Genomic DNA, 144,179 nt, shown 5'->3' with positions numbered 1-144,179 from the left:
GTATATTCTGTAGCACAGCATCACACAATATTACCATGTAACAAACCTGCACGTATACCCCTATATCTAAAATAAAAGTTGATAATCTTTTTTAAAAAGAAATATATTGCTCACAGTTCTGGAGGCCAGGTAGTCCAAGATCAAGATGTCAGCAGATTCCGTGTCTGGTGAGGTCCCCTTCCTCATAGATGGTGCCTTCTTGCTGCATCCTCACATGGTAGAAGGGGATAACAAGCTTCCCTGGATCCTTTTATAAGGGCACTAATTCCATTCATGAGGACAAAGTTCTCACGACCAAACAAACTCCCCACCTCTTAATATTATCTCACTGGGGATTAGATTTCAATATATGAATTTTGAGGGGACACAAGCATTCGGACCATGGCACTGACTAAAGTAGACAATATGGGGTGGGGAGTTTGTTCAATATATTAAAGGCCTAAGTAGAATAAAAAGCTGAGTAAGAAAGAACTCTTTTGCTCTGGATGGCTGTCTTTGGACTGGAATATTGACCTTCGCCTGCCTTGAGACTCAGAATTAGACTGGAACTTACATCATTGGCCCTACTGGTTCTTAGATTCAGACGCACACTCACACATACATCATTGGCTTTCCTACTGCTCAGAATTTGTGGTGAAACTGTACCACCATCTCTCCTGGATCTGGACTTCTCGGCCTTGATAATCCTGTGAGTCAATTCCTTATTAAAAAAATCCTCCCCACCCATAGATACACGCACACACACACACACACAAACACACACACACACATCCTATTGGCTCTGGTCCTCTGGAGAACTCTGAATGATATACCTTCCCATTGTACTTGAAATACTAAGTCTAAATTCCTTATTAAAGCCTGCAAGTCCTGCATAATGTGTCCCCATTCACCCCAGTCCCCAGCGACTTCTCCAATCCAGTTTCCTGCCACTCCCCCTTCCTCATGCACACCAACCACACTGGCCTTCTTTCAGTTCTTCAGCATGTAAGACTCACCCCACAGCCTCTGAGCTTACTGTTTGATCAATCTGGAGAAAAGATTGCTCTTCCCAGCTTTTTACATGATGGGTCTCTTCCCATTGCTTGCATCTCAGTTTAAATGTCTCTTCACAGAGAAACCTTCTCTGACCAGCCCTGCCATATCTAAAATGTGATCCCTCATTATTCTGTATAGCTGTGCCCTATTTATTAGCTTTGTACTGCCAACAAAACCTCAAGCAGCACAAGAACAGAGACCTTGTCTGTTTTACTCAGCAATACATCCCAAGCACTGTATCCAGCTTATGGTGAATGCTCAAGTATTGTATAAGTGAATATATTAATGAGCAGGTAAGTGCACAGCCAAGTAAACAACCATACCCAAAGACTTTACTAAAGCTTATGTTTTTGTTTAATAATGATTCAACATATGTAAAGATTTTTTTCAGGAAGGAGTGATATGGAATAAAACATTTCATCTTCCTAGTACACTTTCAGGAAGCACTAAGGGGCAGCAGCTCATGAGATAGCCCTGAAATCTTGGCATAGAAAGTAGCCTTTTACTTCTCTCAAGACCTATCCTATGAGCATTATTTAATTTGAATTTTCTGTCTTCCTTTCTCCTCACTGCAAAATGTTCAGCCAGATTCACAAACAGTGTTAACTAAATTGGCCACCAGTGAAATATTTTGAAGCAAATTAAATAACCATGGAGTAGGATGACAGTTAATGCAACCAATATTTAATGATTTGTGGAATCCGTGTAAGCAGTGCTGGGAGTGGGTGAGGCCGATGTCGGTAACTCGGCTGAATAAAACCCCACATATGCCAGGGATCCATTTACCTCGTCTCTAGGTTACTCCTCCCAACAAAAGCTACACAAGGGTTGCTGGCCAGAAGCCAGAGGGGCCGATGGGACTTCCACACCCACTCACTCCTTCCCAAGCCCAGGTCTCTGGCCAAGGTGCTAATGAGCAGTAAAAAGGCCAGAAGGTGAAAAGAAGGAGGGGAAAAGAGGGCTTGGATTATCCACGACCTGTGTAATCAGTCCCTGAAGATTTGGTTTAACTAGATTTGCAGAATCCCCTTTCTGCCCAAGAGTGTGTGAGAAACTCAGAAGAGATGCTGAAGTACCAGGAATTGAGACATGGCCTTGTTAAGGGTGTGCAAATATTGACGCAATTTCCATAAAAAGTGCTTTGTGGGGGAATGAGGATGGGTATTGAGTGCCGGTCAATAAGAGCTCTCTGGCTGAGGAAGTTTTTATAGCTCATTCAGCCACAAAAACTAGTATGACATATTTGGGCAAAGGTTTCTGGAAACCATTTCCTTTCACCACTCCCATAGGTTTACTCTGTGTCCTTTCTCTTCAGAGAAGTACTTTGGCAAAGGAGAACACGCAAAGTAGTAAAAGCAGGTCTCCGAAGGTTACAAAAAGCTCTGACTTATACAATCTTCAGATTTCCATGGTCTAAATACAGGATGACCATTGCGACGTCAGGGAAGGCAGAGTTGCAAAGAGATGTGCAGAATCATGGTGGTGACCTGGTATAGCTGGCTCCAGCATCCCGCAGATGAGCGCATGGATCCTGGGAGTCAAACATATTCATCTCCAATCTGGTCCTACCTCTTAGTAGCTATGTGACCTTGGACAAGTTACTTAACCTCTCTGAGCATTATATTTCACATCTTTTAAATAGGGATCGTACAGAATAAACACCTATTAGTTAAAAACGTAGGTTTAAAGAAAACAGTGCCCAGCACATGGTAGGTGCTCATCAAATTGTAGAAGATGGCGATTACTAATGATGATTAACTTCAGCTACACTATCCATAATTATTGTAGGGAATTGATGAGCGTCTGAGAATTCCTGTGTCAGGAAGACTCATGGAAACTCCAGCAAACTTAACTATTTAGGCACAAGGGCCACAATTCTGTGCATCCTTCTTGAGAAGAAATTAGAGAAAGAAAAAAACTATAACTTCTTTCTAGAAATATACTTCAGATTTTTATAAAAAAATTTATTTATGTTTTAAATGTGTGATAATTTTTAGTTTTTAAGAAAAGCTATGGAGAGAAAATCCAGAAGCAATGCTTTCAGAGTAGTAGAAATAAGCATTGAGCTTTAAAATTAGCCAAAAATTGAAAATTATTTAAAACTCTTGCTATGACACTCTAATATAAACCCAGATAAAACTCATGGGAAAATCTTATTGGAAACAGTGAGATAAAGCAAAGAGGTAGATTCAGAGGATTCCTAAAGTTAATTTTTACAAATGAATTGAGGATATGCACTTTAATGGAAATTGTAAAAAATAATAAGAATAAAAGCAAAAATAAAAGAGTAATTAATACAAAACAAATTAAAACAAAATTTAGCTTGAAAATTACTCATGGTAGAAAAAGCATCAAGATAGTGCTGAGTGAAATACAATAACCTTCCTACTTGTTGACAAGTATCAGGTTTATATAACAATAACTCATGAAGTTTAGAAAATTGTTGTAGTGTTTGTATAGTGTTGCGTAATGAAGGAATCAAGAAAGTGGGTTATGATGGGTGACTGAGCAATGTAACTAAAACCACTTACATTTCACAATTTCATTGGCCCCAGAATCTATGAACAGACATTTCCCAGTGGGGAAGTCAGATCATCCTTACTTGCATGTGAACCTCTAAAGGTTGGCGGAGACCACATCCATGCCGTGTGTGATGTGGTACTGTGTAAAATCTCTGGAGTGTCCTGAGACTGGATGAGCCTGAGTGCCATCATCATCTAGCTCCTCCACCAATTCCTGAGTTACGGCAGCTCCTTTTGGATCAAGACTGGAGACACCACCACTACTAAGTGTTTGGACACTTTTTGGCTCACCTGCATCTGAGAACAGTGACATCATTGACCAAGCCTCAGGTGTCTGTGCACCTCCCAAGACCCTGATCAGAAACCTGGGCAGGAGGCCATAGCAGAAACTCTTTGGACCAGGCTCAGTAAATTACTTCAAAGCAGAAGTTTAAAGACAAAGGAGCCTACAAGGAACAATAAAAACCAACACTCAGCCTGATCTGGGGTGCTGAACTGCGTCTACACGTGTATGCTGGTGGGGCCACTTTTTTTGTAGACTACTGTGTTAGTCCATTTTCATGCTGCTGATAAAGATATGTCTGAGACTGGGCAATTTGCAAAAGAAAAAGATTTAATGGACTTACAGTTCCACACGGCTGGGGAGGTCTCACAATCATGGCAGAAATGCAAGGAGGAGCAAGTCACGTCTTACATGGATGGCAGCAGGCAAAGAGAGAGCTGTGCAGGGAAACTCCCTTTTTAAAAGCATCAGCTCTCATGAGACTTATTCACTATCACTAGAAAAGCACAGGAAAAACTGGGTGCGGTGGCTCATGCCTGTAATCCCAGCACTTTGGGAGGCTGAGGCCAGTGGATCACCTGAGATTGGGAGTTCAAGACCAGCCTGATCAACATGGAGAAACCCCGTCTCTACTAAAAATACAAAAAATTAGCTGGGCATGGTGGTGCATGCCTATAATCCCAGCTACTTGGGAGGTTGAGGCAGGAGAATCACTTGAACCTGGGAGGCAGAGGTTGCAGTGAGCAGAGATCATGCCATCACACTCCAGTCTGGGCAACAAGAGTGAAACTCCATCTCAAAAAGAAAAGAAAAGAAAAGAAAAGAAAAGCACGGTAAAGGCCTGGCTTTACTCCCTCCCACCAGGTCCCTCCCACAACATGTGGTAATTCATGATGATATTTGGATGGGGACATAGCCGAACCATATCAGCTACTTTTTCCCTAGCTTCATTGAGGTATACTTGACAAATAATAGTTATATGTATTTATATACAACAGGTACAATACAATGTTTTAATATACATACACATTGTGAAATGATTATCACAATCAAGCTAATTAATGTATCTATCACCTCAAATAGTTACCCTTTTTGGTATGGTAAGAACATTTAAGACAAACTCTTTTAGCAAATTTCAAGTATACAATACAATGTTAGTAACTATAGTCATCGTGTTGTACATAAGGTTTCCAGAACTTATTTACCCTCCATAACAGAAACTTTATACCTTTTAACCACCATCTCTCCATTTTCCCCAACTCCCACAGTCCCTGGGAACCAACCATCTACTTTCTGCTTTCATGAATTTAACTTTCTTAGGTTTCATATATGAGTGAGATCATGCGGTATTTGTCTTTCTGTGCCTGGCTTATTTAACTTAGCATAATACTGGTGGGGCCACTTTTTAGGAAAAGCCAAGATATGGCAACCTAAATTGATTTAAAAGATAAACCAGGATCCAATTATTCTCATCACAAGCGGGATCTTTCTTCATAAAACTATTCAGAGTAAGGTTATTTTATGTATTCCATTCTCTGCTACTGTTAAAATATGCTTGGTTCTCAAAACTAGGTTCATTCACCTTTCATTGAACATACTATTTGCATAAAATACAGTGTAGCTCTATTTAAATGAATTTAGTTTAAATAATTAAATAATTCTATTTAAATGAATTTAAATGTAGGAAATAGGAGTTTGGTTAATGGTCTGTTTGGATAATATTTTAATCCAGGAGCTCATTAGTTTTTTTTTAAATGTGGAAGTCAGTTTAGTTCAAACTGATTCATACGAGTATTTTCATTTCTCTGGTGCACATGTGTGTTTGGGGTTTTTATTATCATTATTATTGTAGGAGAGGTTTCAATTAAAGGTTCAGAAAAATATTCATAAGTGGTTTCTGTTTGAGTTCAGCAGATCATCTAGGGACTCCTGATTTAGTTCAGTTCAATCTCCATGTATTTGTGTCTGTTGCATACATGAACGTGTCTGTACCAAGTATGGGTGTAGGCAGAGATATCCATCTTGAGTTTTGTCCAAGCTCACCTCACCCTTTGTCTAAGCACTCAGCTCCTGATTGTAGAAAGAGACCTCTGGGTGCACAGGAAAGTCTAAACTCCATAGAGAGAGAAGCAGCTTCCCAAGGCTGAGTGGGAAGGCCCCCAGGAACAGCCTCCTGGGATGAAAAGCCTCCCAGATAGCCAACTATCTCCTGGGCCAGCACTTTCCCACATAGTGCTCAGGCAGTTTGTGACTAGCTGCTGCTAATCCCACCACCACACCTCTTCCTGGGTTATTTCAACAGAAATCTGAGTACCTATTATGAACCAGGCTCTATTCTATGAGCCAAGAGTCAACACTGAACAAGAGATACACATTTCCTGCTCCAGCCACACATCACAGTGTTCTTCCCCGAGATACCCACCTCTTGAGTTATCATAATTTTCAAGGATGGAACAGGATACATCATAGATATTTATCTAAATTTTTGAATGATAAAGCTTGCCACCTTACCTGATATTCATTATTAAATAAGATGATTCCAAGGAAGAAAGACCCTGAAATGCAGCACCTAAATTGCAGGTGATCATTGGGAGGTGTTTGGTCTATACCATGTTTATATCAAGTATAAGATTTACATTTACCTGCAAGAATTATGGCATGTTAAAAGAGCCTGTGTGAATAAATACATAGCAGATTTGGAGAAAAAGTGAGTTCTGCTTTATTATAAATCTATTCTTCTTCATTCCATTATTCAAAAAATATTTGTTAAACCATTACTCTGAGCCAGGCACTTGTTCAGATAAATAGGTAAGTATTGGATGTCTCGGGCTTTAATACAAATGTTTTCATATTCATTACGTGAAATGGTCCACAGAATTATCCTGTGCTGAAGACAAGGCAAAGCTATTATTATTATTATTCCAATCATGGTCCTGAGTACCCAGAGTCAAGGGTCCAAAATGCCCTTCTCAAAATTGCATAGCTGATGAGCAGTGTTGTTACTAGGCAGAGATTAAGAGCACTGAGACTGGAGTTCTACTACTTGGGATCAAGTCCATCCTCTGCTCTATGACTTTAGGCAAGTGATAACATCTCTGTGCCTTAGTTTCCTCATTAGTAAACAGAAAGAATAATAGTTCCTACCTCATTGAGTTGTTATTGTTATGAGAATTAAATAAAATAATGCCAATTAGACACTTAGAACAGTGTCTGGCAGCTGGTGAGTGCTTAATAAGCCTTCACCATTATCGTCAAACTCAGTCTTCTGGTGACAAAACCTCTATCTGCTGCCTGTGTCCATAACTCCTGCCTGATTCCACTTTGCTCAGGGTTTTTCCTCCCTCAGATCAGAGGCATTAATATTTCTTTTTTTTTTGGATTCTGTCCTTTAATAACTTTCAGAGGCTTCTAGTTCAGTAAAGACATTGATCAAAGCTTGGTAAAAATGGGCTCGTTTGCAGACTTTCAGTGATGTTCTTCAATCAATTTAACAAGCCAAACGAGTGCTGGTCACTGACAGCTCTCATCACTCACTGGTTCTGGGCCAGTTTTCCATAGCCGCCTCTTCCAGCGTCATAGTCCTGCCGATACTCATCCCGAACCTGGCCCCCAGATCGCCCACGGCCGTACTGCCTGCCCTCCTTAAAGCCTGAGTCCCAGTCTGTGCGAATGATCCGGTCATCCAGACGTGTTCCATTTATGTACCGCATGGCATTTTCGGCATAGCTTTTCTTCAGTAATTTTTCTTGTTCTTCATTGTCACCCCGGAAGTGCTGGTCCCGGTACTGGCTCAGCTCCACGTAGGAGTCGCTGCGCAGCTCCTTCAGGAGGCCACCCGACATAGCGCAGAGAAGCGGACGAAGATGGCATTAATATTTCAAACTCTCAAATTCCACTGGAAATTCTGACTACGCTCATCAAAACTATTATGACAAAAGACTTAAGACTGGTGGCCATGAACCAATACAGTCACTAGTTTTTCACTTTCCATATGAAAAACAGTTATATTTTCCAAGTCAAGCCAGTCTCCCTCATGGAAATTAAACCACTTTGGATTCTGGTAAGCTTGACATTCTTTTTATTAAAGCACTAAATTTGTCTTTATACAGTAGAGGGAAAACTTGTCTCCAAGAACTAATACATGTTTTAATATCTATACTGCTAATAGTTCCTTAAGAATATTTTTAAATTTAGTTTAGTTTGGTTGAGGAGAACTTCTGTGGTTTTTGTTTTCACACACTGACCCCTTAGACAGTAGACAATCAACACACATTTCCTGTGCATTTATCTTATGCTGAACCCTGAAATAAATACTGCAGATTCAAAGGTAAGTAAAAAGTGGTTCCTGACATCACGGGCCAGGGGAACTTGGAAAGGCAGCTGCCCTCTAAATGAGTATCCACGTGTTCTTATGAGTTACCTTGTTTGAAGAAATCTTATTTGGAAATGAACATTTTGAAAATTGCATGCTGAGCTCACCTACTTCCATACTTTATGAAAGCTGAAGGTACCAAGAAGCTGATCAATCTCATAATCTCATAGATGCTATGAGGATGGAGAAAATTGAGTCTGTTCTATCAATAAACTGGGGGAAGCTCCGCAGCCTCCAATTCAGAATGGGGAGACACTTTGGCCAGGTTGGAAGCCCATGAGATTGGCAGAATGTCCAGTAGTAGAGTCCTCAGGCCCAAGATTCATGTTCTTTTGGCAAAATAGCAACTTCCTACTTCAGAGTAAACAGGCTTAAAAGCCTTATGGAAATGGTTCTGAGAGATGGTTCACTATCCAAAAGCTCTTACAAAGGTTTCAATAAGTTAAGTGTGAAAGAATCAGAAACAGATGGATTAAGTTTCTCACAGAATACCCAGGGCTTAACAATTAACAACAACAAAAACAAGTTTTAAAAAGGGAAACCATGTATGGCCATTGTCCAAGTTTGAGCCCTTGAATGAGGGTTTGGAATGTTCTTCTGGACACCCAACTCTATGGGGTCCTTTATTATCTACCATACCAAAACTATGAGCTTTAAATGAAGTTAGGTTTGTATACTGCTGCAGCCTTCTCTAGAATATGAACCATTGGAAATGCAGCCAGACACCACTCAGTTATGCAGATCTGTTTCCCAGCATATGCTCCACAGATCATTTGTTCTATGATGTGTAAGCACCCATACCATTGTTCAGGCCATCTCTCTGCCAAGGAGAATCTCTGCTGAATTAACCCCTCACGTCCCTCAAGGCTTACCTCCAATGCCAACTTCTTGGAGACATTTTCTTTGTCCCTCTCTCAGCCAGGTCCTCCACACAACCTGACAACTGCCCTTCCTATTGGGTGACTCCAGACAGCTGGACCAAAGCAAAGCCCTAGTTGTCCACAACCCAAAGAATGAGCAAAAGCCAGTTAGCACCTTTGAGAACTAAGTCTGCACTCCAATACCACACCACTGCACAACTCCAGGGGACATTGTTAATTTTGTATTCAATGAGAATATCATCCTCCCTAGCAAAAAACAATGTGTATAATAATGACTTCTGGGGATGGGAAAAAAGGCAGCCCTGCTGCATTCATCTGTGGCCCTGCCTCCCCACACTTAACAATGTGTGCTAATGGCCATGCTACCCAGGACACTGCAAAGGCAGACACATACACTATAGTTTGAAGTGAAGAGAAAAGTAGAACCCTGTGGTTTTTATGGGAGAGACCAAAACATACAATGATCTATATGGTCCCGATTTAATGTTTCCCAAAGTGTATTCGGTGTATTGTTTGAGGTGTTGGACAAAAATAAGATTATCTGGTCAAATTAATATGGAATTTCTTCTGAATGTCTTAAAAGCCTGCAATATGTTGCTTTGTATCATTAACTTCCAAAGCAGAAGTGAAGAGAAAGTAACTGGTTCAGTGGTTCCCAAACTCATTTGACCAAAGAACCTATCTTCATAAAGCAGCATTGTGGCGTTCTGAGAAACACATAAAGCGAGAAAAAGATACAGTTTTCTGTCTCTTGTTAAACAAACGGCATAGTGTCCCACCTCAATCTTATGGCCTCACTTGGAGCCCATAATAGTTTTCTTGCACCAATTGTCCTTAATGTGAGAGGTCCATGGATGAGTCCCAGAAGGCTTGTGAATGCCCTGAAATTGCATGCAAAGTTATATTCCCGTATGTATTCTTGGGAGATAGGCCTTCAGATATGGGGAGGAATTCAAGACTCCAAACTAAGGCAAATTCTCTACCAAATCCTTCTTCATTACTGTGGAACAATGTAGGGGAAGGAGAAAGGGAATTATTTTCATGCCCAGGTAAATGGGGGCACATAAACAAACTCAAGAACACAAATGTTTATCTAATAAACATTTATTAATTAAACATCCCTGGATCAGTAACGATGTGAGTGATGTTCCGAATTTGGTCCAGAGTCTTTCTCTGGGAAGACTGTGAAATTTTCACTTTGTAAGGACTGGCTTGGCATCTAGTATTGCGATGAGAATTCTAGTTTCCAAGGTTCTCACCCTCCATCATTCCTACATCATTCCAGCTGGCTGGCAAGGGCATAGATGGCAAATCCATTGCAGGGGCTCCAGATGCCTCCAGGCATCACAGAAGTGGGTCTCATTGTACAGAAAAAGGATCCAAGATAAAACGAGCAAGTTCAAAAGATCAAGATGCATTTTCATTGATCTTGGACTTGTAAGAGCTGTGCCATCAATCACAGTCTTTTAAAAATTCCTATTAATGGCCCAGAGTGCTGGGGTTCCCATATGGTTTGTCTTTATAACATTTGGTCTTGGGCATCTCTTTAGAATCGGCATGAGAATCTGTCAGTGTCAGATTCAGACCTTCACCTGCTTCCTCACCCCTGGCAATAGTGTAAGGGAGGAAAGGAAGAAAATGTGCTTAAATATGTGCTTTGGGACAATGGAGATTTGGGGTTCAGCTATGGAGCCAGAGGACTGACAATACTTGCCCCCAGGAGAAAGCAGAGGGCTAAAACAAGATTGACCCAAGTCAATGAGAAGGTCCTAGGACAGGTCCTGGAAACATATTGAGGAAGCAGCAAGTCTGGAAAGAAATTCTGCCCCAGCTCCTCCTTGCAAGATATTCTGGTGGCACCAGGGGCAGGGCTGACCCTGATGTCCCCCAGTGGAGAGGCAGTGGGTATCTAAGGGACTGTGTATGTAGAACAAATCAATAGGAACTGAGAGAGCACCAGGAGGCAGGATTGTAAGGGAAAAGGCCTTCCCTCTTGTTCCCTCTCCTGCCTTCAGTGAAGCAATGCAATGCACACTAGCAAGGCAAGGAGAAGAAAATCCAGCCTTGGCTGGGCGCAGTGGCTCTTGCCTGTAATCCCAGCACTTTGGGAGGCCGAGGCGGGTGGATCACTAGGTTAGGAGTTCCAGACCAGCCTGATCAACATGGTGAAACTCTGTCTCTACTAAAAATATAAAAATTAGCCAGGTGGCCGGGCACAGTGGCTCACACCTGTAATCCCAGCACTTTGGGAGGCCGAGATGGCTGGATCATGAGGTCAGGAGATTGAGACCATCCTGGCTAACACGGTGAAACCCCGTCTCTACTAAAAATACAAAAAATTAGCTGGGCTCAGTGGCAGGCACCTGTAGTCCCAGCTACTTGGGAGGCTGAGGCAGGAGAAGGGCGTGAACCTGGGAGGCGGAGCTTGCAATGAGCTGAGATCGTGCCACTGCACTGCAGGCTGGGTTACAGAGCAAGACTCTGTTTCAAAAAAAAAAAAATAGCCAGGCACAGTGGCACGCGCCTGTAATCCCAGCTACTCAGGAGACTGAGGCAGGAGAATCACTTGAACCCAGGAGGCTGAGGTTGCGGTGAGCCAAGATCATGCCATTTCCCTCCAGCCTGGGCAACAGAGGAAGACTACGTCTGAAAAAGGAGAAGAAGAGGAAGAGGAAGAGGAAGAAGAAGAAGAAGAAGAAGAAGAAGAAGAAGAAGAAGAAGAAGAAGAAGAGGGGGAAGGGGAGGAGGAGGAGGAGAGGAGGAGGAGAGGAGGAGGAGAGGAGGAGGAGGAGGAGGAGGAGAAGAAGAAGGAGAAGAAGAAGGAGAAGAAGAAGGAGGAGGAGGAAGAGGAGGAGGAGGAGAGGAGAGGAGGAGGAAGGAGGAAGGAAGGAAGGAGGAAGGAAGGAAGGAGGAAGGAAGGAAGGAAGAAGGAAGGAAGAAGAAGAAGAAGAAGAAGAAGAGGGGGAAGGGGAGGAGGAGGAGGAGGAAGAGGAAAGAAGAGGAAGAAGAAGAAGAGGAAGAAGAAGAAGAAGAAGAAGGAGGAGGAGGAGGAGAAAGAAAGAAAGAAAGAAAGAGAGAGAGAGAAGGAAATAAGGAAAGAAAGAAAGAAGAAAGAAGAAAAGAAAGAAAGAAAGAAAGAAAGAAAGAAAGAAAAAAGAAAGAAAGAAAGAAAAAGAAAGGAAGGAAGGAAGAAAGGAAGAAAGGAAGAAAGGAAGGAAGGAAGGAAGGAAGGAAGGAAGGAAGGAAGGAAAGAAGGAAGAAAGAAAATCCAACCTTGCATTATCCAATATGAAAGCCACTAGTGACATGTGACTGTTGAGGACATGAAATATTATGAATTTGAAATGTGCTATATGTGTGAAATACACATCAGATTCAAAGGATTGGTGTGAAAAAAAAATGTAAAATATACCATTAATAATTTTATATGGATTACATGTTAAAATAATTTTTTAATTTTTAGTTGACAAATAATAATTGTATATATTTGTGAGGTAGAATGCAATGTTATGATACATGTATACAATGTGGAATGATTACATTAGGCTAATTAACATAACCTTCACCTCACATACTTATCATTACGTTGTAACGTATTTTCATATCTGGTAAAATTAAATGTATTAATAATTGATTTGCTCCTTTTTTACTTTTTTAATGCAGCTATTAAAATATTCAATATCACATATGTGAGTCACAGTATATTTCTATTGTACAGCCCTATTCCAAAGCATGGCTATGTTACTTTCCTAGGGCTACCCTGACAAAGTACCATAAGCTAGATGCCCTAAAACAACAGAAATGTATTCTCTCACAGTTCTGGAGGCCACAGGTCTGAAATAAAGATGTCAACAAGGTGGTCCCTCTGAAGAGCTCTGAAGAAAAATCTGCTTCAGGCCTCTCTCCTAGCTTTTGGTGGTTGTTGGCAATCCTTGGAGTTTTTTATTTGTGAATGCGTCAATCCAGTCCCTGCCTCCATCGTTAAATGGTATTCTTCCCAGTGTGTCTCTGTTTCTGTCTCTTCTCTTTGTTTAAGGGCACCAGTCACGTCAGATTTAAGACCCATCCGTCTCCAATATAATTTCATCTTAACTAATTACATCTGCAAAGACCCTATTTTCAATCAAGGTCACATTTTAAGGTTCTAGGAAAGATATAAATTTATACAACAGTATTCAAGCCAGTACAATGGCTAAACCTGTCCTTTTCAGGAAACAGGAGTCCAAGCCTCGCCTCCATGGAGAAGACACATTTTCTCAGCCTTGAGTGTTGAGATATGCCCGCCGTGTCCCCTCACACACTGCACCACAGATGCTCTGAACTCCAAAAGAACTGCTGTCTAGTGAGGAGTTTGCTAAGGTAAAACACATTCAGGACTGGAATTAGGAGATGGGTTCTAGTCCTGGCTCTCTCATTAACCACCACAGTGGCCTTCAGCAGAAATACTAAACCACTCTGAACCTCAGAGTTCCCTGTCTCAGCAATGGAAATACAAACCCCTGCACTTCCAAATTCACAAAATAGCTGTGAGGATTACATGGGATCATTGTAAACGTCTACTAATAATCTATATACAATATAAGTCTTTGTTACAGTCTGCTGCCAACTCCTATCCTTTTGCTACACAAGACAAACAGGAGAATCACTTTGAAGCCTGGAGGATCTGAGATCTCTCAGCTTCTAGCACAGATGGAGCTGGACTCCTACAAAATCCTCCCTGTGGAACTACCTGCTCCCAAATTTGTCCCTTTCAATCCAGTCTTCTCACTGTGGCCGGGGGATTATTTCCAAATTTTTGAAATCTAATCTTGCCGTTTACTTTCTGCTTAAAAATACTTATCAAAAATATGTATTGAAATAATAAATGATGCAGACCTTGCTTCTTCTGATCCGGGGACAGAAGAATGTTGGGGTGATCTTCCAGTAGTCTTCCTCCGGTTGAGGCCCCAGGATTAGGAGTCAGGCAAAAGAAAAAGATCTTAGTTGATGGAAGATTTGTGAAATTGTATGATGTACAGAGCAGGAATTGGACACCATGCTATGTGGAATACATGCAGCCATTCAGAGGAAGCCCAGGACATCTAAGCCAACTGTGAGGCAGGTTATCAGCTGGGCAAATAACAGCAACTTTGGCAAGACCGTGTTCCAATGACCCATCAAGGGACGAGGCTCAGAGGAAGTCTGAATTAGAAACATTTGCCATTTCTCATTAGGCCCAAGAAAGTTATTTATTTTGTTTTTTCTAGACTGTTTTATTTGGCACATCTTGAGTGAAATGGCATTCTCTTTTCCCAAGGTGCTTGAAACTGCTTGTTTGTTTTTGCAATTGGCCATTTTACAAGTAGGGGTCATGAGCACTCACACTGAGACCTGATGCCACCTGTGAGCACGTTATTCTGCTAAAATACAGGACTTGGGTAAGGTCAGCTGCATGGCAGATAGGCTCTGCTTGAGCATGGCAATGCATTTCCCACCTCTATTACTGACGGCTACTGTTTGTAGCTCTGCCAAGGAGTCTTCCAACGTCCTCCTCCTTTGCGGTGCACAAGGATCCCTAAGTCAACTGTGAATTTGTTATTGATGCCTCCTGCATTCCCAACAACAGTCTCTATCAATGCCACCTTCTCCTTAAAAATTCCAGTGCTCCAAGTCTCCCATCCAGTTAGTTCTGAAAGAAGCTAAGCCTATGTCTTCTAAGTAAGGTGATCAGATGTCTTCAGTTTCTCTTGCACAAGCCTAGCTTCACTTGTACTGACACTAACAGTGCCCCTTTTTCTCTCAAAATTGTCCTGGCTTAGATGATAAACTATAAAGATACCCTATTTTCAAACTATATTTTCTAAAGAGAGTTCTTTTTGAATGATACCATTAGAAGATGTCAGAGCAATATGTTTTCTTAGGCAATAAGTTTGGAAAACATCTCTCATTTTGTCTTAGAGAATCACAACTTATATTAGCAAATTAAGAACTCTGAGAAGTCCCTGCATAAATATGTCTGCTTAACTTTGTTAAACCCAATGTTCCCAATATTTATTAAACCACAGCCCTTGATTTATGATAAACACATATCAATCGTTCCTTGGAAAACAGTTTGGAAAACACTTCCCTGAAGTGTAAGAGACTCAATGTGCTTCTCCTCTCAGAATTTCAAAGAAATCCTTCTGAGAGAAGCATATAATCATCTGAAGGGTGGATGATACCCTCTGCAAACTATCCACATTGGTCATAACCATAGTTTTTGAATTAAAAATCAGACAACATGATCTGACCCATTGATCTGACATGGTCTAAAAATGAGACAAGATCTTTGAAATCAGGACAGACCTAAACAAATCTGAGACATCTATATGTGGTCCTGCCTACATTCCTTTCATGGCCGACCTCAGGACAGATTTTTTCAACCCCTCAGAGGGAGCTCTTACCACTAATATGTCCAGGCTTATCTCTGAAATCCTCCTGGGGCAGTAACGTGGTACTGTTACTCCACCAGTCTTGCCTGTTCTACCATGCAGCAGTCAGTCACTAAAAGGCTGAGTGCTCAGGCACAAAGGCAGGCCACCTTCCATGTGGTCATCGGGTAAAGACCACCTTCCATGGGGTCATGGCAACCTCCTCTCTGGTTCATGGGGTAAAGATATGACTGACTGGATCTCACCCACCCATCCTCTAATCTTTGCCGTGAAAACCAACCACAGTTTGTGTGTACTTCTGACAAATCTGAATTTCTAACAGTTAAAGCCTTATCCCATTGAATTAAAGCCTTATCCTGTCGTGCAGTATCCAGCACATAGGAGGCATCTGCAAACATCACAGGCTGAAAACTCTTACAGCCTACAGAAATGGACATCTGTGTTTTCTTTACCATAAACCTAGGATTTTTTCTGTTATATCTTTTATTTCTCCACTCAAAAGATCTATGCTAACAAAGTGTTTTTGGTTTTGAAAAATGTTTCCAATTTGTTACAGGCTTGGTCGTGGTCTTACAAATCATCTTTAATGTTTCTCCAAAATCTGAAATGATACTTAGTTAATGTGCCAGTATCTTCCTCTTATAAAATAACTGTCCCATGACTCTTAGCAGAAAAGGTGAAATAGAATTGATTCTAAACACTTCCAAGTATAAACAGTGGATGATATAAATACTATAATCCAGGAGTGAGCCTCTGACAATCCTTAAACTATTCCAATCTGTGGATTATTTGATGATGTGTTGATTTACCTCATCCTTAGTTCCAAGACATGGGTCCCCTTTGATCTTTGGGGAAAATTTTTCTTCTCTCCCAAACTGGAGACTCAATCAACCACCACCCAGGAGTAACTTTATTAGAGCTGGACAGTCCATTAAGCCATGCTGACTGTATCCTGGCCTTCTGAATATTATCAAAGAATAAACTGGTAGAATAAACCCCTTATTGCTATGACTCATTCCTATAGAAATTTCTGGAAAGAGCATTGAATGTAGCTGAAAGTTTACAAAAAAAAAATTAAAAAAAAAAGAATTCCCCAGCTGGGTGTGGTGGCTCAAATCGGTAATCCCAGCACTTTGGGAGACTAAGGTGGGCAGATCACCTGAGGTCAGGTGACCAGCCTGACCAACATGGAGATACCCGGTCTCTACTAAAAAATATAAAAATTAGCTGGGCATGGTGATGCATGCCTGTAATCCCAGCTACTCAGGAGGCTGAGGCAGGAGAATTGTTTGAACCCAGGCGGTGGAGGTTGTGGTCAGCCAAGATTGTGCCACTGCACTCCAGCCTGGGCAACAAGAGTGAAACTCCATGTCAAAAAAAAAAAAAACAAAAACAAAACAAAACAAAATTGACTGTATAACTTTATGAAAGAAGAAAGTATTGTTTCTCTGTGAAAGGTGAAGACTGAGTATGGTCCACAGTTTGTTGTATAAAGACAAAGTTTACATTTCCACTGAGGCCAGACTAAGAGAATGTGGACTAGGAAACTATCTGGTTCTGTAGAAAGACCCTGGGAGAGATATTCTGGATATGGGATGACTCGTTCATTCACTTCTGTTCACCAATCATTAACGAAAATCTACTATGGTTTACATACCACAGTACCCAGCCTTATGGAGACAAGCAAGGACAATTCCAGGCCTTTAAGCTCACAACAGCTAATAGGAAAGACAACATACAGTATATCATGACTATGTGTCAGTTAATACTGAGAGAGAGGAATGAGGCCCTGAGCAAGCTATTGACATTTCTCAGCAGCAGTTTTAAAAAGTAAGAGTTTCCCACATGAACAAAATAGACAGGTGTTAGAAATAGATAATCTGTGCCATGAAGAAATGTCAGCACGCAGACAAAAGATCTCTGTCTCAGCAAGGCAATCTTTACTTTCTGCAGAAAGGGTGTTCAGTTGCAGATGGAACAATGGTGAGAGCACACTTGAACAAAGGAAAAGAAGACATATTTATCCCTTACACATTTGGGTTATCCTTACTACTGTGTCCTGCATCCATTGGCTGGGGCTGGACCTCACAATCTTAAACTAATACCCGATTTGCTAATAACCTAAAACTTTCCTAAATAGGTAAGTGCAAGGAAGAACAAAGAAGGAGAGGAAGTTGCTTATGAAAGGTTTAAGGAAGCAATAACATTTCCAAATAAGGAAGGGGCATTGGCTGTGAGCTGGAGCATGTCTGTGAGCATGTCCAACAGTTACATAGGATAGGGCTTAACAAAGAGTTATTAGCACAAAGCAAGGAGGCTCGAAGTAAGTTAGTCTTTAAAAGAAACTATTATTTCGAACACTTATGATTTATTCTTTAACAAGAAGGGAAACTTTGAAGAGGAAACTTTTTACTTTCTACACAGGGTATTCCAGGCCAGTTAAAGGACTCTGCAAAAGTGAATATGTATAAGACAGTATGGCATTAGTTAGCACAAAGAACAAATGAGGAAGTGGTAAGAGATGAGGCTGGTGCTAGATTGCCCAAAGACATAAGGGTGGACAACTGAGGTCCCTATCACTCAATAACGCTAAGATTCATGATCGTTTTCCTCCAGGCTGTCACCAGCTTATGTGCCATGAAATGATAGAGTAGCTCTTATTAACCATGTCAAAAGCTCAAAGTGGAAGGTCAAATCCAAGCAGGAATGAGGACAATGCTGATGGATTTCCCTGCCTAGTTTAAAAGGATCCGTATGCTCACTGGAAACTAGCTGCACCAAGGACCAGGATAATGTGCATGTATGCCTCACACTGCTTACAAAAAGAGGCTCATCTGGGTTTCTGCAGACAAATAGATATTTGACCTGACACAAGATGTCCCCAGCCACAGGAGGAATCATACTGGTTTTTTGCGTAGCACCCTTAATGAGGCAATTTGGATCTGAAGCCTCCACAGGACCACGCTGCCACTCATCTGGTTAAGTGAAGTGAGTATGGGTTTCTGGTGGCCCATGATGAACGTTTGCCCCATACTTGAAGACAGCAGCACTGCCCTCAAGAGAGCAGGCTGCCCCAAAAACTGAGCCCAGAACTGATTTAGTAAGCATGGCTTTATACAGCTGGACAGAAAAGGCAGCAGGGCCTGTGCTTTTCCATGAGGTAAAGTTTGGAGTCATTAAACCCCTTAATGTCTTTAGATGAAGCCTAGGCATCCAGCACCAGAAACACAGGACCTGGGAGGGAACTGCTACAGGCACATCCTGCCCTTTGCCCCTTGCTTTCCCATAAACATTATTGGATCTCTTGGGCCCAGAAGTCTCTGTTTTTGTTTAATATACATGGTGACTTCTAAAGATAGCCAGAGGTCATTTCTACTGCATTGAGAGCCTCTGAAAGCTAGGGCTTTCTTTTCTACATTATCTCTCTGAACTATCAAGTTTTAGAATTTATTCTTCTAGAAAATGTCCCACAAGCTCAATTTGATTGCCCCATATTGACAATTCTGTTACCAGGGCTAGATTCATGAGTTTCACACTCAGGAAGTCCCATCGTTTCATGCTCTGCCATTGCCATCTTGAAATGCTTAATAAATTTGAACAAGGAGACCCACATTTTCACTTTGCACTATCCTGCATAAGATGTAGTGATCCTGACTGCAACCAGTAAAAATATACTGGCTTTGGAGCAACACTTTTTCTTTTTTACGTTTTCAAAGGGCATTCACACTTGTTATCTCATTTGATCCTCGCAATAAAGCATCCAGAAAAGGACAGCAAGTGGAAGAAAAGACAAAACCATGAAGGTAGAAGAAACCTGGGTTCCAATCCAAGCTCTGCAATTATTAGTTATGTGAACTTGAGCTAGTTATTTAACTTCTCTGAACATGGGCTTCCTCTTCTGTAAGACAGCACAACTACCTAGCACATTTAAATTGGTGAAATAATTATGTGAAATCGTGTATGTCTCCTTCTGTCATGGACATGTAAGTGAATAAACCTCGGTTCCCCTTTGCTCTTCTAGCTTCTCTTTCTGTCCCCCATTTCTCCCAATTTGCAAGACATAAAAGGTGAAGCTGAGCGATTTAGACGATCTGCCAATTGTGTTATTCTGGAACCTATAAAAAGCAGAAGTCAAGTTGGGATTAAATGTACAAAGATTTTATTAGAGGAAACGGATGTGTGAGAGAAAAGGGAGAAAGATGGGAGACTCAGACCAGGACGCAAGTCTGACCAGGAGTGAAGAAGAGAATGAGAGACGGTTGGGTGGAAGAGCCCTAGACCGCTGTGCCATCTAAGAAAAAGATTCGAGGAGGCCGTTGGGGCTTCTTTGGGACAGCCAGAGTCAGCTCCCAGCCCCTACATCTCCCAGAAATGGTCTTGCCTCAGAATCCCAGCTGCGCTCACTCTGGCTGCAGCACTCATGGGAGGCGTGGCCTCCGCGTGAAGGAGGCAGTGGATTTCAGGAGCAGCATCTAGGCCCTTGGTCTATCATTTTCCCGTATTCGCAAGTCCTTAGGGTGCATTTTCATGGCCACCACATCGAACTTCACACTGAGTTAATGACAAAACCAGATCCACCCTTGACTCTTACCCTCGAGGAATTCAATTATCCCAGCCTCTTCCTGTGTGAGGGAAGTTGTTCTTCAGCCATTGTTTCCCCCAAAAGCAGAACAATGTTCTCTGCTGAAGATGCCTCTGTCCTGTCTCTCTGAGGAAGTAAAGCGTTTGCCCCAGAATGCTTCTTTTCACGGCACAAATTTGCTCTACTAGGTTTTTGGAGCCCCGGAGAAGAAACTCATTCAATCAGCCCTTTCCACAACCCCATCCTGTAAAACGTTAAGGGTGATTCTGAGAAAATTGCCCAAAAGTTAGGTATCTTTTGGTTGTTGTGATCCATGAAGTAATTTTTAAGTTAAAAAAAAAAAAAAAAGAAAAAGAGAGGTGGAAGTGAGGGAAAAAGAAAGCACTTTCACATCCATTGCAATATTGACACATTACTCTGAAAAGTGGATGAAGATAGGGCGGGTCATCTTATTATTCTCATGTTTTAAATGTGGAAACAGAGGTTTGGAAGATTCAAACCACTCGCCTAAGGTTCCATAGTTCATGGAAGGGAGAGCTGGAACTCCTGCCCACGCCTTCCGCCCTCCTCCGGTACGACTGAGTCTACACAACACCAGTAAAGTACTTCATTTGAATCATAGAAAATGTTAGTCAGTTCAGCAAATTGTTATTCTAGCAGCTCCATGCCCCGCCCCTCCTCCCAGCTCCATCCACTTCCTCTCAAGATCTCTTAGGGCTCTAGAGTCCAAGACACCTAACGACTGCCAACATTTGTGGGTGAGAGCTTCTTTTAAAACATCACACAAACTTAATCAAGAATGAAGAAAAACAACAAACTTAATCAAGTACAAAAAAAACACAAACTTAAGAGTAAGCAGATGGTGGGCAGAGAAAAAGGGGAAGGAAGAAGGGAATAAGAACTCCAGCTTAATAAAAATTTATCTAAATAAAGGAATGTTTTAAAACTAAATTAAATTTTACTATGGTGTTTTCACGTAGGTGAGGTATTAGTAGAAACTCCTCAAAGATTTGCCTTAAGGAGCAAAATGATTTATAATATATGTTTCTCGTTCATTCAAATGTCCCTAATGTAGTTTTTAATCCTTAGAACAGGGTCTGAAATTTAGTTTGCATTTGTAATACAATATTAAGAAAAATCGACTAAACCAATTAGTGGGGGGAGATAAGAATATATGGAAATTTACTTTTAATCTTCTTAAATGAAAAATGACAACATTTTACCCCATTTGAAAGCACTGACTTATTTTCCAGAAAAGCACATACACAATGTCAGAATTAGTCACTAAAAAGAGATCCAAAAAGGAGGTGATAGTAATCTAGTTGAAAATAATAGAATAAAACTAAATTTATTTTTAATAGTATTTTATTCATTCGTCATACCTAATTCAGACCAGTTTGTTTATACCCTACTTCCTCTTTACCACCACTCCCACAACTTCACACTTACACACCCTGCCCAGTTCATCTAAATTAAAGAAATTTTACTGTGTTCATGTGGTAAATTTGTAGAAGACTGTTTCCAGCCATAATGCCAAGTAAGAAAGAAGAGCCCCATGGCAAAAGTTTAAAGTACAGATAGCGTCTTTTTTATTCCACAAAATCATAGAACAGATGCTTCTACCCAATTTGGGAGTTCCTTCAACAATACCCATAAGAGGTACTCCTTTTGCCTGCATAGGAACATTTTTTCTTTCCATTTTTTATTTAACATCAAGGGGTTTATATGCATGTTTGTTACATGGGGGTTTGGTGTACAGATAATTTTGTCACCCAGGGAATCAGCATAATACCCAATAGGTAGTTTTTCAATTCTCTTGCTCCCCTAACCCTACACTCTCAAATATGTCCCAGTGTCCATGTGTACTCAATGTTTTGTCCCCACTTATAAGTGAGAATATACCGTATTTGGTTTTCTGTTCCTGCATTAATTCACATAGGATAATGGCCTCCAGTTCCATCCACATTGCTTCAAAGGACATGATCTCATTTTTTATAGTCGCATAGTATTCCATAGTGTGTATGTACCACATTTCTGGATTTTATTCAGTCCACTATTGATGGGCATCTAGGTTGATTCAAAGAGTTCTTACCAATGCCAGGAATCATGACTGTAAATAGAATGCCTCTAGTTTCTAGAAAATAATTTCAAGTCAAGTTGAAATCAACTCATCAACCATTTGAAAGATAGTTATCATAGCATCCATGTCATCTTATCCTTTCCAGGTTATATAGAAACAGTTCTGTCAAACTTTTACTATGAAGATCCTATTTCATGTATAGAGATCCCATGGAATAACTATAAATATCCCATTGCAAAAAAAAATAAAAACATCCCATTGCTTTGAAACATGTTTCTTTAAGTATAATACACAGCTCTGGACTGTGCCACCGTTGAATCTGTTTATTTCCTTCTTCAAAATGGGGTTGGTAGTATTTTCTGCCTCATAGATGTATGTTGAACATTAAAAGAAATCGTACCTACAGTTTGTTTTTATCAGCATCTGTGCTCTGCTTATCCTCTTCGGCACACTGGAGTCCATGTTCCAGCCTCCCTTGTAGTTAGGAGAGACCATACGAGTGACTTCTAGAAACGGAAGGTGGGCCTAAGGATATATACCACTTTCAGACTAAGCCTGACATTGTGTGTGTGCTTTTCTGGCAAATAAATCAGTGCTTTTAAATGGAGTAAATGGTTGTTTTTCATTCAAGAAGGTTAAAAGCAAATTTCCACATATTCTTATTTTCCCCCACTAATTGGTTTAGTCCATCTTTTTTGTGTGTGATCCTCCCTCTCTTTCTCCATCTGCCTACTGAATGGAAACAGCTCCAAGAACCTACAGGAGGGTGGAGCTACAAAATTAAGAAAACCTGAGTCTCTGCATGACTGCATTTCTTCACCCACATCTCTCCCTTGACCTATAGTATGCAACAGAGGCAAGAATAAAATTTTACTATATTAAGTCACTGAGATTTTAAAGTTCTTTCAGCCTTTAGTCTAATGCTGCTATGTATATTAAGCTATTACTTCCATGGAAAAACCGTGTAAGGTAGAGAAATGCTCAATAAATATTAGCTGCCATTACCACTAACAGCACCTCTATCACCACTGCTACTATTGCCACTACTATACATATAGTCTGATGGGAGTCCAGTGCATTCTCTTACTTAATCTAGTCACTTCAGCTTAGAATTGAACCTGCTATTTTAAGAATCACAACATACTTTGACTTGTATTGAAATTCTAGTCAACAACTCTACAAAAAGAAAAACAGATTTATTTTCACATATGATTTTCAACATAGTTCTCCCCTTTTTCTGTACATTCTAAACATTTTGGAATTTAAAAGTAAGGATAAATATACACCTCTGTTAAGTTCGCTAATTTTAATTACTGACCCATTTTGAAGACCATTAATATATTTTTTAATCTTAATTCCCTTGTTCAGTGTCTTATTTTCTTCTCTCGGTGATAATATGTTACAAATTTTTCTGATATACAATTTATTTTCTTCTAAATTGCTAACAAAGGTTTTGGTGAAGATAAGGCTAAGTACAAAACCCACTGTAGTGTAGCTCTGGGGGCTCCCTCAAGAATTTAGAGTGGTCAACTCATTAACAGTATTTCAGTTCTACAAACTTGGGCTGTATTGTCATTCAATCCATGACTCACCATTTTGTCCCCAAAATATCTTAAAATCTTCATCAAATGTCCCATTTATTGTGTGATTTGCTATGTGATAGCATTCTCCTAACCAATTAGCTCAGTAATTCTGACATAAAGATAAAATGGTATTTGCTTGAAATAATTGTTTCTTAATAATCTTGAGCTGACTCCTTGACATCACTGCTCTTTTCCAAGTACTCTCAAGTCATCTGCTTACTAGTACATTTCAGAATATTTCCTGGGTTTCACCTCAAGTCTATAGCATTTAAAATTTCTTCCTCCCAACTTCTCTTTCAAAATAATGATGTTTGCCCTTCTCCAATTTTTCCAGGACCTCTCTCAATATCCATGTTCTTAATAATTACTAACCATTTCCTCATCTCATCTATATATTTCTCTAGTGCCCACATATTTAGATTCATCTGGGCTGAAGAATTGAGCTTAAGAAAATCTGGAGCCCCACTCCCTGAGGCACAGAAAGCACTTGCAGCTACCAAATACTGTAACCATGACTGCAAATCATCCCAGCAACAGGTCGGGAAACTTTATCTCCTTTATGGAGCATCTCCAATCTGGAAAACCTGCATGTCCACCCAGCTTTGTGCTGAGGGTCTGCTACGTGCCAGGCATTTAATATACATAGCACATTTAATCCTAACCGCAATCCTGGGAAAACTGAGGTTCACAGAAGAAAAGTTGACCAAGGTTTTACAGCTAGAGTCAGGCTGAGTCTGGAGTCAACCAGGTCTTTCTAAATCCCAAATGCAGATTGCCTCCACTGAGTCACACCTCCCTTTTTTCTAGGGCTCTTATACTCTCTTCTCACCTATTAGGGGTTTCAATTCCTGTTGGTTTAGGCCTGTTCTACACTTGCCAGTATTTAGACACTTCTTGGTGAAGGAAACAGGGATTTATCAGAAATTGAGGCTACTTTGCTTCTCCCCTCTCCTGTCTGTCATACGTTGTAGGCACTCCCTTAAGTGACTGAGCATATTCTAGCAAAAGGAGCTGATTTTTAACTAGAAGATTCTTCTCAGTGCCCTGTCCACCCTCCGTCAGGGCATACCCTAGCATACCTGTAAGCTGAAGACATAGCTGTCAACTAACTATCCTTTGGTCTCAGCTGACGAACACTCCAAGTTCCCCTCTACCTGGAGGCATTTGTCATCTTTGGAAGGGACTGAAGAAATGAGATCCATTGATTCCCAGTACAATTTCTGAACAGACACTGTCTGGTACTGACTCTACCTCTTACACCTCGGTGAACTTGGGCAATGTACTTAACCTCTCTGTGCCTCAGTTTATTTATCTGTAGCATGGGGATAACAATTCTGCTAGGACAGATGTCGGCTATTACTGATTGTCAAATCAATTTTAATGTTGGCATTTTTATCTTCTGGTAAATAAAAGAAGAAATAATTGAGGATTGAGAACACTGAAGTTTGCCATTAAATTTACATCATGTGAGTGATTACCTCTTCTGCTTAGCAATAAGCAGCAACATATTTTCTGAGTTGTAAATATCATTACATCCAAGCCAAAAGTTGCAAACTCAAATGCCAGTGGAGCAGGTTACATGAAGACTGTTGAATTGGATAATTGACGACACTTTCAAGAGGGCAGCCCTACTTGGCACCCACATAAAACTGTGACCTCAAAATTACCAAAACTTCCTTTGCATTTGCCCCAAGAGATACCGGAAATCCAGACTTCTAGGCAAAATTTCTCAATTTTTGAATTTCAGCAAGTTATTTTTTCAATATCTAGCGCTTACATGCTTACTAACAACATACCACCTGTTGGCAACCTCTGGCTTGCAGCCTGAAGTCTGAAGCCCCACTCCCCTAGTCACAGAACAGACTTGTAGCTACCACATGCTGTTACCATGACTACAAATAATCCCAGAGATAGGTCAGGAAACTTTATCTTATTTATGGAGCACCTCCAGGCTGGGAAACCTGCGTGTCCACTCAGCTATGTGCTAGAGTCACCCTTTTTTTTTTTGCCACAGATATTAGTTTACCACAAGACTACTCTTGTCAGATCCCCCAGAACCTCCAGGTCAAATTCTCAGCCCATCCCAAGATTCCAGCCACTCACCGGTGATATTATTTATGGTATCAATTACTAATGCTCCTGAGATTAAGAACCCGGTAAAACAGATGCCAGAGAAGCTGTTGCTAAAATTGTCTATGTATGGTTAGGGGCAAGGAGAACCCCGCCCCTGCCCTGGACATTTGTGGAAAAGAGGGGGAGGTTATTGGGGCCAGCATCCAACGTGTTTGCACTCAAGTCTGCTGAAGCCCACAAGATGATCCATTTGGGGAAACCAGGGCTGGTAGCAGCTGTTGAGTAAGCCTTGCTCATTTTAGGATTATGAGAGAGCTGAGGAAGCCTTGATAAGCCGCTAAGAGCAAAGTCTATCTTTGGAATCCTGCATAATTTTCCTGCAGACTTGATCCATAGGGAGCTAGAGCTAGGGTTAGTTAAAATTTAATGCCTATAGGTAGTCAAAATATATTTTAAAATTTTATTTCATCATTTTTTGGCTTTTTTTTTCTTTTTATGGAGAACAAGCCGTCGCTATGTTGCCCAGGCAGGTCTCAAACTCCTGGGCTTAAGCTATCCTCTCCCCTCTACCTCCCTAAGTGCTGGGATTACAGGCATGAGCCACCACCAGGGCCTATTTCATGATTATTTATACTGGAAATAAGTTAAAGAAAGAGTTAAAGAAAGAAAGAAAGAAAGAAATAAGAGCAACCTAAATATCTGCAGTGAACTGCATAAAAATTATGGCACATAGTCCAGGCACGGTGGCTCACGCCTGTAATCCCAGCACTTTGGGAGGCCGAGGCGGGTGGATCACGAGGTCAGGAGACTGAGACCATCCTGGCTAACACGGTGAAACCCCGTCTCTACTAAAAGTACAAAAAATTAGCCAGGCAGGGTGGCAGGCACCTGCAGTTCCAGCTACTCGGGAGGCTGAGACAGTAGAATGTTGTGAACCTGGGAGGCAGAACTTGCAGTGACCTGAGATCGCACCACTGCACTCCAGCCTAGGCAACAGAGAGAGACTCTGTCTTAAAAAGAAAAAGAAAAGAAAAAAAATGGCACATCAATACTATGGAATAGTATGCAACCAACAGCTATGGGATACTTGAGTTTTTCAAAGGCTATGTATAGAATAATATGTATGGTATTGTTCCTTTTTTGGTTAAAGCAAATAAAGAAAAGAAGGAAGAAAATAAAAACTTATGTCAGAGTAAACACATGTGTGAGTATGTAGGTCGAATAGGTTTAGAGAAAAAAATCTGGAAAGCTACATACCAAACCATTAACAATAGTATATCTGGGGACAGTTTTTATTTTTGTTGAATATGCTTTAGCATTTCATTTTGTTACAACAAGCAAGAAGTCATTTTGTAAATTTTAAAAGTGAATATATGAAGAAAATATTCAGTCCTTATCAGATCAACTCATTAATTCATTAACTCATTAACTTAGCACCTACTGTGACTCCACAACTGTGCCGTACGCCATCAAAAATATCAAAGAAAAAACTTCTGTCTTAAGCATCATAATCCAGTAGAGGAGCCTATATATATGGATAGTTTACAAATATTTTTCAAATTCAAGTAGTCAAGTCCTTTCTTTTTCATAAGTCAAAAAGAACTGTCATTATTCTTATTTTATAGATGAAGGAAGGTGACGTGCAGAGAAAGTGATGTTAGCAAGTAAGAGAACTGGATTGCGATTCCAAATCCAGGAGTTTCTCTACCAAATGCTAATGGGTAAGTGTCTTCTTTCAGGTTTTCTGTTTCTCAGAGTGCTATTGTTATGAAAAGAAAATATATTTCAATAATAACTAACTATTAAGAAGCACTTACAAGTGCCTGGGCAGAGATGACATACCGAAGTTTTCTAGTGTAATTTTCAAATGAGATTTGTCAGCTTATTATTACTCATCTTTCTTCTTATTTATTTCTTTAAACAGAATGTACTCCAAAGATTGACCAAAAATCATGGACAAGACCCAGCTATCTTTCATGGAACATTAGAGATGGCAAAGACCTTAGAAATCACCTTGTTTGACACCTCTATTTTAAAGACAGGAAACCGAAGCCCAGAAAAGCCTGAAGGCTGTCATAACCGGTGATTAGTGGCAGAGCTGGGACGTGAATCTACTACTCTTTCAGCCCATCCATGCCATGCTTATCGTTATGAATGACCCAGTGAAACACCCAGCTAGCATTCCTAGGTGCCCCAGTTTACTAGGAAGGTGCTCTCATCAATTGCAATCTGACCTAAGTAAAATTCTCACTGGTTTAATGGTTCTGCAGATTGGCATTAATGGAATAGGCAATCTTGCTAATCTAATCATGTCTTTCTTTACATAGCTTGGGCAGACATGTTGTTTTCTGTCCAGAAGATAGATGGGCAAACACCAGCACAACTAGCATTTATCAAGTATCTAGTATACAGCCCTCAATGAGATTAGCATTTTTGGTTGCATTATTTTAACATTATCTTTAATAGTCTAAGAGGCATTGATGTCTATCTTATAGCTAATAAATAATGCAACCAAGGCTAAAACCTAGGCCTTTAAAAACAACAACAACAACAACTAGGTCTAGAGCTCTTTCTATGTGTTTTGCCTTCCAGAGTATAGCAGAAAAACCACTGAATTTATCCCAAGGATTGTAGCTTCTTTAGAAGCAAAACATGCCAATAAAATCTCGGTTTCCAGGGGGGAGTCAAAGGAAATCAAATAAGAATGTATTTCATTCTGTCATCTCCTGACCTATAAAACAGAGTTAGAAGACCAGACTGCTGGAGAGTTGCTGCCATTAGGTCTTACAGGAGTCTGTGCTCACTTCTCATTGTTCCAGATTTTTTAATCTTGTCTTCAGGCCAGTTTCTTTATCTCCTCTCATCACAGCAACACTCCATCCTGTCCAAGCATAGGAAATCTGTGCTGTATTGGATAGATGACAGAACTTGGACTTTAAGCCACTGAGTTTTTGTAGTGGGCAATTAGGAATGCTAAAGCCAAAAATGGATGCTCATTTAATTCTAAGGGTTACTCTCCCATCCTCCCACCTCCATCTTAATGTCACCTAGTTCTAATCAGGGTCTACTGCTTAATGCAGTAGGAGAAAAATGAAGTTTTGTTTACAATAGGAGGTCCCATTGTGACTGTGTTCTTGTAGTGCAACTCTTTTCAAAGCAACATATAGTGAGCTGAAATAAATATATATCCCCTACTGCTGATTCTTCTTTTAATTTTTTCTCTAAACAGAAAGGACTGTGTCATTGAAAGCATAAAATGCACCTAAAAAAATATTCTTCAGTGAAGCCCAATAGAATCAAGGTGTGACATCCCCAAGAACAGCCAAGTCACAAAAGAGCTAGTCATGCTGAAGGCCAAGTTAAATAACTCATAATTTTGGATCTCTCGGTCCCGCTAGCACCCTTGAGTGTGGGCTTATAAAATTCCTGACCAGGCAAGACGGCCCCTGTTGAATCTTGCTTGACTTGGCCCCTTCATGGGTAACTCTTCTGTGATTTGGCTTTCCCAACACATCTCACACCTTCCCACAAGTGACCTTTTTACTCTGTACTTGGCTTTTCTGTGGTGGGTTAAGTGCCTGCACACATTCACGTCATCATGTTCCTGGTGTGAAGATGACGTGGTCATACGTGCTATTGATCTCCAAATACGCAAAGGACGTTGAAGCTCTGCTCAGGCTCCTGCAATCTTTTCTGGGATAAGTATGGAGATAAGGATACGGCAAGATGATGAATGCCCTACGTATAACTATTGTTCTGATTTGTGTAGCCCCTTGTGCTGCACAGCTCTTTTCATGAAAGTGAGCTTCCACATACCTAATGGTGCTTAGTCCCTTAGACTCTAAATCTTAGACCATGTGTTGTTATTTCATACCACCCCAGAGCTATTTCCTCTTATATAAAATTTCCAGAAATCCATAGGCATACTGCATCATGTGGCAGTGGGCTTCTGCATTTCCTTGGAGCCTTACGACAGGCCACCCTAATTATAATCACTGGTTCTCAGCTTACTGTCAGCCTGTGTTAAGCAGTCTCACTTTCAACTACTCATCGTCATCTCCAGAAAGCCTCCCCTGAACTTTGGACTGACCCAACTGCTCCCATAGTATCCATGTTTACTTCTGTCATAGCATTTCCTCACTACAGTAATTGTTTCTATTTTTGGTCTGTCACAACACTGGACACATTAGAGCTCCTAAGTTGTATGGACTAGCTGTCACTTATCTGCATATTATCAATGCTTAGTACTATGTCCTGCACAAAATACACATTCAGTACATACTGATGAGTCATTGTTGAAGGTTTAGTTGAATGGGTTAAGGTAAAAATTATTTCCAGGTCTGTGAATTAATTCTATTCCAGTGACTCTTTCTGTTGCCGATATTACTGTCATGAAATATTAAGTATGACTTGTTTTGACACTCAGACAGAAGGACATACAGCCCACTAGAGTTATCACTGCAAAAAGGCTAATTAGTTTAACTCTCAAAGAGTAACTTTATTTACCATGCCTTTGTTGAAGGGAAGGTGTTGAAAGGATGACTGACTTCCCCATGATTTCACCTTGTAGGAGACAAGGAATTTAGCAGCCACCTGGATTAGCCTTCAGTTTTGTCTATATCTCAGTATCCTTCAGTGTTATCTTCCTTAAATCTTCCCAAAAGTCTGTGTAAGGTTTCATGGACATCACCAAACTAAACTGCCTGATAAGACATATGGACCCCTCAACCTCTGTTTCAACTTTTTATCTATGGTCTTCCCACCCTCCACTGACACACAAGCATGCTTTTGTCTCAGATATAGACTGGGAGCCCCAGAGATAATCTTTACCAACCTCAACATCTCCAGTTTTCTCTGTTCAGCAACATGATAAAGACGTCCCTGAGGGGGATTTTCTATCCCAGAGGTTTGACCAGAAAACGGAGATTTTTCCAACTCTGGATCCTTTGGCTTTGGCCTTGATTATTTTACTAGAGCCTTAATCTTCTCTAATTCTTAACAGTTTAAAAAAAGTATTTCCCTTGCCATGGTTGAGAAGCATGAGCCCTTGTTAGGATGAGATTTGGAGAGCTTTAATGAGAAGATGTACGTAAGCACATGTTGCAAAGAGACAAAACCAGAATATAGAAACAAGGCTCTGTTGATGAAGCAAAAACCCTCCTGAGACCAGCAGGCTCTGGTAATGGAAAATGGGACCAGTGGCATTTTGCTTATTTGTTCTGGGCATCATTCTGGATGAAGGGATAGCTAATTTTTCTCTGTAAAGATTAATCAGTGACGGGACCCAAGGTAGTTGTTGTTGTAGAGGGTGCCTCACCCTGTGAGCTTCCTTTCTAAGGAACACTACCAGCAATATCCTTAGGTCAAAGGCCTGAGCATTGACACAGGGTTAGACAAAGCCTAATTCCAGAAACTTAGTATAGAAGCTATGTATGAATATAGTTTCCAAACAAACTGAATCTTTGGGGACTGCAAATAACATCACATCATCGGGCCTTCCACACTCCTGCCTTGAGGTAGGAAGTGTTAGGCAAAGACCTGCAAAAACTACAGGCTGAGCGGAGTGTGATCCTAACACTCTAGAGATGACTTCCATATGCAAGTCATACTTGAGCTCTTTCTGAATGAAACCAAACAAGAGGTGATTCCTATTATACTGTAAGCTTATTTAAGCCAGGGAACATGGCTTGTGTAGCATTCTCAGAATTTTGCCCAAGAAAAGAAATATTTTCCAAAAGTCTGCCTTATCAAGTATTAATGGTGCTAACGTCAGATTGCCTGAGTATGACCTTTGGCAAGATTCTTGGTCTTTCTGCATTTTTCTCTCACCTATAATGTGGGTATAATAATAATACTATCAGCTTCATAAAGTTGTTGGGAATTAAATAAGACACTGTACTATCTAAGGCACTTAAGCTGGCATGAATAAGCACTTGATAAATGTTTCTTGTTTTATACTTATCACTTGAGAAAAGCTCACTCTGCATTTTATAAATCCTCGAGATGTTTTAGGAGAATGGGAAGGAATCCTACTAAAAGATATATCTCACAGATGAACTGAACCCCAGTGGGGCAAAGTTAACTGTTCCAGATTGCTTTGCAAAGCATCTGAGAAGCTGGGACTAGAAATTAGCCTTATCTTTGCCTGCTGGGTTTATATAAAGGAAAAGCAGATTGAGATTGGCTCAGTCTAGGTTGGCTCAGGGGCTGGCAGAAACTCCTGATGCCTAACAAATCTGTTTCCTCTTCTTCCTATGCATTCAGCTAGACTCTATTGCCCAGTTTCCCTTGCAGTTAGGTGTGGTCATTGGAGTTCTAACCGTTAGAATAGAGAGGAAGTCATGCACTAACACTAGACTGGGCTTATGAGTATCTCCCATGTACAAGTTTTATTTTTTCTCCTCATCTGCTAGCTGAATGGAGAGGTACTGAGCTAAGGGCTGAAGATATTGAAGCCATTAAATGGAAGATGATTGTTTTCCTAAATCATTGCTCGGAGAAGAGCTGCTCAATGAGAAACTCCATATTGGGTTGTTGGATGAGTGAGAAATGAACATTATTATGTTAAGATTTGGAAGTTTATCTGTTATCTCATCTAGAGACAGCCTAAGAGGGGCTCTACCTGCCCACGTGTAGAAGGATGCATGGTGTGGGCAAGATAAAGAGAACTCCAAGAATCTTCTTTATGGAGTTCAAAAGCTTCCCTGAGAATAAGAGCTGCCAGAGGTTGACTTGGCAATCCTTTGGCAGCCCCCTTTGTCCACTTTGGCTTCACTAGGTGAAAATACTAAAAATGACTCAAAACCCCTTTGGTCTTCTGTGCCTCTGCAGGGCCTGCAGTAAAGTGTAATAAAAGCAGAAACTGTTAGTAGGAAGCATCTGAAGTGGGAAATGCCGTTAGGCTGGCCCATAAAAGATGAGTGCTATGAGCAGTAAAATGAGCTAAGAAGGAAAACATGATGAATGTTTTCTCGGCTTTAAGCAGCAAGATCCCATTTCACCATCCCACGTGGCACTGTGTGCCTGACTGGAAAAAGCAAGGGCCTCTGTGCAGAGCCTGACTCAGGGAGTGTGGCAGCTGAGCCTATCCCTGGGGCCCTAGCTGGGGGAGTGGAGTGGGGTGGAGGTGTTGGGGGATCTGGGGGGATGCAGCTTGATTTCTTCATCACCTCCCAGGCCCTACTGATGCTTTCCAGGTTGAAGGTTCCCACTGAGACACTGGAGGAAATCCTGAATTGCCCAAGTTCCAGAGCAAGGACACCTCACACAGGTAAAGGGAACCCAGAGGTCATGGTGCCAGGAACAGCAGGGAGAACTTCATGAGATTTGACTTAAGAAAATGAATATCCAGGCCGGGCGCGGTGGCTCAAGCCTGTAATCCCAGCACTTTGGGAGGCCGAGACGGGCGGATCACGAGGTCAGGAGATCGAAACCATCCTGGCTAACACGGTGAAACCCCGTCTCTACTAAAAATACAAAAACTAGCCGGGCGAGGTGGCGGGCGCCTGTAGTCCCGGCTACTGGGGAGGCTGAGGCAGGAGAATGGCGTGAACCCGGGAGGCGGAGCTTGCAGTGAGCTGAGATCCGGCCACTGCACTCCAGCCCGGGGGACAGAGCAAGACTCCGCCTCAAAAAAAAAAAAGAAAATGAATATCCTCTGTTTCAATCCCACTACCATAGCTCATTATACCACACAGAGAACATGCGTCTTTACTGTGCTGGCCCCACCCTCGCACCAGGACATCATCCTCCTCCTCAGTTTAGGCAGTTTCCATGAATTCTTCGAAGTACGATTCGAGTTCAACTTTCTCCATGAGCCCACCACTTTTTATTATAGTCCCTATAAATCTCATTTTTGGAAAAACATAGTAGTGGAAAGGTCTGGGTTGGAGCCCTGCCTTTGTTACTTGCAAGCTATATGATTTTGTGCACATTGCTAACCTCTGTAAGTTTCGGTTTCCCTATCTATAAAATAGGGAACGAAATATAAATCCTATAGGGTGGCTGCAAGGATTACAGGATATTACCTTGCATAATGTGTAAGACGTAATAAACACGCAATAAAAAATTAGTTTTCTTCTGAAATTTTGCAGCATATATGGTCTTTACCACCAATTTAATACTTTTATTGTTTCATATGCATGTAGCTTGACTCCTCAACCAGGGTAAAATCTCCTTCTAGAACAGAATGTCTCAGATCATTATAGACTACCAAGTCATATTTAATATTTTTGCTTATTAATTACTGTTCATGATTAATCTGATTGATATCAATTGGTTGGTTGATCATCAGTTTTAACCTTTCACAAAGTTAGATAGAAAGATGTCTCTCATCCTCTAAGAACGTCATGAAAATATGATTTTACTCGGGCTGTGTAGAAGACAGATTCACATTTTGAAGAGTCTCTAAACTACTCCAGTCCCAAGAAGACTTCAAAAAATGAGTATCAATACTACAAAGCTATTGTAAAGACAAAAATGCCTGGCCTCCGCTGATACAAGACCAGCTGAGCACATCTTCCAGTGAGGCATGGCTGCCCTCAGCACAAGTTACAGTAAGCCAATTCTAAGAAAATGGCTATATTTCTACTAGCTCAAACATCACCCTCTGAGAGCAGCCCTCTTAGAAAATCCTATCTAAATAAGCCTTCATTCTCATTGTCTAGCCATTCTCCATCATTCTATTATTTTTAATTTCCTCAAAGTCATCATTGCAATCTGAAATTATTCATTTACTTGCTAGTGTATTCAACATCAGTCTCCCACCAGACCATGAGTTCCTTAAAGGCAAGAACGTATGTGGTTGTTCATTGCTACATTCTCAGTGCCTAGAGCAGCGCTTAACAAAGAGCATTATATAATATTTATTGAACTGAACCTGATGAACCTTGACATAGTTGTGGGGAACAAATCTCCCGTTGATGATCATAAGCAAAAAAGCTTTTGTGAAATGCATCTTTGCAGCTGGGTTTCCTTGGGAAGACAACTCTCCTTTAGCTTACTGAATGCAAATTGGTACAACAGAGCTTCTCTGAAATCCTCAAAGTACTAAGCAATGAATTAAACACTTGGCATCAACCAAACAGCTCTGCTCTTGGATCTCAGCTCTCAAAACTCCCACTAATGACAAAATATTCCATAGAAAAAGATACTAATCTACTGGCTGTAAGAAAGTTCTGAATATCTCTATCTTTATTACATTGCTCCTTGAATTGAAATGCTATTATTTTTCCTCCAATGTTTATTCATTGTACTATCTTTTAAAATCTTATTTTGTTCTCAACCCACCATTTCTTATTTCTATAAAAATTCTGAGCATCCTTAAAAGTTCAATAGAAGTTCTGCCTCACCAATAAAAACCATTAACCTCTCCTTCTTACCCTAAACGTTGTCTTTGAATTTCCAGAGCCTTTTATTTCACCTCATTGTGAATGGCTGCCTAAAAAAGCGAGCCCTTTCAAGAAAGAAACCATGGTGTGTTTTTTACTCTTCATTCTCTTCATTCTGTATAATGGATGCTTGCTAGCTACTATTTAAATTTACACTAATCTACCACAGAATACTATATGAAAAACAATAAACCTTTGTTAACTTAGGTAGCTTTAACTTGGAGTAAATAATATTTAGCCATGCAACCATTTTTTACCATCCTTTAAAAAAAGGCTTTGGTCAACATATTAAACAATAAGTATGTATTGAGATTCTATAATAGATCAGGAACTGTCCTAGCTATTGAGGATGCAAAGATGAACAAGATAGCCTTTCCCCTAGAAAAATGAGTAACTGTAGAGCACCTTAGACTATAGAAGAATAATCCTTCTAGTAAACACCCCTTTGTGTAATCACTATGCCAATTCCAATAAATGCTCACTATTTCATGAAAGAGAATTGCATACAGCATATTCTTCACAATTCTTTATCCAGTTTGTTTTTTAAAAAACATTTTTATTACTTCTTCAGGTACACATAGAAACATATGCCATAATTCAATGGAACTAACTTGGATTATTCTAATTAACCCAAATTACAAAAATGTTCTGTACTTAATATTCTAAATGATTACTGAAATTATGATTCTTACTATTGGATGAAAATATGGAGATTTCTATGTCAAGTTTTCTGATTGGCATACTATGATTACCTACCACCCCAAACCTCAAAGGGTGTTAGATCAGTGAACAATGTTTGGTATGCTGCTAAATTAAAAAATAATAATAATAACCATAAGCTTCACATGTAATTGTTTTTGTTATACCATTATGAAACCAAGGGGTGATGCAAGGTTTCCAAATAGGAGTGGTTTTCTAAGTTTTGAGGCATGTCATGCCCAGAGAGCCTACAATCCGTAGAGGTACTCAGTCAGTCATTGTCCAGCTATTTTGGCAATGATCTGATGGCTAACGGAATTAACTAGCATGCCACCCTCTGCAGTTGTTTATAAAACCAGAGCAATGAATAAGGTTTTTGCTCTCCCAAACCAATCTCCATTTCCAGTGAATGGCTGCGGTGGTTGGCAACCTGAGCCCACCAAATCAAACCCTAGTGAAATGGGTCAGTGAGCAACCAGTGTAACAGTCGACCAGGAAACAGTCTGGAGTAGGGGCAAGAGCCGGAGGTTTCAAGTCCTGGCTCTGCTGCTTCTCAGCCACTTAAGAATGGGCAGGTCACAAAGCTTATCTTTTACTTCTCCATTTGCAAAACAATACTTCCTGGCCTGTCTACCTTTCATGGTTATTGTGAGACTCCAATGAGATAATATACCAAAGTTCTTGTAAATGGCATAGTCCTAGCCTCTTTATTAGTCTAACTTGTCAGTTGGTGCATGACAACTCAAAACCACTCTCTCTATGCTGCAGTGATGCATTCAAGGAGGATAGTGTATACTTATTGTTCAATACACCAAACAAAATCCAGCCTCAGAGGCACTCTCACCTCAGTGCCTTAAGATATGTCTTATTTCCTGACTGTCCAAGTGCCTCGTGGTACTGCTGAATGACAGTGCTAATTAACCTTAGGGTCAGATTGCCAGCTCCACCACTTGGTCAAATATTTAACATTCTATAAGCTCATTTCTGGATCTATAAAATGATGATTCAAATATTACCTATCTCACAGAATTGTGGGAGGATAAGATAATCATGTAAAATACATGGTATAGTATCAGGTGGCACACAGAAATGATGACAATTACTATTAGCCTCACACAGGTTTCTGCAGCTAACACGAAGGCAAAAATCCCATTAGAGTCAAAAGATCTGGTTTCATCTCCTCGTTCCCTCTGTGACAGGCTGGATAATGCTGCCAAATTCATTCAATCTCTCTGGAATGCAGTTACTACATATAAAAGGATGCTAATATTCACGTCATGGGGTCTATATAAAGATCACATAGAGTAATATATATAAAACTTCTATACTCACTGTAATGCACGATGAAGATGCACAAGGCTGTTGTTTGATTTTTCTGTATGAACAAACATGCAGAAAACAATTGCAAAGATTTTATTTAGCGGCTTTCTGTGCTTGGCACTTAGAAACAGAGTTCCGTGCATAAGGGCAAATTTTTATACACCTTTTCTTCATACATATTTTACATACCCTTTTATTGCCCCCTTTTTCATATTCATAATATTGGATTCCCCACTAGGCACATAAATACATTTATCTACAACACCTCAAAACCAGAAATCTTAATAATATCTGTATTATTTTACTTGGTATTATTTGCATTTCCACACCATTTAAAAATTTTAGCTTGCACCAAGCTTCACTTGCTTTCTTACTATTAAAAGATTTGAAGGGAAAGGGAAAGATGAAGGAAAAAACCCAAAACTTCAAAATGCAATGAACTATTTGATAAAAATGGAGATCTAAGGGCAGGTAGAAGGTACAGAAGACCCATCTGCGATTGCCTGAGACATGAGGGGATTTTTCCTGCCACAGGGGTAGCGGGCAGGCATTCTAGGTTAGGCGTCTGGATCCGGCACTTGGAGGTCAGGCCTCTATTTGTTGCCTCTGCTCTTGGTATCATCTTCCAAGATTGTAAAACTATTCCTTCTTCACTCCCTTCTATTTCCCTTCCCCTACCAGGCTGCATGCTGTGGAATCAGCACTTCCCACGTAGTGCACCTCTCTTTTGGATCACAGTGGTCAGAGCTGTGGGCTCAGGATGTATTCCTTGCTCCGTCCCTCTGACCAACGCCCTGACCATGCTCAATGTGCCAGAGACATTTACTCCTCAGTAATGCCATGATTCTTTCTATAGCCTGTAGTGGGGCAGGCAGCATTTGGGGGGACAAACCAAAAACACATCTCCTTGGTGAATTAAAACTCTCATCATTGCTCACACTTTCTTTGTCACTCTTGCTCTCCACCTCTCTCCTGTTCTCTGTTCTTCCTGTTTGTCTTTCTCCTGTTCAGCTGTTCTTTCTCCCTCTTTCCACGGGCACCACTGGGAATATCAATGATAGCATACAAGTGAAGAGAGCCAAAGTTCAAAAGCAATCTTTTTCTGGAAGCCAAGTCCAGTTGTACTGATGTCTTTCCACTCTCATCCATGGGGAGGGTCTCCAGGATACTTGGTTCATTCCAGAAGCAGAGGAAGCTGCAGGGGAGAAAGACTGGCAGCTACTGCTGGCCCACTCCATCTAAAGTTGTACATAGACAAATTCTTGGTGAAAGCACCCATTCTGGGCCTCCCTCCACAGAGTTCACCCAGTTCAGAGTCAGTGTGCATGTATGATTGCATGTGTATGAACTGTGTATGAATATATATGTGTGTGTGCATGTATGTATTGGTAGGTCTGTCTGTATGTGGGTGTGTATGTGTAACTTTTCATGGCTGCCACACACTAGCATCTCCCTTAACATTATGACGAAGTGATTATTCAGTCTCTTCAAAGGCCACTCTGGAACAGACAATGCTTTATAAAACTAAGGTCTGGGAAGGCAGGAGAATGGCCACTGAGTTGTGGATGATTCTACCGCAAGTATCCCTCACTGGCTTAAAGGTGTCTCTAGTTCTTGGGGATATGTTTTCCTCCAGGAAAAAAAACAACAACAACAACAACACAGTTCCTGTTTTCTGAAGGCACTGGACTCTCAAAGAAGAGGATCTGACCACGAAGACTCTGGGGCCTTGATTGCCAAATGCTCCGTGGTGTTTGGACTGGCCTTTAAACCATGTGCACGGACATCTGGGAGGAGGAGCCTGGAACTGCCCCATATTGCCGGCCATCACAAGTGTTGGTTGCCTGTTGGTTATTGGGTGAAGGGCTAATCATGTGCATGCTGTGCTCCATCCCTGATGGCAGGTACTGCCTCTCTCCAAAGGCCCCATTGGAAGGAGAAGAACAGAGTAAAGTGCTTTGAGAGGCGCTCAGTTTTTCTGGGCTTGCAGCTAGTCTAGGGGAAGTGGGGAAATTGTATCCATACAGGTTGTAAGGGTTGTGAAGGGAGAAGGCATTGTAGGAGCTCTGCTGCATGTGGCTGCCCCCGAACATGTGTGGTGATGAGGAGCTGGAGGCAGCATTGCCTGCCTGCATGACATACTGAAACTGGGAAGTGGGGAAGGACCCCAGCTGGCCACCATAGGCTTCCATCTTGCTGTTGCCAGGCAACGAGGGAGGAGTTGGTATTCCGGATATCAGGGATGGAGTCCTCTGAGGCATGAAGGTTTCAGAGGGCTGAGTGGCTGAAGTGGTGCCACTCTGAAGCCTGTTGTAGCCACTGTCACTCAGCCCTGGGTAGCTCTGCAAGGCAGCCATGTTGCTTCGGGCACATGGTGGATAATCAGAGAGGTTTAGATTACACAGCTGGCTCTCTCGGCAGCCCACATTGAAAGTGTTGGGGGCCAGATGAAAAGTTGGAGGAGAACAGGATGGAGATAAAAGATGAGAAGAAGCCGAAGGGGATGGTGTCCCAGTGCTGGAGGTGGTTGGGGAAGTGCCTGTGCTGCCTCCTGAAAAATAAAATGTGAATACTATTGAGACAGAGTCTTTTAAGATAAGTCTGCCTAAGTCATATGCAAGCCATACTGGAGGTGCCTTGAAATGTCCAAGATAAGGCTGATTTTTACAGAACCATTTTTCCTCTTAACTCAGCAGACCTATGCTAAGTGATTCCACCTGTGAGCACATACACAGTCATACAGTCATACACACACACACTTACACACACACACACACATTCCAGAAGACTGTGATCAAAAACAACACTAAATTCTTTTGTTTGTTTCTCTCTGTAAGAGCCTTAGTAAGTCCTTTGTATAAAAATAACAATAAACCTCCCAAGACTCACGTTGCCATTTCTCACTATCAAATTCACTTTCTAAGACGACCTCTGATGTCAGCATTAAAATCCACTAGCTCAGCTCTTCCCATTCTTAATGGAAATGCATTAAATGCGCATTTTATTCAAGAGCTGTTGCCTGCTTTGCCATTTTTATTCTTCCAGCCAAACATGCAGGACACCAAAGCAGGACCCTAATCTCAGAGGAAATGGGGTAATGGAAGAGAGTGCCAAGTCAAAATTGAGGCCTGGGGGTGCAAGCAGTGGAGCCTGGGGTATGAGATTGAAGTTGCATCACATGAAAGACATTAGGAACACAATTATAAGGGCTAGATTAGAATAAAGCAAGGCTAACCCAAAACAAAATCATTATGAACCAGAGACTCTGCTGATCTCCTTTTATAAGATCATGCCCATTCTCAGAGACTGGAATAAAGACTGTAAATGGAGTCTTTGGAGTTTCGGTATTTATGAGAACAAGAAGCTAAACAGGCCTTAAACTGACCTGAAAGTCAGGAGATCTGGGTCTGCTCACAACTCTGCCACACTAACTGCCCAGGTAACCCTGGGCACATCATTTACCCTCTGCAGGTTACAGTTTCTTTTTTTTTTTTTTTTTTTTTTTTTTTTTTTTTTTTTTTTTTTTTTTGAGGCGGAGTCTCGCTCTGTCACCCGGACTGGAGTGCAGTGGCCAGATCTCAGCTCACTGCAAGCTCCGCCTCCCGGGTTTCCGCCATTCTCCTGCCTCAGCCTCCCGAGTAGCTGGGACTACAGGTGCCCGCCACCTCGCCCGGCTAGTTTTTGTATTTTTAGTAGAGACGGGGTTTCACCGTATTAGCCAGGATGGTCTCGATAGGTTACAGTTTCTTCATCTAGAGATGAGGAATTAACTTAGATCAGTGGTTCTCGGCCATAGAGGACCTGGCAGCTTTTATTTTTTTTTATTTTTTTATTTATTTATTTTTTTTTTGAGACGGAGTCTTGCTCTGCCACCCAGGCTGGAGTGCAGTGGCCGGATCTCAGCTCACTGCAAGCTCCGCCTCCCGGGTTTACGCCATTCTCCTGCCTCAGCCTCCCGAGTCGCTGGGACTACAGGCGCCCGCCACCTCGCCCGGCTAGTTTTTTGTATTTTTAAGTAGAGACAGGGTTTCACCGTATTAGCCAGGATGGTCTCGATCTCCTGACCTCGTGATCCGCCCGTCTCGGCCTCCCAAAGTGCTGGGATTACAGGCTTGAGCCAACGCGCCCGGCCGACCTGGCAGCTTTTAAAAATGCTGGTGTTCCAGGATCCTACCTCGGATGAACTAAAGCAGAGTTTCTGGGCATGGGACCTCCACAGCAGTATTGTTTTAAAAGCTCCCCCAGATGTGTAGTGTGGTTTAAGAACCAATCATACAACCCGAATTCCTCATTTCTAAGTACTCAGAATAGTCCTTCCTAAACTTGAGTGTGTATGAGAATCAGCTAGATGGCTTGTTAAAGCACAGGTTGCTGACTCCATCCCTAGAGTCTCTGATTCTGTTGGTCTGGGGTGGGGCCTACGAATCTGCATTTCCAACAAGTTTTCAGGTGATGGTCCAGAGACCACACTTTGGGTTAGAGGAACTCCAGATTCCTTTCATTTCCAAAAGTTCCTGAATCTGTGTTTGAACGAGTTGATCTTACGACGTGTGAATGTTAGAGCTAGACAGGTGGATGACACACCAACAGACTGAGGACTAGTTCAATCCAACCTACTTCAGTGTGTTCTCAGATAGTTTAAGAAGGCCAAAAATGACCTTTACGAGCCTCCTCTTTCCCAAAGTCAGGAAGGAGCAGTGTAGCATCCGCCTCCTGTCTCATCCAATGGAAGTTAAAGACATGGGTGAGTGCTAGGGCTGCAGGGCCCTTTATTTGAATTCTGGAAAGAGCAGTTGCTTTGTCTTCCATAGAGAAACTTCCATGATGTAACTTCCTCCTTCACAGCAAGGTTAGGAGTTTCCCAGCATTGTCAAGAGCTGTGATTCCCCCAAGGAATGTAATATCCTTTAGATCCCCTACGCACTCATGTCGGGACTCTTAGAAGATGAGCATTATAAAAGGGTAAGGGTTGCCTGTTCACTCTGATGGTAGTTTCAATGAGATCACTTGGACTCGGGAAGGGGAACATCACACACTGGGGCCTATCATGGGGAGGGGGGAGGAGGGAGGGATTGCATTGGGGAGTTATACATGATATAAACGTCATGCACATGTACCCTAGAACTTAAAGTATAATAAAAAAAAAAAAAAGAAAAAAAAAAAAGAATGCAAGTTGCAGGATAATAGTTGTAATATCATTTACATATGTTTATATAAAACTTTAAAATAAGCAAAAAAATAAATAAATAAAAATAAAAGGGTAAGGGGCATTTTAGGTAGAAAAGAGCAGGAATAAGGTTTTTCTCAGTGAAGAAAATGCTATAAAAACTAGCAGGGGCTCGGTGCGCTGGCTCATGCCTGTAATCCTAGCACTTTGGGAGGCCGAGGCAGGTGGATCACTTGAGGTCAGGAGTTCAAAACCAGCCTGGCCAACATGGTGAAACCCTATCTCTACTAAAAATACAAAAATTAGCTAGGTGTGCTGGTGGGCGCATGTAATACCAGCTACTTGGGAGGTTGAGGCAGGAGACTCTCTTGAGCCCAGGAGGCAGATGTTGCAGTAAGCCAAGATAGCACCATTGCACTCTGGCCTGGGCAGCAAGAGCAAAACTCTGTCGCAAAAAAAAAAAACCCGGCAGGATTCCAGAGACACTGGAATACAAAGAAACCATCCCCAGTGTGCTAAGGACTCAGGGGTCCCAGATGTGTCAATTAAGAGACAGATGCCCTCAAAGAGGAAACCAAGGTTAATTTTTAGCAGGGAAAAAAAAAGCATTCAGCTTACAGCCATGGTCATAAGTAGTAGTGCTGGCTACAGAAGTACAAATTTGGCTCTTGTTGTTATAATAGTTTACTCAGAGGTAAATTTTAACAAAGCCTAACTAATAACAAAAGAATTTCAAAGAATTTCCCCCAATGAACTTTCAAGGGAGAATTGTATTTAATAGAGTCATTTCAGAAACTTCTCCTTCCTCATTTATAATACTCAACTTAAAAATCCTTTAAAAAAAAAAGTAAAATGATTTTTATTCCACAATTTGAGACAAGGCCAACATTGTAAATACCACTGGGAGAAGAAAGCCAGCAGCTGGCCACATTGGAAAGAGCCCTGAGTCTGATTCTAGGCTTATTAACCTCTGTCCAGTTCATGACCATTAGCAATGCAGGCCACCTCTTCGTTCTCATTAGCTGTGAAATCAGGGACTTGAACCAGTGGGCCTCAGTTTCTGTCCTTCTCAGCATATGTGTAACTGAGGTTTCAAGTAATATAAAGTGTGAATTGCCAACAACAAGTACTTTCCATGGAATTACTTTAATATAATGAAGGATGTCTGGCAGGAGAAGATTCTAGAAGGAGGAGGAAGAACATCTCATCTGTCTTGTTTCTATACAGCTGAATGGCCAGGCCTTCTGTGCCTTGCAGAAATCTCAAGGATTTATTTCAAGTGTGTAGTTCTTCTTTGAGGCATCCTACACATTTTCCTTATTTTCCACTCTAAATGCCATGAGCTTCTCTGAAATAAATGCTATGGCACAAATGGAGAAACCTGACTCCAGCTGTAAAGAGATATGTGTTTTATGGGATAAGTATCTGGTCACTTCTCTTTGAAAGTTCATCCTTGCTCTCCCTGATCTGGTGTTTATGTGGTCCCTGAAGAGACCACCTGTTCAGCATGCCATACTGTCCTGTTATAGGTATATTCCATCAGGCACTGGTTCTAGCCCTGCAGCAGGAAGCATAAGGTGGAACAGACGACTTCCTACAACTCTAAATGGTTTTCTCTGATGGCCCAAGATGGAACAAGTGGTACTGATTTGAGGCCTCAATTGGTTTCACTACAAAAAAAAAAAGAAAAAAAAAAAGGTGGGGGGAGGGTGGAACTATTAACAAGTTACAGGGATTTCTGCTGAGCAGATGAAAGACACATGTTAAAAAGTTTGTAGTCAGCTTGCTTGGGCTTTTAAATGACATTCACTGGAAATGAGACTTGGTGGCCTGCTGAGCTTGAGTGGGAGAAGACCCCGTATGAACTACTGTTTGAAGGAGGCAGGGGCAAGCCTGTCCAAGAGAAGGTCACCTTGCTTCCATGCACTTTGAAGGAATGCTCTTGTGCACATAAAGTACTCAATACAGATAACAGCTATTTTTCAAAGTCCCCATAGAAAGAGAAGACTATGGTATTCATTTTGCAGAGAAGCAAACCAAGATACTGACAAGTTTTTCTCCTCCCATGATCTAACAGCTTGTTAACTGTTAAATAAGACTGGAATTTCCAGCCAAGGGCAAAATGAGCACAAAGAGGGAGCCCATCCTCCTTGTTCATTTTCAACACTTGGCTGACTAGAGAGTCTCATCACAGAAAAGCTAGGGCAGGGTGGGAGGCCAGGCCAGGCCACACTGATACAGGAGGGTAAGAGCTGCCTCTCAAAGCAAAGCATGCCTCTCTTCCCTGTGCCCTCCTCGCCTCTGTACCTGCCAGGTCCTGCGTGCTCTGAGCATCTTGACAGAAATTTTATTTAATGGGTGAGTGTGGTCTATAGGATCAAACAAACCCAGTTCCAATCCAAGCTATCTTACTGATAAAGGACAGAACCGTAGCAAGTTAGCATCTCCAAGCCTTTTACATTATTAAGGAATTGCTGATATCTACTTTGTAGAGATGTTTTGAGAAATAGATAAGATATAATAACATATATTACAAAGTGCTCATAACTGTATTTAGCACATAGGCATTAATTTTTTAAAAAAATAATTTTTAGTAGAGATGGGGCCTCACTATGTTGCTCAGGCTGGTCTTAAACTCCTAGGCTCAAGCAATCCTCCTATCTCAGCCTCGAAGTGTTAGGATTATAGGCATGAGCCACTGCACCTAGCCCAGCACATAAGCATTAACTATTCTCTTCTATGAGAGAAGAATGAAGGAAGGAGAAAGGAACTTCGGTTCTAATGAGAATGGCTCTGCAGTGTTGGACTCTGTCTGTGGAGCTAAGCATCTTGGCCTCTCGCCACCCTGATGAGCATTATGTCTCAATAGCTACATGTTTGTTGTAACATGCTAGAGAAACCTCCATTGCTGTGAATGATGGAGCACTAGGCCAGGTAGCAGCTATGGCCCTACCTGGGCCATATTCCCAAAGGCTAACCTAACTCTGGTTTATCTCTGAATTATCTGTCCATCCTCCCTCACTGCCAGTTCAGGACAAGAATGGCTGTCCGTGTCTCCATCTTTCGTCAAATGAAGCAAAGTGGAACTGACAGAACACAAATAACTAGACTATTGTCTTTCCCACTATCCTTAGAGGTCTTAATTCACTTCTGAGAAGTGATTAAAATATAATGCCCTAAGTAGCTTAAAACTTTCAAGAGTTCTGTAGCATCTGTAGGATCTGTAGGTCCTGTAGGATCTGTAGGGTCTGTAGGATCAATCTCCTACAGCCCCAGCTCCCTTCATCCTATTTTACCCATGGGCCAATATGAGGCGGCACACATGAAAATTCATATATGACATTAACTTGCTCCAATATCCAAGGCTAATGGCCAAAACAACCAAAAAGGATATGTTTAGCAGTAATTCCGTATGGGGACAATAACCTAGAATATACTTCATTTTACCATAAAGACAAGTTAAATGTGACCATGAAAATCCTGAATACTAAACCTGCTGACTTTTGCATCTCTAAATTGATCATTTCCAGATTGTAATATGAGGGCTTTCACATACAGTTTCCTTTTCAATTTGTTTTGTTGTGCTTTTCTTCCTCCTCCCCCAAAATTGAAAAACAGTAAGGGGAAACCCCATCTGGGCTAGTAAAGAATAAATTTCCATGTAATTACTTGGTTCCATGAGCCAGACTCTTCTCTCGTATAATTCAATGGCATCTGTCTCTGAGGAGTGCTGATTCACTGTGTATCCTTGAGAAGTCTTCTTTGAGGCTTTCAAACAGGTAAGAGGTAAAATATCAGCACCCTATAGACTGATCCCAGAGAATAAACTCAGAGATCATAAAGTTTAATGAGCACAGCACTGTTCATCTCAACAAAAGAATTACTTAGTTGAGATGAGTACCATCCTCATAATGCAAATGTGAACATTAGAGTGCTAATAGGAAGCGTGTGGTTTCAATCTTAGAAAGATTCCTAATGAATCATTCTCCATAAAAGCTAAAGGAATGCACAGACCTAAACTCCTTCTCTTTAAAATAGCTTTGAATATATTCATCCAATCCAATTTTGCACATTGGTCCTCTGTGTTCTGAGTGTCTCTGCTTCTTAGATGGTCCTATTTTATATCTACCACATTCCTTAGGTGGACTGCAGCATTTCTTCACTTTCCATTAACTTAATTGTTTTCTCCGCTACTTGTTTTACTGCCTTCCTTGCCGCAGCATGCATCTGTTATCTTCATTTAGAATTAATCTGCTTCTTTCTGGCAACAGTATCTAGTTTTCCCACCACTACACACTTTCTCCCACCTGCTTCACCCCTACCTTCAGGGAAGGCATGTGACTCAGGCCTGGACAATCAAAGCATCATTTTCCCCCCCACCACAGTAATTAAAATTGAGATGATTCGATTAAAGGCAATTAGACTCAATGAGATTTTGGTAGAAATCTAAGGAGAAAGGTACATGCCTTTTCTCATCAGATTTAAATCTCAAAATATGTAGGGCCAGGGGTTCTGGTAAGCATGTTCATACCATGGGGAACCTGAGAACAAAGTCAGGATGATAGCAAAGTTGAGAAATGGAGTTGATGATCTTTTATGGGTGCCTACATTAAGCTTTGCCTAAAACTGGCTATTTGAGTCATTTCAGTTTCATGACCCAATGAGTTTCTTTTTTGCTTTGCCGTTTGGGTTTTATATTATTTACAACAGTAAGAATCCTCATTGATATACCTCCCTAATTCTATAGGTAATTCCACTATGAAACTGAAGGGGTAGGAATATTAAGATAAAGTTGAAAGAGACAGAAATAAAAATGAGAACGGTAGGACTAGACTGTGAACCACTTTGTCAAATTGAAGCTATGGATGATTCCTTCCTAAGACATGATAAATCACCTATGAGTAGAAACAAGGTATTTCAGCTATGTAAATAGACATCTAGCTCTGTAAAAAATATCTAATAAGATAGTGCCTTTACTTTAAAAATATACATAATCTCTTAAATGGTTTCTGGCCTCATTCTGATCAATAAGAACAGGCTAAAAAATGAAGTGAAAATGCTGGCAACTTTGCAAGATGATTTTTTCATATTAGTGTTCATGACAAATAAGGAATATAATATACAGAATAGAAAAACAACAGCTGCTGGGTTTTTTTTTTTTTTATTTTTCTAAAAGTTCAGTAGAAAGAAATGCACAAATCTAAACAAAAAGGTAATTTCAAAAACCTATATAACCCCACAAATGGTGAGAAGATAAAAGTGGAGTGTCTAAAGACATCAAAGTGACCATTCTCTGATAGGTTTGTGAAATGCAGTTAGATAAGACATAAAAGGAAGAATATATAAATAAAAGCAGGAAAAACAATGATGTGATCTTGTGGGAATAACATTAGGATGCCTAGAATTAAGTGAAGTTTGTAGTCTTCCCTAACAGTAATACTCATATTTTTTCTTGTACTGTGCTTCTTTCTTTCAAAGTATATCACTTTAATTAACTATTCTTGTCATTATTTCTATCCTGAGAAGACTTAACATTACCCACAACAGCATGAGAAACATTAATGTTAATCGACTGCATGAGTGAACAGGTGACTCTTACTTCTTAGTATTAAAGCCTCAAGGTCATTTTACTCACTCCCCATATTATACATACTGACACACGGATTTCTGAGATGATAAATAATTTTTCCCAACTTACTATCTTGTTATTTTCACTTAAGAATTTTGGGGGCCAGGTGCGGTGACTCATGCCTGTAATCCCAGCACTTTGGGAGGCCAAAGTGGGCAAATCGTTTCAGGTAAGGAGTTTGAGACCAGCATGGCCAGCATGGTGAAACCCCATCTCTACAAAAAATACAAAAATTAGCCAGGCATGGTGGTGTGTGCACCTGTAGTCCCAGTTACTCGGGAGGCTAAAGCACGAGAATCGCCTGAACCCAGGAGGCAGAGGTTGCAGTGAGCCGAGATGGTACCACCACACTCCAGCCTGGGTGACAGGGCAAAACTCTCATCTCGAAAAAAAAAGAAAAGAAAAGAATTTAGAATAATTTCTTCACTTATTTTCTTCTTTTTTCTTTTCTAATCATCATGCCCTTCAAATTTTATCCCAAAGTTGTCTCTGGTTAATTTTTGCCAAACACATTGACATTAGTCCCTATGATATAAAACCTAGCAGAGTTTATTCACTTATTCAATAACTATTTGAGTACTAAATATACACTCAATCAACTGGGAGTGTTTGGACCCAGGGATTTAATCATGTGGGGAAAAAATAGTGAGAAAAATGTGGATAAGAGACATTAATGAAAGAATGACACAAATAAACAAGAGTTCACCTTAAGGAGACGTGGCCTACTCTAGATGGCAGGGAATTTCCCCAAGGAAGTCCTATTTAAGCTGTGATCTCAGAGACAGATAGCACTAAGAAGGCAAGTGGATAGCAAGGAGACTTCCAGGGAAAGAAAACCACGTGGCAGGAAAGAGCACACCATGTTTGAGAAAGGGAAGTAAGATGAGTGATGCTGAAACAACAGAGAGAACGAGGGGAGGTGATATAGGCTGAAGCTAGAGTAGTAATAATAGCAATAATAAGGATGGTCATAGAGAACATTTTTTAATACTCAGTAAATCCTAGGCTCTTTTCTAAGCACTTTACATTCACTAATTCTCATTGTTATTATCTCTATTTTAGAGGTGAGGCAGCAAAAGCCAGAACATGCAAGGACTAGCGACAATGTTAAGGAATATGTCTTTCATAGGTGCAAGTAAACTGTGGCCATTGAGCAGCTTTAGGCAGATTGGAGATAGAAGGTTGAGGCACAAAGATGTGTGTTTTGAAAAAATGACTCTCATTTCTACATGAGGAATGGCTTGGAAGAAAATGTAGAGACTATGGAGGACATTACGGTCATGCAGTGAGAGGTGACATCAGTGCAGAGTGGTATGGTAGCAAGGAAGGTTAGAGATGTGGACAGATTTAAGAACTTAGTAATGGTTGGGCATGGGGGTAGGGCAGGGAGGGAAAATTCCGGGATATCGAGTGTTCTCCTTCCCCGTGGAGAGGGCACCAGGCTGTGAGGTAGATGCTGACTCGGTTTTGGACATGCTGAGCATAAGGAACTTTCAGGACAAAACAAAATATGAAATCAATTACTGTTTGTTTTAATGGATTGAATTGAGATACTCTCTACCCCCTATCAGGAGCTCTTCATGATTATAGTGCAGAATTAGGATATTGCTCTTCTATAGCTAAAAAGGGAGTGCGTTAAAAAAATTCTATGTGACTATTTACTGGTAAGCTATACATATGGCCATTATTCCTCACCTCAGCGATAAATAAGATCTGTGTAAATCGGCTATGTTTTGATCATTACAGTGATGTTACAGTTCAATGGCTCATGTCCACCTAATTGTCCTTCTTTCCCAGTATCTTACTTGTATGACTTGATCAGTAGCTGATCCCTCTCACTAACCAACCTCAACTAATACAAGTCAAACTGATGAAAATTCAGTCACCAACAGAGATACTCATAATCCTGACCCTTTAACTGCCTGACAAACACTGAAACACCCAATGGTACTGAGCTCTGTAGTGATGTCTGCCAACTCTCTTGGGGAATGGAGAGCTTTTGTAAATGGCAGGTACCCTCATGTCCACAGATGGAAAGTTGGTAGTTCTGGTGTCATTGGTCCAGAATGATTCCTTTTAGGACAACAGTTATCAAACAGCTTGAAGTCACTGCTGATAAAGCTCTCAGTTTTGGCCACTCAAATAGCTCCATTATATACATGAGGAAGTTGAGGCACATATTTTATTCAAGGATATCCATCAGAACAACAACAGCTTGCACTTAGCTATAACTGACCTGGACTTTTATTTCCTTTTCCTTCTATGTTTACATTGCCTCAGTCACTTTCTCCAAGCATAACTTGCCTGGTTAGTTCATTTTCTCCCTGTCACTAGCAGTGTTCAGGCAAAAGCCATTCCTGAGATAGAATCCTCATCTCCAGAAACTCCAGCCTCTCTAGATGCTCCAAACACATAAACATCCTTGAGTCTAACTGAAGACATCTGAAGACCATATACTTGACTTACAAAAAAAATAAAATATTGACCTATTGAGAGTTAATGCTCAAGTTGTTGAACAATAAAAACCATTAATAGGAAGAGCAAACTAAAATCTTTGTGGAAAATTAAAGCTGTAGTAACAAAGAAAAAGAAAAATAACGTAATCTGGTGGAAAGGAAACTGTCCTGTCAAATAAGAGATCTGCATTGATACTCTCGACTTAGTTCTGCCACCGCTTAACTGCAGACATGATACTAGACCAGCCTCGTCCAACCCATGGCCCAAGGGCTGCATGCAGCCAAGAATAGCTTTGAATGCAGCTCAACACAAATTTGTAAACTTTCTTAAAACATTATGATATTTTAAGCCGGGCGCGGTGGCTCAAGCCTGTAATCCCAGCACTTTGGGAGGCCGAGACGGGTGGATCACGAGGTCAGGAGTTCGAGACCATCCTGGCTAACACAGTGAAACCCCGTCTCTACTAAATACAAAAAGCTAGCCGGGCGAGGTGGCAGGCGCCTGTAGTCCCAGCTACTTGGGAGGCTGAGGCAGGAGAATGGCGTAAACCCGGGAGGCGGAGCTTGCAGTGAGCTGAGATCCGGCCACTGCACTCCAGCCCGGGCGACAGAGCGAGACTCCGTCTCAAAAAAAAAAAAAAAAAAACATTATGATATTTTTTGTAGTTTTTTTAGCTCCTCAGCTATCATTAGTTTTAGTATATTTCATGTGTGGCCCAAGACGATTTTTCATCTTCCAATGTGGTGCAAGGAAGCCAAAACATTGGACACCCCTGTACTAGACTGTATCAGGCTTCAGTTTCTTTTTGTGTCAAAGGCAGAAGATAATTAATATCATGTATTCTTCTCCCTAAAACAACTATTTAAAATACTCTATTCAATGTGATTTTAAAAATAAAAAGATTTGAATTTTTGCAAAACTGTGGAGAATTTACCTAAGTGCTTTCCTTGAAGTTTTATCAGCAGATGAGTCTTAATGACAAGAGAAATAAAAGATGGCAGCAAAGCCAGGATGAAAAAAGCATCCCTTGAGTTTGCGTCCTTTGTAGGGACATGGATGCAGCTGGAAACCATCATTCTTAGCAAACTATCACAAGAAGAGAAAACCAAACACCGCATGTTCTCACTCATAGGTGGGAACTGAACAATGAGATCACTTGGACTCGGGAAGGGGAACATCACACACTGGGGCCTATCATGGGGAGGGGGGAGGGGGGAGGGATTGCATTGGGGAGTTATACATGATATAAATGATGACTTGATGGGTGCTGACGAGTTGATGGGTGCAGCACACCAACATGGCACAAGTATACATATGTAACAAACCTGCACGTTATGCACATGTACCCTAGAACTTAAAGTATAATAAAAAAAAAAAAAAGAAAGAAAAAAGCATCCTTAACCTCATGTATGCAGAAAGACAGATCCACCCTCACCAGTAGCAGCACAAAACTGTCTAGGACTGCTATGTGACATGACAGATATTCATGTGCTTGAAACAATGAGGTGATATGGACAATTGGATAAGTCAGTCAATATTTGGCACCAATCTTAGGTTTGGTGCAAACATTGCCAATACTCACCTCATTAAAAGGGAATTACTGTAAAAAATAGACTACCACTGCAGTTTCCACTAGAAGTGCATTCCTCTCTATTCCTTCTAAGATGCAAAGCAGTTCAGCACGCATGGTTGTGTCTCTTCTCTTCATTTTATGACTGATACTGTCCAGAGTCACTGAAACTCTTAGCTCTTAAGGGAATAGCGGATGGTGGTGTTGGGTTTACATCCTTTGTTAACGTCAAAAAACCAAGCCACATATTTTTTAATAATGAGAATCTGGATCAACTTCAATGGATATTTCAAAAATATATTCCAATTAAGCTATTTAATAGAGTCCTGGCTTTTTCTCTAGCCCCATCCCATCACCATATGTATCCAATAATTCAAGTTCTTTCTTCTCTTCCGATAAAAGTGAGGGTCACTGAAGTGTTTTGAAAGTTCAGTTTATCTGAAACCATTGTTTTCAAAATGTCAATAATAACCTTTCATACTGGTAAATTTTTAGTATAAGTACCAAGAAACCTACTATGCTGCACATCTAAGTAACCCATGCAGGCTTCCTGTGTCTGTGCCTGCCCAATGGTCACCCTCAATGATCACTCCATATCCATGTATATATACACATTAGGTGATTGTGCTCCAAGATGAAGGCTGAGAGTGGCTCTGCACACCTGAGTCACAGTGCCACCAAGTGATCTCATTCACTATTCATTGGGTTCGTACTAGGTGCCAGGCCCTGTGGTAGATCTTGGGGATACAGCATTGAAGACAATTGTTGCCATTAATGCCTGCCCTCTGAAACTGGCAATATCACTGCCAACCTTCTCCGACCAACCTCCATGATACAAGCTCCTGCTTAGCTAGAGCTTGGAAAGGCAATGAGTAAAGCAAGGGCAGATAAGCAAAGAAGCCATCTCAGAACTAAATCAAATCAATGACACATTTTTGTCTACACAGCATGTTTATATAAATTTCCTCACACACACAAAAAAATTATCCCTCTTTTGTAGGTGAGAAAACTGGCATGCAGGAATAGAATTAAATTGTTTCAAATGTAGAGAATTTGTGACCATCGAAGATAAGGGCCTAGATTTTCCTAAGTCCCTTTAAGCCCCTGCCTCTTAATGGCCATCCATGAGGGCTTCAAACCCGTGGTGACACCTTGAGTAACTATTGACTCTGCTTCTAATCACAGCTTTGTAGGGAGGAATACATAAAAGAGTTAGAAATTCTGGATCACTTACTTCACCAGATCCCTGTGAAAATGAACAATCTAATCATATTTTAAATAATTCATTATCAGAAAGGCAATATTCCCTGGTCCTGACACAACTTTGCTTAAGAGTCTACATACAGGGACATAAGGGCCTTGAAGGTGAAGATAATGAGGATGATGAAGACAATGATAACAAGTAGTATTAAATGCTTACTATGATTTTAAATGGACGATCTCATTTAATTCAAGAATTCTATTTGATTCTACTTTTCCATATAATGCAGAAGATAAAACTGGGTGTCAGAAAAGTTGAGGGACTTGACCAAGGTCACAAAGCTAGAAAGGATCAGTGATAAGAGCCTAGCCTAGACCTAGTCTGACTCCAGAGTCTATGCTTTTAATCACTACACTCATCTTAAAACCTGACAGATTTCAGCAATTTAGGTTACAAACCTAATTCAGTGTGCAAAATGTTAGAAGCTCCTCTGAAAAGGGAATGTAATATAATACATGGGTGCTATGCCTGGGGAAGCTACAGACTAGACTGAGAAAATTTGAAATAAGTCACGACTCATCTGGCCACAGGTTTCCCAACCTGAGCTGCAAGGAAAGAAAAACTATAAATTGGATAAAAAGCACAGAGTTCAAAGCAGTAGCGGGGGACGTCTATTTAGTCCACCAGCTGAGAGGGGTGTTGTTTTATATAAGCAAAAAAGGAAAGAACACAAGTTTCAAGGTTCAGATAGGCTTGCAGCAGCCCACTCCTCACCTTGAGACCTGATACAATTGATTCCCATTGTCCAGAGCTAAGATTTTGTTCATCACAAAACTTTTCTTATTCTAAGAAAAACTGAGAAGGCTACCATGAGGAATAAATGAACTTATTAAGATAATCTCTTCAAATACCAAGGCATATGTGAATGCCTAGCAATATTAATAATAATATCATCATTATCATAATAATATATCAAATAATGATGATATTATAAATATACAATCGCACTCTCAGGAAGGGTGAGAGCATTTTGAGTGCCAGATGAAATGCTGCCTTTGGACCCAGCTTGTTTACCCAAGTGGTGATGCTTTGGTTATTTACAGAGCTCCTGAGTTCTCTCCATTCCAGGAGAATTGGTATAACCCATATCTTGGCCTGAGGCCAGATGTGCTATATTCAGTTGAGCTCCCCACTCTGTCCCTGGCCCTGTCACTAAGCAGAGGCCTTGCTCCAGGGCTTTACCTTGCTGCTTCTGCATGGTGGTGAAGTCTTCGAAGGTGAGCGTGCGCACAGGAGGTCTCCAGAATGCATAAGTCTCCATGATGGCTTCAAGTCCAGTTCTGACAAGAGAAAAGCCAGCAAGGGAAGTCATAAATAATCTCAAGAAATGCAATGACTTTTCAAAGATCCAGAGGTGGACTGTTAAACAGGTAATAAAAACAAGTACTAAGATCTACCACCATCAGGGTAAATTAGGGTGAAAAAACTCAAGGTACAATAATACTGGACTGCAGAGGAAATAACAAATTAACCCAATTCAGATAATTGGCAAGCAAATCTACAACTATGATGGAATTTTATTCTGACCCTCTTTAAAGGAGGCTTGGTCTGCAGGGAAAAAAAAGTATGGTAAGTGTTAAAGATTAAGGCCACTAATATCATGTGTACAGTTGTGCAGAAAGTAACACTGACTGTTTCTCTAGCACAGAACAATGTCGGCATCATTACCACAGTGCACTGACACAGCCTGACTGAGAGTCAGCTCCTCACCTTGGGTATGTACAGAATGAATGGAACCGTCCAACTGCTGTGGTTTTAAAGCCTTCTTAAAATCAACAGAGATGAGTAGGGCAACAGAAGTAAAAGGAGAGGTAAGCAATGAAATAGAGTTGGGTTTCTGTTGCAGTAAGAAACACCTACCTGAAGATAAAGAAAGGGCTTGGTCTCAGAACTTATGGCTCAGGCAAAAAGACTAATACATTTCTCTAAATATTCATCTGCATTTTAGTAACCTAATAATCAGTCTGGTCTTTGGTCATCACAAACTGTCAGAGTTCAGGAAGTATCTAGTATTTTACAAGTACATTCCTTCAAGGCTCCTGGTTCATTTATATCGGAAATTCCATAAATTGGACTATGTGTATACTGTCTTTTTACCCTTCAATTAACTATGTCTCTAATACATATGCAAGTGTTGATATACATCATTTTCGCATGATTATTGAGGTTATCTCAGACATATTCTTGCGGATATCCATACCCTCAAAACAAAATATCAGCTGGGGCTTTGTTTGAAGCTTTGAACACAGCTTCTAATTACTGATTTTTCTTTTTAAAAAAACTGCTTCACTTAACTAAATAGAGGGAGGAGAAGTGTGGGACCTGTGAGAAAGGTGGGAGGAGAATGGGAAAGAGCAGATGGCATAAATCTTTTCATTGCAAAGTCAGTGGAAGGTGGGTGGTATGGCATCCCTTCCTGAAATGGATTAGCTTTCCCTTTTGAGATGAAACTTCTGCTGCCTGTGCTTCTTTCTTGGTAATGTATTTCCAGAGTTCTCTTCAGCCTTACATAACAAGAATAAAGACATTTTATTTTAGGTGAGAACAAATATCCTTTACTTATCAACAACTATAGGAAACCCTGAGGTTCTTCTCAGAAGAACTGTTGATACACTGATTGACTCTTTGTGTTGGAAAATTTCCTCTCTGAACAGGCCTCACTTGCACAGTTAACTTTCTAAAGTCTTCCCTGGAATCTTGGAGGCTTTAAATACACCAATGTTGGCAAACCAAACTCTGTATTTTAAGAAGAGGTTCAGACAAGAGAGTGTTGCATGGTGTTTATTAGCTGTTAATCTGTTAGAAGTAGGAATAGGAGACATCTCCACATAGTCACTCTACGTTAATGTTGAATACAGTACATGAAACTATTTGTGGAGAGAAAGAGCCCAGGCAATTAGGGAGTTCAGAATAATAAGGGGATAGGCAGATAAAGCCACACTGAGCCTGGATGGAGAGAATAAATAGATAGGCCAGGCTTAGGTCTTACTGCTTTGTTTTGGAATGTTGGCCACCCACCAGAATATCTTAGGATTCCCTTTAATGGCACAGGAGGCTCACTGAAAATGGCAGGGTCTTTATTGTTCCACCTCCTAGTTCATTCTTCCCAGGAACATGTACTGATGATGAGGACAAAATATTAGCTCAAGGACAAAGAACAGTCCCTTCCCAGTTCATAATAAAGTGCTAGAAGACTATGAAATTGCAGTAATATACTGATACACTGCCAATGTTTTATTTGTTGAATAAATAGAAAACGAACTTCATTTTCTATCCTAGTTCATTTTGTGATGCTATAACCTACCATACACTAGGTAATTTAGAAACAATAAAATTTATTTGGCTCACAGCTCTGGAGGCTGAGAAGTCCAAGAGCATAGTGCTGGCACTTGGTAGGGGCCTTTGTGCTGAGTCATACATGGTGAAAGATGGAAGGTCAAGAGAGGGCAAGAGCAAAAGAGAAAGGGTCCAAACTCATTCTTTCATCAGGAACACACTCTTGTGTTAATTAGCCATTCATGGGGCACAGCTCTCAGAATCTAATCACCTCTTACAGGTCCCAGCTCTCAATACTGTTGTATTGCAGATTAAGTTTGAAACATATAAACTTGGGGGAACATGTTCAAACCACAGCAGTTTCATTTTCATAATAGGCAAGAAGACTGTGACAAAAGTGTTAATAGTTTTATTTTATTTAAGCAGTTAACTCTGTATAGAATAGTGATCATTTATTCATTAATTCAAATCTAAAAGCCAACTAAAAAAACTGAGTTGTAAAAGCACAGATTTTAAATCTGGGAAGAATCTTGGATGTCATCTACTATACCTCTTATGATATCATCTTGGATGGTTATCCACCTCTGTTGGTATATATATATCCCCAGGAAAATTTTCAGTTTTTTGATAGATCTGATATAACTTTCACCCTCTGGTTCCATTACCAATAAGTAAATAGTAAGAGGACAGGCATTTCCCACAAGGAGTCCACCTGCCACATCCTCAGCAGGGAGACCTTCCTTAGCTAAAGAACATAATGTACAACATGCCACATATGGACACATATGTAATCCATCCAGGGGTCTGTCACAACAAGGATCAATTTGGTTGTGGAATTGTGTGGGGAGGGTTATGGCTCCCAAAAAAATAATGGCTAAGACCACACATGCCTAACCATCTCATTAATCCACAGTGGATCTATGTCTCATAAATATATCCTACATAGCATATATATATAAATTATTCTATAAAAGAAATGATCTTATAATATGTACTATCCTATGGAGAATAATATTGATCTCATAGATGTATATTATTGATTTTATTTATGTATTCAGTGTGTATTGCTTTTTAGAAAAATTAATCCTATTCATTTACCATATTCCACCTCTTTTATTTGTACTCAACCCTATTATGCTTCATTGGATAGATCTAATTATTAGAAGGTACTAGTTCTATATACCAGTATTTGGTGTAGTGCCATGCCAAGATTAAACAATTCACCTCTCTCCACCACTAGTATGTTTGCATCTCAAGGGCTTGGGTCCCATGTTCTATGCCCAGTTTTCTAGCACGGTGCTGATTACAGGGTAAGATCTCAAATGATATGCATTGAATTAATAAGTAGAGGAATTAATGCTTTATTGCTGAGTCATTCTTACACTTTAACAAGCATTCACTTTTCTAAGTCTAAAACTTAGGAACAGAACTCGGTGTAAAATAAAGTCTCTGAAGACAGAAAAGATCCTCCAGTATTAGAGATTTGGGAATTGTTTCTATTGCTTATTGTGATTGTGCCTTTATTAACTTCGGGCTCAGAGAGGTTTGCATTTTCATTGTATTTTTTCCATTCCAGTCATAGAACTTCTGAGCTTCAGCAAAGTCTGAGTTCCCTCGCAGGGGCAAGTCATTTCACCCCCTACCTTTTCTTACAAGAGTTCTTGCCAACCACCTATTAACACCTTCAGCCAGTTGGATGTCTAGTCAAAATTTACCCTGTGCTACATATTGTTTATTCATTTGTCATCATTTTACCCTAGTTTTGTAAAATTGTATCTCCAAGTTTTTAAAAGTGAATTCATTGTCAAACAGGTGAAAAAAGCAGTCTTAGGTAATGGTATGCCATTAACATGTTCCACATGGTGAGCCTCACAGGTCTGCTGAACACCAGAGACCTGATGTCATCTCTGAGATTTCCAATCAGAGAGAGTCAAATTGGCAAGTGTCCCCCTCTTGCTCATTTTTCCCTGTTAGCTCCAGTGACAACACAGGCCGTATCAAAACCACCTTTGTTCAGTGCTTTGGCTATAATCACCTCTCTGGTTTCCAGGCCTCTTCTCTTTAGGCTTTTCAGGCTGCTCACTGGCCAAGCCAACAGAATGTGCTGAAGAGAAGGGGAAAGAGGAAGAAAAGAAAGCAAGCCAAGGACCTCTTTTGCAAATTGATGATGCCTTGAAATCAATTTATTTGGAAAAATAGACTACAGAAAAAAAAATCCTTCCAACGTTTTCAGTCCAAAAAAGATGGCAGGATCATTCCTTCAAAGTTCAACAAATATTTGATAAGTACGACAATAATTATAATAACTTTCATGACCCTACTTGGTAGCACTCCAATACATATTTCTTCTTTTCATTTGTCTTGAGATAGGGGGTTGCTTTTTAATTTTTCCTTTATTTTCTCTTTAGTTCTGACTTCCTTAATTTTTACTCTTCCACATACTATTTGCTGGTGACACTGGTAACAAAGGGAACATATGCTACGGGTTGATAAGGCCATTGGTCATCCCTCAGTAGAAGATAGAAAAGACTAAAGGAAGCCTACTGAGACAGAGGTCTTGAAGTAATAAAAGAGTGATCCAACCAGAAAAAAATACTTATATGCTAAGTTCAGGAAATGTAAAGACAGAAAAGACACAGGGTCTCTACTCTTTACAACTGTCTTGTTTTTTTTAAAAAAGGAACAAGATATAAATGACTAATTTCTCAACTATGCAGTAAATGTTACACTGAAGACACGTACGCCAAGATGCCATGGAGTATTGAGCAAGAATCACTTAATACACCTGAAAAACTCAAGGAAGATTCCACAAAAGGCCAGTTATTTAAGCTTACTATTAAAGGGTACTCAGCCATTTTCCATTCAGAAAAAAGGCAGGAAAAGTTTTTCTAGTAGACTTAACAGTATGTGCAAAGACTTGGAGGTATGCAAGAGAAGGCATGTTTTGAGGACATAGTTCAGGGTGGCTGGAGCCTAGGGTACAGAATGGGAGAGGGGCAGTAGACATCATGAACATTTATTCCATGTTAGGTGCTTAGATTTTATCCCATGGGTGGTGCTATGCCTCTGATACCCTTTATTTTCCCTTCTAGTATTTGAAAGAACATATAACTAGAATATACTGTTCCTTCAGATATAATTATCACATCTCAACATTCATAGATTTTCTTGCTTGGTTGAGGTAAGGCCAAACCTTCCATACTTCCTTCTTCAATGGATCTGAAATAGAATTACTCAGATCAAAATAGCCAGATTACTCAGGAATTTTGTTGTCCAGGGATATTCTAAAATATCTAAAATATCCAGCAGAAGTGTGCAAATTGACTAAAAACCTAACCATCATTCAAAACTTGGCATTAAATAGTACCATAAGTATATCTACATGAGGAAGTAGCTGTCATTAATGTGCCTTGCAATGGCTTGGGAGAACAAGTGTCCAATGGACAGATGCCTGGAGCTGAGTTAAAATTATTCCTTACCAAGTGATTCCCAACTTGAGAACCCTGTCCTCCCTTGGCATATGAATCAGTAGCAATGGCAGTCCATAAACAGTTTTCACTGACTCAAGAAGTGTAGTAATAACCCATGATCACACAAAGTTGGTTAACTAGAATATTAAGTTTCTTTGCATCTTGCTGAAATTGTCTAACTTTAATTCAGTGATGCTAAAATCACATAAGGGACAAATTAGCATCATGGTTAAGAGCACAGGCTCTGGGGCTAGATTACCTGGCTTCAAACTGCAACCCTGCTAACTATTAGTGCAACCTTGGCCAAGTTATATAACCTCTTCATTTCTAAGTCTGCCTATCTATAAAATGGAGATAGTCATAATACTTCCTCCTAACTGTGATTTAAAAATGCAGACTGATTAAAGACAAAATGTATCAAAACAAGAGAGAAAACATAATGAAAGTTTGAGGACCATTGGTCTAACTCAAGTGAAAGAATTCCAACCATTCTGCTCAGATTGTGACCTATAATAGAAGAATATATTCTTACTTCACTGAAATCCAAAGTTCTGTCAGCCATCTGGCTCTGGATTAAATGTGGAGGGAGCTATACGGTACCTAATTCCATTTTTCATTGTCTTCTCAAAGAAACAAAAACGTGTCCCTCAAGTCCCTGTAGGCCTCATTATCTTGCAGATATTTCAGATTCCAATATGTTGGCCATTAAAAAGACGTCCCTCTGTTCGATGACACCATCCCTGGGCAAAAGCCACATATAACAAAATGATTGCCAATTTTCTCTGGCAAGTTCACACAGCCAGGAGGACAATGGTGGAAAAGGCTCACGACAAGGGAGGGAGAACAAATAAGGCAGAAAAAAATGTTAAGTACTGGCTAAAAGACCACAAGCCAAGGAATATGATAAACAGCTACGGCCTGCATGAAAAGCAGGAGTGCAGCTGGATCATTTGCCAGAATCCAGCACAGGGCCAGCTATCTTGAACTGTAGATGTGGAAGTACCTGATGGAGTGTCCAGCACTTATTGCTTCCTTAGATCTGCTAAATGGAAAAAGGCACCCATGCCAGGGATAACAAAAGGGTATGCAAAATTTGTGGGGGCTGGTAAGATTGCCAGGAAAGAGCAGAAAGAGATTGGCTGGAAAAATATACCCAATGGCTTTAAGGAAACCAAATGAAAATATAGAAATTGAAAGTAAGGTAGACACTTGAGATATCATGCTGGTTGAATAAAAGACAAGTGGTCAGTTTACTGACTCTAAGCTCACCATATGAGCCTTCAGGAGTGACAGGGAGCCAGAGGTGGACAAAGATACAATTTCTGTTGACGAGCAAGCTATGCCTAGCAGAAGAGAGTTAAATCATTCTCTGTAGGCTGTCATTAGCTGGATTTACAAATTCTGAAAGCTAATACCTCATCGTGTTCAGTCTTACCATCAGTAAAATGGGAAATGGTGCATTGACATCATCAACTTGGAGATTAAAATGGACAGTTTGGACCACAGATACTCTATGAACTAATTATTACTGTTGTTTGTATACTTATTATTTGAATGGCTAAAAATAAATATATGAGGTTAAACTGTATGAAATTGCTAGCATTTTGCCATTTTTGACCTATAAATACAGTATTTTTTATGTTTAACTTAACAGATAAAGGTCTAGATAAGATTTGAGTTACTTGGTATAATAGAGAACTCTATCAGCACATTTTAACTGAGATCCTCTGAATACCCTTTCTCCTCCCACCCCCAAAGACAAGTTGTCTCAGATCTCAGCAAAAACAAACTGGCCCTGGGATTAATTTCTAGCCGACTTTTCCTTGTCCCTTCTTTTCCTCCTGTTAATATTAGGCACTTTGATTCCTCACCTTACATTCCACCTTCTATTATTGGATGTTGTGAGGAGGGGCTGGCCCTCCAACAGGGGACTCCTATTTGTGTCCAAGAGAGGTGGTTCTTTATAAACATGGCCATGGGACAGCAGCTGCTGAAGAGGTGGTCACGGGAAAGTTCTTTGCTCCCAAATATTTTCTCCTCCACCATTAGAGAGAAATTATTTCTCTCAGGTTAAGTATCAACCTCATTAAACATCCTTTTTCAGTGAGCAAATATATCCATTCCCGTAATGCAATGAGTGGCTCCATTTTTAGATCAGCATCCTCTGACACGTTATGTAAAAGGACACTAGACACCAAGAAGGATAGCCACCAGCCACATTCCCAGCAAACAGCACTGCTGGCTGCAAACACTCTAAGAATATAAGCTCAGACTCAGATGTCTTCTTGTGCCTCATCCTGCAAGCCCTATTGTTTCTTCAGTGAGGGGCAATGCATTAAAACTACTTACCCATAAAAAAAAAAAAAACTTCCTTTTGATACAGAGCCTGCCACTGACTCCTTTCTGATAGGTTCTAAGTTATAGAATTTGAGTGTTCTGGCTCAGGCCTCCAATGGTGAATTTCAAAGAGAAAAACATACACTCCTAAGAAGTTGTACCAATTCCCTGGGCTAGAGAAGGAGCATTCCACTTGGGCCCTACCGTGGGACCAACAGCAGTGGCTTTGGGGTGTCGTGCCAGCTGGAAGTATCTGGAGGAAACTGTGTCAGACGGGACAGTCCTGCCTGCAGCTGTACTAGATGCAATGGAGGCTAGGAGTAAGGGTAAAACCCAAGGTCACAGACAGGATGAAGGCTCCGTCAGAGGAAATCCCAGAGTCTTTCACTCTATAGCACGTTTAAGACAAGTTCATAGAACCTTTCACTAACCAGACAGACCACAATCTTAATCATCTTATTTTTACATATGTGTTTGCTTTGAAGGAAGTCCCTGAGAATTACATAAAATTTCCCAAGCTGACTTGTGCTTTCTGTAAAATCTTGGCAGCCACCCCATCAAGGACAAAGCTTTCACATCAGATGTGGGACGAAAGATGCAAAGTCTCTTTCTTTCCACTTCTTTGGTTATGTCTTTCATGTGCAGGGTCTTGAGAGTTGTCATGCTCCCTCTAGCTGAGCACAGTGGACTCTCCAGGTATGCTTGCACATGCACTTCCCAGGGGTGCTTCTCAAAAATCAGACCCAGCGCAAAGACTCTTGCTCCTCTTCAGCTTCAGGATCTTTGTCTTCTCCTTGGTGCAGGTTCCCCACTGGGGTGGCCATCTTCAAAGACACAATTTTACCTCTTGGTTCACTACTGCATGGCCTTTCTCAACCAAACCTCATTTTGCTTTAACTCAGTCTCTGGGAACCACTTCTTTTCTGAAGCTCGCAGGCACTGAAAATTGCTAGGTACCCTTCTCCAGGGAGCCAGAACACACAGACATGCCCCAGCTATCTAGAGCCAGATCAGAGGGCCTCAAGGGTGTGTGTGTCTAATCTGCAGTTAGGCTAAATCAATGTCTTACTAGCAGCAATCAGTCTCTGACTTTCATCAAAATTGTCATTAATTTTTAAGTTAAACCTCTTTAGAGATTTGCTCTTTCTTCCCTCCTTATGTGGTATTCAAAACTAGCTCCTCGCTGCTGCTCTACCTGATTTCCCCCTGGTTGGGACAGGGCTTTCTCTCTCTAATGCTCCTGGTTTTTTATATTCTGTGCCACTCATCAACACCTTTTCACTGTTTTGTAGCTAATTGAAAAATTATTATTTTATTCTGTATTCCTGGCACCATGGAAAAAAAAAAAAATGCAAGAACAGAAATCTGGAATAGGTACAGTCCCAGTCTTCAGGAGCTTATATTCTAGTAGAGGGGAGAGACCAGGAACACAGAGCACAAGACCAAAAAAAAAAAAAAAAAAAAAAAAAAAAAAAAAAAAAAACTTAAGCTGAGAAAAGCTATTTTTTCCTGAAAATGGGCAAGTGTTACTGTCTCCTCCAGTAGGAGAATTCTCCCAGAGGCAACCCTGGATATTGTGTCTGAGAGCTATAGGCCTGATAACAGGTGAACACTGCTCCCCTCCCACACACACACCCAAAGCCAGATTCAGGCCACACAATTTCTAAGAAATCTAGAAGTAGAAACAACTTAGAAAAAAATAAAAAAACAATTTCCCTTCCATTGCAGAGACAATGCCTGGAAGCAAAATCTGTCAGTGATTTCACTCCAGAAGAAATGGCCATCTGCTATTCTTCCCCACAATGTGAACACACACATACACCCACTCCTCTCTCTCTCTCTCTCTCTCTCATGCACACACACACACACACACACACAGTCATATACAGGTATACTTATACATGCACACACTCACACACATATTAACACATATACGAATACTTACAATACTTATACAAACACACATAGACACACACTCACACATATACAGGTTTACTTACACACACACACACTCAACATTCACACACATACACATGCATACATGCTCCCAGTGAAGACTTCTCATCAGGGGCTTAATTACTTGGTAATGGAAAGTAGCAGTTCCATAAGTCAAGTCTGAAGGGTGGAGACCTTCCCATGCTTCTCACCTGACACTTCCTAAAGGAGCAGGGAGAACTACAACAGGCTCTAATGACGGTGGCACCACAGGGCTGGAACGTGAACTCACTGGGGCTCCCACTGGGGTCTTACACAGTCCAATGAATATCACCTCTTGTTTCACCCAAGCTCAGAATCTATTCTGTGGAAGGCACAGGAGCCTAATGCCATGGAGACCAGAATACCATCTTCACTGTAGATAAAGGTGTTTGGGGGTTGTGGCATAGGTGAGAAGGCTGAATGAGCTGGCTAGAACTCCCCTGAAATAAGCCGATGCCCCAGAAATGTAGGCCTCCTCTGCTAGACTTTCCACATAATGGAAAGACAGCTGGGAATGTATGTTCTGCAGGTAAGCAGGCAAGAATCTAGGGGGTTCCTTCTTCCAGACTCACCAATCAGATCTGGTTCCCATTTAGAGGAATGAGAAGGTGATGGGGCTAGAAGCCAGGAGGACTTCTCCGTGGATATCCCTGGTTTGTTTTTGTTGTTGTGGTTGTTGTTGTTGTTTTCTTCTTTGAGACAGAGTCTCGCTCTGTTGCCCAGGCTGAAGTGCAGTGGCATGATCTCGGCTCACTGCAACCTCCACCTCCCAGGTTCAAGCAATCCTCCTGTCTCAGCACCCCTAGTAGCTGGGATCACAGGCACACGCCACCATGCCCGTCTAATTTTTGTATTTTTACTAGAGACGGGGTTTCACCAGGTTGGCCAGACTGGTCTCAAACTCCTGACCCCAAGTGATCCACCCGCCTCGGCCTCCCAAAGTGCTGGGATTACAGACATAAGTGACCGCACCTGGCTGGCTGTCTCTTTACATCAACATATGAAAAATGGGAAGCTAGTATGCTCAGCCACAAGTCCCTCAAGCACTCTTTTCTATACTTCAGAAGACATAGCTGTCAGCCAGGGGGCCACACTCAGATGGTTCTGAGTGTGAGAGGCTTATGGGCTGAGAGAGACTCTCACAGGCATTTGAGGAGAGTGTTGTGGGTGGCTGCGTCCTCCCCATCTTTCCTCTCATTCCTCCTTTCTTGAGCCTCTGGATTGTACTAGGATGTATTGAGATTGACAAACCTGAACATGTTTTGGTTTGAGGTTTGGCAAACTCTGTAACTCCAAAGTCTTCCACAAATGTTTTGTGTTCTGCAAAACCAAAAAACATTGGACAAGCACTTTCCCCCATAATTTTTAAGCCCATGTGTTTTTAAAGGAAATACAATCCGTATGTTTTGGGTACATTTATATGCAACTCATCAACCATGCTCCTCTTCATGAGTCACTTGATGTCTAAAATGCATGGGGAAGATCTTAGATTTAAAATTTAAAATTAGAATTTTTTTTTACCACAGAAGGGCAATAGATGAGGTGCTGGATGGAAGGTGGTGAACTGGGTCCTGATTCTGGCGCAGAACCACAAGTTCCCAGAAGATTTGCAAATAATTCTCTATATCCTTATCTATCAATATTTCCCACCTGCAAAGTGGCATTAATAATTGTTACCCTCATCAGATCCTGTGGGTAGCCAGTGAGAATTAAAGTGTGATTATCAGGTAATTTTGAGATATTTAAAGAGAAAAATACAAGGACCTCCTTACTTGCCTTAACAATTTATGTTAATCCAGTTTTCCAGAATGTTAAAGGACAAAAATGGCTTCTATCTTTAGTAATTCATCCTTGCCCCATCATGAGACACATGACTTCAATGTCATTATATCATAGTTTCATCTGCTAGGGAAGGTCAGGCTGGCTTCCCATTGTCTACTAGGAAAACACTTATTTACACGGGGATAGAAAGTTGATAATGAAGTCACAGGGAGTAGGCTATGAAGACAAACTAAGAATATACAGTTTGTGTTGCTTGGAAAAGCAAAGGTTCTAGGTGACTTGAATAGTGTTTTTACACAGATTAAGAGGTAGGATTCTGCCTTTTAGAGTTGGGATTCTGTTCTCAATATCCGTTGAAGATAAAATAAGCCAAGTGTAAACTGTTAGCATGATAAAGCACAAAGCATTCAGGCTTTGAAGTCAGGCAGAGTCGGCTTTAACACCTGTTCCAGCTTTACTATGTGACAGTAGGAAAACTGCCCAACCTCTCTGAGCCTCAATTGTTTCATTTGTAAAATACGAGTTGTTTTCAAGATTAGAGAAAACATAATTAAAGGTCTGGAATACAGTAAGTTAACTGATAAGATTTCTGATAGTACTTAAAGTAGCCCTCAGATTTTGATGGAACATAATGAAGAATTCCCATGCTATCAGAAAAGAATAAATAAATAATGCAGGGAAATGGGCTAATGAGGATCCATAGTTCTGCTTTCCTGGAGCCCTTAGAGAGAATAGAGCTCATTAGGAAGGACACACACATAACTGTCCGCCCTGAGCAGTAAGACAGTCACCAGCCTTCAGGCCAGTAGAGGAATGAGGGCCTCAGCACTTGAACTGAGGTGTCATCACAATTCCTAGCCAATAGCAAATCCTTCAAGATACAACAGTCTAATTCTCAAAGTTAAAGAGTGGCTCTATTTCCTACAACATAGACCTAATGCTGGTCAACACTAGCTTATCTAGCCTACTTTTCTGTTATAAATCATGCCTCAGCACCTTCATTCTCATGATGCTCAGTCATGTTCCTGGGCAGGGGTCATGCTTTGTAGTCACAGGGCCTCCTTGATGTATCATAGACATGCCTGGCACACATCTGTCTTTGCACTCGCTGTTTCCACTGCCCCAGAGTACATAGCTGGCAGCTTCTTTTGCAACATTCATGGCATCTTATCAGAGACACCATCCCTATTCACCCTGTAAAAATGTCTCCACCTCTCACTCTACCTCTTAATCTGATTTATTTTTCTTCTTCGCATTTATCAACAATTGACCTACATATTTCTTGATGCCTTTGCAGTGCAGACAACAAATGGTCAAAGTACATTCAGATGGCAGTTTCCAAGCAATGGGTGACTGCTCATAGGAAAGTACTTATTTAGAAATCAAATTCAACTTTAGAAAAATGAACAAAAACTCTGAAAAACATGGACTCAAATGGGAGAAAAAAAGCAAATAAAATAAAATATTTCAAGTGCCAAGAATAAAATAAGCAAATACTAAATGCTGTTGGAGATACAGAAGGAAGGAAAAAGAAAGAAGAAGTTTAATAACTAACATCAGTAGGCTGGAACCCTTAAGAGAGAGAGAAAGTTGTATCTAGAGCAGAAATTCTTAACTTTAAGACTTTTTTGAAAATCTGAAGAAAGGTACAGACCTCTCTCCAGGAAAAATGTGCATCTATTCATCCAAACACAACTTTACCTACAATATCTGAAACCCCTGAAAAATCTATCCATGTACTCCAAGCTAAAGGTCTTAAAAGCCCTTACATACCACGGCCTGCCTCCAGAAATAGCCTGTCATGAAAGTCCTGCCCCAAAGAATCACCAAGACAGATCTAGAGGCTTCTTTACAAAAAGCCAGCTTCTATTTTTGATCTCCTTATCACTAACAAGGTCTTCAGTTAGCCCACAGTGCAGAACACCTTGGAAAAAAGGCAATAGGAAATGACTTGCAAGCACATTCTGCTGACCTGGACATGTAAAATAAGCTAATGGGATGGAAGAGGACAGGTCATCTGAAATGAAAGTAATAGGTATTCATTCCTCACTGGCTAAATTTTGAAAATGAGGGCCTCTGTCTTGTTATAAACAACGAATGATCGAAAGGAAAAAGCATTTGGCATATAGTCCACATGCCTGAGTTCTACTGTGCTCTACCACTAACTAGTAGTTGCTTGACCAAAAATATATTGCTCAATTTTGTCATCCACAAGCTGGAAGTTTAAGTGATTTTTACTTTTCTCAGTGCATATAATTTTTTAAAATTCTGAGGTAAATACAATTTTATTCAAATCTAAATATATTTTAAATATACATACGTTTAGTAGAGAAGTGATTCATAAATCATTTTGTAAAGAAAATGATTGCCATAACTGATTTTTAGCATAAATCTGGATTCTAATATAATGCACTGCACATTTCACAAAATGGTTTTAAATAAAAGTTTTTGGTTCATTTGAAAACTCTTACAGAGAGAATACCGAAGATAACTCCTGGTAATCTGTCATTTGAATGTAAATAAACGCCCTCAAATTATGGGGAAATAATCTATTAAACAGTCATTGCAAAGCCTATGCACTTTATGAGACAGATGTGTCACATTTGTGAATTCAATATTGTCTATATAAGATGAAATTTTCTGATTGAATAATCTTAGATAAGCTGGTTTCCCTACCCATTTTGATTCTCTCTTAACTTTCCATAGGTAACAGCTTTTAATTTTATATAGGAGGAGTGAGAAAGAATTTAGAGAATGGAAAGAAGTATCATCCAGAGAAATGACAGAGTTTGTAAGAACATTAAATAGCAGGAGCAAATAGTCCTATAAACTTCAGCAATTCTTAAGAGATTCACTATATAATAACCTAGTTATAATGACTGAGGCTAAGTCATCAAGAAAGGGGGGTTCTATAAACTCTCTTTTCTAAAGCAGGAAGCATCTGATATATTTTGGAATTATTTCCCAGGAGAAAAGCAGTTACATTTTTTTTCACACTATTTTAGCTCTTAAGGGAGTAATTTTCTGAAAAAAATGTTATTTTTCTACAACTCCTCGTTTCCCAGTAATGCAAAATAGATGAGATATCACTGCAGGTGCTGAAGCCACTTACAAATACTTATCAGAGAAAAAATGGCAATCTTTTAATGATAATAAATTACCATAAAACTTGTTTTAAGTGACTCAGTTACTAAATATGATACAGGGAAGAAAACAGCATGAGGGATCTGATGTGGTGATTTAGGCTATGCAACAAAGAATTTGATTCTTATGTTAGCTATCCATTTCTCTTTGCTGAAGTGTACACAGTGGCGGAGCATACAGGCGTTTTCTAAAAGGCAGGAGCCATCAGCCGTCAGCAGGATATGAGGGAAGTAACGTCACATAGAAAAGAAGTGCCTCTTCCCCGGTGATTCTTACCTGTTTCTCCCAGAATCTCTGAATCCTTTAGCAAAAGGGTTTCGGTCAATTTTTAATCTGGTAATCTAGAAACAAACAAATAAGTGTGAATTGCTTTTATATTAACTGATTTCTTTTTTAGTACTCCTAGAAAATTACAAAAATCACTTTTTTAATAACAGCTGTTGCTTTTACTTAATTTCCTTTCAGCTTGAGATTTAATTTGAAGCTGGATATAGAACTTGGCCTGGCACACAGATGTCTGACCCACCTGATTCACTTCTCTATAAAAACTAAAGTTTGCCCAGTATGTGACTCTATAAACTCTCTTCTACTCACCTTCCTTGCCCCAAAGTGGTGATAAATCACTTGCCTAGACAGATATTGAAATGGAAAACTACTCAATGGTCATATCCATGGTACATGACACACAGGAGGCACTTAAAAAATGCTTGTTGAATGAATTAGTTAACAAATTATGTGCAAGTGAGTTAATAATTAATAATGGACTCAGTCAACTCAGTTAGGTGCAATCAGACCACCAGACAATCTGCCTCAGCCTGAAAGACCCCAAAAATTGACTGCATTTGCCATTTCACTGAAGGCATGCCTTTCCTACCACTAGAAATTATTCATTTAATGACCTGAAATGTTCATGTAAAGGACAGAAAAAGCAGACTTTTGCCAGGGTCTTACCCAAAGGAAAATCTACAATGTGAGACTGAACGGGACAGGATGCAGTACATGTCATCCAGTCTCCAAGAATCACAAGCAAATCAGAAATAAAGAGACAGTTTCATAAGGCTGACCAACCTAGCACATCCAATTGTGTCACCAGCTTGGTCCTCAGGGGCCATGTGGTTCAACCTCCACTCAACACATAAGTCCCCATCCATTGCATCTTATCTTAGTTCTGGCAACCCCTGCCATGGTTGTATACATTGCCCCCATGCCTGTAGACTAGAATAAGCCTGAACAACATATTCCATATGTACTCTAGTGTTTCCACTTTCAACCTTGGTACCTTTGTGTCTGCACCAATTGTTAATGACTCACTACATTCAAGCAATGGAGACTTAGGGATAGGTGCTAGGGAGCTCAGGAAAGAAGGAAGGCACTCTCAGTGCAAGGTGATTCTAGAAATAAGGGAATCTCATTATTTAAGATCATCTTCATATTTTTGATAATTGCAGAACTTATCACTAAGACAGCTAAAGTTGTTTCCTACATTGCAAATCTTTCCTAGTTCTCTTTCACCTCATTTTATCGGAGTGGAATTTCCCAAGATCGCAGTCTTTAAAGGTCTTTTAAAGCAATGTGAGTTTCTGACAACCAGACTCTGACTTGAAAGAGTCTTCAAGGCTTCAAAGTTATTCTTCTCCCTAAATATTCCTTGCCTTTAAAATTGCACACTAATTGTGTAGCACTAATAATGTAGCAAAGCAATTTTGCATGTATTTTATAGACCAGAGCAGGACCCTAAAGGTTTGACTTTCTAAAGTTGAGTGTCTGCCATGTGAATACTGTATTGAGTTTAAAGAGTGTCACTGCTTTTCTGTGTTGACTTAAAATCAGTTCTTTCTTCCTCCATAATCCACAGCAATAAACCATGCACCATATTTTCTTTTCAAGTTGGGGTTATAATATTTTATTTTCTCTTTCAAGTTGGTTTATCCTGTCCAACTCATTTATGATAGGGATTTCTGACACATGACTGTGATGCCATGTTTTGGGGGTCTCCACAGACCCCTGTAAATATAACAGCACTCAACTTCATGGGCCTGGGAGAAATGGTTGAAAATATATTTCCCACAGCTCATTGGATCCCAGGCCAATGGGTATGCATGGAAATTTAATAGCAAATGCCTCAAATGTTAGAAAAAACAGTATCTGTACACTTGTTTTAAAGCTTTTAATGTGAGAATTAGAGAGCTTTATGAAGAGCATGGTTGTGCCACTTATCATTTATCATCAAGTGCCTTCTGTGTGCAAAGCCGTGTGACAAGCAACACAGGTGACAGAGTGGTATACAGCCAGTGTATAGCTATGTGTCATCCATTTTTCCTCAAGGAGCTTATAATCTAGAAGAAAGAAGCAGACGTGCACTAACAATTACAATACAAAAAAGAAGGTCATAAAGTTCACAATAAAGGCAAAGTAGCCTGAGAGCTTAGACGAAGTAGGAATTACTCCATGTTGAAGGGCTCTGGGGTTTCATGTTAGAGACAACATGTGAGCCAGGCCTTGAAAGATGTGTAGAATTTTACTGAAAACACAAGAGAAGGAAAAGGAACAAAGGAAGCATTTCTTAAGAAAGGCACTCTGTAACACAGTTTATGATCAGACACTTCTCAAAAGAAGACATTTATGTGGCCAAAAAACACATGAAAAAAAATTCAACACCACTGATCATTAGAGAAATGCAAGTCAACACAATGAGATACCATCTCACGCCAGTCAGAAATGGTGATTATTAAAAAGTCAAGAGGCCAAGCATGGTGGCTCATGCCTGTAATCCTCATACTTTGGGAGGCTGAGGCAGGTGGATTGCCTGAGCTCAGGAGTTTGAGACCAACCTGGGAAACATACTGAAACCCCATCTCTACTTTAAAATACAAAAAATTAGCTAGGCATGGTGGTGTGCACATGTAGCCCCAGTTACTTGGGAGGCTGGGGCAGGAGAATTGCTTGAATCCAGGAGGTGGGGGCTATAGTGAACTGAGATTGCACCACTGCACTCCAGCATGGATGACAGCACGAGAGTCTGCCTCCAAAAAAAAAAGAATAAAGAAATAAAAAATAAAAATAAATAAAAATCAAGAAACAACAGATGCTGGCAAGGCTGTGGAGAAATAGGAACACTTTTCACTGTCAGTGGAAATGCAAATTAGTTCAATCATTGTGGAAGACAGTGTGGCGATTCCTCAAATACCTAGAACCAGAAATAGCATTTAACCCAGCAATCTCATTACCGGGTATATACCCAAATAAATAAAAATCATTCTATTATAAAGATATATGCATGTGTATGTTCACTGTAGCACTATTCACAATAACAAAGATGTGGAATCAATCAAAATGTCCATCAATAATAGACTGGATAAAGAAAATGTAATATATATACATCATGGAATACTACACAGCCATAAAAAGGAATGAGATCATGTCCTCAGAAGGAACATGGATGGAGCTGGAAGTCAATATCCTAAGCAAATGAATACAGGAACAGAAAACCAAACACCACATGTTCTCTCTTATAAGTGGGAGCTGAATGATGAGAACACATAGACACAGGGAAGGGAACAATACACACTGAGGCCTGTCAGGGAGTGGAAGAGGAAGAGCATCAGGATAAATAGCTAATACATGTGGTGCTTACTACCTAGGTGATGGGTTGATAGGTGCAGCAAACTACCATGGCACACGTTTAGCTATGAAACAAACCTGCACATCCTGCATATGTATCCTGGAACTTAAAATAAAATTTAATTTAAATTTTTTTAAAGAAAGGCCCTATGTAAGCATGAATATCAAAGTGGGAAAGAATGACACATATTCCAGAAACTTTAGCCCATGTCATCATCTCTTGACTGAACTATTATTCTATGTGGCATTAGAACTGAACTCCTTTCTTCCATTCTCGTCCCTGTACAACTTCTTCTTTACCCAGCACCCCAATTGGTCTTTGTTAACATGTAACTGGACCATGTCATTCTCTTTAGTGGCCACTGCCACTCAGAATTTAATTCAAATTCCTTGCCCAGCCTTGCAGAGCCAGCAGGCCCTTATTCTGGCCTGCCTCTCCAACCCATTCACACTCCCCTGCCTTGATCCACAGGCTCAGGGCAGACTGAGCAACTCAGCCAGACTGAGATGCTCCCAGTGCTGGATTGTGCCAAGCTCTTTCTGTGTTCAGACTACTCACATTTGCACTACAACCAGATTTGAAATGCTCATTTCTCTATTTGCACATACGTGACTCCTCGTCCTAAGTCTCAGTCAAAATGTTATCTCCTGAGAGAGATCTCTGATCATCTCTCCAAAATAGGATAATTCTGCTACTCTTCTTAACTGCACCCTTTTAAATTCCATCTTTGCTCTTAGCCCAATTGGTAATTACACATGCATTTTTGTATTTACATGTTTATTAAATGTAACTCCCCCTGGACCACAGGTAGGAACCATGTCTATTTTGCATACCATTTAATTAAGCAGAACCTAGTGTGACATGTTCAATGAATATTTATTCAATGAGCGAGTGAATGAATAAATGACGATTTGAGAGCCAGGGATCAAGAATCCCAAAACCATGATAAGTTTTAGAGAATCTAGACCAAACAATGCTCTTGATTCTATTTGCTTTCACTAGAGGCATTAGAGACAAAAATCCTATACTAAGAGAACAAGGTCTATTAGTAACCTCCTGTGTGACTAAAACAAGTCTACTAGTCTACATGTCCAAACTTTGCCCATTGATAATGAGAAGACAGGGAAAATACAAAGGTTGTAAAAGCATTTTACTTTACAGATTTTATTTCCATAACCTTATACTAATTTGTATAGTTTGAATTATAGAACACTGAGGCACATAAGGGGGTGCCACCATTAATGTTAATCATTGTCACAGACTTCTTGCCTAGTAACATGGAGGCAGTTAATAAATGAGGTATACTTCACAGTGCACCAGGCAGACATAAATAGCACAACCTGAAAAGGAAATGAAACTTGAATATCCTGAGTATGGTTTTACAGTACCAAGGCTGAAAGGGCCTTCTCTTATTAACACTCTTCGTTATTTTTATTTCATACTATATTGCTTGAAAGGTTTTCCATAGGGGGGAAAACAAAACAAAACAAAAAACCTTAGCCCATATGAAAAAAATTCCACACTGATTTGAGCCAGCAAAACGGCTCTCTAGTTTAGACTATAATGAGGGGCTCAGAAATCCTACTGGATTTGCTCGCACAAACCTGGATGTGGTTTCCGACTTCCTATCTGGTTCATGTAGCCAATTCTCATCAAGAAATAAGACTGTGTTACCTGGGGAGAACAAGGCCATGTCTTTTTGAAATCTAGTTTCCTGTTTGAAAACAAAAATCAACATTCAGCATTCTTTTTCCCTTAGAGAAGACAAAGGCTTTGCAATGGAAATTTCTTGCTAATTCCGTGAGGATGTGTTGGCGTCAGATTCTTCTACGAAAAAGCATGAAGTGTTGAGTCACCTTTATTCCCACATCTACCACTTTATTCCCCATGAAGAGATTCTGGGCATGCTGCACCTTTCTCTCTGCCATAGGTTTGCCAAATTGGCACATAGAGAGCAAATAATAGTAATAATAACTTCAGTATGCTAGCAGCCCTAAGAGTATTGGTCAGTAAGCAAGGATGGAAGGAAGGAATGGAAAATGGGGAAAGAAAAGCATAACATATTCCATGAAAATAGAAAAATTCTCTTCACTACTACTTACATCCAAAGAAAAAGAACCCCAGATATATAAAGAAACCAGTGGTAGAGTCGTGTCGGCTAATCATTCATTCAGTTTCATTTCAGTCATTTGCCAACCATATATATTCAGTGCTATGCAGTATAGGTCAGACACAAATATCTTAGAATTATGGAGATGTGCTTCAGAATTTTTTAGGCCAATTCTAATCCCCCTCCCATCATTTGAGGAATCAACATTACATCCCAATTTTTCATTCTACCAAATGGAGACAGTTAACACCCATCTACTCTCTCCTGTCTCATAATTTCATAAAATAAGTGACATTTTTATACCTAAAAAGTAGGAAAGGCAAAATAAAATAAAGTCTATTAAATTGAGAGTCTATATTCATAAAAGTCTCTATATTTCTATATTTTTCTCATTTTTCAGTGGACCATAAAAGCTTCTGCATAGACTAGTACTGATTCAGATCAAATCATCAATTTGTAAATGAGAATACTAAGGTAGAGTGATTTGTCAAAAGTAGTACAGTCTGTCAACTGCAGAGTTGGGTCTAGAACTCAAGTCTCCTAACTCTCAACTTCGTGTTTTCTACATCATACTATTTATTTGTAAAAGGTACAACTTTTGTTCTTAAAAAGCTCAAAATATCAAGAGGAAGAGTGGGGATGCACGCCAAAGTTACAATGTGACGAGGTCATGAGAGAGTGCAGCCCCCTAACAGTTCTAACTGGGGAGAGTTCATTTGCAGCTGAAAAAAGGAAAGGAAGTGGTAGGGGATGGTATTTTCACTGAATTTTTGAAGAGTAGAAGGAATCAAGACAGATAAAAATGAAAGTGAAGGGCATTCCCAGAAAAGAAAAAGGGACATACAAAGGCAAGGATGCAACAAAGTTCAGGCAACAGTAAAAATCTGGCCAGATTGCAACTCTCTTGTAGATGTGTGAGGAGGAATAACCGAAATTGAGCCTAGAAATGTAGTTGGTTTTTAGCCACAGAGGACACTATTGGAAAGACTCAGGGTCCAGGACTTGACTCCCTAGGCACTGAGGAGTCATTGACAATTTTTGGCATAGAAATGGTGCAATTATCGCTGTGCTTCACAATGATGTATAGGATGGCTTGTTTGACATTAAGCTTGCAGTCCAGGTGACCTAACTGGAAGCTATCATAAGAACCCAAGGTGAGAAGAAGGCAGGAACAGAACAAGGGCAAAATCAATTAGGTTAGAAAGAAGAAAATATTCTATCAGTAGAAGCAAAAGACATTAGTGGCAGACTGGATGTTGTGACAGCCAGGTGTTCAACCTGGGTGACAAGATGGAAGTTAGCAGGAACACGGTGTTTAACAATGGAAGGCTCACACTCGTAATCCCAACACTTTGGGAGGCTGAGGTGGGAGAATCGCTTGAGCCCAGGAGTTCAAGACTAGCCTGGGCAACAAAATGAGACCCCATCTCTAAAAAAAAATCAAAATAATTAGATGGGCATGGTGATACCCGCCTGTGGTCCCAGCTACACAGAAAGCTGACGCAGGAGGATGGCTTGATCCCAGGAAGCCAGGGCTGCAGTGAGCCATGTTCACACCACTGCACTCCAGCTTGGGTTGACAGAGCAAGACCCTGTCCCAAAAAACAAACAAAAAATAAAAACAACAAGAGAACTGAAAAGAGTCACAAATAAACAGTATATTGGGGAATATCTTATTTACAAAACACCATGTTCATACCTTTCAAGTGTAGACTTATTAAAAATGTACTGGTATAGATTATCTGGTGAATAAAAACAATTTTCAGACATGAACATTCTAATAATTTTCAGTACCTGAAAATCGTGTTGATTGTCTTGGTTTGAGAACAATTGTTCCCAATCCTCATTAAAAATCATGCAGAAAAAAAGAGGGATAAATTAGAATTCCAGAGCTATCAGGGACCTTGTAAAGCACAGGCCAATTCCTCATTTTCTAAGAGAAGAAACTGAAGTGCGATTATTGTAAAAAAAAAAACACACAACTTGCTCAGAGCAACATGTGTAGCTAGTAGAAAATTTAAGACTAAAACCCAGGTCTCCAAATGTCTAGCTCATTGCTGTCTGTGAAGCAGGACACTGCTTTTCCTTAGAAAGTCTGGGTAATGTTCCATTTCCATTACATTCCCTCTATTGTCTTTTCTTCAGTGTTTCCCCAACCAAGTTCCTGAGAACACTAAGGACCTACCACTAAATTTTTTTCTCTTTACTATTTCACAGGCCTACTAACCATTTCCTTAAAAAGAAATAGATGAAGTAAATAATTTTGCCGTATTGATTGTTCTCATTCTAGAAGGTTATGAAGAATAAAAACACAGTAATAGGTGAAAATAGCCCACAAAAGGGAACAATTTATGCTACCTGGCATCTTCAGAACAAGTCTGAAAAGTATAGTTAGGTAACAGCTCTGACCTACAGGATGCAAACTTCAGGATTCCTGGGGGAAAGACTCAAGGTTATTTTGTATTACTAGAAGTTACTGTATCATATTAAATCATATCTGCACAGCCAAAGGGAATGTTAAATAAGCATGCTTGTTGATTTATCCAGGGATTAGAGGCTTGTTAAACAGGCAAAAGCTGTCATCTTGATCCCAAATGGGCAGAATTGAGTATGACTCATCTATTTTGAATGTCAGCACATCATGAATTCAACAATATGACATGACGACAGAGAGATCAAAGTAGTTACCTATGGATTATAATTCCTTTGAGAGCCATTGCAGCTCCTCCAATTTCCAACAATGCACTTTTTCCTTAATAAGCAATTTATTATTTAAAATTGCTTCTATGCCCCACTTTTCATGCCTGTTCAGACCCAGCCACAGAGCAACGTAGGCTGACTACTATTAATTAGATGTCAGGTTTGTATCTGTGAATTTACACATGTTCCCTTATTTAGTTCTCATAGCTCTACGAGGCAGGCGCATTTTCAAGACCGGAAACACAAGTTGAAAGGAATTAATGCCACACAGTGTCAATGAAAAGATCAGAAATCAAACCTAGTTTATCTGCTGCCAAATTTCATGATCTTAACCATGGTATCCTGCTCCCACTTCAGCCCAGATGTAAACAAAATATTTCTATGATAGAATGTACTCATGTGCTAGAACACTATCTGTGAAAGAAGGTAAAGGATGTGAAGGGGCTGTCAGAAACCCATGCTTGGTCCTCTTTCATTGTCAAAGTGAGTTGTAGCTTTCTAGTTTCAACTTGGGTTACAATACTGGCTCTCCTGGTCTCTATAACTGATCTCAATAAGGCAGTAGAATGTTTGTTCTTCAGTGTTCTATAAAGTAAATTCTGATGTTGAAATATTTATTATCACATCACTGCCTTCATCAGAAACTAACTATTTTAAATTGTGGCTGGGGTACTCTTAGAAAAGTCTAATCAGTTATTCAGAGAACTCAGACTCTTACTCCCCTTCTTCTGAGCCAGCACTAATCCCAAAGTTCTGGTTGCTCCAAAGTCCATGTCTATATTGATGCTATATCTTGTATCGGAGCTGGAAAAATCTTAATTATTAGAGTTTTCTGTATGGATCCTCCATGGCTTCTGCATTTTTACTATCTAAGGAATTTGAGACAGTTTAATAGTTTCTTAAATAGCACCCAAACCAAACTAAAGCTCTTCTTCTATTTTTGATGAAATGTGGCATTCACTAGGAAAATCTGAAGTTGGAAACACTTTACAGCTGCTGAGAAGTCTAACACTGTATAGTACTTAACCTTTAGTGGACTAAGGGTTGTTGTATGTCAAATTCCTCTGAAAGTAAATAATACCTAAGGAATCTTGTGCAGAAGGACCATGAAGATAGAAATACCCTTTTTATCTGAGTCAATACTTACATAATTCACCTTCAGCTGCCTGGCACATAATAATCACTTGATAAAGAATTAGTAAACGAATGCTTTTCTATATATTGCTTTCACTGTTAGAGCACGAAGCAGAGTATCCAATACAAAAGGTATTGAGTATAACAGTGTACATTCACTTTGCTTCCATAGGTCCCAAATGAAAGTAAGCACAATTTCAAGCAAGATAAACAAAAAATTTCTTTGTTTTGGAAAGGCTCACTGCAGAGTCTTTGTAATTACATATTTTGACGAATAATTAAATACCATCCAATTAATAAAAATGGCATTCTTAAGCAACTTTTAGGGAGTTGTGTAAAGTGAGACCACTTTTAAGTCCACCTAGCCACCTTCCTCAAAAAAAAAATAAAAACAAAAACAAAAACAAAAAACATGTTTAGAATACCCACAGTAATTCCAGACTTGACTTCTCCTTCCCCCTTTCCTACACATATTTCTCCTGCATTCTTCTGGCTAGTTTGTGTGTGTGTGTGTGTGTGTGTGTGTGTCGACATCAGAAAAGTGTGTGTGTGTGTGTGTGTGTGTGTGTCGACATCAGAAAAGTGTCAACTCTTCCAGGAAAACTTACCTTATTCCACAAACCAAGAAACATTCTGCCTACATCTCTGTCATTGAGTTATTTCATTTTCCTATCATTATGTATTTACATGTCTTTCATTCAACAAAAATGCTTCTTTTCTTGAAAAAAAATACATCTTAATCAGCTCTATTTCTCTGCTAAACTTGGAACATAGTATGTTCTCAATAAATATTTATGGAATGAATGAATGTATTACAGATATAAACTTACAGATCTTACGATGTGGCTGGTGGTCACACAGAAGTAAATTTAATCTGAAAGTGTAAGTGGAAGTGGTGGGTCTTAAATAGACCCACAACAGCTTGATGCCTTTGATGTAGCCTGGTGGAAGGATACACAGAAAACTGTATATAAGAGAGAAGGCATGACTCAAACCTCAGTACTTGCAAAGGAATTCCAAACGATGAGGATCATTTGCCAGGATGTAGTAGAGATCATGAACACAGGTGCAAGTACAGAGAGACATAAAAATAATTTAATAGGTTTGGTCTTCTTAGTCAAGATCTCGTCTCTGATCTAAACCTAGACTGTGTAAGCTGTTACTAGGCACTACCATATTGTTATCACCAATGCCCTGTGTGTACTGAAAAACTCTTGTCTCTCATACTAACTCTTCAGTGCCATGCAGGACTAAGCATTTCTTGCCCAAAGCAAGAAGAGACTCTTTTAAAAGGAGATGTAGCAGAAGACTCTCCAGGGCCACCTCTTACCTGCTGGTTCTGATAGGCCGTAACTGTGGTGAACACAGTCTCAGGAAAGTTGAACGTTTTCACTCCATCCCCAACAGGAACAGGCTTAGTGGGTGAAAGGTCGCTGCTGAAGTCTTTGCGAATCACATGAACTCGAGGCTGGTATTTGTGCATAGAGTGCAGAATGATCTGAAATAAAAAGGCGACTTGTACCAGGCTTGGCTTTAAGGAACCTACATTTTGCTTTCATGCAAAATACATCACAAAGTAGAAGCACTAGGAAAAGCACAGATTGGAGGTGAGATGTACAGAAAACTAGAAATCAGTATACTTGCCAGGAAGAACTAAGCGATTAAATAGCATTACATGGAACCAAATAGCAGGACATCCTTAACATGGATGGTAAAAGTAACATGTTTGCTTCAATTGGATAATGCCGAATGACTTCTCTAGTACCAATGGACAACATATCACTAAAAGGTCTCAGAACCTCTGCCATGTGACTAGTTATTCCATCCAGCTTCAAATGTTCAGCATGCATTCATGCTGTCTTTAAATTGTACATCCTATTATTTGCATTCATTATTGAATATGTGAACATTATTTTGTTATGTGAGAGTGAATGGTAGATATGGGTTTTCACTCTTTCAGAAAATTGTTATTTCCTTGAAGATGGAAGCAATGGTTTTAACTTATTCAATCTTCCCATAGCACCCAGTATGGGTCCTGCCATTCAGTGAAAATTCAATATGTGTTTCACTGCCAAAGATATATTAATAGCATCACATGCTCCAGTTATACTTGGAAAACCTTAAGATTTAGTCTTCCCTATAAAAAAAAAATTTCTTGACAAATTAGCTGAAACTGTCATTCACTTGTTTCTCTTGTTTTATGGCCTTTGGGTTATTCTACTGAATGTTGTGATTTCTTTTACCACTGGTTAATTGGTCTTGTTTTTCTGTCTTGCCTCCTCGACTAGACTGTAAGCCTCTGGAGCACAAGGACTTTGTCTGGTAAACACAACTTGATGTATAACAGATGTTTGCTAAATGTTAGATTTGTAATAAATGGAATTTAACTGGAAAAAAAAAACACTTTTATGCTTACTTACTTAAAATGATTTAAAGTGGCATAGAGATTCCTTATTTTACCTGTTTGAAAAAGACAGGGGCTAGCCAGCTCTAAAACAAACAGGGGAAGAGAGAAAGAAAGGGGAGACAGGATTCTTTGACTCACATGTCCTTGATCATCCAATTCATTGTTGGTGAGCTTGAGTTTGTCAAAACTGACCACCTGTCTCATCCAGGTGTCTCCAGAAGCCAGAGAATCAGGGTGTATATAAACTCTTGGGGGCACAGGGGAATCAGCATTGCCAGCCACCATCCACTTGGAGCTATGATACACATATCTGAGATAAAGAGAAAGAGAGGAAAATTCAGAGACAGAGGCAGAGAAGGGACAGAGGTCCAGGAAACAAGTTGAGACAGGGGAAAGGAGAGAAAAACAAAGAGATTACAGGAATGGAGAAGTAATGGGAAAGAAACAGAGAGTCAAAGGAGGAAAAGAGAAGGGCAGATAAGCAGGGAAACGAAATAGAGATAGAAATGGACAAAAAGATGGAGTGGGGAGGGCAGAGAAGTGTTGTGGTTAATGATCAAATCTACAGCCCTTGCAAGGAAAACATTCTCACAGCCCTCTTCCTTTCTTCCCTCTCTCCATGCCATGCACCCCTGTGTGCACACAGGCATCCTGAACTCACATGTCTAGCTATAGAAAAGGCATTTTACTGCAACCTTTCACCTTTCAAATGCAAACCATATAATCCCTTGGCCATTTGTTGAGGATTTTGTTTCTTATTAAAAACATCTTCCATATTGTCCTATAAAATGCAGCCATGTGCAGAGCCCTTCCAAGTCTCTCACTGGTTAACCATTTCCTTGCTAAGAATCTGGACTTTGAGGCATTTCTATGACGGGCTTTTGCCTCACTGCAACCATTTCAGAAACACCACCAAATACTCGCAGTTCACATTGTCTTTGATGAACCTGTTTTGAACATCATCTTCTACACTATTTTCCCACAAAGTCACTGGAAACAAGACGTTTGGTAGCAAAGGAAGTCAGTTTTCCCAACTTTGCCAATTTTCTCGGAGTTCAGAAGAAACATCTTCATGGATCTGGCACTTCCCTGCTTCTCAGTTCTAAAGGACCACATGGGACCTGGACCCTGAGAAATAGAGGCACCCAGTCCAAATCACAACTCCCAAGATCCCCTAAAACAAGCTGGAAGCATCTTTTCTCCTAAGTGCTGAAAGTCAGACCGTGTCTCTCTCAGCCAGCTCTCTCCCTGCTTGCCATACTAGTCCTGGCCTTTTTCATCAACACTTGCCTCCCTATTCATGGGTTTAGGGCCAAGTTCTTAGACTTTAGATATTTCAAAAATGAGTAATGATTTACTGATTTGAGTGAGACCTCAAGAGAACAAATAAGCAACAACTTTTTTTTCTGGCAAGAACTATGTATAAGCCATCCAAGAGACACGGAGACTACATTGGCTTTTAATCAGTTTGAGGGAAAATTACTTAACAATCTCACTCACAACCCATATCAATGAATAATAATTCTCCCTAAGTAGATATTCTTCCTGAAATTTTACCCAGTTCTCCTGTTCTTCCTCTCCATCATCTATGGGGTAATCCATCAAATATACATTTTAATATGCTTTATTGTTCCACCTCTCCTTTCTCTTTCCAAAATAAATCAGCCCAATTTATTTAGCATTTCACAAACCAAATTATTCAATATATTAATCATTTCCAATATTTATTAAATCAAATTTAGACTTAAGATCCACTTGATTTTTGCTACCTTGGGAGACACTATACAATCCCATTCTATCCAGAGACATAGTGGGGAATCCCAGGTCAAAGTTAACACTTTTTCCACCTGGTGCTCTGCCACAGGCCATTGACATAGTCTCCATTCCTTGTTCCCTGTACAGTATGCATTGCTAAAATATTTCCTCTAAGGAGTTTGAAGAATTGTCTTGGAATGCCGGTGATACCCACATTTCCACATCCCAGAGTTATTGTTACCTGTATCTTTTATTGTCCACAGGCACAATGTCCATTGCTATGTAGTACTGCTGATGTGGATCTAGGCCAGTGATTTTCACTCTCATGGCAGGAAACATCCTCCTATGTAGATGAATAAAACAGAAAGCTCAGAAATCAGAACGGGAGAAGTAGCAGGCGTAAAAGCTAAAACAATGTTTTTTGTTTTTGTTGTTGTTGTTGTTGTTGTTTGATATGGAGTCTCACTCTGTCACCCAGGCCGGAGTGCAGTGGCACAATCTTGGCTCACTGCAACCTCCACCTCCCAGGTTCAAGGGATTCTTCTGCCTTAACTTCCTGAGTAGCTGGGACTACAGGCATGAGCCACCACGCCCAGCTAATTTGTGTGTGTGTATGTGCACGTTTAGTAGAGACGGAGTTTCACCATATTGGTCAGGCTGGTCTCAAACTCCTGACCTCGTGATCTGCCCGCCTCAGCCTCCCAAAGTGCTGAGATTACAGGTGTGAGCCAATGTGCCTGGCCTAAACAATGTATTCTTATTAGATACTCTAAGCACATCAAATTCTAATGTCCTCTAATTCTCAAAGTTGGCTAATTTTTTCACTTTGGAAATTATCACTATGAAATATACTGGAGACTTATACTACTGAACTAGTATCTCTTCTTAACTTAAATTGACCTATTTGATGATTCATACTCTCCAAGGGTTCAACCCTGCTTTGTATTTTTAGTTAATCTTTGTTGTGATATATATGTATGCATAGGCATGTGTGTGGATGTGTGTAGTCATGCATACATTTCCTATTAGCTATAATCTTTATTTTTTTATATACTTTAAGTTCTAGGGTACATGTGCACAACGTGCAGGTTTGTTACATATGTATACTTGTGCCATGTTGGTGTGCTACACCCATCAACTCGTCAGCACCCATCAACTCGTCATTTGCATCAGGTATAGCTATAATCTTTTTAAAGGTTAGTACAGCAACTTACACTCTTCTTATAATCCAAAGAGCTTTTCAGTTTATTGCAAGTTACCATAAAATATTTTCAACTGGAGTTTATTTGAAAATGACCACTGTAAAAATAGTCTCTCAAGTAAAAAAGAATAAAGGAAGGTGTGACCAGTCTCTAAACAAAGAGCCACCAAGATTTTTTAATGCGTAAAACTGTAGAAAATTTTCTGCAAGTTCTCAGGCTGTCAACGTGTGTGTCAGAAGAAGGACCCTGTGGAATTGGAAGCAAATACCAAATGAATTCTCGTGGCCTCTGGGCAATACCTTGTTTCTACCACAATGGCTTGTTAAACTTGCCAAAGCAAGTGAGGTCAGGATATAGCACTTTACAACTTCTCTCATAATTGAAGAGAGGAGGAGACAGAGCAGCCCAAAAGAGGTATTGAGTTTCAATAAGTCTAGAATAAAGTTCACCATTCTTCTTTAATCATAAGAAAGAAGAAAAACATCAAGCTCAAGCTCTTTTGTATCAAACCGGACATAAAAAGTCCTCAGTTCAAAAATTTGGATTGCTCTGAATGTGCTTGAGGCTACTTGTATGCAAAATGCTGCATTAAGCTTAACCATCTGGGGCTAGTTAGTCAAGCTGGGCAGAGCACAGTGCTAATGAGGTCAAGGTCACAGACTTGATCCACATATGGCCTAATTGGCTTTGCTCCATTTCATGGCCATAGACCATACCCTGACCTCAGACAGCCATCTTGCAAATATGTACTGGTTGGTCACAGGAGAGGCTCTCTGTGCTAGTTACACACTCACTACTCATCCAGGAAAAGCAACCCAAAAGGCTAATATCTCCTGGCAGTAGGTCAGTGACATCATAATCATATCTGACGGAAAGCACAAGAAGGATCACAGTCCTTTAATAGAGATGGTGGCTAATTCTTATACAGTTACAAAATTAATATGTAACTATTTCATCTTTCTCACCTTATTACTCTTCAGAAGCTTCTATGGGTATATCATTTTAAAATGTCTCACCCTACCCTCACAATTTTTATTTAAAAGCCTCATACTTTTGTCTTATGGTGGGCTAATGAAATTTGATGATGGGATACTCATATTGACTAAATCTAACATTCACTATAGGTTAGGCACTTTAATTTGCATTAATTAATTCCAAAAATTTGGCAACCTTGATCTATACATTTAAATACAGATAAGTAATTCCCGTCTTAATAACACTGATTTATAGCTTCCCTCTATATGTAAATGTTTGGAGGGCATCTTGCCAGAGATAGGGCAAAAGTCCTCTCACTTATTACCTGAGATAAGAAAATATGGTTTCCCCCAGTCACCTAGAGAGGCTGTATTACATGAAAAAGAGAGACTTCTTTTCTTCATAACTTTACAAAGAAAGATGTTAGATTTTTAAATTCAGTATCTGTTTTGTCTGGAACAGTTATATGACCTTCAATGGAGAAGCTACCCGTCTCTTTCCAGTATCCAACTTCTAAAATGAATGAACTATGTGACTTTGGATAAGTCATTTTACCTCATCACCTATAAAACAAAGGAAATCGACTAGATAATCTCCACGGTGCCCCCCTGCTTTAAAATTCTGTGACTACCTTTGAATTCTCTTCTTAAAATCTTTGCAAGTCTTTTTTTTCTTTTTGTCACATTTTAGCATAGAATATCAGGTGAAGTCACAACATTCTAAAGGAAAGTTAATCTTTCATGTTTTACAAAAAGAGATGTGTTTGGTTTTAATTTTATGGCTAAATTTAGGCCAATTCTTTTGTCTTCTAAACCCACTAATCCTTGCAAGCACCTCTGTCCATGGTGCTGATTACGCAGGTTGGGTTGGTACACTCAAAGACTAAGGGCTCTATAGACTTCAGTAGCTCTGAATCAATAGGATCACAGTTCGGGGTGTGGGAGGAGGTACATGTTGACTAGGATCATCTAAATGAGAAAAAGGAGAGAACGCCATATATAACTAACATAACTAAGAAGATGGAGTTTGGAATTAAAATGGAAAATAATACTGACAATACTGTACAGGAAGAAAAATGAGTGAGAAGCAAGAAATCAACCAGGAAAATGAGAAGGAATGAAGAAAATTCACAGAAGAGAAAGCCTTATTTGTATGATTCTGAGTTGTTTCAGAATTACCTGAAAAGAATTAGATGTAGTAACAACAGTTAAGACAACTGAATGCATTGATGTAGTTTCTAAACTTAAACACATGATTTCAATTATTACTAAAGAATAAACTATGTGTCTGTCTTGGGGAATATGTAGAGTATCCAGATATTAAGGTGAATCTGTGAAATCAGAGATATGAAAATGAAAATACTGCAGAAGAAATTACAAAATGAGTCACAAGAGGGTTGTCAAGGAGATGCTCAAAAGAACTCAATGCACTGAAGCACAGGGAATAAAGGAGTGATACCAGGAACAAACATGACTGGAATACACAGACCCAAGAGTAATAAAGTAAAAACCCAAAAAGAAAACTGGAAAATCTTACAGACCAAAAAAAAAAATGTAATATTTCTCCTCTCTCCAAACCAACTCTTCTACCAAAACCTTAAAAAAGTTTTCCTTGAGTTACTTTGCTTTCTTCCAAGACTTTACACCCCAAAATGTGGAACAGAAGTACACTGAGACCCAAGCAACAAAAAAGAGATGGTATTGAACACAATTATCCAGCCCAGCTGCTCCCCCTAGGAAGCCTTTAATGGTTTTATTCACTACTGAGAGAAGGAAGAGAGTTCCAGAAGAGAAAGAAGATAAATAAAATTTCAGCTTTATTTTAACTTCATGTTTTTGTCATATCTTATTGTATTGGGAGGTTTCCTTATATACATGTAGATAAACTGGACCCAATCAAAATATTATTTTACTTTAAATGGCTATGTTCACAAAAACAGCTCATAATCAGTAAGATGGGATTTTTGTTCCCCATGACATGTAAGATTATGTACACTAGCTTTGAAAACACAAAAGTAGCATAATTGTTTTGCTTAATTTCAATGAACTATTCCTATATGCTAAAAAGCTTAGTCCAAAATTTATTTATTTTTTTATTTTTGAGACAGAGTCTTGCTCTGTCACCCAGGCTGGAGTGCAATGGCATGATCTCGGCTCACTGCAACCTCCGCCTCCTGGCTTCAAGCGATTCTCCTGCGTCAGCCTCCCAAGTGGCTGGGATTAAAGGCACCCATCACCACATTCAGGTAATTTTTGTAATTTTAAAAGAGACGGGGTTTTGCCATGTTGGCCAGGCTGATCTCGAACTCCTGACCTTAGGTGATCCACCCGCCTTGGCCTCCCAAAGTGCTGGGATCACAGGCATGAGCCACCATGCCTGGCCCAAATTTTATTTTATCTAAATAGTTTCATTTTGAATCCAAGGGGCAAGAACTACAGCCATTTCTTAACAGTTCAGAGTTGAGATCACTGTCTTAGAGCCACACAGATTTATGCAGAGTTCTGGAACTGCCTCTTAGTACCCATGTGCCTCAGACAAGCTAATTAATGTCTTTCATCCTCTGCATCCTAATCCATATATGGGATGATTATGTCCAACCTCATAGGATTCCTGTAAGTTTCAAAGATGTGTGTTGCGTGTCCAGCACAAAATAGATACTTAACTATGAAAAGCTGAAACATACCAATAAAGGAGTAGCTTAACTAAAAGTGTCTATATCAAGAGAAGCTGTGTTTTTAAAACTTTGTAATCCTAGAAAAACAGTTTTGTAAGAAATTCCATAGGTCACCAATAAAGTTGCGGGATAATTTCAAGTCAATGATAAAACACAATGGACCATCAACAGGGCTCAGAATATGCATCAAGCCAATTCTTTTTAAAAAATTATTACAAAAGCATTGTTTCTTTAAATACTTTAGTAGATGCAAGTTGTTATCTGGGAAGCAAACTTCTTGAAAGTATTTAATGGTGAAGTAAACACTTGCTTTGGAAATACATATTTTGGCTGTTAAGATACCATGGACTTTCAGTGTTACTTGAAATACATTTGTAGGTGGAAAATGTTTATGATTTACATGACTTACATTTGAATGGCCCTTGGAGGAACATAATACAATCACAGCAAACACAACAGAACCACTTTACCAAGATGTCCAAATGCAGAAAAATGAGCGCAAGCTGCTTTGGTTTTATTGATGCCATCACAAATAAATAAGAATGGAAGAATGTAATGACTCCTACTTCTGCAAATTCTTTGAATCTGGCCACTCAAAGGAATTTGTCCTTACCTGCCTGCTTTGGTGATGATCATTTCAGTTCCAATGTCATGGAACCGCTTCCAGAGGTCAGCACATTGCAGCTCCACCTGAATCTCCTCCATGGAAGACATGGCAGCAGGCACAGGGCCTGCAGCGCCAGAGGCCAGGTCAGTGTGAGTGCTGAAGGAGCAGGAAGTCCGCTCAGTGAGTACCTCAGAATCTGAACCAGTGCTCTGCTCAGAATCTGCAAAATAAACAATCAAGCCTTAGGTGAGAAACTGCTGAGCTCCCCTCACCCCTGGCCCTAAAAGATGGGGGTGGGAAACGCAATGAAGTGGGGAGAGGGGTAAACAAAAGGAGACTTAAAGCTGGGAAGCTCCAGAGCACAGCACTCAGGGTATTTTATTATTTTTTATGGTTTGTTTTTGTGATTTATGACCTTCTTTCAGGTTTCGTGTTTCCAACATGACATCTGGCATTTTAGTAAGTTTTAGCAACAGCTGAAGAAAATTGGTCCACAACAGGCAATATAAATAGTACTAATGTCACCATGTTGAAGGGAATGAGGCCAAACTGGGTCAACAAAATAAATGCCAAATTAAACTAAAATAATTATAAATTATAGGTCCAAACCTAGATTAGACTACTTCATTTGTGCGAGTAAAGATTCAGTGCTAACAATATGTTCTTCAATTCCATACCACTCAGCGTCGCTGCCTGTCAGTTACTTTAAACACCGAAATTTTTCCTCTACTTACATAAGCCATGGCCATCAAAAGTAATGAAAAGCTGCTTGGGATCTTTAGAAGTACTTTGTCATATATTTGAGTAAATGGTTTTTCCTAAGAGTCTAATCAGGCCATTTTGGATGGGAAAAAACTTCTGTTGTGAGTCAAGGATGTAAGCATATGGAAAAAGTTACCCAAAAAGGCAGTTGAAACAAAGGGAATAAATGAGTTCAGGAGACACCTTGATTGGTTTCTGAAGTATGGGCAGAGGGGAGGGGTGATCCAAACAGGAAGGTGGGATTGAGAGCAACCAAATAAAAAGTTGGCATGCTGGGCCAGATGGTCCTTTCCTGTGTCTTCTGTACTCCTGAAGACAAGTGGGGCTGGGGGGCAGGGAAAGCTGACTGATGAAGAAGGCTAGAGCCAGATTTATCAGGGAAGATTTTCTGGAATTTAAAATATTTACCTTTAGGAGCTTAATGCCAAGAACTGTATGTCCTAAAATTTTTCAAATTCAGATTATCTAGTATAATTTTCTTAGGTCAAATGATGCTGTAAGTCAAGCCTAAGAATCCATTTATTTAACCCACCCTTAACATCTAGAATTCTGATTGCTTTCCTTGGATTTAAATATATACATGAGTAAAGGCTGGAACCAAGTGTTGTACTCTGACAAGTGACTTTTCAATGGTGTCAAGGGTCAGAGCTTCTTGAGCATCAGTCCTTGGCACTAGTAAGATGGAAAAAGAACAGGACAGAATGCCAAATCATGTTGCTGCCAACCTCACTTACCTGCAGCAGGTTTGCAGCCCTGTGAAAAATACATCTCATGGTTCCTTTACTTTTCTTTCCTTTTGTCACTGACTTTTTTCTCTTGCAACCCCAGGCGGCATCTCTGGCAAGAATATCTAACAGCTGTGTCAAAGCCCACAGAGAATAAAGTGTACACAGGCGGAAAAGCGTCATTTCTCTCTATCTCCCCAATTCCTCACCTGTCACTTGTGAAGATATTCAGGTTGTTAAAGAACCAAACCAAACTTCTAAATAAAGGGGAAGTTTCTGACCAAAAACTTCAGTTTACCCATAATCACTACTGTAGTCACTTCATTATCCCTCCTCCTCTGCTCTCTCCAACAAAAAACAACTATAAAGTTTTATAACTAGGTTTTACATGTCTAAGCACATAATTTTATACCTAGGACTAAACAGCAGCTATTTTTTGGTCTTCTCCAAGCACTGAAAAGTAGAACTACTTATCTAAGATGACAGCTGTTGCTGAGTGACAAATCTATATCCTAGCCTGATTCTATACGCCTTTCAGTGGCAGACCCATTATATCATCACACACTCAGCCAAACACACTAATTCATGTCCGCTGAGACATAGATTCCCAAATCCTATTTTGTTTCCGGGATATTTTAAGAGCTCCTCACTTCTCAGGAATAGTGTAAATTTTTCAAAAAATTCCTCAAAACAAGATTTTAAAAATACATTATTGTCCTAGCTTTGGAAGTGAAGAGCTATGAAATCCACCATAAAGTGCCACAATTACAAAAAAATGAAAACATACACCTTAAGTAGGACCCAGCAGAAATTTTGAACATATGATTTCTCCAATGTATGTTTAGGAAGTGGGAAAGGGAAGGAAAGGTATCACTACACTAAGAGATAGGTATTTAATGGTAGCTAAATTGAGGTTGAGATTGGAATTGGGACTACAGCTAGAGAATTATGAAATAAGAGACTCTACCCTTAACTCAGTATGTCATCTGGAACAAAATAGGGACTCAAAATGTAACATCAAATGAATTAATGAATAACCTTAGACACGCCATTTAACCACAGGGGGGCCTAGGTCCTCAATGTGCAATGAGAAAGAATGAACTTAAGGATTCCACCTCTAATGACCGGTATGTAAGAATCCTCCCCAGTGCAAGTGCTAACCCAGGTAACCTCAATTAGAAACATCAAATTTAAAATTCTTTGAACAAGATGAGTTAAATAAGGAAAAAGACTGGGGGCTCAGATTCACATTACCATAGGAGTTAAATAATTGAGTGGGTATTCTATAAGAGTTTATAGCTTCAATCAAATCAATCAATAAGCACCTATCAGCATATGGCCTTAGATGAAGTACCATGCAGATAATTAGAAACAGAATCCAAGACCTTAAGAAATTTCCCAGTTAGTGTTGATTAATTATGTGTTTATTGAGTGCTTACTATCTATGTGCCCAGCTCTGTGCTAGATTCTGGGAAATAACGAAGTACACAATGGGTCTTCAAGTACAGTACAGTGGAGACTAGGAGCATTCAAAAATAATCAGAGAGCAACACAAATAACTGCCACACAGTTTTCCTGTCCCAGACGTCTCTCAGAAGTCCACAAGAGAAAGAGATCCAAGAGGGCAAGAACACTCCTGGGGAACCCAGGGTTAATAGAAAGGAAATGGGCAAGTCTATGGAGGCATAGGCAGTATTTGTCCATGGAGAGGATTTCAAAGACATTTATTTAATTGGAAATACCCTGAACTTCTGGATTTTCACTCTCTCACAAAATAGGATCCAGTGACTTTTATATCAAGAATGTAAGCAACAGCACACATGTGCAATAACATGAATGCACATGCAATCTTCTATTCTCAATTGTTTCTTAAATATTATAATCTTAAAATAAAGTTACTGTTACATTTATAGAGGCTTTATTTAAAACGCTTCATGAAGAGTTAGGGCCACCTGTGGGGTAAGCAACCCTATAAAACCCTTAAAATAGTAACCTCAGAGTCAAGATTAACAGGCTAGATAAAAATAAAATTTAATCTTTTGTAAAATACATTTCTAAATCATAGTTACAGAAAATATTTTGGCTAACCAGATCAAAATTTTTAACTGTTAATTAGGATGTATAATCAAGTTATCTAAGTCATGAAGAAACACACGGCTGGTTATTTTAATCAAATTAAATCATCCATTTAGAAATATAATCAGTCAGTCCCTTAAAGATCAAAAAAAACCTCTGTGTTTTCAAGTTCATTTATTCTTGGCAATTTGTGACTTCCTGTCCACAAAAAATAACTATTAGGAACTCATATGAATGATGCACGACTTCTTGGCTATCAGATACTGTCAGAATAATACTTCAACAGAAGTTTAAGTAAATCAGGAACATAAAATGTTACACATAACCAAGGCAGCTAAAGAAGAAAACTTAAGTAACCTGCGCCGAGCCAGTTACAAATCACTGGAGAACATTTTGTGACTCACAGAGCCAAAGCAAAATATCCATTCTCATCCCCCAAAAAAATCCTTTAAAAAGAGATTTTAACCATCATTTTACTTTCTATCTCTGACCTATTTCACTTTGATAAAATGCATACTGTAACACTAAGTTCCCACAGAAAGCTGAGTTTAGCTTAGAGTAAGTTCAATTCTCACTCTAGCAATAGTAATAAAATAACTTCTAATTTATATTTTACACATTACCTAATATTGTATTCCCATTGATAAGGTAGACATAGCATGTATTTTTATGTCTATTTTGTGGACAAGGACATTGAAATAAGAGAAATTGAAAACTAACATGTACTAGAATGTAGGTCTTCTCCATCCTGATCCAACAGTCAGATCTTTCCAAAAGCACACTAGGTTCAACCCAGCCAAAACAGCTGGCAATTCTGTAACACCCCTTAACTATTTTAACCATCCTCACAACTAAGGTGGCTTAAATATGTTTGATTTTGTCCAAGTCACATGACTATTCTGGTCCCCAATTTCCTTAATCTTTATGGCACAGCACATGCACATTTAATTAGAAGTGCTATAAAGTTCCTTTTAACTCAGATGTTTAATGGGTGGATTAGTAGTACAGCTTAGAGACCACCAAGTCTAACAAAAGCAAACCAACTACAATAGGTTTGTTTACCATATATAGAAAATGCCTAAATTGCATACACTTTTATTCTAATAAAAACTTAATATCAAAATTAGACATTTTAAAAGCATATTTTATAGTCCTGGCATCTCCACTTAACAGTTAATTTTGAGGAATTATTAGTTACTACAGTGAACAAAGCACATACACTCCTGTGGCTCTGCTACTGATCAGCAGTGGGATCTTTAAAGTTTCTTTGGTTCACTTGGCCTCAGTTTCCTTATCTTTACCATGGGGGTGGGAGTATAAGATACCTTTCTGCTAAAAAAAATAGTTATATATTTATGATAAAGCATAGTGTAATGGTTCTGTTGATAATAATATTATTGACTTTGGACAGGGAGATGACTATAAGCTCACAAGAACTAACACAAAGAGTTAATGGCCAACATTATTTGAGCTCTTACTATTTGTCAGGCACTCTGCCAAGACTGTACATGCATAACATCACTTAGTACAGGCAAGCCTAAGAGTTATTATTATTATCTCCATTTTATACATTATTGATGCCAGAGTCCAGGTTACATCCATTCTATTGCCTAAGGATTTCCAGCACAGAAAACTACATTTAATTTCATTTTTATGTCACCAAATATTTCTGCTTTGCCTTGACTAGATTACATATTAATGGGCCAAGACAAATAAAACAGGTTCTTGCTCTGAAGGCGCTCACAATTTGGTAGAAAGGACATGGAAACTATTAAAGAAGGCTGATTGTGACAGGTACTCCAGCAGAGGTGGGGAAAAGTGTTGAGGGGCTTCAAAGTGGAAGCAAGTCAACGATAAGATGATTGAGAAGACTTTATGAGCTAACATTTGAATATGGTCTTGAAATAGAAATTTGAAACCAACAAGCAACAAAATGATACAGAAAGAATTTCAGATAGTGGGAATAACAATGATTAAGGATTTGGAGTTTTAGAGAATTACAAACAAACTGGTATGTCAGAGTTTAGATTATGTAAAGGGAGAGGGGAGGTAAGATAAATGATGAAGATGGAAGGTCAGGTTCAACTCAACTAAATGACTGCATATTGAACATTTACTATGTGCCAGTCACTCTTCTAAACTCTTGGGACGTCAGGGAACAAACAAAAATTTATTGCCGAGGATCTTGGGTGTCAGGATATGGAGTTTAGACTTTATCATCTACATACTAAAGTTTTCTTTTACTTGCAGGTGGTAATAGTTCTGTCTTCTATTCAGACCATGAATTCCATAAGCTCAGTTTAATGCTTTGCCACATCTCCTGTGTGAATGATGCAACATAGCCTGGTTTCTATGTGAAATGTGTAAGCTGGCTGTAGAGTCAGATAAGAGATGTAGAATGCTCTGAGATTAGATGCACAGTGTCACTTCTGTAAGACTGGAGCTCAGCTGTCATATTTTCCCCAAGGAAGAAAATAGTTTGAAACAATTAAAGGAGAAAAACCCAACCCAGATGATAGACAATTCATCTTACTTTCTTTTCTGCCAAATACTGGTACACAACCACATTGAATAGTGTTTCCTATCTGATATTGGTAGGACAGCCACTTCTTGATCTAGTTTATAAATCCCAAAGTCTGTAAAACCAAAACTCTCATGACTATCTCAGTGCTCCCATTCATAGAAGGGCAGATACCAGAACCTTAAAACCCAGGCAGCCCTCTCTGTACCAGAAGCAAGTAAGTTCCTATTTCCAGAGGACCTCTGCAGTGGAAATTGGTTGTGGGCTATCACATTTTATCAGGTAGCTTAGAGAATGCTGGTGATGAAACTTTTCATAGAGTAGCTCTAAATATGGCAGAAGCGGAGCATTTGGCACTGACCTGAGTACGAACTGAGCCCAAATTTGATACTCAGTCCAGAGCTTCAAGGGAATGAACTATAACCCAGGTTGGATTAAACTAAAATTATGATGATAGCAAACACTCAAATGAGCCTGTTAGATGGCTTTAGTAATGGAATGGTGTCTCTGAGCTCTCCATGCCCTCCAAGTTCTATTTGGGAAAAGGGAGTAACGTGAAGCCTGCAATTCCCATGCCAATAAGCCAATTAAGGAGACTAAGGGCACATCATATCTCACCAGCTGCCTACAGCACTCTCCACTTAACAAGCAGCACCTCTCTCAGTGATACATAGAACCATAGCAAGGACTCAAAGTCATCCCTGAGATCAAAGCCTTTGAGAGAGTCTTTGCAAAGAAGTGGTAGTAGTAATTTTTTATATCTATTTCTTGGTGAGCTGGCAAAGTCTCAATGCCATTAAAGGTTCAACCTCTCTTTTAAGTTACTTGAAAAAGCTTCAGATTGCTCTCCACAGTGGCTGGACTAATTTGCATTCCCACGAAAAGTGTATAAGTATTTCTTTTTCTCCACAGCCTTGCTAGCATTTATTGTTTTTTTCTCTTTTTAATAATAGCCATTCTGACTGGTGTGAAATAGTACCTCATTGTGATTTTGATTTGCATTTCTCTGTTGATTAGTGATGCTCAGGACTTTTGCTATGTTTATTGTCCACTTGTATGTCTTCTTCTGAGCAGTGTCTGTTCATGTCCTTTGCCCATTTTTAATGGGGTTGTTTTTTGCTTATTGATTTAAGTTCCCTATAGATTCTGTATATTAGGCATTTAACCAAAAAGACACTGCATTTGTGTGTTTATTGCTGTACTATTCAAAATAGCAAAGGCATGGCATCAACCCAGGTGCCTATCAATAGTAGATTGGAAAAAGAAAATGTAATATATATATACCATGGCATACTATGCGACCATAAAAAAGAATGAAATTATGTCCTTTGCAGCAACATGGATGCAGCTGGAGGCCATAATCCTAAGTGAATTAACACAGGAGCAGGCCAGGCCTAGAGGCTCATGCCTGTAATCTTAGCACTTTGGAAAGCTGACGCAGGCAGATCGCTTGAGCCCAGGAGTTTGAGACCAGCCTGGGCAACATGGCAAAGCCCTATCCCTACTAAAAATTCAACAATTAGCCAAGCATGATGGCACGTGCCTGTAGTCCCAGCTACTTGGAAGACTGAGATGGGAGGATCACTTGAGCCTGGGAAGGTTGAGACTGTGGTCAGCTGTGATGGCATCACTGTACTCCAGCCTGGGCAACAGAATGAGATCTAGCCTCAAAATAAATAAATAAATAAATAAATAAAAAACAGGAACAGAAAACCAATTATCTCATGTTCTTTTATAAGTGAGAGCTAAACATTTAGCACACATGGATATAAATATGGGAACAACAGACACTGAAGACTGCTACATGGTGGAAGAGGGAGGCATGGGTTGAAAAAGTACCTATAGAATACTGTGCTCACTGCCTGGGTGATGGGATTCGTACCCTAAACCTCAGCATCACACAATATTCCCATGTAACAAACTTTCACAGGTATCCTCTAGATCTAAAACAAAAGTTAAAATTGTTTAAAGTTGAAATTTCAAATAAAAGATGAAATTATAAAAAACTTTAGTGGTCCAGCATGCTTTAAAGCTGGAAATGAACAAAAAGGAAGAGAAGTAGCAAGTACTGTATTAGGCACTTTATATACATTATTATCTCATACAATTTTCACAGAAACCTTTAAAGTAGGCATTATTGCTGCCATTTTATATATAAGAAAACTGAGGCATGACATGACTAAAAGGTTTCTCTCACAGTATATAAATGAGAGGTGTCAGAGTGGGAATTGAATTAGTCTGACACTAGAGTTGATGCTCTTTTCACTATACTCTGTTGCCCATTTTTCAGAACTAGAACTGCAGAGTTGTGCACATCCTGCTCTGAACTCAGAAATGCAGAGTTAATGCTCAGGCTGCTCAATCAGAAGTTAGCTCTATGGAAATTAAAACTGTCGGTTTTTTGAGAAGGCAAAATTCAAACGAAGGTCTGATGGGAATTTTCCCCTGTCAGTACAAGGGCAGTTATATTCAGGAATATTTTAGCTCTCTTCATCAATTTAACATTATTAATAAGCAAGTACAAGTATAAAAGGCCTCTTTTGCTGTATTTCACTTCCTATCCCCAATCCAACCTAGGTAAAAGATCCAAATGTGATAGACACTGAAGATCACTGTCAATGTCAAATCACCCTTTTGCTTTAGTCTAGACCAATAAGTAAAACATAACAAGGTACTTGGAAAATGTTTGGACTTTGAGAAATTTTAATGGAAGCATTGAAAGACAGAAGGCAACTGAAGTGGGTCCTACTTGTGCAGAATTTGGTTTATTTAGGCTTAACTCAAGTCAGAGTGCAGGACCCAAAAGTTTTTGATGGTCCTAAGTGGATATCTATGCTTGAAGAGAATTCAGCTGATAATAATGTATGTGAAAGCACATCATAAACAATAAAGTATCAAATTAACATATAAGATTCTATGCCAATGACCAAGCGTATCAGAAAGACAAAAATAAATAAATAAAGAACAAATATGGGTACTGAATTTTCTAAAACAGTCCTAATTTCAAATATTTTATTTTATTCTTCCCACAAGATTAATGTTTATGAGACCAACTTTTGGTTTAGAAAATATTCCTGATGAACACACAGACAGTGCATAAATGGAATAATCAAAAATTGGCCACAAGTCACATGGAAATGTTCAACCTAAGTATCCCTTGCACCAAAGGTCCTTCAAAAGTTCATTCTGATAAACTGGGTGGTCTTCAAGATTTACCAGTCAATTTCAGGTGAGCGGCTATCAACACAGGCCCCTTCCTAAGGCTCTTGGCATTTTTCCTGGGTGAAGCAATACATTATCTCATCCTCAAGTCAATGTTTATTTGCTCTTTGCAACCACTACTTCCAACCTCCCACCACCACCTCCGACACCAGCCACTGTCATAGCACCATTATATAGCTGCCATAGTGATCTTTTAATTTCTGTGATGTGAAAAGTGGGCCTTTCTCCCAAGGGCCTACAAGCATTTGCTGTATACTTTGTTAGAATGTTCCCACTGAGCACCAATAAATAAACAAATTCATGATGATGCACTAAAGGTGAAGAACTAAGCAGCCAATTTCTAAACAAGTGTAATTTAACTATGACTTCTGGAGAGAGTGCCCCTGAAGGTGGCAGTTTCAAAGATATAAGTAGGATAAACATTTGAGTACAGCCAGGAATGCCCTTCAGATGATCCCAGGAGACCATCAACTACTCCAAGTTTAAAATCTACTCAACTCACCATGCAAACACAGAAAACCATCCTGTTTAGTAAATATAACATGGCTGACAACAATGTAACAACCTCTTCAGTAATCAAAATTCATCCATTCAATGAATCATTCATTTGTTCAGCAACTAATATTCATTTTCTAGACTGGGCCTGGCAATGTACTAGGTGCTATTAGGGGCACAAAATTGAATAAGAGATGATCCATGTCCTCAGGAGCTTATACAATCATTTAGGGAGAGAGGATATGTCCATAAATAAGTCTAATAAAAGTAGAATAGTCAAAATCCACCATAGCAGACAGCATGCTGGGGCTTAGGATCCAAAAGACTGAGTTCTTGAGCTCATCTCTCCTCTTTCCAACCATCTAACCTTAAGCAAGTCACTTAACTTCTTAAGCCTTTGTTTTATCATTTGTAAAATGAGGATATCATTTGTATCTACTTTGTGAAACTTTTATGAACTATTAACAAGGTGCCTATGTATGTGTATTTGCACTAATACTTTATCAACAAAAAAGATCCAGACATATGAATGCTAATTTTCAGGTACTATTATCTAAGAGAAATAACAACAAAATCCTATGGGAGTTTAGAGGTGAGAGAAATCTCTCCCAGTCCAGGGATTTTTTCTGGGCCTAATGAAGATACATCTGTGAGATGCAAAGGCAGAAATGGGGGAGAAAGAGAGTGGTCTTCTAGGAAAAGGGAATTTTCTGGCAGAGGAATGGCAATAAAATCTACCAAACGTATTTAGAGAGCAGCAGTCTATGTCATTCTGACCACATCAGTGTTATTCCTCTTGTATCCTCAGCACCTGGAACAGTGTCTGGCACCTATTATGCACTCAATAAAGTGTTTTTGTTGAATGAATTAATGAATGAAATGCTGTAGGTTTAGCAAAGTAAGAGAAGAGATATAGCCAGAGAAGATCTGGGAGGGTAGGCTGGAGCCAGATGAAGAATCTTGAATGCTATTCTTCTCATCTTCTTCCAGGAGACAAATATATCCCTAGTAATGAGGTGTCTTAATTGCATGATATGTTCCCAATGAAATCCCTATTAAATCCCAGGGTCACCTCCTGACATTATAACCTGAACTACTGGAATCCTACCAGCTTTTCCTTGCATGACTGTGAGCTGTGTCAAACTGATTGGCGAGGTCTGACCCGAAATCTTTCAGGGGTTGCCACTGAGTTCAAAGAGTTCAGTCACTTCTGTGAGTAGCAGTCAGTCAAACACCTAGAAAATACTCAGATACTAACTCTCCTCCACATTACCCTAAGAAGAGAAGGTGCTTACAGTCATGAGGATAAAATAAGGAAAGGATCAAGTTCTTCTACAAATGCTAGAGCTAGTAATGCTAAGGGAGAGGTAGTGAGACAGAGACACCCTTCTCCTTCAGGGACAGAATGACTGCTGTGCTCACCAGGTCCCCTACACATCCAGTGTCTCTGTTGTCTGCAATGAAGTGGGGTTTCCAGAGTTGCTGAGAAGTAAGGGAAAAGATTACAAACCTCCTTTAGAATTCCACAGACCCAGATTATGACTGGGCAAGCTACTTAACCTTTCTGAGCCAATTTCTTCATCTAAAATGGAGATAGTGGATACCATGTGTCTCAGTGAAGCCCCTGGCACACAATAGGAATATACTTAATATAAATGCTTTCCATCATTTGGAACAGAAAATGACCATATGGGTTAAGTCTTTTCCCAGTCACTTCCCTGTCCCTATCAGAGAGGCAGAAAGAAGACTTTCAAATGAATAAATGTGAACCTCACTAAAGAAAATGTAAAATATAGAGTGGGAAAAGATCACATGATGAAGAAAATATTTCAGGGTCTAGAGCAAAACTATCAAAATTGAACGGTGTTAGGAGAAATGGTGGAAAGGCAGAAAAAGGGAAAAGCAGAAGAAACAATGAAAATGCCGTGTAAGGAACCCTGCTTTTGTGTGGGTCTGCTTGAGTGATGCTCTCTTGGTCCACAATGCCTGGCACAATATCTGAGAAGGAAAGTGATAAGGTCTAAAAGAAGAGAGAAAAACGTAGATCACTAAGAAAAGAGGTATATTGGGTTTTCAGTAAGGAAAATGGGCCAGGGAGCAAACTCTCACCTTGAACAGAGAAGAAGAGAGAGCAATTGAGACTGAAGAAGCTGCTCAAAGGCATTGTTTCATGAGAGGTGGAAAGGATAGGGCAGAGCTTGGAAGCTGCAGGAAGCCCTGACTCCAGATGGACAGCCTTGTCAGAAACACTCACCTGGCTCAGGATAAGGAAAACACACTGGGAAGGCAGAAAAAAAATCTAGTACCTAGGTGAGGCTCCCAGGGAGCATGAGCAGGAGGCCTGAAATGTAGGCATTTTAACCCTATTTTGAGACTTCTACAAGGGAATACACCCACTGTCACCCACCCAGAAGTATCAGAGAGAACAAATTGACCCAAGTCTCTCCCATTTCAAAACTTCACCTCATCCACCATCCCACACCACCTTCAGAAACCCTAAAATCAAATGCTTTGATGGCAGAAAGAAATTCACTTTTGGGGCACAAGGAAATCATTGAGAATGAAATCACTGAGTGTCTTTATATTTACATCTCAACAAACCCAGATTAAGATGCTTGCAAAACTTAGAATCTCACCCTCACATCCCAAGCTCCCAGACCCTCCAGGAAAAGTCTTCCTCCCAAGTCTCTCCTGTCTTTCTTTTTCCTCTAAAGTTCTTCCCAAAGGGGAATGAGTCATCAAAGGATGCTAACCCCAGGGTGGATTTTTTATGATGGCCAAGAAAAGGAGGGTGGGGTGAGGTAAGCAATTGCCCTACTCTGTCTTCTGTGTAGAAGGCTGATTTGGGAATCGCAAAGTGAACATGTTATTCTTAACTCCATTCCCGACTCCTTGAGTCATTCTGACCATGTCACTTAATTCCACTCATTCCATGGTCAACACCCTGGCTTCAGCAAGCCTCTGTTTTTCCCCAGGCCTACCTACCTTGAAGGGTCAGAATGACCCTTGAAGAGACAGTGTCCTTCAAGTGTGTCAGCAATTCAGAAACGGACAGCTTCCAAAATAGCTGGTGTGCTGTTGAGTGTCTGTTGCCTTCTGAAAGAGTGGCAGTGTCGCCGAGACAGCAGGATTTCCTTGCCAAAGTTGCTCCTACCCTCCTCCCCACAAGACTCTGCCCTGCCTCTCCCTGTCCCCGCCTAGGAAGACTTTGAGTCCAGGGGCCATGGCATTTAAGCACTGTCAGAGTTCCCACTTCAATTCCCACAGTGGTGCCAGTTCAGCATCTGTCATGATGACCCAGCCTGAACTGTATTTAGAAGCTTGGACATGGCACCATGTTCCAGCCCATCTCAGAGTGACAGGAGATTTCCTGGGCACCTGGGCTTGCGATTCAAGCACTCCTCCTCCCAGGGAATGGGGGTCAAAATGACTTTCCTCTGATGTTCTGTTTCCTTCTTAGGATGGCGTCCTTCTGTTGGAGGCCTCTTCTCAGAGTCAATCTCCATCAATGCTATTACACAATGCTGTTTAAAAATCCATACTTTTTATAAAGTTTGCAATACATAGCAGAGGAAAGAGAGGAGAATAGGAAAGTCAATCAGAAAATGAGTTTAGTACTCTGTTCATGGACTATTCTTACAAAGATAAATTTCCCAGAAAACATAGCCTGGGAGTATTCAGAACCTACCAGATAATGCCGGTGAATTGAGAGAGCCTATTTCACAACTAAGTGGGACAGTGTATAAGAATTCATTTCATCTTCTTGGCAGCAATTATGCCAGTCTTTCAAGCAGCATACTAGAGTCCCCCCAAAATTGTAAGTTAATTCTGGTCAGTGGTTAAAAATTAAGTCCATTTATTTACATATTCACATTAATCTCCACCCACACAGGCAGACTGATAATTGTGTAACACTAATCAGGTAGGCTATAAGTTTTGAGGGTTACTGCACACAGAGCAGGTCTAGGTCCTCAATCTGATAGATCACAGGAGAAAGAACGGCTTTTTCTCAATTCACCCCAACTCTCTACCCCACTTTCCCTAACCAGAGTTCCCTGGAGACACCCTGTCATTTAAAAGGCATCAGTGTTTGGTCTCTCCCATTCCTGGGCAAGAACCCAACACTCAGAGAATGTGGTTTTAGGATCATGGCATCTAATCCATTCAAGGATTATTTTCCCCCCCTACTGTTCAGATGGGTGTGTTAATCATCACCTCTCTTCGTTCTGTAATAAATTCAACCCTGGCTAATTCCAAACCTCTATGCATCACTGGAGTTTAAAGATGGCATTTTGACAGGTCAGATATTCAGAGTCAATGGACCACCAACCAGTCAAAAATCTTTAAGTACTTTTAGGAACATGTGGAAGTAATTTTTTCCAAGAATTTACAAGTCTGGAGGATGAGATCTTATTGATGGTGTATGAGCTGTTGCATATATTAAAGTATTACTTTATATACCATATTCTACATATAATCAACATTGATTTACGAGTGAGGCAGATTTTCTTTTTTATACCAAGTACTACATGAGTGTTATCAAATGCAAATTACAATAAAGTATACAATATATTAGCATCTTTTAAAAAATAAGACTAGAGTAAAACTATAAGTGAATGTGCGATGAGTACACGTTTGAAATGCAAATGTTATAGGCTAGGAAATTTCATAGATATCAGAATATTTTATATGACACTTGCTATACATGTACATTTTAACTACAGCCATAGAGATGAATCTTTTTATAAAGAAAAAATATATATAAAACACTGACTTTCAATTATTTAAATGAAGAGGTTATTAACCTAAAGTCAATGGACAGGCTTTGGAGGTTTACAAGTCACCTAAAATGGTAAGTTACATTTGCAAAAGCTTGTGTGCTTTTCTGGGGCGAGGATGTATGGGATTTATGAGATTCTCAAAGGAATCTATGACTTTAAAAGGCCTTAAGGACTACACTGGTTTGAAAGGTTTTCTTCAAGTGTAATAAACATCCAACTTTCCAAGCTCTCTTCCGCTGTAACAAAATGCATTTTCCCTCAGCCAGATACTTACAATGAAAGAAAGCTTCAAAAGAATATGGCACAGAATACTAATGCTGCATCTTAATAAAATATATTTTTATCTGTATTATGAAGATGAAGAGATTGTGTTTCTCTGTGTAGTAGTGAGTATTAAAATGACCACCTGAGACCATCTTACTTTCTCTGTATGGTTCCTTATTTTCCATTGATCTTTATTTTAACCACACATACACATATGTATAAGTTGGATAAATTATAATCCATATTAATCTACTTACTTGGGGAAAGCAGATGAATTGTAAATTATTTTTGAGTGAATGAAAACATGGCTTTTCCTTTGGCCTTGCTGCTTTTACTCTGGTTCTCTTTTCCCTTGTCTCCCAGGAAAACATTAGTGGCACAGGAACCCCAAGCTCACCAGGTTCTTTCTCTTTATATGTGCCAAAAGTCTACACAGCAAGTCTGCTGTTGTGGGACTTGCACTCCCATCTCCTCACTGGGGATGTGCTCTTAGTCAATGGTCCCTGTATCTCAGAAGAAATTCCTCCACCTCATGTCCTCTAAGGCAATGTCTGCATCTGGCAGTGGGGTTGAGAGGCAGCTCCCCAGGGGAAGCTGGACACAGTGAGTCAGTGAGGCTGCCCCCGGTAGGCCTGCCAAGGCTTTCCTAAAGGCCATGGCAACAGAGCCTGCCCATGAGAAGAACATTTTGGTGAGCTCAGTTTGTTTGCTACCAAGAACCTCCTTGTCCTCACAGCTAAACATCTATTTTTACCACACTGTGACACTGAAAACTCTCTGCTGTCATTAAAGTGAATAGTAAACACAGTCAACTCTGCATTAGTTGTCATTTTATGGTGAAAGGAACTCTGGGTTCAGAATCAGAAGGTAGGAGTGTTAGTCCTGGCTTGGAATCAGAAAGCAGGAGTGTGAGTCCTGATTCTGACTCTACCTAGAGATATGATCTTGAGGAGCCATTTAACCCTGTGGCACCTCAGTTGACACATCTGTGAAAAGTGGAGAAGGAAACCTACTACTTACCCAACTCAATGAGGCACCAGCAAAATAAAATAGTGCAGAGGAAAGCACTTTGTAAATTATAAAGCGCCTTATAAAATGTAAGTTATCATTACTACATTTAATCATTTACCCTGCAGAGATTTCTCAGTGTGCTCTAAATACCATGCTTAATCTATACTTGCTAAATCCATGCAGTGTCCATTAGAGATGAGGAAACTGAGACTCGGTGAAGCAAAGTAGTGAAGTGAGAAGACCTGTTTGCTGAGACCCTGGGTTGTCTCCTCAATCTTGTCCCTGTCTCCCCCAGCAGCAGTACTTCACTTACTCTTGCTGAGCAACCTTTGCCTCATTTTTAAAATGGAGACGTTAACTGCTTGCTCCTATGAGACAAAGATCTAAACAAAATGACCTCCCCAGCATCTTGTTCCATGATCTGTGATTCTGCAAGATGTGAGCAAGGTCATGAGTTATCTTGTGGTGCGGGGGAACTAGCAGCTAAGTGTGCTGACCAATGGACCCCATTTGTTCCTTTGGTTTCTGAAGCATAGCACCTGGCCGTCTCCCCAGTGGTGACTCTATGAAGAATCCCAGTACAGTCAGGGTCTCTATCATGCTAAGTGCCTTTTCCTATACTCTGATTCTCTGTTAAGAAACATATGTAGCAACTTTTCACTAATGAAGCAAAATAACCCATTTTATAATGGGCGGAGGCAGATAACATCTTTAAAAGGTCAGTTTACAGTCCACACCAAGAGATTAGCTCTATAATATATCCTCTTATACAGAGGCCACTAGGCTGCAGGATAATTAGTACAGCCAAATTGCTCTAATTATTTTCAGCAAAAGAAGGCTTTGCTCAATCCAATGGCAAAATGTTCCAGGGACTGACCCTATGGGATTCCGAGACCAGCAGCAGAGCTGGCCTTCTGCTCCCTCCTAAAACAAAAGCTAGTCCCAAAGAAACCTCAGGTTTCACATAAAGTTGTGCAACTTCTCTAGGGTCCAACCTGCCTGTCTCTTTTCCCCTCTGGGCCTCAGTGCTGTTCTTCTCTCAAAACATACCTCACTTTGCCTTTACCTCACAGAGTCACTGTGGTGGCAGGACTCAATGTTTACAACTGTTTTTCAACTCCACAAAGAAACAATTAATGAAAGATGTTGCTATTGATTCTCATTTCTCAAAATGATCTTCTGAAACACGCTGCTTGTTGCCTCAGAGGAAGTGACTTTCCTTCCCTCTACAAAGACCCTACCATGGTTTGAGTTGTGATTACACATCTTAATTCAGTTCGCACAAGATAAATATTACTATTTACAGATAAATGTTCTGCTAACTCAGCCCCTAGAACTCAGTACCAGATTGATTAGTGATGTCTTTCATGAACACAGGAGTAGGGAATAGCAGCATATGCATTACATATTTATTATCATATTATTTCTAAGGTCTCTACTGGGATGCTGCTGTGCATGAATTGTCACAATACCCTTCTTACCTGCTTTCAGGAAATAAAAGCTATTGTGTCATTGTTCATCTTTTATGTTATTCTTTCCAAGTGGCCCAGATTTTCCAGAGGCATCTGAGAGGCCACTAATCTCTCCCCTCTAGAAATAAGGTCATCATGTTAGCAAACTTCCTCTGCTCTGACACAGTTGTGGTTTTAATGGAGAACTAATGTCTTCATCAGTATCTGTGCTATTTCACACTTCATTTCCTCCCCAACTCTTGGATGAAAACCATCCAGTCCTGGTGATTTACTTTGCGGGAGTTTCTTTCAAGTTTGTTTCCTTCTCTAAAGATGTCACACAAGCATTTTCAGGGCTCCAGCTGGGGAGCACCCAGCCTTGAAACATCAGTGTGTGATCAAGTCACTCAAGAAACCCAACGTCCTTGGCAGGGGCCTGGCTGTGAGGCCTCTTAGCCGAGGCCCTTGAGTCTGAGGATAAGAGAAGCAGCTGCTACTTTTCCTGCCTTTCCGTCAGCACTGGTTCAATGGCTTAAGATGGTCCAGATTGCCAGGACCCCAGAACTGGGAGAAAATGGGAGAAAAACACAGACACCTTGAACTCATGATCCACTATTCAGGTTGTCTCCGGATCGCTCAGTGAGTTTCACAAAAATCTCAAAACAACCTTGAAGAAAGAACAGTCTTAAAGTTCTTTTACATGATCCATAGTTGTAGCCATCCCCTGATCCAGATTCTCCAAGACAGTACTTATTTCCCTTCTGTGGTCCTCGAGATACATTTGCATTTAAGATAATCTCCTACTATCTGGCTTGAAAAACCATGGGCACACAATAAATACCTTGCTTTTAACTTGATAAAATTCTGGCTACATGACACAGCTCAGAGAAGCAAACAGGGAGGGTGAAGGAAGAAATTGTAAAAGACTGATTTTCAGTGGCAGAAGGCACTCCCTCTTCATGGTAATAGTCATACACTCTCGGGGTCTAGGCATATATGGCTTGTGGAGGAGAGATTTCTCTGCTGCTTTGAGGCCTCTGGCTTCATCAGGACAGGCTCTTGTCCGACTTGTGCTTCACTGAGAGTGGACAAAGACAGGATTGAGGATGCAGAACCCAAGATGAAGCCAGCTCATGCTGAGCCAAGACTCACTGACATAAAGAGGAGCTCTTTCTTCATGCATCCTTGGGGCAGAGGCCACATGATGTGGTCTCATTTTGGCCTTAAACATAGTTTAAATGAAGACAAGAGCCATGTTGGACCATTAAAGTATCTCCTAATAGCAGCTGAAGAAAATACATAAGCACCTTCCCTGACAGCAAACTCCAAGCACAGGGTCAAGCTGTGGCCTTCCCAGAAAAGTCTGTTGAAGTGGTAGTGGACTGAGCTGCCTGACCTCTCATGTAGCTTGGTTGTTGTTCTTCTGTTTCTTAAATGAACATCTGATATTCATACCTTGATAAGTATGGGCCTTTATTATTCTCTGATAGGAAAGCTTAACTCAGAATGTCAGCGATATTTCAAAGACCATCACAAAAAAAGGAAGAAAAAAACCAGCTTCAGTTCTCAAGCTTGCCTCATAGTTCTCATTGGAGGATCACGTGGGTCAGTCCAAACATCAGCATGTGGTCTTGGTTCCTTACCAAATGAGGCAGTGGTGATAAAAGAAAAAAGTCCAACATGCCACTGTGCACTCTGAAAAGACACTAGCATCTACTGCCCCCCAAAGAGCAATGCACAAGAACAATCTTCATACTGCAACGAATTTAAAGTCTTGAGAAAAGATAGAATCATCACACCATTCAGATGCCATGTAGCTAGCTATAAAAAGAATAAGATACTACAGAAAACAAACTACAAACTATGACTACATCTTTAATGTCACAAAATAACCTGGCTTGAAATAAATTTCCTTGACAGGAGAAAAAAGATTCCTTTTATCCAGAGACCAGAAATGTTCAAACTCCAACTGTCATAAGGATAACAAAATCATGAGAAAGGAGTTTACCTCCCAATGTAGAAGACATTTCCCCTAATTGGCTTGGCATTCTAAATTCTTGGAATACACAGGTAGCAGCTAACATGCAATTCCCAGAATAAGAAGCAACGACAACTCTCTCCTAAGAAACAGAGGTAACCTGTGCCACCCCTACCTCTGCCAGCTGGAGAAAGTCCAATGGAGGGGTTTTGAGTAACAATAATAACACTCATCGGCTCTGAGCCCAGGGCAGGAGAGGCAGGAGATCTGTGGAGTCCCAGAACCCTGGTCCTTCCTCTCTTATTGGCAAGGTCTCCAAATGGTTCCTGAGCTCTTCTTGGCAATCACTAAAGGTCACCTGCCGCAACCACAGGTGCCTTTTTCTACTTTGCCTCATGCCCTTGGTTGCAACATCTCCTTGTTCCTGATTCCAGGTGGCAAAACCTAAAGGTCACCATTAACCTGAGCCAAAATTGCTTCCTGCTCCCATTATCTGCCAATTTGCACCACACACTCCGAAGGTCACCAACTTGATGTTAGTGTCCCAGCCCTATCTGGGCCTCATTGCTTCTCCACAGCTACAGCCCTAACAAGGTTATGTCTCTTCCCTGTGCCATCCCTGGGTAAGGGTGGGAGGGCCCTGCTTCTGCCAGTGTTCAAAATCTGAATGTGACTCTCTATCAGTGCCTTCAGCTTGCAAGAATGTAGGGCTGCAGTGGAAGTTGATATAAGCACACTTGACCCTTGAACATCAAGGGTTTGAACTGTGCAGGTCCACTTATATGTAGAACTTCTTTTGCCTTTGCCACCCCCGAGACAGCAAAACCAACCCCTCCTCTTTCTCCTCCTCTTCAACTACTTAATGTGAAGACAATAAGGATGAAGACCTGTGATAATCCACTGCCACTTAATGAACAGTAAATATATTTTCTCTTTCATGAGGTTTTCTTAACATTTTCTTCTCTCTAGCTTACCTTATTGTAAAAATATAGTATACAATACATGTACAAAATATGTATTAACCAGCTGTTTATGTTATTGGTAAGGCTTCCAGTCAACAATAGTCTATAGCAACTAAGTTTTGGGAAAATTGAAAGTTATATCGAGATTTTTGGCTACACAGGGAGTCGGCATCACAACCTTCACATTTTTTAAGGGTCAATAATATAGAAATAAAAATTTAGAAAAAATAATTTTCTGTCCTTAAAATCAACCATGTCTTTAGATTCAAACCAAGACTCTAAATTCTCAAGTATTTTAAATGTGAGTTCCCATCTCTCTCAGTGCCCTTACTGAGTGTCAACAGTCTTATGCCCTCTTTTTTCATAAGACATTTTACAGTCCTGGGCCAACCATCAGTTTCTGATGTCTAATCCCTCCTTCTCCTAGGCAGTCTGCCCTAACATAGCCCTAAATACCTATAGATGCCCAGACTAGGCACCTACATAAAGTATGGCTAAACTTCCCAAGTGGGCTAGCCATAGTAGTTTTGACCAATAAAATATTAGTAACTCTTTGGCTCAGAAAGGTAATAAGGACTTTTTCCTTGGCCAAGAAACTACACTAGGAGCCACAAGAGACAGAAATCAAGTATTTACTTTACTTGAAATTCTGCTATCTCGGAAAATCAAGTACAAGAAACGACCAGGAAAAACTGTCATCAGCCAAGTGCCTTTAGCACTTGAAGGAATGGTACATCCCATATTTAGATCCACCCACAGCTCAGGCTTCTTAAAGCAGAATAGAAGTAGGAAAATATGGCTTGAGGAAAGAGAGGCACTTCATGTTTTTTAAATGTATAAACCCAATACTGACATTTTTCCATGCTGCCAAGGACTAGTTTCTGAAAAAAATAAAAAATACACCTGTGGCAAACTAACTATATTCTCTTTAAGATTTGCTTTTGTGACTAAATTAATTAAGGCCACAGGTATTTTTTTAGACTAGTGATTTTTTTGGTTGTCCTCTGAACCTAACCCTCATAAATGAGTCACTTGAATTTAACTCATTCTAAATGCTACTTTTTATTTTAACCCTTATAACACCTGACTTAGCCAACCAAACATAAAATACAAGATATAGAATAAATACAAAATAGAATGTACATATAAGAAGAGATAAAATAGAATCTTGGCAAATTCCAACTGCTCCACATCCCCAAGAGAAAAATTTGGTCTCTGCTGTTTCACTCGTTCCCAACCTCCCACTCTGAGTCTTGGGACCCTTAGAGCCTCACTCCAATTAGAAAGAAAGGTAAGAATGACCCTCAAAATTCTAATTATAAAACACATTTTAAAGTGAAATTTCATTATTTCACAACTCATACAATAATATTTCAGATGGGAATGGAAGTGAGATGAGAAGGGCCATGTGCCTATAATATGTTTGATGTTACACATATGGGAATTATCTGAAACCCATGTCTTCCTAACCCACCACCAACAGTTTATACACAGGGTTGTTCCAGGTTTTTTCTTTTTTTAAGCTTATTGGTTTTCACTCTCAAGAAAGTCAACAATTCTCTTCACTATGTGACATTTTTTGGTGAATGTTCTTTTTGCCCCTACAAAGGTAGATATTATTTCAGCAGATCTGAATTAGTTTTAATAAACAGTCTGAAATGAACAGTCAAATTGTCTTTATTTGCAGAGGGAGTGAACTTAACGAGAATATTGTAAGCTATCTATAGTGTCCTTTGCCTACCCTTCTAGGTTCTTATAACCAGACAAGACCTAATAAAGCCAAGGTTCTATCCCTCAAGATTTGTCACATGACATCCAGGTGATCATGGGAGAAACACTAATCTTCACATGGACACTTGGAAGAGCATCATTCTAAATAGCTATTTTCCAGAGGCTGTCAAATCCTTCTTCTTCTCCAACATGTAATCAAATCAAACTCTAATAGGAAGACTAAATATCACAAATCAACAGTCAGATGGACCTCTGGAGACCAAGGAAAGCTAAGGAGTTTCCCTGCTTGGCTGGGCAAAGCAAGGATCAAAGGAAGCTTGGAGTGGTTGGAATATCACAGCACTGGAACAGAGGTCAGGTATTTGGCCTTTTCCTGGCTTTCAATGATATTGAATACAACAGATAAATTAAGATCAAGGAACAAAGCAGTTCTAAAAGCACCAGCCTGTCCCCAGGAGATCCCAGGAAAAGAGTCATCATCTACCACGAGCCAGATCTTATCTTTACTTGGAGGAATGCCTGTCTAGTTGAGAGTGGATTACATACAACAATGTCTAATCAGAAGCCCTACAACATGATCACAGAAGGAGGCAAACTCATCAAGAGCATTCACTTGGCCAAGTAAGTAATCCTAATTCAGGCACGGGACAAAGTAAATGAAGTTCACTATGTTCCAGCTCCTGATTAACCATATGTGTGTAGAGAGGTGATTACCCAAAATAGCAAGGGAGCTCAATTGCTTACGGGAAAATCTGACCCTTTAAGTTAAGGCAAGAATGGCCTGCCAGCAAATCTCAAAGACAGGAAATATTTCTGGGTTTAATAATTCAAACCAATATTCATTTCAGGTTGGGGGAATTCTCTAATCCAACTGTTGGTTTCCACAACTGATGCACACAGGCATCTCAGCTGGAAGCACTGCATGATTTTATAGGCCTTTGTTGAGCATACTGCTCAAGTTCCTTCAGAGCCTATCCCCATCATAAAGAGGGAAGAGTCCCAAGCACCACCTTGGCTAGAAGAATTACAATATATCATGCTTCAGGCTTCATCAGGCCCAAGAGTGAGACCCACAAAGGGAGTGTGAAGAAGGTAAGCCACCTTTTCAGAATCCCTCTTCATGGGCAGCATAGGAGTCACCTACATGGCATCACTTTAGGGTTGCCAAGAAGGCCTCCCTTGCCCTAAGTTTGCCTACACCTCACCATGGAAGATCAGTTAGCCCACAGGTTTATTTTTATCTAAAAGGGGCTTTTAAATATGTGGAAACTCCCTTCTTTTAAAAGGTTATCTGCTCTTTAAATATTAGCAATGTGATTTTAAAAAAAAGGATGTTTAGGAAAAGTTAAGTCTGGAACTGCTATAGTGATTTTGCCTGTACAAGGGAAACTCCAGAACCACCCAGGGTTATAAAATTAAGCTAACACAGAAAAACTTTATACTGATACACAAGTCAACATCTCACTATATCTCCCATCTCACATATCCCAAAGCAGTTGGGGTTGTTCCAGAAAACCAATCAATCAATGAATAATGGGAGATGCAAATAAGAATGATTCAGGACCCTGCTCCCAAGGCTCTTGCAATCTAGTGTGTAGTTAGTGTGGAAATACAAAACTATTCAGCCAGAAAAAAACCTTGGCCTGCTTTTCTGCGAGGCAAGACATTTTCTGCTACAGTCTAGAAAAAGAGCTCTCAGAGCCATTTTACAAAGAGTAAGAACTCCCTGCTCTAGAGCCATTAGAAAGTGAAAAAAGGCAGAGAATCACATAAGGTCATCCTCTTCTGTTTCAATTCGCTGACCCTATTCTAGACTTTATGGAATGCTTGTGTACGGAAACTTAACAAAACCCAAGGATTAGTTACAACAGCCCACTCTTCCCTATGTGTGCCTCACGGAGATTTATAGTTCAGGTATAAAAGATCATCTACCAAATAGTTATCCTTCCAGGCAAAGTAAATGAGCACAGAGTTTATCCTAGGTCTTCAAAGACCTCTCATCTTAACGGCTATGAGCTGTGGGTCATGCCTGGCTTCTCCATCCATAACCTCCTTGAAGATCTCTAATTAATAGGATTAGTGCCCCTTATAAAAGACACCCCAGAAAGTGGCCCTACCCCTTCTACCACATGGCGACACAGCTAGAGGGTGCTATATATGAATGAGGAAGCAGGCACTCACCAGACACCAAATCCCAAATCTTCCAGCACCTTGATCTTGAACTTCCCAGCCTCCAGAACTGTCAGAAATAAATTTCTGTTTATAAGCTACTCAGTTCATGGTATTTTTTCCTAGGAGTCTGAACAGACTAAGACAATAATCTTGAATTAGCTCTTAGATTAGGTAAAAAAGAATACTAGTAATGGATATTAGGACAAATGGTAAAATGTAAATACCAACAGATTGTATCAATGCATGAGTCTCCAATTTACTAACAAATAGTTCAGGAAAAAAAATTGGTATTTATGTATAAATGTTTATACAAAAACACACACTCACAGAGAGGGCAAATGGAGCAAACTATAAACAATTTGTGAAACTATGTAAAGGGTAACATGCAGGAGTTCCTTCTAATAGTTACTGTAAATTTCCTGTAAACTTAAAATTACATCAGGATTAGAAGTTCAAGAATGTTTAATCATTTTGGAAAATTATCCCAAAAATTTTGAAAAAATAACCACATCATCAGAAAGCTGAAAAATATTCACAGCCTTTAAAAAATAGATTAAATCCACTAATACTTCAAGATTACAGAAGTCACAACAAAAGAACATTCAACCTAACAAAGCTGAAGGTTCTGAATGGGTTCTCTAGTTCCTGCCTACCTCCATTCCTATGAGAAATTTAGAAAATTATACTTGGCTACTGAATGTTATATTTAACTAATTACTATAATGTTAAATAAAATTCAAACTATTGTGGAACAATGAAAATAATTGAGCATTGAAAACACAACCATGCGCTTGACAATAATCAAGGAAGAAAAAGGAAATGAAGAATTTGGTCAGAGTCAGACCAATCCAATGAGGGTCAGACCTTGCCCCTTTGACTTAGAGTAATGCCTCAGCCCCTTGCTCTACTCCAAATCCAGGAGGTGGGTTTCTCTAGGGCAGGACCAAGACTGGAGTGAGGTGGGCAATGCACTGGCCTAGAGCGAAAAATTTGAGGGGCACCAAAAAATTCAGCAATCAAGATAAATAATATTTCAATGCAATATTTTTAAAAATTAAAATTAATGCAAAAATTTGCCATGAATGAAGTTATCAAAATATTTAATAAAATAAAGATAGTGCTATGGACTGAATGTTTATGTCCCCACAAAATTCTTATGTCAAAATCCTAACTTCCAATGTGGCAGTTTTTGGAGACAGGGCTTTGGGGAGGTAATTAGGATTCAATGAAGTTGTAAGGGTAGGGGCTGGTCCAGTGGGATTAGTGCCCCTATAAGAAGAGGGAGCAGAGAGTTCGTTCTTTCTCTCTACCATGTGGATGGACACCTGCAAATCAGGAAGAGAACTCTCACCAGAGCCCAGCCCTGCTGTACCTTGACCTGGGACTTTTAGCCTTCAGAGCAGTGAGAAATAAATTTCTGTTGTTTAAGTCTCCCAGTCTATGGTATTTTGTTATGGCAACCTGAGCAGACTGAAACACACAGGATCAGTATTCCTGATTTTTCCTTTTGCTTCAGGTTCCAATATCACTCCAATATTTTGATGTTTAGTTCAACATAGTTTCTTTTACATTAATTCTGAATTTTTAAAATACTGCACTAAATATTATTTATCTTGATTAGTGATATAACTTTTGCCTCACCGTAGTCCTGGCCCTACCCTAACAGACACAGTCTAGGACTCCATTCCCACTACAATATCCTTCCATATTCCCACCAGCCCCATCTCCCACCTCCCAGAGAAGTAGCTAAATCCTCGTGGTTCCTGGGACTGTATTTCACCAATGTCTTATCTTATTAGGCATGTTGAGATGCTCACCAATTAATACCAACTCTACCTGGCCACTACCTCCTCTGCTTTCTGATGGCCTAGTTCAAAAGAAGAAAAATATTAAACAGCTATCTCACCCTAGAAGGAGCAAAAACAGAGGCTGGAATAGTAAACAAGAAGGAAGATTGGTAAAAGATGGGTAGAAGACCATTCTTAGTGTTTCAGTGTTATAAATACTAATTAATAGGGAGGCTCTCTAATTTGGGAAGAAAATGTCTTAGCGGTCATCCGAAAGTATATCTTTATACACACACACACACACACACACACACACACACAGAGAGAGAGAGAGAGAGAGAATGTGTGTGTGAAGTTAAACATATACTCTAGTAACATTCCTTGTGGGAGAGGGTAGAAATTAAGAACAAAGGAAAAAAGGGAATGTAGAATAGAGTGGGAAAGGTCAACAATTAAGGCCTCCTCTGCACCAGGAACTGTGCTAGATACTTCCCACATTACCTCACTGAATTCTCCCAACTATGAATGCTGGGCTGTGAAGGATACACTCTGATCCATGCCAGAAAGCCTTCAGGTGAATAAGAATATGTATTTACAGACATCTGCAAGAGAGACCATCAGCTCTTCTTGGGAAGGCAGACAGCAGTGTTCTGCCAGGTGTTCAAGCCTTGTGCATCTGAACATGAAATGTACAAGGTGTTTCAGGCCTGAGAGATTATGGTCCTTGATATTTCTAGTACCTAACCTCTGTCAGCACTGTAGGGGCTCCAGTCTCTGTAGCTGGAAAAAACACAACAGCCCTGCCAAGCTGAATTGAGCCTTCCCTGGAGTTACTGCCACTGCAGCACCGGTTTCACTGCTATTGTGTTTTCCCTAAAACCAACTTAACACTCTGAGCATCAGCAAAATATAGAACGTTGTTCTCCAGAACAGTGTCAGTCCTACTCCAGCCCCCTAATTCATCATTGTTAAATACTGAATGAGCTCAGTTCAGTGAGCAAGGGGAGCTACATATAGACCAAATGAGAACGAGATGAAATCTGACTTCAAAATCAGAATAAACACAAACGTCTGCAATAAATTCAGTACATCCAAAGATGCTCTGATTGCAACTAGAGTTAGGAGGCAATTTCTTCTCCTTGTACAGACACCTGAAATATAGTACTTTGGGGTGGAGCAGAGAGGCATGTTTCCTGTGGCTTCCCAGAGAAAAGCCCTAGACTGAGACCAGCTTCTCTGAATCTCTCCTGCACTCCAAGAAAAGGCCCAGCAACTTAGAGATTGGCAAGACAACTGCAGGACTAGCTGAAGAATCACTGGAGCAAAACAAAACTTGAAGAGAAAGAGAAAAAAAAAAAAAAACAAAGAAGAAAATAAGGGAAGGCAGGGCAAGGGAGAAGAACGTCTGGCAGGAGCCTGTGGTTTGAGTGAGGCAGGATGGGGGACCCCCTGGCTATTTCTGCCTCTGCTTTTGGCGGCCTCTCCATCTTGCTGTGTTTATGGGCCTGACGTGACTTTCCACCCAAGTACGCCTGCTAGGCTCGCACTGGAAAACTTGCCACCTTCCGCTCAGTTCAGGTTTCATCTGATTCACACCAGGAAGCTCTAGTTTCGAAAGCCCCATGCATTTTTTGCAGCTGAATGGAAACAACTGGATGCAAATTAGACCTAGCGAACACCTACAGCTCTTCATGGCCCTTGCACCTCCATCTAACCTTTGAGGCGAATGGCTTGGGTGGCCAGACTCAGTGACTGAGCTTCTCCAAGCTTTGACATCCACAGCTGCCAGCTTCCCAGGACCCAGAAGAGGAGGTCAGTTCTAAAAAGTACCAAAGTTTACACAAAAAAATTGAACGACCAGGAGGCCAAACTGGACAATGAGAGGAAGGGCTGCAGGGAAGGCCTGCCAGGGTAGAAAGCACAAGGTTTAATTTATAGGAGATGGCACAGCCTCCCAGGCAGGCTACTGAGTGACCCAGTAGTCTCCCTCAGGATGAGGGCTTCATGTTCCAAAGTCCAGCTGGTGTGAGGAAATAGGGACAAGCGGCCACTCTGACTTAGTCATCCCCAGTGTTTGCTACTTGTTGCTTTGAAGGGAGGAGGGAGGGCAGAGCTGAGGTCTGGTCAACACAGCAGTGGCTCAAAGTGCAATTTAATCGTCCTGGACTTGGCCCAACCCATCCTCTTGGTGTGAGGGAGGAACAATTTGTTATTGCTGCTGTCATCAACACTAAGCAGCCATGGACAGAGATCTGCAGGCAGCAGCAGTAGCAGGAAAGGCTGGGGAGCAAAAGAAGGGGGTGGCAGTTGTGCTGAGCTATAGGAACCGCAGGAGAGTGGTGGCCCCCAAGGACAGGGAATTCATGCAAGTTCCTTCTTCATCCAGACCCTGCTGTAGGATACTAAAGAGACTAAAGAGACTAAAAATGATTTCCTGTCTCCCCCTTCCTAACTCAGGCTCTGTGCTCCATACTCTGTCCATATTCTGTCGAGACACTCCTCACCCTGTGTTTCATTTGTCTGATTACATATGTCTTCTTAAGAGCGGAGAATGGTGTTTACTCATCTTTATACCTCCCGGCACCTAGTACCATGTTTGTTGAATAAGTGAATCAACTATTGCTATGATGAGAGTGTGATTCATTCTCTCCACTGAAATTGAGCATGTACTTTTGTACAGTCTCAGTGTTTGCAAAGTACTGCTGGGAATAAGGAAGCCATCTTCCCTGGGGAGAAGGAGCATTACTCAAAGTGCATGGGGGGAAGGGACATGTCAGAAGAATGCCCCAATTACTATGTAAAATTCAGGTTCCTAGAACCTTCCTCTGACTCTCTGAAGCAGAAGCTTGATGATGGAGGCCAAATAAGGACAAGAAGTTTCATCTCACTAGATCCCCATATTAAGTGTGAATCCTGAGGCCTAGGGAAGAAAAGTGATTTGCTTAAAATTTCCTATCCAGTACTTGCAGATCAGGGAGTATCATCTGTCTGACCTCGTTCTTTCCCACTATAAGCTGAGTCACTTCCATGAACATCTCCTTGGTACTACCTGGGGGACTCTCTGGTGAGCTCTGAGGGGAATGCAAAGATGATTAAGGCACTATCCCTGTCCTCAAGGTATGTACAGTCTAAGTGCTGAGATAAGACCCTCTCCTATAATCAAGACAGACTATGGTACCCATGCTGAAGCAAATGACAATGGCTTTGGTCTTCCTACAACCCAATATATGGATGTTTACAGAAGAACTTTTTAAGTTACAGTCAACTTCTACTTTTCCAGAAGAACTACAAGATGCCAGGATTAACATTTATATCATGAGGATATGCCAATTTTTCAAAAGTTCTAGTACATTAGGCTCAAATCCTAGCCAACAAAATTTCTTTTTTCTATGAGGACAGTGTTACACAAAAGGCACATTCATTTTTTGCAGAACTCTAAGGAAAACTCTGTAAGGGTCAATTACTACAGACCAGCACTGATAAAATGTTTGGCTATGTGAGCTTACAATTTGTTCCAATATCAGATAAATAAAAAATTGACTATAGCCTTTTTAGACAAACCCTAAAAACAGCCTTCAACTTCTGGTTGCCTACATAACCTCAAATCGTGCCTACATTTCCTCAATACATAATGACAATTCAGCTGATGATAAGGGTAACCATCATCACTTCTCTCAAAAGTAAAACAGGCTACTTACTCTTGTCTCTGTGGCGAAAAGCAACCAACAACATTCCCTTCTGTGTTTAAATGACAATGACGCTCATTCCAAAGCCTCAAAATATCCTAGATGGACAAGTGGAAAACTGATAAGGCTTCATGAACTTCAGTGAGCCACCTCACTACCCCTAATCAATAATGAAATACTGGTGCATCATATCAAAGTGCTCTCAAAAATGGCCAAACCAAGTGCTAAACTAAAGTTTTCATGTCCCCAAAAAGTATAACCTCTAGGATTTAAGGGACTCTCTCTACCCCTTTACACAGTTTCCTCACTCTATTGGTTTATATAGCTATACAGTGACGCCTTCCGTCGGAATCTAGAAAATTGATGGCAATGATGATCTTTGGAAAATATCCATCATGAACACTACCACTTAGGTAACTGGTTTAATTTAGAAATGGTTATTACATAATTAAATTACAAGTTGGTAGGAGAGATCTCAAAAGCAGAAATAGTTCATGACAACCCCTCAGTTCCATTAAAACTAAAACTTTCTAGAAAAGGGAAGAAGGAAACTTTTAAGAAATTTGCTTTTCAGGAAGATGGCATATTTGGAAAATGGAGATAAGAAACAAGTCACTTTTAAAAGTTTATCATTCAGGTTTATCATTACATTGTCTAATCTCTGAAAGTCTTTCTAACCTTTATGCTATAAAGCCTAACATTCTTGTTGAAAAAGAAAAGTAGGGAACATACATCTAAGTAAATAAAACAATCCATGACAGGACCTCACATCCTTAGAGCAAAACCCAGCTATAATATTAACTCACAGAAATAAAGAAAACATGTGTTTTTATGAGGTTAAAAAATACAGCAGAAAGTTGATTTAGGATATTATTTAATCTAAACTATTACTAACCAGGTATTTGAAGCACGTGTTCATTGAATCAATCCTCTCCTTTATAATGTCTTCCTAAATGCTTTGTTTCAGACCTGTATTACTGCTTACCTGGACCACCACAGGCATCTTCCCTAGTGACAGTAGAAAAGATTTCTAGTTTCATTCTTACTTGTTTCCCTCTTCTGAGCATCAGAATACATCGCTAAGGCCTTCTGTACTTAGACAGGGCTATGATTAGCTTTGGACTGTGACATACTTAACTTACAGGCTAAGGCCCCAGTGTAACCCTCTTCCCTAGCCATGGCAATATTGGAAGTCAAGTGTTGAGATGGCGGAACTATAAAATGAAAGCAAACTGGGTCCCTGAGTCATCTCTCAGAAGAGAGCCATGCTGGAAGATGTCCAGATTTCTCACAGTATTACAGACTATTACATCAGTGGGTCTAAATTAATGAACTCTTCTTCTCAGTATTTGTACTGTTGTACAATCTCCTTCCACACTGACGCTGAGTTTAGTAACACGACTTGCTTTGGCCAAGTGGACTTTTGTAAGCATGATGCAAGGGTTGATACATGTTTGCACACTGGAGCCTGTCCTCTTAGAACACATCCTCTTAGAGTCCAGCTTACATGCAGTGACAAAATCCAAGCTAGCAACATACAGAAGCCACGTGGAGGAGAAAGAGGAGACCATCTGACAGCCAAAATGGAGACTACAGACATACATCCCCTATTAGGTCATCTCAGTCAGCCATTTAAGCCACCCCAGCTGAGTCCCCATGTATCATGGAGCAAAGATGAACCATCCTGCTGTGCCCTGAATACCTGACCCACAGAATCAGGAGCAAACGAAATGGTGTCACTAAGGGTTTTAAGGCACTAAGTGCGGAAACTGATAACTGAAACAGTGAGCAAGAAATAAACTTGTATATATTAAGCCACTAAGACTTCAGGGTTTGTCACTGCCATGGGGCCTAACCTATCCTGACTAAACTCATATCTCCGCATTTCTTATCTTTCTCCATTCCATGCTTTAGCATCCTATTTACTACTGTGACATGAATCTTCCTAAGGCATAGCCCTGATTATGTAATAGTTACTGACATTAATAGATCACTAATTGTTGATTACTTTAATTCTTATGACAAAACCTTTATAGATAAGTAAATGGAGGTCAAAAGAAATTAAGAAACTTACCCATGTTTTCAGAGCTAATAAGAATTAGAGTCACAATTCAAACCCAGCCTAAGCTCATAACTACTCTCCTCCTTGAAAACTTCCAGGGACTCCAAACATCTACTCAATTATCCTTTCTGCCTAGATTGTAAAGTTTTTAGGGCAGGGACTATTCCTTACTCATCTACATATTGCAAGTGTTCAATAAATAGTTGTCAAATTTAATTGAATGGGCTATTTGTCTCAGGCCTCTTGTAAAAACAACCTGAAGACTGTGCATGGTGAAAGAAGGCATATGCACTGGGTCAAATCAGCCACATGGCTCATAGCTGCTTGCAGCCACTCTTTGGAGAAAGGTGGGAATAGCCAGCTGGAGTCATGGTTTGGGTCCCCCTCCAGGCTTTTCCAGTGGTTCCAATTCTTTCCTACTACAGGAAGAGATAAACACCCTTCATATATTTCCTCTCACCCCCAACTGCAAGGAAAACAGTAACACTAATTAGTTGTAACAGGGTGTTCATTTCACACAGTTCTCAGCAGGTTGCCCTGCCGTTCTTTGAAATGGTCTGGAAACAGCCTTTATTTTAAACATCTGAAGATAATTGAACCAAAGTTGCACCCAGAAACCCTGAGTGACATGCTTTTTATTCTCTCCTTTGCTAACAAGAAATGTTTGCTGCCATTTCTTATTTACTCAACACCTTGAAAGCCTCCGGCACTGAAGACCTGCAACCCAGGATCCTAAAAGAATAAGTTAAAGTAATGATCGGTAATAAATGGAGGAACAGGGAAGCCTGAGATATTAAACAAAACCCTATGCCTGTTTAAAGGGAAGAAGGAATTACTCTACAAATCTATAAACTTAAGCTCTGTACCTGGAAAAAATGGGGAAGTTGGGGGGAGAACAGAAGAGAATTTATGATGAAATCAATTTGCAAGCATTATACCCTTCAAATACAAGGGTATTAGGTAGCAAAGACAAAAATGTTTTCTAATACATTGTTGGCAAATGGATAGGAAAATGGGCTGTCATACACTGTGGGTGGAAGTGTAAATTGAACAATCTTTCAGGAGGGTAATCTGGAATAACCATCAAAATTGTAAATGCCATGACTTCAACTGTACAACTCTACTTCTAGAATTTATTCTATAAGTGCTATCACAAGAATGCCCAAAAATAATCATGGAACCTTATTTAAAGAAGGAAATGACCGGAAACAACCTGAAGGCTCATCAAAATAGGTTCAATAAACATTACGATAGATCCACACTATGGAATTCTATTAGACTTTTAAAAGAGGGGGAAGTGGAGAACCTGCAAGAATGACTATTTGACAGTCTCCAACACAAGTTCAAAACTAAAATTATAAAGTCTAAAGTACTATATGTATTATGCTACAATTTCTCTTTTAATTTTAAAGGTTTGTACATATACATATGTGTGTATGTGTACATAAGGACTCATATATATCATACATGTATCTGGAATGATGCAAAAGGAAACGTAACAGTGGTTATCCCGGGAGAAGCTCAGAAACTAGGGATGGGAGATTGCTCTTTACTTTATGCTTCTCACTGTTCATTTTGGGCTATTTGGATTTTTTTAAAGTATACAAATTATCTGAGTTTTTTTTAATTTATAAGTAAAAAAGGAGAAGAAGTAAAAAGTATCACAGCCTATTAGAGAATAGAAGCTGTGGCCAACACAATCTTCTCAGGCACAGCGGTGCACCTGGTACTTTAAGATGAAAAGAAGAATAGAACCAATCTTGTGACTCTAAGGTTTTGATTCAGTCTTTCAGGGAAAACCAGAGGCCCATGCACTGAAGAAGATACCTAATGGGCTGTCACCCAGCAGCGATTTCACAAATCGTGAAGAGCAGGTGCTCCTGGGCCTGCTGGGCAGCAGCTGAGGAAACACAAAGGTAGACATTCTGGGCTTAGAAACACGGGCTCCTCAAAAAAAAAAAAAAGTGAAGGAAACCCTCCATATCACTACTATGTACCTCTAGGCCTGGCCCTCAACCCAATTCCTAGGACAACTAGGAGAAGACCCATTGCACATTCAGGGGCCCTTAGAATGTAAAATGGTATTCGGCCTGTCTCCAGCACATCCTCTAAAGTTCCACCCACACTGCCCAGGGTAAGGAAATGAGGTACGGAAAGGAGGAGAGTATACTGAGGAAAGGAAGGTATACTGAGGCTGGGCGTTTTAACAGGAAAGCAACAGATCTATCCCAACAGCTCTGCTTATACCTGGCTGTGATCTTGCTTAAGCTGTCTTCATTTCCTTTCCCAATTCTAAGATAAGACTAGTAGTTTCATCTTCTATGTTTTTGAGAGAATGAAATAAAATTGTCAACATGATTTTCCATCCTGGGACAGACAGTACTTTGAGAAAATAAACTAATATACAAATATAAAATATTAGGAGTATTATGCAAGTGATCTTTTTGGAGAAAAGCCAGTGATTTGACTAAATTTTCCAGCCAGCTAGTTCAGTCAAAACAGTTAATCTGATAGCTCAGCACAGACAAAACCCAAAACTATGATTACTCATTAATTGCCACACATGTTAATTAATAGAGCACTTATTGCAAGCCAGGGATGGTGTGAAGACTAGACATACAGAGATAAAGACAGACTCCTGACCTATAGGAAATACCAGATCGAGTGAAGAAGCAGATGTAAACAAATAATTGTACTCCAATACCATCACTGCGGTATACTGTTAGAGGTACAAGCAAAGTGCCACAAGAGAAAAAGAAAAGGGTTGACCTCGTGACACCTACATTATTGACCTTCACAAGCAGACTCACCAAATCTTTATTTTTTATTTATTGCTTTGTATTGTTTTCACTTAGTCAAGCATCTAAGTGAATAATTTCAAAAATGAAGGACTAAAATTGTCAAGATATCACAGTGGTCGAAATACTATATAAAAATCATAAAAATGACCTATAAGTAGTAGCATAATTAGGCAATATTTCAAAGGAAATTATTTAAAACAATGTGTCTGCCACCACTGAGCTAAGATTTTGTGTTCTCTTTATGCCTGACGAAGATAGCTATATTCCATAGAAATTGCACCTCATCTGCCAACTCAGCAAATCAAATCCATCAGTTAAGCGAAGGAAAGGGACAAGTAGAAGATAAAATAGTCAAAGCAGTTGTTTAAAGCCATGTAGACAAAAGAAGAGGTTACCCAAATGTTTCACTTTTAAACTTGTGTTTTATTAGATTTGGTGTTTCATTCAGGTCTAAATATCATCCTAACAGTTGCAAATGTTGAGCGCAGCTCCCAGAGTTAACCTGCATAAAATTAAATTTAATTCTAATTTAATTCATTTCCAGAAGGGTATTCTGTTGTCAATGTTAAAATCCTGAAGGAGTTTCATCTTCCATGACCTCTATAAAATAACAAGTTGCGTTTGCCACAACCAGAAAAACATCCCAGGCCTCATTTGCTTAGGGAGCCTATAATCAGATATTACTTACCGTCCTCACGTTATTTCAATAGCCACAAGTCACTCCTATTAAAACAAAAAGTAGTTTTCTGACTTAGCTACAGTAATGAATGTTCTCGGTTAAGACATTTATTTGTATACTGGTAGAACTATTACAATAGCATTACAAATACAGGTTCCAGAGCACTGTGACCATTTTTGCCAAATGTACACTTCTCAGTCTTTTTCTTCTGGGAATTCCTAAGAAAAAGACAGTGGTACAGAACAGTGTTTTCCAAACTTGGATGCCCATCAAAATCATCTGAGGACTTTTTCTTTTTTTATTTTTTGAGAAAGGGTCTCCCTCTGTCACCCAGGCTGGAGTGCAGTGGCGTGATCTCAGCTCACTGCAACCTCCATCTCCCAGTTTCAAGCAATTCTCCTGCCTCAGCCTCCAGAGCACCTGGGATTACAGGCATGCATCACACTAATTTTTGTATTTTTTGTAGAGATGGGGTTTCACTATGTTGGCCAGGCTGGTCTCAAACTCCTGACCTCAATTGATCTGCCCACCTTAGTCTCCCAAAGTTCTGGGATTACAGGTGTGAGCCACCACGCCCAGTCTTACATCGTCTGAGAAATTTCCTGAAAAACAAACTTAATTGCTTTCTCTCAATGGCATATATATATATACATATATATATTGCAAATATATACATATTGCATTTGTGAGTTAACCAGCTGTTTTGCCAATGCTGTTGGGTGAAGAAAGGAAAGACCTAGAAGTTCTCAACATGGAAACTAGTTTGAGGGTCTGTTCTGATTTGGGCTTCCAAAAAAGGGTGTTAGTGCTCCACTTCCCATCTAAAGAGAACCGTATGATGTGAAACTTGGATTACAGTCTACAGTGAGCCCCAGAGCCAGGCACAGGGAGCTTCCCTGTTTGCCCAGACCCACCTTTTGATAAAGACACCAGGCCTCTATCTCCATCGTAAATACCAGGCACTTCAACTTCTTTGAAAACTATAAATACCATTGGGATTAGAAAGTAGGTTTTGGGGTTTTCCTAAGATACAACAGCCCAAATGGCATAATTAATATGTCACCTAGCATGTATTGTTAACAAGATCTGGGTTAGAAAATCCTTCTTGCAAGTCATGAAAAGCAACTGGCACAGCAGTCAGAAGATCCCTTACCCCAGAGTGTCTGCACCATGTTTCTTAGCATCATGGACCAATGGACTTACTCCCTGTACCTAGTACAGCTCAAAGGCTAGACATCGCCCAGTAGCCTATGGTTCAGGTTCATCCCATCTTCTCCTCCACTCAATAGGACCCACTGCACTGTGAAACAGAAAATAGGGGAGCTGAAACTGTGTGATTATTATAGGGGTGTCAAAGCAGTGACCTTCTGGAGTTGTTGATTCTGGACTCTGGACCATGAAAGACCGAAGGGTAGCCTATAAGAGAACTCTATAAGCCTCAAGGATCAGCATACAGATGAATGAATAATGAACTTTCAAATCTTTATGGACAATATATATCCTCAGAAAGCACTTCAGCATCTGAAGAGACTTGTTGTTTTCAGAGGCATCAAATTGGGTGCTTCATGACCTATAATCAGATCTTGGTGAGTCATCTTGTACAACCCTTCTAGGGTTGAGTTCCTGGGTCATATTCCCTTTTTAAAGAGGATACAGAATAAGAACTATGTTGGAGTGGCGTTCTCCCAAAAGACACCAGCTCATTCAACAATTTCTAGAGTCTGTTGGCTAATAACATTTAGAGACCCACAAACGTATCTTGAAGAAGTATCCTCCAAGATTCAGGATCAGAGATTCTTAACTAGAGAAAGATAGACTAAGTTATTCTGATCATTTACATATTAAGTGCAGAGAAACTCTTTTCCCATGCTTGGACCTCAAGGCATCCATTCACTTTAAGTCTGTTGGCCTTTGATATAGTTTGGCTTTATGTTCCCACCCAAATCTCATGTTGAATTGTAATCCTCAGTGTTGGGAGAGGGACCTGGTGGGAGGTGATTGGATCATGGGGGCAGATTTCTCCCTTGCTGTTCTTGTGATAGTGAGTTCTCACAATATCTGGTTGTTTAAAAGTGTGTGGCACTTCCCCCTGCGTGTTCTCTGTCTCCTGCTGCCATGTGAAGACATGCTGGCTTCCCCTTCACCTCTGCCACGATTATAAGTTTCCTGAAGCTTCCCCAGCCATGCCTACTGTACAGCCTGTGGAATTGTGAGTCAATTAAACATCTTTTCTTAACCAATTACCCAGTCTCAGGTAGTTCTTTATAGCAGTGTGAGAATGGACTAATACGGCCTCCTTGTGTAAGTCTGGCCCTCCACACCTGTCTCCACTTTGCAGGATTTAGAATATAACAATGGCTTGGAAACCACCACCCCTGCAGAACCTACAATGACACTGGGTCAGCCCTAGCAGTCCAGTGCCACTGTGGGCACACTAGCCGAGAGTTCACACTGAATCAAGGAGACCTTTATCTTCTAAACCAATGGATTGTTAACAAGATCTGGGTTAAAGAGAAACCCTCTTGCAAGTCATGAAAAGCAACTGCCATAGTAGTCAGAATATCTCTTTCCAAGCAACAGCAGGAAGGCAGGTCATAAGGCATAAAAGAAGAAAGGAAATAGCAAAGTGAGGCTGTTTTTCTCCTTGACCATCTGCATCAGAACCAAAACAGTACTGAGAATTTTACATGTAATTCATCAGAACCAAAAAGCACCTGGCACTCTGTGGATCTCTGCTGCTGACTCTTTTGACCGTAGAGTTTTTTAATGCATTCTCACAGAGCTGCCTTACACTTCTCAACCCTCCATTTTGCTCAGTGATTATCTTGCGTTTGAGAGGGTTTTCCTCCTTCCTTCTCCTGACAATCTTCCTTCCCTGGTACCATGGAGCTGAGTCCTAAGCTGGGATCTCCTGTCAGTTCATGCACATATTCCCCACTGCTCTTGGGAAGGGAAAGCCAGAAAAATTTCTGTCATTCTGCTTCAGCTTAACCCAATTCTGCTCTCTCAGGCAAACACACACAATCTGTCTTTCATTTAGAGATTTTTTTGCACTTCTGTTTAACACTAGATATTTTCAGATTGCCTTTTATTCTATTGCTTTTTCTCCCTTGCTGGGCAGAAAACAGAGGCTGCTGTGGTCACAATCCTGAAACAAATAGGAAAAGAGGAGGCAGAGAGGTTCCCACAAACTCATTATGCTTCTAAATGCTAACACCTCATCAGGCAAAAGCTCCAAAAGAGACTCCATGAGCATTCAACAATTTCTATCTACAAAAATGTTAAATGTCCTTTCTTTCTTCTCTAAGTCCAGGGTTCTTATTCCTATTATAGAGATTCCAGAATATACAGAGATCAACTGACACATTCGAGGTCACACCTACAGGTGACTGGCAGGCATCTCACTCTGGGCTCGAGGATCATCTTGAAGCCAAGTCATCTGTAAAGTGGCTGTAGTGGTCACAAAACCCATCACTAAAGTTTGACAACCACCAATTCAGTTTTACGAATGTTAACTGAGTGCCAACAGGAATTCAAAGATGAGTAAGACACAGTGCTCTCCAGGGTTTTCCAGTCTAGTTGGGGCTTGTAAAATAAATATTTCTTCCAAAAAGTTATAATTCAAGCAAAAACATGTTGGATGTCATAAGAAAGGTACAAAATATTAGTTTTTACAGGCTTCTAACTTATCCATTCATCTGTGACCAATTCTAAAATGTAGAAAATATCACCCAAAACCATTGTGTGAGTGTGTATATGCATTTACATGTGCACAAAGATGGCCACAGAATAAGAGGGACAGCCAAAGCCAACAACCCTTTGGATATAGGCATCAATTGCCCAAAAGTCTAAAGGTTAATGCCAATCTAATAGGGCAAAAGGAATCGAACAGGTGTGCATCCTGCCAAGAAAATAACAGGTTAAAACCAAATTACTGTCCTGTTGATAGTGTAAAGCCAGCAGGTATTCTATGATGATAAAGGCAGGACAAGAGCCTTGATTAACGGTCAAGTCAGGTTACTTGGTGAAGACCCCCTCCCAAGAGGAGCTGATAATGATGGCCAAAGGGGGACCCTTGTATTTGTACAATCTTAGCTACACCTTTGAGAGTTGCAGAAAATCTAACTGGAGCTCTTTTGTGACCACAAAACCACAGAAGCACCCTGGCGCCATTTTGAGAGGAAACCAAAAAGACATCCCTAAAAGAAGAGCTCCCTTTAGCCAACTCCAAGTTAAAGGTAAAATTGATGAAGCCAAAAACTTTCTTCCATTACAGTATATCCAAACATAGGAGCTCTGCATGGACATACGTAATGTTCTGAAGCCATTACATGTTTGGATTTATACATCATGTCAATTAACATTTATATCAAATTGCCCTTTTCCATCTTAGAATATTCCTGTCATATTTGGTGTCAAGATAGATCTTGAAAGTAGAATAAACTTTCTTTAGAAAGAAATTTATGGGAAAAAGCAGGAGGAACGGTGCTCCAGACAGCAGCAATAACGGCATGGAGGAGGAGAAAAAGCCGTTTGGAGAGGAGCTGTGATTAGGGCAGCAGTAGAAAGTAGGCAAGGAGGGTAGTTTGGTAGTTTGGGACCAGGGACCATCTTGTGCCAACACTCTCCAAATACTTTCTTTTCTTTTCTTTCTTTTTTTTTTTTTTTTTTTTTTTTTTTTTTTTTTTTTTTTTTTTTGTAGATGGAGTCTCACTCTTGTCACCCAGGCTGGAGTACAGTGGCTCAATCTTGGCTCATTGCAACCTCTGCCTCCCAGGTTTAAGTGATTCTCCTGCCCTCAGCCTTCCAAGTAGCTGGGATTACAGGTACCCACCACTGTGCCCAGCTAATTTTTGTATTTTTAGTAGAGACGGGGTTTCACCATGTTGCCCAGGCTGGTCTTAAAACTTCTGACCTCAGGTGGTCCACCTGCCTCGGCCTCCCAAAGTGCTGGGATTACAGGCGTGAGCCACCGCGCCCTGCCAAATGGTTTCTCATAAAAACACTAAAGAGTGTCTGAGTTGTCTCAATGTATGAAAAGTGTAATTATGAGCAAGATAGACAGATGACAATATTGAGCATTCCCTAATTTTGCACCAAATATGACAGGAATATTCTAAGATGGAAAAGGATAATTTGATATAAATGTTAATTGACATGATGTATGTACCAGGTACTATGCCAAGCACCTTAGATTTGTTATCTCACTTAATTCTCACAACAACTCTGCAGCAATATTATTGCCCTCATTTGACACGTACACAGCTGAGCTACAGTGTGCCCAGGTCATGTGTTCAAAGTCACAGCCAGAAGAGTTGCTCAAATCAGGTCTCCCTGACTCTTCCCTGCAGTTCAGTGCTACTTCTTTGGCCTCTTATCTACTGTCTTAGTTTCCCATACCAGCCAGCTTTCTCTGCTTCTAGTGTATGAAGGCTGTCTGCTTTCATGCTTTCATACTCACACTCACGCTCATCTCCCAACAGAGGCCATCCAATACACTACAGGGTTAGTAGTCAGCTGACAAGATAATGGACAAAAAAAAAGCCCTCAGAATTCAGAAAAGGTGCTGAATAAAAAAATCCCTCAAAAGTCTAAACCTATATACATGCCCAAAAACTGCCCTTATAATAAAGCAGATTTTTCATTCTCAGCACTGACCAGCAATGAGCCACACAGCTGTGGAAGCCTAACAATTTGGGCAGGAAAACAGACAGGCAAAGAAAAAGAAGAATGTAGTCAATCCCCAAAGAAAAAATGTTAACATCCGGAACCAATTCACCCACGCAGGCTAGGGAACTGTTACACCCAGTTCTCCATAACATCCCTCAGCACCGCCCCCAACGCTCCCCTACACACATACACACACATACTCTCATACACACTGGCTGAGGCTTGGCTTACTCTCTGCTCACCCCTACAACCATCAAATTGGCCTATGTCTTTAGGAGGCACCTCCTGCAGTACCTACCACCCAGTCAGAATATCACAGAGATGCCTTAAATCTCTGTGTTGTCACAGTCTAATCTGGGTAATGCACAGTTGTACCAGATGGGATCTAATGTTCCCAGGATTAATGTTGGTCATGCAACTAGTGCTCTGAACACTGCAGGGAAAATGAAATGACCAAGGCCTGGCTAGTTGCATACCTTGCAGAATCTACATTTCTAATGTGATAGATCTTATGGATGAGATCCAGTAAATCACCCAAGATTGCAGTGTTCATCTCATCCTCTGCCACACTCTATATTTCAAGAATTTGGCTCTCTATGGGTTCCTTGGGAAAGGAAATGGACCCAGAGATTCATATGCTTCTGTTGCTGCAAGAGCGTATCAAATCCCATCAATCAGTTGCCTGCACAGAGTGGTGCTGGCAATAGGAGAAAGCAGAGCTTTAAAACAGAGATGGATTTTACATCTTTCTCTTTTTCGCTTCTAAAAGCCATTTTTTTAATCACTGGGCACAACAGACAGGAATATGACAGACTGTACAACTAAAGAGCCAAGAAACACATTAATGCTAAAATCCACGCACCAAAACAGGGGCAGGGGGGCTGGATTTTCTTCAAATCCCTGTTGGAGACATCAGACTTCCTAAGAGAGGAAGGTTACTCGGAGTGGAGAAAAAGTGATGGAAAGACAGTGAACAGGTGCACCAGAAAAGCATGAAACCTGCTGTTGAGTTCTCTGAAACTCACTGCTGGCATCTCATCCACTTACAGCATTAGAAGAGTAATGGAGCACAGGGTGTAAGTCTTCGTTGAGATGAGAGACTTCTGCAAATAGCTGAGTACCATACCAAACAAGGCTACTCTAAATAGAGCTGTTACAAAATAAATGAATCAGAGCAGTCACTCAGAGGTTAAAGTTAAAACCTCTACCCTAACAGCGGGTGTACTTGCCGTGGGTCCTCAAGGCAGTTTCCTAATCCTAAGGCATTAAAAAGAAGCCACTGTGGAAATCAGAATCTCTTCCTTTGTAAATTCAATCCATGGCAAAGGGATTTCAGCTGTGATTACTGAGTTTGAAAAAAATCAACAGTACTTAGAAATGCACGAATTGCCCATCATTGCAACTGATATGTTTCTAAGCTGTTCCATTTTGAATCAATTACCAATAAGATTCCATCCATCCCGTTGTGAATGGAGAAGGGAATGGGTAAAACAGAACAGTTAAAGTTTCCTCCAAATTTCACTGCGTGAGGAGATTTAGGATGGAGAGGTTTTAGATAAAATTCAATATGTAGTCACTATACTTCAGACACTGAGATTTTTGTGCATTAAAGTCAAAGAAATGCAGGTCACGTTGGGAGGGCTGCAAGTGCGCCATTCCAAAGACCACGGCTTAGAAAATCAACCCTATATTACTGCCACAAAATCAACCCTATATCACTGCCACAAAGAGACCTCTACTAGCAGGTATGGAAAAGTCACCTTAGGAGCTGAGGAACTAATAATAACAAACAAGGAAGGAAAAGACCTGGAAACTATAAATAACCTCTCTCTCATTCACAATTTAACAATTTCTGTTTTGGTGACAATGTGAGCAGCAAACATAAATTTCCACCTACAAAGGTTCAATATTCTCCCTAGAGCTCTTAAGAATCATCTACAGGACAGGCAATATAATCTAGTAGTTAAGGATATTACTCTGGAGCCACACAGGGCTGAGTTTAAATTCTGGCTGGGTCACTTAAAGTATACTGGAACTGTGCAACGGTGGGTGAGCTATTTAATTTGTTGAGCCTTAATTTCCTCATTTGTAAAATGGAGAAAGAATTACCTTCCTCGAGACCTATTGGGTAGATGCAGTGAGAGAATGTGAATAAAACCATCCACACAGTACCTGGTACAGAGTGTGCTCTCAATTCATGAAAGCTACTGCTGGTTAGAGTTGTGGACACTGAGCAAAGATAATGCTTAGAAAATTGGAGAAGTATAGGAACAACTGTCTTGCAGATAAAACATAGGGCAGAGTCTAATTTGAACACTGAGACCTGGATTCCAGAAGGAAAGGGCAGCTCCCTTTTCCTCTGGATGGTCAAGGACCTCAGCACTTTTTCTTAAGGGCCCTGGGCTTCTTCTTGAAGGAGACTGAGGAGAGGATCTCTTCCCTGTTCCTCTTTCCTAGGGAAGCCACCTTCTCCCTCTGTTGCCAGGAAATAATATAAACAAAGTCTAGGGTGAAACAAAAATTTTAAAAAAATTAGTAAATTATCAAATCCAGGCTTCTGTTTTACAGAAGGAAGAAAACTGGGCAAACCAGGGCTGCCAAATGTAGGTTGTCCAGTCCTAAACCGGGCAAATCAGAGCTGAGGTTTCTGTTGTTTCTCTAAAAAAAGACTTCCCAATTTCCTCTTCCCCGACATTCAGCTCAGTTATAGGCTTTCTTATAATTTAGTCTCTTTCTTCTTTTATTCTTTTTGTTGTTGTTGTTGTTGTTGTTGTTGTTGTTGTTGTTTTAATTCAGCCAAGCAACACCTACTAATCCTTTACTGCAGCTTCAACTAACTGGTGCAACTGGCTCATTTTTTCTCAGAATCGGGGGGGTACATTGGAATATAGCTTTGCAAACAAAGAATGAATCCTCCTATTTCCTATCAGGTAAAGTCTGGTTTTTTAGGGATTTCTGAGCTCTGGGAAGAAATATCAAAAGCTAACCAAAGAGAAACATGCTTGTGTTATTCCACTTCCCTGCATTCAGAAAGGCCCTCCTGTCTTCTCAGAGCAGAGTTCCTAGGGAAGTTGGTAAGGCTGAGTCTCCTCAGCCCCGCTTCTGCTCACCCCCTCTTCCTACTGTATGCCAGTCAGCTACTCCCCACCCCTTCCCCAGATGCTCACTCAGGTTGGCATTTTGCCTCACTGGAACCTTCAATAGCAACAGCTGTCAAAATTCTTTTCGTCTTTATTAGCCACAGGTACTCAAATTCTGTACTGTTTCTAGCCATAGGCTATAAACAAAGTAGGGATTCCACTTCAAGTCCCAAACATTCCATTTAAAGCAAAAGAATGAGGGAGAGGGCCAATGGCTGCTATAGATTACAATTTGCAACAATTTCTTATCCAAGCTGCTGACTAAGGTGAGTAATCGCTGTCAGTTCAATTGATAGGAATAATAGGCACTATGCTAAATCTTGTGTTCCTGTATGTGAACCATCTCATGTAATTCTCAAGTAATCCTTTAGTGAACACATTTATCATTCCAATTTCATAGATGCAGAAACTAGGGTTGAGGGTGATTAACTAACTTGCCCAAAGTCATACAACTAGCAAGCATTAAAACCAGGGCTCAGACACATGCAGTCTGACCCTAAGAATCTGAGCTTTTAACCACTACACTGTATAATTCATTCATTCATTGCACCAAGTAGAAATGATAATAAGATAGAGTATTTTGTGAGTGTTTTGATATACATATAATTGTTATATACACATATATATACACATATACATAGCACAGGGACTGGCACAGAGTGCCTGTTTAATAAATGTTGCTGTTTGTTATCATTGTTCTTATCATGTTATCATTATTACAGTTTTATTATTTATTAAGTGCTTCCTATGTAACAGCCATTTGTCCTAGGTTCTGGAGATACAAAAACAATGAGGACAAGGTCGTTGGCCTACAGGGGCTGCACAGAATGCAGACATCAGATGAGGGTGAGGAGCCATCATTGGAGTTTGAACCCACCTGCAGAAGTCTGTAAGGAAATAAAGCCCTACAGATAGAAACACAAGAAACCCTCCCAGGTGTGTGCTGGGCACAGTTTTGCATCTGACCCTGCCCTCAAGTTCAGCAGCTATGAATAGAGGCCTTGAATGCTAAGCTGTCTTCTGATCTATCTTGTTGACAAGCGTTTTGCCCGTTACTAAGTCATCCTTTTAGCATTCTCACATCTCTGCCAGATCAAGATCTCAGCTTAGCAGACTAGACATGGAAAATAGTTGCTAGTGCTTTCCATCAGGCTCAAATAGTAATGAGGGGGCAACTGATTTTTATTAGCCCACCAATTCAACTCAGCAGTGATGAAGTTGCTTCTTTCAGCCGTCATTTTTCAAATCCAGAGTTTTTCCAGTTATTTCTGGGAATGGCACAGAAAATGTTCAAAGCATAAATAACTTACATTTCCTTTAAATTCGCTAATGCCGTAGAACCCTTTCAACAGCATTCACGCAAGCAACAATAGGTTACATCATACACAAGGACTGGAAATCACTGATCCAGGACTTCTGAACATGTGATATTAATATAAAAACTTTTTCAAAAACTGTACCAAAGCTTTTAATTCTAGCTCTAAAAATCTCTCTTTTTTAATTTTTTGGCCTTGTGTTGCTATTGCTGTTAATTTCTACAACTGCAGTAAAACTCCTTCGTTCCAACAAAGTAAGGATGGGTCAAGTGATGGCCAAAGTACTTTAGGAGAAAATGTTAATATTTCAAAAAACAAAACCAAAGTTAGGATCACAGAATCTTGTAGCTAAAGGGGCCTCACATGTCATTTGAGCCTCATCTCCCTCATTTCACAAATGAGGCACTGAGGCCTCATCAGTGGCTATAAAACAATTTTAAAACTTTTTTTCAACATTAATATGTCTGGTTTTTAATCAAATATCACTGGTTCCAACATCAATTGCAAAATTAGCACTAGAATCTAGGACTCCTAACTTAAGCTCCTCCAGCCCTCTTTCTACCATAAAAATATGGATATAATACAGAACATGAGGGTCTGTGTTGAAAGCTTTGCAGGAAAGTGAAGACATACATATCCACATAAGTAAGTAAAGTTTCTGATATATTTTACAATTCAGTATTTCTCTGTAAGTTTGTTTATACCTGTAATTTTCTAACTAAATCCTTCTTTCTAAATAGCACATAGGTATAGCCCCTCCACCCTTTGATGCCAAAAAAAAATCAAATTATTAATTAAGTTTCTAAATTGAGAAAACTTTTCTGAACCCAGGGAAGGCACTGCTGTGTTCACAATCACTTGTTGGCTCAAATGTTTGCCCCTTCCCACTGTGAAATTCAGTTATTTATTTTTCAGGAGCAAGAGTGGAAGCACTAAAACACCCAAGGTACCTACCCCTAGGTTTACAATTCTGAGCCCTGTATCCTGGAGAGATTAAAGCTTTGCAGCAAGGATGCATCGGGACAGGACTTCGCTTCAAAGGGAAGCCATTCCCGCCGGCTTCTTAAAAGAACGCAGTAACTTCAGCTACTAGTAGTCACTTCTCTGCTTTTACACTTGGTTGGTTTCTTTTTCTTTTTCTTTTTTTTTAATAAAAGAACGAGTTCATCGTTTTTTAATCCCCAAGAGCAGAGTGAAGGACAATCATTTGATTTTCTTTGTCTCGGTGGGCAATGCCCGCTTTCTGGGCGTGAGCATCCCTGTCTCTTAGGCACCCAGGGATCCTCCACGTCACGATCTCACAGGATGACTTTCCTTTTCAACAGACGAGCTACGATATATACTGACCCTAGATTTACCCATTTGGAAATGGTTAGGGATTAAAAGTTCTTCAAGTCAGCGGATTCTTGGTTTCTAATTGCTAATGTTTGAAGTCAGTTTGATTCCTCGGAAATTTGTTCTGCCTGATGAAAGCAAAAGCTCGAACTCCCCTCAGGGCGTGAGGTGTAAGACCCTTGGGTTCCATTTGCATTTCTGATTTGCTGTTGGCGGGTTCCTGATTTGTTTTTGTTTTGTTTTGTTTTGTTTGTGAGGGGGGTGTCTTTCGCCAGGGCCTTCCTGGTTCGCGCAGGGTCCCCACATTTCTCCAGGATGTAAATAGAGCTAAGAACAGTGACCATCCCTCAGGGTTTCGGGTCCCGGGTTTCCAAGGCCCCGCGACAACCCCGGGCGCACGCGGCGCGGCGAGGCGAGGCGAGGCGGCTGGGCCAGCGCGGAGCCCCGGGCGCGAGAACAGGAACTCGGGCCGGCACACTGAGGTGGTGCAGCCCAGCCGCGCCTGACCCGGCCGCAGTTCCCGCCCCGCGGCGCCTCCAAGGCCGGGCCGAGGGGCCGAGGACGGGCAGACGCGGCCACGGCCCAATTCTGACTTGTGAAGGTCACCTAAACTGCTCTGTTTTCCCAGAGATGGGTTGACGGAAAGAGATGCAATCCCAGTTCCTTCTGGGGCGAAACGGAATCTGAAATTCTTGGAGAGGGGGAAGAACTGGACGTTTTCATCGTGCGTGGAGGAAAGTTGGGGGAGGGGAAGTGAGTGGCAAGTAAGGGGGTTAACTGCTTCCCGGACCCCTATCCGGGGCTTAAACTACACGTCCCCGGGTGTGGGACAGTAAAAGAGAACGCAGCGGTGAGGGGATTAGGAAAATCAGTTCATCCTGTTGAGAACTAGGAGCTAAAAAAACTCCAAGGCTCCGAGCTAGGTCTATAATAAATACCTCTCTAATGTTCCCTTTCCAAGGGAACTCTACTCGTCATCTGTAGTGGGTGCTTTGTGTTTTTGTTTTTTAATCCTCTAAAGTGTATGACAACATTTTGGAAACTGTCAGCTCATTTGAGCCTTGGCAACTATATTATAGAAAATATAAGAAGACAAATAAGAGGACGCTTTTACATACATTCCTTATGTTCTTAATTTCCCCAAATCACGATGTTTCTCTAGTTATTTCCATAAGCCATTTTTATTATTAAGATTTCTTAGTTATTCCGTTTGCTTTCTACATGGACGAACATGAAACCACTTTTTAGAATAAAAAGCACCATTCTGCCCATCCAAAATTAATACAAATTACAAAATTAAATTTAGTTAGAAAAATTCCACTCTCCCTGTTCTTTTAAATAGCATCTGTACAGTCTCAATTTCTGGTATTTTGACTGGTACTTTTTTTTTTTTCCTTCTTTTTTGAGACAGTCTTGCTCTGTTGCCCAGGCTGGAGTGCAGTGGCACGATCTCGGCTCATTGCAACCTCGGCATCCTGGTTCAAACGATTCTCCTGCCTCAGCCTCCCGAATAGCTGGGATTACAGGCCCCCACCACCACACACAGCTAATATTTGTATTTTTAGTAGAAACAGGGTTTCACCATCATGGCCAGGCTGGTCTTGAACTCCTGACCTCATAATCCACCCGCCTTGGCCTCCCGAAATGCTGGGATTACAGGCATGAGCCACCTCGCCCGGCCTTGACTGGTACTTCTGACTTTGGTCACAGTCATCAGTTTATTTACAAGTTAAATGACAATGCCCATTACCTGGAAGTTTCAAAACTGGGATGCTTTAGAATCATCCCATGATACCTAGGGGTGACAAAACTTTTGGCCTCCCAAATTTTATACATTCCCAATTTGTTAAACTGGCCACACACACACACACACAATGGCAGTTTCTTGTCCCAAATTTTATCTACATCCAATTCAGAACTGATATTTTGATGCGGATATAGTGTTCTGGTGATATTATGGTGTTCACACACATAAGTTTGTGTATAAGCACATACATTTGTGAACATGTGTTTTATACACTTTTCTATAAAATATATAAAACACTAGCTAATATTTAAAGTATAAAATGAAAAGTAGTCATTTGCAAGGCCTGTTTTCACTTCTGGTATCAAAAGCTCATCACCAGTTTTGCAGTCAGCAAGATATCCTGCCTGAAATTGAAGCCATTAATGGCACTGAAGAAATGTTGATTGGTCCTCACCAGTTGCTTGAATTCCCCTTTTCCCATTTCACAGCAGGTCCTCCTTACCAAATCACATTTTCCACCTCCAACACTTAGAGCAAGGGCCTCACTTAAATTAACTAATGATTATCCTTCCCCCAAGAGGTGTAAACAGGACCCTAATTTATAAATTTGCTAATTGCTGTTCCCAGTGCAGACCCCTGAGTATCTCAGTCATGCACATATAAAATTCCAGACTTACTAGAAACCAGGAAAAGCAAAGCAAAAATAAACTACATGATGAGAAAGAGAAAGGAAATGAGATTCCACATTCCACCAGTTCCTTAGTTTTCCCTTTTGTGAAAAGTATCTCAAAAGGTCAAAACATAAAGCTCAGATGGGAAAATCATTTAAATATTTTCTCCTATTGAACAACTTTATCTTTTGATAGTATGAAAGCAATAACCAGCTACGTTCCCAGAATAATAATCGAATGGAGTCCTGTTTCCAGAAAGGAGAAAGGTATATAGCATGGCAATCTGCCCTTTATCCCTATGGAATTTGCACAGTTTGGCCTTGCTTTAAAAAACAAAAAACAAACAAACAAAAAACTATAGACACCCTGAGAAGGAATTCACAGATTTAAGAGGTAATTGTTTTTCTCTCGGGTGTGAGAAATAAAGTTCTACCAGAGTCTATAATCAGGATCTCAAAGCGGCCCTCTCATCTTGTAATTTTTTTTGGCAACAGAACGATTGTGATGGACCTGAAATATTTCACTCAATAATAGCATTGAGTGCCCTAACAGAGGATTGGATGAACACAATGTTTAGGCCTTCTAAGCCAAAATGTATTTGTCCCCCTTTCTCTTTGTGGCCTAATATGAGCGTTAATGACGAGGGACTCGTTTCCATGTTTACACTCATGAAGAACAGTATACAGATAAATGGAGAACACAAACCACAATACCCAGTTTAGGCATTGCATGCCATTCTTCACTCACTCCTCACATGCTGTCTATATTAAAAGCTATTTTAAACAACTTTTCTTTCATAATTAAAGGATTTTTATACCATTTGAAGTCATTGGTATGGGAGGCGTCAGAAAAATGTCAGACAATTTGTGTCACCATCATTTCAGTCTGAATTCCTGTTTAAGAAATTTAATTAAATTAACTTTCCTTCTGGGAATTTCACCTATACAAATCAAGATACCCAAAGTGGTAAGCTCAGAGCCCAAATATAGTGCTCAGTAAGAAATACCGTTGAGTTGGGAGTAGAAGATCTGAATTCAGAATTCCAGCGCCCGTAGACTGTGTGTGAAATTGCCTGGAAAGCCTTTGTTGCCCATGAGGTTTGTGCTTCCCCAGCAGGTCTCTGAGGTGCAGAGGTGGACGCCAGAGGCGGGTGAGGGATCGCCCTGCACTTCGTGGCAGCAAAGGGAGAGACCCGCACACCCGCTTGTGATCCCTGGGTCTATCATTACTGGCTTCTGAAGCGCGGCAACCTAGGGTGGGAAGGGACCTTTGGAAATGCAAACCACAGCCCATTTTACCTTCCTCCCCATCACAGTCCAAACTCTGCATCTGGGTTTTCCCATTCTCTGAACTTCCCATTGCCCTCGTGCAATTTGCCGTGGTCATTTTTTTTGGTGGGAACAGGTTACAATTACTTCCTTTTGCCTACTGGTTTGTCTTGTGCCACCGCGCAGGAGCCAGAGTTTTACCTAGAACGTCTTCATAACCATCTCAGCTGCCCGGGAACCCAGCCCGGCGCACCCAAAAGGCTTCTAATTTAGTAAGATCAGATCAGTGCGCAGAAAAAGGCCCTTGGCGGTCATCCTGTCAGCGAACAATAATCCTCACTGGCCCATGACAAACTCGGGCCTTATCTCCCTCTCGCTTCCCTTCACACAAGGTCACTTACCAAAAGGGTGACCTCCGCGGAAGACCATTTTAACCTGACAAGCGAGTGCCTTGCGTAGGTCCACCAGGCCTCACTCTTGACTCCTCGAAGCCACGAACCTCCAGGCCAGCACCAGTGCAGGGGCGTGCACAGCAGAGTCGAATCAAGGTTCCTTATCCCTGGACTCTACCCCCAGCAGACCCTCCGGCATCTCACTCTACGCGTTCGCGGAACACCCTGTCCCTGCGGTCGGAGCTCCGGCCTGTGCCCTGGCTGGCGCTTGCCCCGCGCAAACACAAACACATTCTCCCCCGCTGGCTTGAACTCATCCCTTTTTATTTGTTACTTAAACGTCAGTGAAGAGTCACTTCCTCCGTGTTCACCCTGTTTCCCTATTGGGGGTTGGAGGTGGGTAGAGAGGTGATGTCAGAATTAAAATCTCCGAGTTTTATTTTGAGCAAACAAACCATAAACTGGCAGATTAATTCATGTGACCACTTGATCTAGGTAACTGCAAAGAAAAAAGTGCCCTGGGGCGGCCGCGCTTACTGCACGGGCTTTTCCTGTCTCATTTCACTAGGAGTTGAGCTGTCTGGTGCGTTCGAGAATACGAGACCTGCCCCGTGTGCACGTGGGTGTGCCTGTCTAGGTGCCCACCCGCGCGCGCCACCACCTCCCCAGGCCTCTGGAGCGCAGCGGCTGCGTGGCCCGGCCCGAAGTCTCTGGAGGAGGAAATCCCTCCACAGAAGGTTTGAATTATTTCGCTCCGCGGGAGACCCGGCTTCGGCCGCACGCAGCAGATTTTGGCGGGAAAGGCCCAAGCCCTAGCTGAGGACTCCGGGTGGAGCCGGGGCTGAGGTCCGAGCGCAGATGGCGCCGCCGAGCGCCTGAAATATACTTGCAAGGCCGCAGCCAGAGCAGCTGTTCCAGCCGATCCTAGCTCTAAAGTTCCTCTGTTGCTCTGGGAGAGGGCGGGGACGAGCAGGCTCGAGAGCCAGGCTCCTCCGAGGCTGGTCTTGAGGCACTCCTAGAGGCTTCTCCAAAAGACGAGTGCCAGCGTAGGTATGACAGTGAGGGTACCTCACAGACCCTTCTCCAAAGTCTAGCGGGCCTTGGGGTTTTTCGGGGCCACCAGGCTCGGTGGAATTTTTGAAACACTTTCGAAATACATAGTTTCCTCCGTGGAGTGAGTGCCTACAACGCGTAGGCCGGACGGATCCCGCGTTGCTGTTGCTGCAGGTTGGTGCCCCAGGCTGCGGGTGCTTGGGCGCCAACTAAAGCCAGCTCTGTCCAGACGCGGAAAGAAAAATGGGCTGTGAGAAAGCAAAAGGCCGCGTTTTTGAATGAAAAGGCCGCGTTTTGAATGAAAAGGCCGCGTTTTGAATGAAAGTTAAACATTAAAATCTGACCCTAGGGTTGTCTAAAGATCGCGGAATTTTGAGGCTCCGGCAGAGAGGACTAAAAAACCGTGTCATGAGAGATGGTGAGAATACTCTAGGCATGAATGTGTGCGTGTGTGTGAGTGTTTAATTCTTCCCCCAAAACAATTTTTTGTTCTTTTCCTATTCCGGGTTTGTTATCGGCCTAGGGCGGGAGAGCCACACAGCGGCTTCTTGGCCCTAAGAAGGAGAAGAGAGTTGAAATATAATGACGCTCACCCGGGAAGAGACGCTGCCCTGGGCACAATAGGGTCGCCTGTGCTACTCCTCCATACACAGATCTTTAAATGTGTCCCTGTGTGTGTTCGTTAGGGTGCTACATTACAGCAAAATAAAGGCCTAAAAAGAACCCCAGCCGCGGTCGCGCCTTTCGCTACTGCCTGAGTCTGGAGCCCACAGCGCCACCTCTTCTGCTCCCTGGACCACTGCGCCTCCACGCCAAGGCCCCCTTTTTACTAAAAGATCTTTTCTCATCTATCAGCAAATCGTTAAGAAAGTCTTAGCCATTGCGGGGGCTCCAACTTAAGGCTTCCCCCGGCCCACTAAAAGGCTAGGCCCGGCCTGTAGCCCAGCTCTGCAGAAAGCCAGAGAGTGCTGGGCTTTCAGCTTCTTCCTCCTAGACCCTTGCCCCACAAGTATATTTCGTTTTCTGTAATCCAAATACCCATCTTTTTCTTTAAAAAAAAAAAAAAAAGATAACGTAATGGGAAATGACCACCCGAACTCTGTTACATAAAGTTAGTTCTGTTAGATCTTCCACCCCACCCCCATCCCGCGGGAGACAGTAAATAGAATTCGGGAGCTTAGCTCCCCACGTTCACGCTCTGGAATGGTCTCTTTTTGCCTCATTCCCTAACTTTCCTCTCTTCCGCCTCCTGAATGGAGCTCAGGCTGAGGAGAATGGCAGAAATGACCCCATGTATTACCCTTTTTGAACATAAGGCCCTAGACGGGCTCCGTGCGAACTGCGGCCTCCCAAGAGAAAACTTCCTGGGGACAGGACGTCTGCCACGCGCAGCTGAACAACTTCTGTTTTTTCCGCCGTGAGGAAAATAAAAGAAACTTACAAATTCTAAGGTGTCATAACCCCTGCAAGAACTTCTAACTGTATGAAGGCCCACGCGAGATTTTGACAATAGATAAATGAGGTGAGGAAATAGGGTCTGGCCAGGGAAGGGAAACACACATTAGCCCTGGGTCCCTTTCTGGAATGCCCACGCAGGGGTCCGCGTGGACAAGCACTTGCATTCAAATACAGGAAAAGGCTTGGATGGTCGAAATAAATCTCCTTTTAATTTTCTTTTCATCGACTAATAAAAATAATTCCCCAGCACTAAACTCAAATACCGTAACGGGCCACAAAAACACGGAGAATTCATAAAACTGTATCTCTGCAGGTCACCCGCTAATCGCATTATTATTAGCCTCGGGAGCATGGAAATTGAACTGTCACTGCCTAAAGAGAAAATGTAAGCGACAGCTGTCCCTCCTGTGAGTTGGACAGCTTTGCGGTTGGGATCCCCAATTTCCTGAGCCCCAGGCCGTCTCTATCCCAGTGCAGGCCGCTGCCCCCTCCCCAGGCTTGCCAGCGTGCGAAGCGGGGTCTACTCCCCAGCTCTGGCTGTTCAGCAGGAACACCTTCCAGTATGGTTTTAGAAGTCCGAGCTGGAAAGCTTCTGAAACCGCTAAACCAAGTTGCGAGCGTTGTGTGTGTGTGTGTGTGTGTGTGTGTGCGTGCGCGCGCACACTCAAGATTCTTCCGACAACAGCTGTTCCCCCTGGCTGTTTTTGCACAGTTGAAATCTTGGCACTTAACACAAAACGTTAAAGTTGGCTTCTCCCCTCCTAGGGTTCTGTTAAAATACAGACATGACATCCGCCCTGCTTTTTACATGTTCCGTACACATAATATACAGGGGTTACTGTAGGATCTGAGACACAAATCAATCGTACTCACACCCTAAATACACAGAGATGTGGGCCCTGAAGAGTGACCCAGGGAGTAGGGGGTCTAATACCCATTCTTGTTTCCGTAAACGCCAAAGGAGTAGAAATATAATTATGTTCCACCATCGAAAAGTTAGTGGGAGAAGGGCAAGGACGAGGTTGAAAGCTAAATGAGACAAACTGGTCATTCCCCGAGACTGAGGTATTGGATTGAAGAACGCCGCGCCAGTCCTCCCGAGTTCTCAAAAGCTAGTCCCAGATCTCGGCTCCCGCCGTTGCCTTCGGCCCGCGCCCCTCCCAATCCCAGGGACCGGCAGCCCCTTCACCCACTGACACCCAGAAAGCTGCGCTCTGCTCCCAAAAGAAGGAAATGCAAACAAAGAGGACTCCTTGCTTAGGTTGGCGACCAAAATGCAAGGTTCAGTTCAGCCCCAAAAATTGGTTCCGGTAAATTTATGGAGGCTCAAGGCATTTGCGCGAAGAAAAAGAAACCTATGTTGGGTCACGGCAGGGCGTCAAAGGCAGGGCCTAGCTCCTCACCGGCGACTGGCGACTGGCCCTTCGGCGTCCCCTCTCCGCCCGCCTCCCGCCGTCGGCTGCGACGCACTCACCCGGGTGAGGCTCCAGGCCGTGTGCCGCCGCGTCCTCCGTGTCTCCGAGTGGGCCCGCGGGGCTCAGCGCCTCCATGGACAGGTCCAGCCCCTTCTCCTCCCAGTCTCGCAGTTTCCGTTTTTTATTTGAGCCGATCAAGGCTTCAACGGAGAAGGCATGTGCTCGCGAGCTCAGGGCGACTGCAGATCTTCTCCTTTCACTCATTTTAGCCGCCCACACCCCTGCCTCCGCTCGCCCCCGTTACCGAGGGAGCAGCCGGCGCCCTGAAGCTCGGAGCGCCCACCGGGCCCGGCCCGGGAGAGGCAGAGGCGCGGCGGACGAGGCTGAGGCGGCGGCTCACGGGTCTCTGCACCCTCCCCCTGCGTCCTCCTCCGCCCTCCGCTGCCGGATCGGACCTGCGCCCCTACGCTGGCCCAGCTGCTAGGAACTAGCGCCCCGAGCGCCGCCCGCTCGCTGCATGAGCGCCCGAGTCCTGCTTCCCACCCACCGGGGCAGGCGCTCACAGGCTGTGTCCACTGAACTTCATCTTGTTTTTGTAATTATTATTCTGTCTCTCTCTCCTCTCTCTCTCTCCCCTCCCTCTCTTTTTCTCTCCTCCCTCTCTCTCTCTCTTCCTCTCTGCCTTCCCGTCCTCCCTCTGATCCAAACTTCTGGGAAACTTTTTTTTCCGCTAAATTCCTCCCTTCCCGAGGAACAGGGGGCAGGCGGTGCGCTCCTGTCCGAGGGGTGAGGGAGAGGGAGGGGGAGGAAGAAAAAGACTGAGGGGGAAAAAAGCCAGCCCCCAACCAATAGCGAGGAGGGAACAAGAGAAACCCCGAGAGCGCGAACCAATGAGAGGAAGGGAGAGACTGAGGCCCGGGCCAAGGCGGCAGGCCAGTCGTCCCCTGGATGCTCCTGGGCCGACTTTAACCCCTGGCTTCCCGGTTTCCCCATGGGTTACTCCAAGAGGGAGGTAGGAGAGTTGAAAGTCCAGGTCTGATCTGCGCCTTTACAAACTCCTGCA

The 144,179-nt window shown here is 40.7% G+C and overlaps 2 protein-coding genes across 4 annotated transcripts; both read right to left on the bottom strand.

Moving 5' to 3' along the window:
- Nucleotides 1-7,215: 7,215 nt before the first annotated feature.
- On the bottom strand, nucleotides 7,216-7,700 carry LOC117074405 (nuclear cap-binding protein subunit 2-like). The gene has a single exon (XM_033195808.1). The coding sequence runs from the start codon at nucleotides 7,680-7,682 to the stop codon at nucleotides 7,371-7,373; it is 312 nt and encodes a 103-aa protein (XP_033051699.1). The 5' UTR covers nucleotides 7,683-7,700; the 3' UTR covers nucleotides 7,216-7,370.
- Nucleotides 7,701-37,276: 29,576 nt separating this feature from the next.
- Nucleotides 37,277-143,920, bottom strand: TBX15 (T-box transcription factor 15). Of its 3 annotated transcripts, none has more exons than XM_033197629.1 (9): nucleotides 143,176-143,920; nucleotides 88,492-88,705; nucleotides 83,269-83,370; nucleotides 81,411-81,582; nucleotides 80,196-80,363; nucleotides 69,576-69,640; nucleotides 54,496-54,593; nucleotides 46,066-46,164; nucleotides 37,277-39,780 (listed from the first exon to the last, which is right to left on the bottom strand). In XM_033197629.1, the coding sequence occupies exons 1-9, from the start codon at nucleotides 143,378-143,380 to the stop codon at nucleotides 38,996-38,998; spliced, it is 1,908 nt and encodes a 635-aa protein (XP_033053520.1). In that variant the 5' UTR covers nucleotides 143,381-143,920; the 3' UTR covers nucleotides 37,277-38,995. The 3 variants fall into 3 exon arrangements, with proteins under 3 accessions (XP_033053520.1, XP_033053522.1, XP_033053521.1); XM_033197631.1 differs by lacking the exon at nucleotides 143,176-143,920 and adding an exon at nucleotides 101,272-101,576; XM_033197630.1 differs by lacking the exon at nucleotides 46,066-46,164.
- Between the last annotated feature and the right edge of the window lie 259 nt (nucleotides 143,921-144,179).

The sequence above is a fragment of the Trachypithecus francoisi genome, unplaced genomic scaffold (assembly GCF_009764315.1).
Source record: "Trachypithecus francoisi isolate TF-2019V2 unplaced genomic scaffold, Tfra_2.0 Lachesis_group5, whole genome shotgun sequence".
Taxonomy (NCBI): Eukaryota; Metazoa; Chordata; class Mammalia; order Primates; family Cercopithecidae; genus Trachypithecus; species Trachypithecus francoisi.
This window is presented reverse-complemented; position numbering and strand designations above follow the sequence as displayed.

What these genes read in the sequence shown, in the direction of transcription:
- TBX15 (XM_033197629.1), bottom strand. Translation starts at nt 143,380, where the DNA reads ATGAGTGAAAGGAGAAGATCTGCAGTCGCCCTGAGCTCGCGAGCACAT. An exon ending in ATCATCACCAAAGCAGGCAG is followed by an intron (nt 83,371 to 88,491) that starts GTAAGGACAAAT and finishes TCATCTACATAG; the next exon opens with GAGGATGTTTCCTGCCATGA. An exon ending in AGAGATTCTGGGAGAAACAG is followed by an intron (nt 54,594 to 69,575) that starts GTAAGAATCACC and finishes TTCTCTTGTCAG; the next exon opens with AACTGGACTTGAAGCCATCA.
- LOC117074405 (XM_033195808.1), bottom strand. Translation starts at nt 7,682, where the DNA reads ATGTCGGGTGGCCTCCTGAAGGAGCTGCGCAGCGACTCCTACGTGGAG.